Raw genomic sequence first — 121,896 nt, forward strand, 5'->3', positions numbered from 1 at the left:
GACATTTTATATCAACATTTGGCTGCCTCTGCCAGGAAACTAAAACTGGGCCTTCACTGGATCTTCCAGCAGGACAGTGATCCTAATCTCATGTCCAAATCAACATAAAAATGGTTAGCTGACCACAGAATCAAGCTTCTGCCATGGCCATCTCAGTCCCCTGACCTGCACCCCACTGAAAACCTGTGGGCTGAGCTGAAGAGGAGAGTGCACAAGAGAAGGCCTAGGACCCTGGGTGATCTGGAGAGATTCTGTACAGAGGAATGGTCTCAGATGCCCTGCTCTGTATTCTCCAACCTTATAAAATGTTATAGGAGAAGATTCACTGCTGTTATACTTGCAAAGGGAGGTTGTACAAAATATTAAATGCAGGGGTGCCAATAATCGTGGCAGATGTGTTTTTGTTGAAAATAATTATTTCTTGATGAAGGATTTAATTTTCTTTCATTCAATCCATTTCAATGAAAGGTTGGATTTTTCTCATTTTTTCAGTGTGAGATGAAGCTGCTTTGCCAAAAGGTGGATTTTTTTCTAACCCGTTTTACAAATCTTTACAAGGGGTGCCAATAATTGTGGAGGGCACTGTATGCTCAGGGCTCTAGGTCTCATGGACTGTGGGAACTATAATATCCTGTTACATGTTACCAACATCAGATGATGCTGCATCATCTCTGCTAATGATTAGCACATGCAGGAAACCTTTGGCAAAGCCTAGTGCATTGTGGGTAAAAGGGACACATGGCCAAAGCTGTTCCATCAGAGGACCATTACTGTACTCACAGAGATACATGCATACGCTTGTCTTTAAGGTGTGTAGCTGGCTTCCTTCAGAACACTTTACTTTTATGATTCCTTAAGGTCACGGTGCAAAAACAAAGGTTCCCCTGGATGAGGACCAGTCGCAGTGAAGCAGATGCGGTTCAATCCGCAACATTGGCTGAGCTGTAATGGGGTTAGTAAAAAAAGGCCCGCACTCTCAGTGCCCACAGAAGATTCTTATGAAAAATACATACAGCTGGGCTGGTTGAGTGGGTCCTTAACAAGTGTGTAGCACCAAGTGTCATATCAAGCATTACTTCATGTTTGACTGCTTGGTGGACAGGGGCTGTTAGGGGAGAGGGAATATGTGTTTTATGAGTCTTTTCTACATCAACAAGGGAAAGACGCAGCACAGATGTTTCTCTGCTTCACCTCCATTTTATGTTTTGTTTTGTGGCTTTTTAAAATACAAATAATGAACAATCTGCGTGTGGTTAGCCAAGGATAGAGGTTACATAACTTGTTACAGCTGGAACTGTTTCAGAAAATATAAATCTGAATTCAGGTCAAAGGCAGAACTGCGAGTTGGTTTGGATCCGAACTTTATAGTGAGTCTATAGTGATTTTAAAGGACGATTTAGAATCACTAGATGAAAGTTTATATCTGTCGGTGTATCCTGATAGAGATGGAGAATCATAACAAAGTAATATTTCTTTTCTCAAAAGCAGGTCCTGATAAAACAGTGATTATTTCAGAATGACCAGTAAAGGTTACTTCAGGAAAAGTGATGTATCCTGGGAGAACCAGCATAAAAAGCATGGATGGCTGGATGGATGGATCTTAGTTCACCAATAGTAATATTGACAGCCACATTGGAATTGGCCTATTTGCAAGGGACTTATCCAAAGAAGTATGAAATGTAAAGAAGTAGATGTTCCTTCTCTGTGCATGTTATAGACAGTATGTACGTGATATATACATATATGGAGAGATATAATGAATAGCATATGAATACTCAGCTGTCTGTAATGTGGCCTGGCAGGAGGGACGTACCTCTCTGGAGTGCTATCCTGCTCACTCTCTCTTATGCAGCCACTGCAGTTAATGACAGATCCAGCCGCAGAGTGCGTCCACAGCCCACCGCCGGCCGCAAACCTGCTCAGTGTGACACGCGCCACACAGCGTGCTCTACGCAGCAGCCTTTGTGGCCTCAAAGGGCCACAACAGGAAGAGGATCGTGGGCAGTGTGTGCGCGTGGTGATTTATTTGTTTGTTTTGCGTTGACTTTTCAGCGGGCCATCTGGCCAGAAGACTTCTGCCAGATAGTAGTGAGCTGTTTCCCCCTGGCTGTATCTGTGGGTTGTTGGAACGGGCCGCTCCGCTGGAATGTGGCTGGAAAGCGGCCGGCAGCCAGGTGGTCAGCCTTCACTAGCGGGGTGATTACCTGCGAGGTTTATGACGGAGCCCCGCCGCCGCCCTCCGCTGTGGCCCAAACCGGACATCTGTGCAGCGGATGTGCAGGTGGCAGGAAGAGGCAAGGCATCGGCGTGAATTAGTGCACCATGCCTCCCCCTCCACACCCCCATGAGTGTCACCTGGTGCAGGGGCCACATTGAGGTCTGCAGAAACTGGGACTGACGCAGAGTTTGGTCCAAGAGCAGGAAAACGCCTATAAAAAGATGTTGGCATGTCACCTGTTATGTGGGTTTCTTCTGCACATTGTGAAGAGTCGCTGTTGCTGAAAAAATCTGTCACACCTCAAGAGTCCCCTGCAATTAGACTTTGCAAATCCTAACAAGCAGGTTGCAGCTGTAATAGCAGTGGAAAGGCAAAAAAGGGGATAACAGGAGATAAAAAAAGGGTATAACAGAGGAGGTAAATATTAACCTGTGTTGTTTGTGGAATAAAGTTTGCAGACAGTTTAATCACCGTTCCCTTTAAATCCATCCAAGACTGGACTGTAGGGTCCCTGCAGGCAATCCTTTTAAGAAAATACTGCAACGCTTAGGTGTTAATACTCGTTCTGGTACACATTAGGTACTGATCAAAGGAGAGCGATGAAAAGTGACTTGGATCGTGGATTAAAGAATGGCACATATTAGTAGAGAACCGTTGGGGATGTATAATAGCATGTTTATGGAGAAAGTGCTGGCAAAGTGTCACGGTCTATGTTTCTCTGTGCTTTGTGTCTCCAGTTTAAGCCTTTGTAGTTTTTGCCTCCATCACCACAAGGATCAGAATAGCACACATCTGTCGCTTCGTGTGCTTGTAATATTCACCATGCAGTAATATGCTGCCTCCACTATAATTACCAGCATACTGACCAAAAACGTTTTCTGGCATAGAAATACAGTTCTGAAAGTAATTAATGCGCTGTAGAAATCAGTCCAAAATCCAGTTCTCTTATGTGAATCAGCAGATTTATTGCAGGCAATATATCATAGGGTAAGATTAATGAGAGTATCTGGGTTGTGACAGTAATGTTTTTCCATTTTTAAGTATTTACAATAAAATTTAATAAGATGCATCAGTGCTTTGCAAAAGTGCCATAAGCATTAATATTGATCTCTAAGAAGTGACAGTAAACAATTAAGACAACTTCAGAACGTATAGGTTCATAATAAATTTAATCTGATCCATGATATAATTACAATTCTAGCTTGTCTCTCTTTCCTGCTGTACATTTGATCAGTAGCTTTTTTTCTTGTGTGTGGTATCATTCTTCCATCCATGTGCTGTCCGTTTATGCTGGTCACGGTTGCTTATCTCAGGCAGCACAGAGCACAAGGCCGAGGTAACACCACAGACAGGATGCCAGTGCATAACGGGGCTGTTTTTAAAATTCAGTTCGTTCAGGTCTTCTGTCTTGCATGAGAGAACATTTGAAGAAACCAAGGACTTCAGATGAAAAGACAAGCTGGAATGATGACTGTAACAAGGAGAATCCAGCTGACTCTAAGCAATCCTGACCACAAATCTCAACGCCTTCACTAACAAACCTCTCGTTTTTTTTTTGCCAGGAGGTGTTATATTTTACAAGTGTGTAAATATTCATTCTATTTTGACCCCTGCAAAGCTGAGGTGGAGATTCGACATGTAATAAATTGTGAGAGTGCACAGTAGATCACAAACCACGATAGGATGCACTGAGGTCTCTGGCTGGGACATCACTTCTACACAACAAAGGCCAAACACAGGAGCTACGCTGACACTGAAACTGAGATAAAGGGTATTTTAGCCTTTGTTTTAATGTGAATTTTGTAGTTACTGTAATTTTCACACTGTTTTCTTCAAAGCTGAATATAGCTGCATGAAGAGAAAAATAGAGCCTAAGAGACCTAATTTCAGAGTTTTGATAAATGATGCGATTGGTGTGTTTTGCCTTTGTAGGCCAGACTGGTGTAAGTGTGTGCAATTAAACAGACATAAATCACCCATGTTGCTCTCTTCTCTCTCTGTGGTGATGACACTAACATAAATGTCCATTACGCCCCTGGGCCTTCAGCTGTGATTGATACCATCATACCACCGTAATTAGATGCAGTTTCATTTGGGTCTATATACTTTTTGTGTTCTAATTTCTATTGTCATTCGATGGGGCTGTATGGCTATTCCATGTCTCTTCATATGTATTTGTAAAATATTTGTAAATTTGTAAAATCACATGTTAAATTAACCGTCAAGGACGTGATAAAGAAGACGACAAAATATACTATCTGTAACCTTGTATGTCTGGCTGTAGGAAGTGGTGGGATGGCGTGTGAGTGTAAGACACGGTGGGAAAGCGTCTGGGAGTAGCACGCAGTGGGAAAGCGTCTGGGAGTAGGACGCAGTGGGAAAGCGTCTGGGAGTAGGACGCAGTGGGAAGGCGTCTGAGAGTAGGACGCAGTGGGAAGGCGTCTGGGAGTAGGACGCAGTGGGAAAGCATCTGGGAGTAGGACGCAGTGGGAAGGCGTCTGAGAGTAGGACGCAGTGGGAAGGCGTCTGAGAGTAGGACGCAGTGGGAAGGCATCTGGGAGTAGGAAGCAGTGGGAAGGGGTCAGAGAGTAGGACGCAGTGGGAAGGCGTCTGAGAGTAGGACACAGTGGGAAGGCGTCTGAGAGTAGGACACAGTGGGAAGGCGTCTGGTAGTAGGACATGGTGGGAAGGTATCTAGGAGTAGGATGAGGTAGGAAGGTGTCTGGGAGTAGGACATGGTGGGAAGGCATTTTGGAGTAGGAAGTGCTGGGAAGGCATCTGGGATTAGGAAGCGCTGGAAAGGTGTGTGGGAATAGGAAGCTACCTCCATTTTGCAGTGGGAGGGCGGTCCCCCCTTGGTAGATTTTTTTGAATGGGATATTGTCTGTAGTTTTTTTGTTTGTGTGTTGGGTCACGACCTCCAGTTTTGAAACCCCTGAACTAGAGGACAGAGGATAGTGTTGGGGGTCAGTCTTGATGCTGTAAAGCAACAAAGGAAAAATCCAAATGAAATTTTTCTATGCATCCAACTTTCAACCACTTATCCAGTATAAGGTCGGTGGGGGGGGCATGACGCCAATCTCAGGAGTACAGGGCACCGAGAGGGGAGCATCCATGGCGGTCATTTGAGTATTTGCATTCTATTTTTCCAAACATTAAAACATTTTTTGTTTTGGAGAGGATCTAATAAACATTACAGTTACTTGGAGTTTGTGATCAGCAGCAATGGGTGTTTACATTTACTGTATTTTGTCAAATTGTCCTTTGCCACCATGAGGAGAAGAATTGTCCTGTCCTTCTGCATCTTGTGATCCTCAGCACAGAGAAGCAAGGCCAAAACTGACTCGCGCCAAGCAGAACAAACACTGAATGGGCACAAAAGCATGCGGCCACCGTAGGTTCCCACGGCCTCCCTCGAGAAGTGTGGGGGTACGGGAACTGGTGGGCGGGGGAGGGGGGCTTATCCTCTACAGTAGTACAACAGTCGTGTATTTGTTGAGATTGAATTTGTTGCTCAGTGGGGCCACACCATTAGAGAGAGCAATAAGAGTCAGCACGGGTGGCAGATACATATCCCAACACAACATGGAGTCTTCCAGCAGGTGTGTGTGTGTGGGGGGGGGGGGGGGGGGGGTAAATAGAGCGAGAGAAAACGCTATGCTTGCCGCGTGTATAATCAAATGCGCTAGGGCCAATTTGGGGGGAGCGCTGGAGCACAGCACTGACAACAAGCCCCACTTTGTTTGTGGTGGCAGTAAGCTTGCTGGGTCCTCATGTCATGATACTGCAAACAGCACACCTCCCTCTCTCGATTGAATCCTGAATATGGATACTGCTGTTATTCTGAAATGTTGGCTGCCAAAACTTTGGTAGTTTGGTACTCCTGGTGGTATTCCAGAATTTGGTGTTCCTGGTGATGAAATGTTAACTGGCAGAGAGTGTGGGATGAAGGTGCATGTTGATTCCACACGCAGTCGAGAATAAATCCACTATCCAGAGGGTCACTTGGAAGTTCCACTGGAAGCTTGAACAATAGCAATAGCAAGGTAAAAAGGTCCTCATGTCATAAACAGGAGGATTTTCTTACAAAAGACAAAGTCTACATGGAGCCGGAAAGGGTCATGTGAATGCCACAAAATCCCATCGCAGAAGAATCCAGCTGGATAAAAAGGAGAACATTCTTTCCAGGGGCTCTCAGCTTTTCCTCCACCAAAAACTGGAAAGAAAACGGGGAGGGGGGAGGTTGTGAGGTCAAATGCAAGAGGTCAGACAAAAAGGCTGAGTGTAACCAAGGTAGTCCTTAAAGGGAAGGTCTTAGCAAGAAGGTAAAATGAAAAGATGGAGGGATCCAGTTGAAATGAGTGCATTAGGGACCCTAAATATTCCTGAATGTAACCAAGGTGGCCCTTATAGGGAGGGTCTTAGAAAGCATTGAAGAAGAAAATATGGAGGAATCCAGTTTAAATGAGCACATTAGGGACCACTAATATTCGTGAATGTAACCAAGGTTGAGGTCCATGTGTGTCAAATGTGACCTCAGTGAACATCCCTGGAAACACAACCAGGCTTTATCTATAACAGCGGAACTTATTGCTCCACTTATTCTTCACATCCAGTCATCATCCCTGAGGCCAAACGGTAAAGAGATTGTGGCATGTTTGTCCCATTTGACAGTGGAGTCTGACAGGTCCTCCGACTTAGGACAGGCATCCAGGGTGTGCACCCTTGGGGGGGGGGTGGGCGGGCAGGAAGGAGCAGTTGACCCTGCCACTGCCTTTGGGGGCAGCTGCTCTTCTGGTAAAGCAGCTGAAAGCCAAAAGGGCTTTTGATGCAAAGGCAATACAATGGGACTGGCTTTAAAGTCAATATGGCTACAGAACGGATTAAGTCTGGCATGTAGAAGCATAACATGGTGCTAAGTCACGACCCTCATCAGCACACACCCACAGCCCAGCAGCTCCCAGTGCTGCTCGGTCCAAGACCCCAAACGCTTGAGGACCGGCAATTTCCAGGGACACTCAGAGCCACAAATTAAGATTTCTTTTTCCCAGGGGAACAGGCTGTACAAGAACTGGTCCGACTCTGGGATGCACAGACAAGAGGGAGAAAAAGATAAAAGAACAAAAAAAAAAACAAACCTGAAATACAAAACACAGCGAGAAAGTGCTTCATTTCTTGCTTTTTGGACTGACCCATTTGAGTTAAAAGTGAGGCTGCTCATAATACCTCTCATATATAAAACCAGGCAAGAGTCCATTTCTAAGGTCCATACATGTAGAATGAGAATGTGACTGGGGTTACATTATGTGTATATACAGTGTACAACAGCAAACCTCCTCACATTCTCTAATATCTTCCCCCCCTATCTTCAACCCATAACGGTCTGCTAGCCTGAACAATAATATGAGAAGTCTATTCATTACCACATTCTAAACACAGTACTGTGCTGTACAGTTTCATGTCAAATTACTTTGTCATTTCCAATCTAGGCATTTTTAACTTTTAAAGCATGCCCCCATATGTATAAAGTAACTACTATATGCACTGAGAGCACTATGTTTTGGATTCATTATTAAAAATGCAAAATTAACGCACTGAAATGTTTAAAACTTACTGCAAGAAATATGAGATTAGATGGTCACAAAGACAGCTGCATTTAAGTGAAGCTGGTTATCGAGACAAATATGTGCATTGTACCCAAGCTAAGACTTTTAACATTAAAGATATAATATACACTTGCACTAAGAAATATTATGTATCTCTAATATTTATATATTATATGATTTTATGTGATCTAAATCATTTTCGGTATTGTCTTTGGCTTACGCAGCGTCTGCGAGTTTATGCGATCTTTCAGCAAGCTCCAAAAATATCCCCGATTAAATGTTCATGGCCAACTGGCGAATAACCAAGACCATGAATGTCAAATTCGCCGATCTGGAGGGGCGACTGTGCATCTAAGTGAACTAATCATATTAGGTTAACTATGCAATGTATGGTTCATTAACTCCAGTCATTTGTGTATGAATTTTCAGGGTTGGGGCACGTTTCTGTCAGAAGCTACACTGTTTTGATTGCAGAAAAAAGCTGAATTTGTCATTTCTGTCTGTCCCTAAGTTTTAAGGAAACATTCTTGTCAAAATAAAGTGAGAGAACAACAGGTAAGTTTGGTCTTCACCTCTCTGTTTTTTAAAATATGTCGTAGGTTCAGAAAAAGGTTAAGAGTACCAGTATATGTGTTATTATATACACAGAGTGCCAGGACTCCCAGTGAGGAGTGAGAGGAACTGGAGGGACCTTGGAATAGTGCCACTGGTCAGTCAGATGGAGAGGAAACAGCTGCGGTGTTTAGGGTGTCACATAAGGACACCACCGGGTCAACAGGGGTCACAGGGAAGACTCAGGACAGCCTGGAGGGATGATACCCTGTACCTCCCAGTAGGCTTGGAAATACCTGGACATCCCCTCGGCCTGACCTGTTTAGTGTGCAGATACCACCAGGAGATACAGTATGAAGATGGATTGATGGATGTCATTATCCAGTGAAGCTGTATAACTGATAAAAAAAAATATATAAAATATAAAAGTTTTCAAAAGCTTGACTGGAGCCCATTTTCCTGTCGAGCCCTTTGAAAAAATGCAGTCTGTGTTTTATGTCTTGCGTTTTACATTCACGCATATCACTGTGTTCTGCTACCTATACAAACTAATATGCAGTTATATATGCTGAAGGACTCAACAACACACACTAATTAATACCAAGTGACAGACGAGAATGGCCACCCACACACACACACACACATACACACGCAAATAAACACAGCAACACCCCAGGCGCCCGAGCAAAAGGCCCACATGCTTCTGCTGGAGGGTGGAGTGCTAACAAGTGTTTAGCATCTGACAAAACACAATGTTGACAAAGTCCCCCCTGCTGCTGTTGCCCTCGCTCTCCTATGAATGACTTGCTGTTCAGCAGCCCCTCTCTCCCTGCCCCTCCCAGTGCACCGCGGCCCGAATGCCGTCAGGCGCCCAGTGCACAGACACGCCGGCCCCGGCAGCTCCGGGTGACAGAGCGTGCCTATATACCGCTAACAGGGAGTACAATGGCCCAGCGTCTGCTGGGTGGCTGCGGAGCGGTTGTGTTGTGGGGTGAGCAGTTAACTTCTCAGTGGGAGAGCAAGACCCTGAGCAACCCACTCCATGCTGCTGCCCGTCCACTGAGCAGTGTTTCCACCATGCTGTGTTCATTCATCCAAAAGTGTAAAGCACTTTACATATTGTGTGGCGGCTTTGTGAACCATGGTGACTTCTGATCTTCTTCCTGATTTTTTTTTTTTATGAATTTTCTGTGTGTGTTTCCTCAAAGGTCCACAGTGATTGAAAAAAAAAAAAAACAATAGAGTATTTAAGAGTCTTTTGAACAGATGTGTACTTCTGACCACCGTGTGGCCAGGGAAATTTTGTGTGGAACAGAAACTTCCAGAAGTCTCACTGTGGTGGGGGGATGGGGTTGGGAGCTTTGAGGAAACATCCGGGTTCGACACCCCTGCTCAGCTGGGGAGTGATGGTGCAGAAAGTTACCTTTTCAATGCCTCTCCCATGGCCTTTACATTAAGATGGGAGGGCCCCATGGCCCTATGCTCTGGGGACTATTCAGTGGAGGATTGTCCTCCCTCCCTCCCTCGCGCAGAGGAAGTGTTCCTCCCTTCTCAGTATTCGCTGCCTTACCATGGGTGACTCTTTCTCCCCAATTATATGGCGGACATAAAGGACGAGCTGCCCCCATTGCTCCCCGTTGACACAAGGACGCGGAGAGAATGGTGGGTATTATCATCGTTTTGCTCTAAGAATGTTGTTCATTCATTCATGCTTTTGATGGTGGAGACAACCTGCATAAAGCCTCTTTAGAGTTCAGCTGCTCGGTGATGGCCATCTACAATTAAAACGAGAGTGGCGTCCCACAGAATGGCTGGAACATGCGTACGCTTCGGGGCCGGGCTTGTCGAACGTGGCTGTGGCCGAAGTGGCGTCCCTGGAGGTGACAGGGCTGTGACTTCCTGCCTCTCCCTCACAGCATGTCAAACCCAGTAGGTCACAGTTAAGAGGCGGACGGACAGAAGACACAAAGAATAAAAAAGGAACATGAACAGGGTGTGGAGATGAAGCCACAGGGTGAGGCCTGACCTGGGGGCAGGAGCTTTCTGATTTGGCAATTCTTCTTCAAAGAATGATCCAGGAAACCACAATCCCTAATGAGAAGGTCTGTCAGTAATGAATGGTCTTGGAAGAAGTTATCTGCATCCATGCAGTACTGGTTCCTCTAGTTAAGTGCATTGAAACAGAACTTCTTTCTCTAATGTTTCATAAAAATATTTATTTCAGCTCTTGGAACAGAAAATGTTGTTGTCTGTATAACAGTATTTTATTTTGTTGCATTTTTATTCTGTTTACTAAGACATGTAACACATATCTTATCACGTATGTTATATAGTTATTTTCCATGGATACAGCAAATTTGTTTTGTAGCAGCCTAGGATTTGAAATTTGAACATTTCCGCCACTAGTACCTTGAGTCCAGGTTCTCTCATCCAAGTACCCCAAGTACTGTTACAGCACCTCTAACAGAGTGAGACCAAATCTTTTCATGGAGATCTGAGATGGCGAATATGAAAGGGTTAAAAAGACATATGGAGAAACTTTGACCATTTAACTGCTTCAGTGATACTGAAAGCAGAATTTACAGGCTGAACTGCTGGAATACTGTAAAACATTGAGATGGCGCTTGGCTGCCACTCGATATGCTGATTCGGTTAAAAATGAAAAGCGGACGGGTAGAGGCCATTTGGATGCAGGCAGCGATGCAGCCCAATGCTATCAGCTGCGGACATGCAGGCCCCGAGAACCCGGCGTCCGTCTCCGTGGGGCTCGGCGACGGCCGTCACGTGGCTGTTGGTGACAGTCAACAAAGAGAACTGCTTGCGTAAGCCTCAAACTGGAGTGCAGGAGATATGAAAACAGCCTCAGAGTGGGGTATGCAAAGAAAGGGTGAGGTGAAGATAGCAGGAATGTATGAGGAGTTCTTGAATACTGAGCAGAGCCTGTCAATTCAGAAGGCCACGCAATCTTATACCCGGTGAAATGAGGAATTATACAACAAGAGAGACGTTTGACGGTAATGTTGACCCCTGTAGGTTGGGGGCGACTGAGTGGCACAAACCTTATCATCCTTATCAAACTCTTATCAAACTCTATTTCCAGACTGTGAGGGGTGGGTGTGTGTATGGGGGGGTGGGTGGCACCATTGCCTGACACCTCTGGGACCAGGGTTCTAGGAACCACCCAGACTCAATGTTTATGGAGTTTGCAAGTTCTCCCCGTGTGATTGCGGTTTCCCCCCACAGTGCAAAAGATTGCTGAGGTTAATTGGAGTTACAAAATTAACAGTAGGTGTTGATGCCCCATCGTGGGTTATTCCCTGTCTTGCACCCTAGCTTCCAAGATTTCTAGACACCTGTGACCCATTAATGGGGTGGAGCAGGTACAGAAAAAGGATGGATTTTAGGGGTATCTTGCTCCTTCAAGCCCCACACCCTAGGATGATTTTCTACATTGACCTTAGGCCCACCTTTCTGTACACCCAATCTCCTCAATTATTACTGCAAATTTATGCCTCTGAAATGAGAACCATTGATAACGATGCAGCTATCAACAAAGCTTCAGCGTTGTGTGGTGATTTAGGACGACACCTCTTAGGATTTAGTGCCGATCGTCCGGAACAATACAGGAAAAACATCTGGAATAGAGAAAGAGAAGAAGGAGGGGAAAGAGAAGGAGATTTCACCTTTGGACAGTCTCCACCCGTTTATGCTGCTGCTGTTGCTGAGGAGGAGGGAGGGGCCCCGACTGAGAGAGAGAGGACAGGGGCACAGTGCAGAGAGAGCAAGAGAGTGAGTGAGGCAGAACACGGCTGTGTGAAAAGCTGCCTCTGCGAGCTCTGAATCTGCTCTTTCAATGACCCGTAAGTCTTGAGTAAAGGACTCAGAGTGGAGACCCTCCAGTAGAACGCGACAGTTAAGGAGACAAGGAGTCACACGTGTGTGGGGAGATCTGCTGCGTCTGCTCCTCAGAGGTTGTGCCCATCTAACGTCCCGTGGAGGGAGCGGCGTTGGTGTCCTTAAGCGGACCTCCTTGGGAACTGCAATGGCACCTGGCAGCAAGATCCGGGGCGACTGCTGAGGACCGTGGGAATAAGCGCAGAGGTGAGGAAAGCCGAATGGCTCTGCTCCTGCCACTCAGTGTGAGCGGTTTGTTTATTGCTGCTGCCGCCACACTGTCTTTCTGTACATGCAGACTGAGCAACAAAGGTGCCACAATGCAAATGTATTAACGTTTATGTGTGACGGGCCTTTTCTGACAAGTCAACCCTCGTTCATTGAGTAAAAAATTTGCTATGATATATTGTATAGAAAAAGACAGTTTACATTAGTACTGTTCTCTGCAAGAATAGGTTACTTTAGATATAGATTTTTAGAAATAGCATAAAGTATATTTATTCATAGATTTACTATTCATGCAATGTCAAACAGTAGTCTACTATACTATACTATACCATACTATACTATACTATACTATACTATACTGTGCTCCTGCTGAATCTGGAGCAATATCTTTTTCATAATAGTGCTATTTCACTGTAGCATGTCCCTGTCCAATGGGTCAGGTCTCTCCATTCCATCAAGTTTTCACTAAGAGCACCCACACAAAACGCAGGTTACACGGCCTTTTGCAGGAAGCTCAGGAATGCTTCTCCGAGGAACCGTGAACACGGGCCTCTCCAAGTTACTGAAACTGCATGTTTTCTGGGAAATATTTAGCACAACCAGCACAGTACAAGTCTAAAATATTGACTATTCAGTTGCCGGATGGGGGAAGAAGAAGGAAGGAGAGCGAGAGACGCGAAGCAGAATTTTTGGACTTCTAATAAACAGGTGTCGTCATGACAATGTGACTGAAGGAACTTGAAAGATGAAGGGAAACACACAAGGTTCTAACACACAGGGCATGTATTATACCTCTGAACATAAAGACTTTAGGTTGGAAAAGCAGGTCAAGTGCCATGAGAGTAGAGTAAGCAGTAAACGTGGATCAGCACCTGGAGCTGGTGTAGCCAGAGTGGGCCTCCATCGCTCTTCACTAGCCTACCTGATGTTTCTCAAGAGCTCCATTGCCTTTGTTATGAGTAGCCACAGTGGATTAAATTTAACAAGGACGAAAGCACAGGTGACGGCCCCGTATCCATGTGTGTGCGTGTGTGTGGGTATGTATGGGTGTGCATTCTGAGTGACGGTGATTGTGAGGGCCTCACCTACAGTAGTAATGGCGTTCACTGTACAGATATATGCTAACATCTCACTTAAAACTAAAATCTAATGATTCACATGGACTTTTTGCCACACCAGGCCACATTAACTTCAACTCCAGCTTTGTCAGGAATAAAACTCATATTTAAAAAAATTGCAATTAGACCATGGAGAAGAAATAAATGCAGTCTTGTTGAAAGCCTCCACCATCTTCATAAGTAGCCTACCTGATTTTACGCACTTTGAATGGGAGCCTTTTTGATGTAAAGCAGGGTGATAAACCTCCCTGACAGCTCTGGATTACAGTGGCACAGATTTATAATCCTGAAAAGCGGTGACAGAGCACTGGAGGTACCTCTGGCAGGCGGAATCTGCACCATGCCTGCTCCTGTGCTTGTCTCGGATGCATTCAGGAGTTGCTTTATTTTTCTCCATCTTCGGTGAGCTCCTTGTCGTCCGTCAGGGCAGCAGGAGGGGGTGCAGCTCTGTAATTGCGCATTGATTCGGAACTCCTGGGGGCCGTTCGCTTTGCTGTCACCCAGCTACCTCAGGGCTGCGCACAAGTTGGTGGTGGAAGGAGGGGCTTTGTTACTTTGGACTGGGTGCTGGATGCCAGAATGGAAATGAAATTGCTGAGGCCTTTCAGTGCAATGGCAGAAAACAATATCCCCCTCACCCCCCTGGCCCCCATCCCTAGAGGCAAGATTCCATGGTTTAGCAGGAAGGGATTTTGCTTCTTCTCTGTGTGCTTCCGAGATAACGAGACATGCCTTGACATTATTGTCGGCTTTTTTTCTGTTAAGCCATGTTACTAACCAGCTGACCTGACGGACAGGGTCGTGGGTTTGAACATGAGGCTGTCACGCATTTATCACAAATCAGCATGGTTACAGGTTCAAGTCCCCATGCAGCCATACACCAGGCATGTATGAAATTGGCTTCAGGATGCAGAGGATAGTTGGTAGTTGCCTGAATACAGCAGGCACTGGTGCAGATGTAGCCTCTAATCATTGTTGTCGTGCTTAGGAGGTTCTTTCCATGTTCTACAAGAGTCTGAGTGCGTATTATGAGCCTGAGATCTTCTGCAGTGAGCCAGCGTGGAACGCTTCACTTCACACAAACCTACCCAGGCGGTCCCTGGCTTACGACTGTCCAACTTACGGACAATTGGTACTTACGAACAGACTGCCATAAATCCTGGCAGTACTGTATGTATCATTATTGTTCCGACTTACCTACAAATTCAACTTAAAGACAGACTTAGGTAACAGATCTCGTTTGTAACCTGGGGACTGCCTATAGTTTGTCAGTAGCATGTGCGCATCAGAAAGTAATTAAACTACATGTTTTCCTAATCATCTTTAATGTGCTATCTGCAGATGCACTGCTGCTGCGGTGCATTACAGGACAAGCAGACAGGTCTGAGTTAAATCACTGAACCGGCCCCCACTCCCCGGTCATCGCAGCGCATAAACATTCCCCTCCATTCCTGAAGCGGTTCAGGAGGACTGGGGTGGCGCCGTTCATTAGCATATCCTGGCTTTTGTTGGCACTAGCCCATCACTGCTCTCCAGATGCTCTGGATGTCTGTGGTGGTCCTCTTCCCCCCCCCCCCCCGCCACCGGCAGCCAGCCCCATGCTTCCTTCAGGTCCACCCCCAGCTTTGTAACTCCCAGCCAAGGCCAATGAGGCAGCGCTTGGGACAGGCACTCTGCATAATGCATCGAGCCCAGCATGGAGACGGCTTTCAGCGGATGGAGGGGCTTATCCCGAAAAGCCTGTTAATTGCATCACTCCCAGGAGCAACTATGTTCATTTCTAATTCATTTTTTTCCTCCCCGAAGACAAAACCCCCACACAGTAGTTTGAGTGGCTGAGTGCTTAGTGTAGTCAATTTCCCAGTGGCTGTGAGGGGTAACATATAACTGTTTGGATGTGAACCCTTTGTTCCATATGTGTGCACGCCTCTTTCTCGGATGGTGTGAGCGTGCTGCCTGCAGGAGCACTATATATATTTTTAAGAGACAGTTGTAAGAAGTATTGATGTGTTTTGCTGCTATGTAATTTATGGCTATGCTTAATTTTGTCCCTGGAATATTAACTTCACTTTCGCTGTTTTTGCCTAAGAATCATATTACCGTTATGCATTATACTTCTTAGCCTAAAAGGTTATAGAGCCCAAGGTTATATACTCTAAAACTGTGAGGAATGATGTGGTAGTTGTGACCGGGCAACGAATGGTGACGTAAAGGGGGACGGCTGAGCTGGGGTTAGCAACGACGATGGGGGGAGTTACGTAAAGAGCGTCCGATCTCGATGGCAGCCATTTCAATGTGGAGTGTTATAACAATTAGCAGTGCCGTCTTTTTAGGGGAGTGTTCTGGAATAGAGAATTAAGTACCCATATCTGTTATTGTCACGCACTTCCTGCCACCTGCTGTATCCATCAGGAATGTCTCCCAGGAAGGCCTTCAGAGGCCAGAACACGGAGGGAACTTTATGTGTGTGTGTGTGTGTGTGTGTCAGGGCACACACTCCCGCTATGGAAAGTTATTCATTATCCGTGCTTTAGAGGAAAGAATTGCAGGTATGCCCTTCTTTATGTACCGATAATGATTTTGGACCTGGTTTGTGTTGGACTCTCTATTGAGATGCACCAATGGAGTGCTGACTTGTGCCTGTATGGGCAAACAGAGAGAGCTTTTGTGTGTCTCGTTCCCAGCTACTGGTGTCTGCACTCATTAAATGTGGAGCAAAGAAGGACTTGGCAGCGGGTGGGGGGGGGGGCAATAAATGGCCGTCTCAGCTTGAGAGGAAGGGGTGTTTGTGGACTTGCAGGATTGATTGCTTGTCAATGGAATGTGACTGCCGATTGGATTACAAGGTCTTCAGACCGTGGTGGGGAGGGGGGGCACTTGACAGATTACCTGGAGATGTGTCAAGGCAGGCCCAAATGTTCTGCTTAGTTCTAGCGTGGAGCCAGATTGTTCTGTCATCTATGGCGGCCAAATCCTAGAATGCCTTGATTTATTCTCGCTGTTTCAAAGGGGGTGTGGCTCTCCTCATGGCCACGCTGAATAAATGTGTCGCTGCCCACAGTCTGGCTTTTGTTTGATTATTTATTTAAATTAGTTCCATTTAACTATTTGCTTTCATCTAATGTAGTTCCCCAACATGAAAAAAATTAAAACAGAGTTAGAAATTTCAGGCAGCTGACTTAAACATAAAGAAGAGTGTTAATGGGATACGGTATATGCCTGGTCATAGACCAGCAATCTTACAAATCTGCAGATTTGTACCCTCATGCAGATCCCCAAACCCATGTAGTGAAGCAGAATAAAGCTTAATGTCTCCACTTTTGTTGCTAAAATATTCCAGACACCCGAAGCAGCTCATACTTTGCTATTTAACACTAAAACAGAGAAAAAAGTTTTTAAAAAGGAGTTTTAACACGAGGGTCATGGTATTGTGTGCGCAGCCAGAGTATGGGACCCGTGACGCCCTGCTTGTCAGTTAAACGTATCCTTTTCCCCTCATGGGGGGAGCATCAATGCCCTGAGGGGGGCGCGGCCTGCTGGGTGACTGCTGCTGAGTGCTGCCTGTCAAGATGAGATATCATCCAGCCCCGGCTGGGAGACAGACTCCACCAAATGACCCCCAGTTATCGGCTTATCTGACACACCTGTGAAGAAAAAGGTGAGGAATGGGTTAAAACAGTAATCCCACCCCTAGCCACTGCTACTAGGTCATGAGGGGGGGAGCTTTAAAAAGTGAGGGAGCGGAGAGGCGAGTATTGGGAGGGAATAATGCAGAGAGACAAATTACTGCAATGCACCTTACAGATTTGGTGTGTTGTAAAAGTGATGAGTCAGAAACGACTTAATAACACAGGGTTCCAAAGGAGAGCGGCCTTCCACCTGCCTTCGGCCCTTTTTTAAAGTTGGTGCAGCTAAACTGTGGCTTGTGAAAGAAAAATAGAATAAATAAATCTGAAAAATGATGAAGAAGATTAAAGAGGTAAAGCTTTACTAAAACAAGTATTTCTATTATGTTTAATCCATTTATTTCTTTTCCATCTGTAAAAATAATCTATCCTATTAGCATTTAAATGATTATGTAGCAATGAGTTAATATCAACACACAAGGATCAGTAAAAGAAAGAACAATCACTTTCATTTTTAAGTTTGGCTTCTCCTGGCATTGAAAGTGTTAAGCATGCTTTGTCCAGTGCTTTCATGAATTAACTAGTATGCATCAGCTGGCCAAGAGACTACTGGCAAGCAGCTTTCTGCAGCAGCAGCTTTCTGAGACGTGCCTACTGGGTTAGATGGGCAGAAAAGGATTAAATATGACATGTAAGAGTGTGACTGCAGTGTGAAAGGACTCATGCAGTCCATCTCACAGATGGGTCAATCTAAGAGGAATCAGCAAAAGTGGAAAGCCATTAGCTGAAAGGCAGATAAACTGCAATTTAATAGGATATACAGTGTCAGTCCTCACCAATGGAGTCTTGTCTTTGTTTACAGGTAGCATCTGGGCTACCAATCTTCCTGTATTAGCCTTAAGGGAGTTGAAATTAATGTATATAGGGAATAGGTGTCGCCACCAATCACGTAGCTAGACGTCTCCCAGAGTTTGGCGTCTGGAGAGCGGATGGCCTGGAGGAGGAATGACCCAGTGACACAGAGGCCAGACGAACCAGACAAGACCGGACAAAAAAACAAATGGCGAGAAAGACAGAAAACAATGTGTCGACTTTTCATGTAGGTGGTAGGCAGGAAGGCATTCTGTAGGTCACGACGGGGAAGGGGGGGGGGCATGCTAAAGGGGCGGGGATATGGCACAGAGGCTGAACAATAAAAGACATTTCAAACTTCTTCCCTGTGAACCCAAAGAATTCCTGCGCAGATATCAAAGGTTCCATGATGGCCAATCATTATCTCATGTGTTGCACACATGTGTTTAGGCATGTATGTTCTGCTCAGAGCCTTATGCCCAGAAACCTCGTTCTCTTAAGCTTTAATATGACTTAAATTGACATCATTGTCTCTGCGTCAGGGACCGCTGATGTAGACGGCAGTGCTTTTTTTTTGGGTACAGTGGTGTTAATAAAAGTTTCTTTGAAAGGACATATTCTCATTCAGAAGGCTGAAAGCAGCACGGAGGGAGGTCTGTGCAGGAGCAATTAGCGGTAACTTTGCTTGTAAATCAGCCTGATGCCAATGATACACTAGAAGTCTTTTGTGGTTCACCGCCATCAGCAGAAACATGAAAATCCCGCTCTGTTTCCCTTTCCTGGCTTGTATAAGCTGGGAATTAGCGTGATGTGGTCGGCGAGCAGCTGGAGAAGGCCTCTCTGCAGTGCCATGAGCCAGGAGGCTGTGCTTTACTCAGCAGAGCCATCTCCTACAGTAGCTGTGGGTGCATCGTCACACAGCTGATCTTGCCTGGTGACCCAGTAACCCTAACTCACCATCGTGCCCGTGTGTGGTAGCGGAAATCATGCTATATTGTGGGATGCTTTCACATCATGCTAAGTTCATCTGACTGTATCTTTTTATTATGATGACAGTAAATATTGGTCGGTGTTTATTAGAGACCATGTTTGTTCCATCTGTTCTATGTTTATTATATTGGTTATGCCTCAGCTGCTGCCTACCCAACAGCAGGTATCAGGGTTAGGGTTATTTGTCCTGAGCTATTAAAACCATCATTGCCATCTGCATTGACAGGCAATCGTCCGCCCTTGTAATCTACACACCACCTCCTCCCGTGTCCAAATACAATATAGCAGGATTAATTCCAGATTCCAGCACTCTGGAATGTGAACCTCACTTTCGGAATCGCTGACACGGGCAGATTGTTGTCTCTGTGACACACTGAGGAGTATTCTGCCCAAGCTGCTGTTCTCCCACCTCTTGGCAGCGGAGGCCGCGTGTTTGAGGGCCCCTATGTCAGCACGCCTCCAGACGTATTCCTGCTTGTGTTTCCTGCCCCACGTATCATTCAATATGCATCCTGGAAGAGCAGAGCATGCCAACTGAGCATCTGCTAGTTTGTTTGGTCAACCTTGACCTTCCACTGTTCCTTCCTTGATCTGTGATGAGAAATTCTACAGAAATCCACAAGTATTAATACAACTTAGCAAACCAATTACCCTAAAATGAGAATTTCATGCCGAAATTTATGAATATCCCCAATATTTTCTTGACCAGGTGGCACTGAACGGAATAGAAAATGAAAGCAGCAGTGTTCCAAAGTAGCCCTCTCGTCCCTGCTATGAAGAAATTTCTTCTAGGTCATGCCGGGATATCATTCCCATCTTGGCGCATCACTCACAGAGATCTCATTGAAGAAGCCTCCCTGGGGTGTCCTCTCAGAAGCCCCGTTCCCCTCCACTGGAAATGCCAGCATCCTGTTCCTGAGTGTCTTAGGTCTCCCTGACAGTTATTTGTGTCATGTCCGGAGCTGCTGCATGAGCCGGACCAGAGGGAGGCCGCTTTGCTGAGTGAGATAGCATGTGTGCTCCCTGCCAGCGAGGGGGCTGGCCGTTGAGAAGACACCGATATGTTTTCAAATAAGTAAATGTTTAGATGACATATTTATATATATATATAAATATATAGCAAGAAGTGGATTTTTCCTTTAATGGGTGTAAACAGACAAAGAGAAATGGGGAAAAGAATGAGGCTGACGAAGACTGAGAACAAGAGACACTCTTGATCAGACAAAAGCTGCAAAGTTCCGGAACTTTATCTTCACAAAAGCTTCAGACTGTTCAGAATGTTGTTTTTTCAAAATATTTCAATAATTCTCCTGTGTTGTTTCAGACATAGCTATTTCTATTTCAGTAATCTCTTATTAGTCCCGCTTCCACATCAGCTTCCCGTCTCCCGCTCTGAAGTGTTTACAGCCCTTTTCAGGCACTGAGAGTTGTGCACGACTTGTGGAGTGAAATTACATTCGCGCTCTCGTGCGTGAACTGTAGCTACTAAAGGTCAACGGTCAACTAATGCATTTGGAGCCTGAACAAAAATGGGCTAGTGTTTAAATGGAGTGTTTTACAGAGACAGCACTCAGCAGGACCATGGTGCATTTGCAAGCCATTTGCAAGCTGATTTTGCAAGCCACTGCACAGTGTGTGTGTGTGTGTGTGTGTGAGAGAGAGTGTGAGTGTGTGTATGTGTGCATGTGGGTCTGCATAGATCACATTTGGGGACCAAACTGTCCCCAAAGTGTGGTAAAACTTGCAACTTTTTTACTTTTGGGGACATTTTTCACGCCTCTATTTGGATAACCCCAATTTTATAAAAATCTGTGACTGCAATCAAAAACCTAAAAATGCCCAAAGTCTTGTATTTTGTTTGGTTAAGTATGGTTAAGGTTAGGGCTGGGTAGGGACTAAGGTTGTCATAGTTGGGATTACTGTTATGTCCATAGAAATGATTCGAAAGTCCCAATAAAGATATCAATACGTGGACTGTGTGTGTGTATGTGTGTCTGTGTGTGGCTTTCTGTGTGCTTGTCTGCCAGGTGTGTGTGCAGTTTAAACTAGCTGTGGTTCTATATACAGGCTGCACAGGTTCTGTCCACACATAGACAGTGTCCTGGGGGTACTCAGCTCCAGGTTCAGCACATCTGTTTGGGCAAGTCCCATCAGGGGTCGGCAGATGTGCCCACACCTGGTTGTTGCCATGGTGAGGATGTCTGAACATGGGAATCCAGCTTTCCCACCGCAGGACAGTGCATCGCGGTGATTCTAGTCTGTTCCCCACCTCACCATTCAGAACTCTCTGGCCAGTTTACAGCAGTAAGTTCATAGTGTTGTAGAGACAGCTGTTCGTGCCCTGAACTGCGGTGATTTCCAGCATGGTGTTTCCCAGTAATAAATCACATATAAAATATCAATCTTGAATACCAACTGAAAAGTTTAGTCAAAGGTACTGGAGTCTTTTAAAGGCGATTCATTTTGTGAAAAGTTCTTTAATTAAACAGCTCTGTGGAGGGTATGGGGCGGTGCTCACTGGCTGGTAATTCTCCTTTACACTTTTCACTGATCATACTTCACTGTCTCAGACCAACAGACAGCTTCAATTCATCTCCGAATAAGGGGATTTCTGACGGGACCACGGCAGCCGTAGGAACGCTCTTATCCCAGCATGCACCTGAAGTGTTGTGGGAAGATTTATGGCTCTCACAGACCCTGTGCTGTTCGTTTGATACGAATGTGAAACGATTAAGGAAACCATATAATCTGCTTTTATGGGTCTGGGGCTTTGAGCTTTGCGTGTGTTGTGGCGTGTTTGTGTGCGCACAGTTTTCGCCAGAGGGAACAGGGTAGCTGTGTCGAAATCCCCTCATCACAGTATGTGCCAGGGGCCTGGAAGGCTGACTCTTGGGGTCGTGCGCGTGTCTTTGGGCTGCCCAACTGAGAGTTTCGCTGTACCTGTGTAGACAGGAACCGACCTTCAGAATCAGGAGTGCTTAAGACAGCAGAGTTTCCGTCACCTTCTGAGGGGACGGCATCACGAGCCCTAGATTCCTGGGGCCGGCCTGCAGTCACGACAGCCTGAGCTGCTGGCGAATGCCTCTGCTGTGCAGACGGCAGCACAAGAATGCACAGCGCGCAGTTGGGTGGGGTGAGGAGCAGGGGCTGGTGAATGTATGGATGCCGTCGGTGGCTGCTCAGCTCTGCAGGTCGAAACGTCCCTTCAGCGAAAGCCTTGCAGATCTGGAAGGTGCCTGAGAAACGCTACTGTGCCACACACTTTGCACAATACATGCGTTACTAGTGCACCATCAAGCTCATTGAGTTACCAGACACGTCAAAATGAAAATGAAAACGTGAACAAAAAGATTGGCTAAATGATGAGGAAGCCAAACCCGACTGGCTCTTCCCGCTGGCATGTTTATCCGCATGAGTGCCTGGTTTTTCAATTAGTGCTGAAGGTGGCAGCTTGGCGGGCATGGTGGGGGGGCAGAGTGTTTATCAGCACGCTTAAGCATGGCCTCTGCACCTCGCTGGCCTAATCACATCAGCAACGCGGGATTGGGGGGCCTCGTTCTCGGGGCCAAGAGCCAGCCTCGACGGGGGGTGGGCGATACCAGCATCACAATGAGACTGTGTCTCCAGCCCACTCAGGTAAAACCATCTCCTCTTCCACTTATTCCCCTCAAGAGTCTCTGAAATTGGATTTATAAATTAATAAACTGCATGCAATATTTATGAGTGCCCAGTGACTGCCAAAAGCAAAGAGACACAGCCTTTGCGTTGCACAACACGCATTAATGTATAGAAAATGTCCAGCGCCATTTTGTGTGAATGTGTCTCCACAAGCCCCACCCATTTTTTCCCATTTCCACACAGCCCTTAATCTGCTTCCACGCCGCTAAACAATGACCATCTGATCAGACCTCGTTAGGGGCCATTCAGCGCAGCCCCACACAAGCTGCACCTACCCAGCCGTCTGGAATGAGCCGCGTGAGAGTGCGTGTGACCCAGGAGAAAGGGGAGAGCAAGAGGAACACTGAATCTACAAGGTGCATTCAAGTTCTAAGGTCTCCTAACTTTTTTCTGAGAAAGTACGTACCCCAGAAAGCTGAAACTGCTGCTCTCAACATAGTCACCCTCTAAACTTACACATTTTCCCAGAATGTTCACACCACGATTGCATGGCCATGGCGAACACTTCTTTAGGGGTCTAGTTTCTCCACTGGAAAATCGCTGATGCAAGAGCGGCATGACTGGACAATGTACGACCAGAGAGAGTGTCCTTCAGTGTTGGAAAAAGCCAAAAACTGCTAGGTGAGAGATCAGGTGAGTAGGGAGCATGAGGAGCCTCTTCAAAGTTGTTGTCGAGAAGAAACCTGTGAACAATGGCCACATGGTGAGCAGGAGCATTGTCTTTAAGGAAGAGCACACATGCAGCCTTTTTCGCACATTTTTCTTGCGATGCTGGAAAGAAATACTTCTTCAAAACATCTTCGTACATACAAACAGTGATTTTCCAGTGGACGCAACAGACCCCTAAAGAAATGTCCTGAGCAGCTGTCAATTGTGGCGTAAATGTTGTGAGAAATGTGTGTTGTAACTATGTTGAGAGCAGCAGTTTCATCTTTCTCAGAAAAAAATAGGAAGCCTTAGAATTTGAATGCACCTTGTAGTGCATTTTGAACACATTTTATTTTGGCTCTTACCTTCTCAGTTTGTGGATAATGGTGTGAGATGTTTAAATGTTAACCTCCCCACACACACACATCAGGCCAGGTCAGGTGACAAATCCATGTGATCCAGACAGGGCTGAAGACAACGTCAATCTTCTGCCATGTTTGAAGGTGTGCTGATCCAGTGGCAGTGACCCTGTACCTGAGAATAGGGTGGAGATCGGAGGAGGGGCAGGGGGTGTCACTTTCCACCCAACACATCAAACATATCTCTCATTTAGAGAAAGCAGATCCCGAGGAACCCCTTGGGGGTGGGGGGCAGGAGAGATGAAATCTCTGAACCTTAAATCCCTGGGGGGGTGGGCTGCAGGGTCACCAGAGGAGAGGAGGTAGGACAAAATTATTTTGAGTTGCTTTTTATTTTATTAAAGGTGAAGAAGCACTGGACAAAGTGACAGTAGATCATTAATTTGAAAAGGAAAGATAGAAAATGGAGGAAAAAAAACAACAAAAAAAACTACAATGACAGAATCATTAGGTGTTTTCTGCAGCATGTACGTGTAGACTGTGAGGGTGCACACTGAATATTGGAGCCAAATACTAATCTCTATCTGGCATAGGTATATTTTAACACATTTAAAGGTAATTATCACATTAATATCAAAGAAGGGCAGTTCTGGCTTCGGTTTAAGTAGAAAAAAAGCAAAATCAAGAGGCCTAAACAAGTCTGCTGTATACTGAGCTGTCCAGCACTGGCTGTGATCACGCAGCACTGCTGAGGAGGCCAGTGACCTCAGCCCACGCTGCCTTTGATCTATTTATGTATATGCAAAAGAAGTAATAAAAAGCATCAAGCTGCTGCCAGACCCCGATTTATGACAGACTTTGCCTGCTGGAGTTACAGGCCCTTATCAGATCAGTACCACCCCTCTCTCAGGCCCAGAGGGCTTGGTCGATTCAATTAGTGTGTGAGATGAAATTAGACATCATAGCTGATGTAATGGCTACCAAGCCATCAGGACTAACGATCTTCCCCCTGGTGGAATGTATTTTATGCCATATTTTAGTCTCTCTGACCGTCATGGATAATAGCCAGTGTTTCACTACCGGCCTGCCCTGTAATTAAGTTAATGCTCATGTCAGATTTTATAATCTGAACAGGGGCTTTCAGTCTTGGCCCACTTGCCTTTGACCACCGATTGACTTGCTGTAAATGTTGTATGTGGTGCACACATGTACTCGTAAAGCTTGTGACAGTCGAGCCCACTCTGGCCACCTTCCACATCTCTTCACCGGGGGCCTGCAGTAAATGGCGTCTCTTTCAGAAAGGACTGCTCTGTTTTGATCTGCTTTATCTTGCATCTTCTGCGTGCTTCCTAGCCGTAAGGGTGCAGTGTTCTTGGGCTGGCGGGTGAATTCCTCCGTCTTGTTTTGAATCCAGCGTGGTGGGCTGTCATCGGCCAGACAGCTCTGTATGCTGAAAGGTGAAGGGCCGGGGGGCGGGGTGGGGGGGGGGGGCAGTCGGCGTGTGGCGAGCTGAGAAGATACTGCTACGTGGCAGAAGAACGCTGACCTCTGACCTCTGGTCATCACACACAGTAGCGTTCAGAATCCACAGGGAGCTGGGGGGTAGTGTGGTATCTGAAGTGCACAGACAGACATTGTGTATAACAGCTGACATTGTAAAGCACTGTAAAGCACAGTAAAGTTGCAAAAAATGTGTGAAGTTAGTTTCAAAGTAGGTTTCTTAATTTTTGTTGTTCATTTTTAAACTACAATATATTCATAGTATACATAAACAATATTCTGTATATTATGTAATAGTTGATGCTGTGGTGTTTTATTTTCAGTTTATAAAGGCCTAAATATACTGTACACGGTTTGAATGTATTTCGTATTAAGATGTGATTTATTTTTTTGTATATATTTTCCGTATCCCGAAGAAGTCCAGCACCTTAAAGATTACTATTTGGTTGCCATGGAATTACTGAAGGGTCAAAAAGTCGCCTCTCTAAGCGTTCAGTGGGAGAGAGTGACCCCCTCGGCCTGCCCTCCCGAACTCGTGTGCCCTTTTTGTCTGTGGGGCCAGACCAGCCGGCCTGCTGTGCTTCTGCCAGGACACTGTTAACAGCCTGGGAAGCAGGAAGCACGGCTCAGGGTGGCATCATATGTCGTGTCCACTGTGTAGGTCCTGCGGCTGAGTCCCTCCTGCCTCGAGTATGACACAGACAGACGCTCTCATGCACCCACATGCAAACTCTGCACCTGGTGAAAAAACATCAGCAGAGCTCACGCTCATAAAAATGCGCACAATCTAGGCTACAGCGTGCCCAGAATCTGGGGCTGCAGGGCCATTGTTGCTGGGCAAATCATTAATGGCTGCTACAAGACACGTCACTGCTGCTATAAAAATTCCTGTCCTGAATATAAATATAAGGATATAAAATTCCTTAAACCTCTTCATATCATTTTCATTTCTGCTTTTCTCTCTCACATTCCCATTTTCAGCCCCCCCATCACCAAGAGCTGCCAATCTGCTGATCAGCCGTCCCATTCAAACCTGCAAAATCCCAGCACCTCCCCCAAGCTCTGCTCCCCCCGCAGAGGGAGGGATTAAGTATCCTGCCCAGGGAGGGGACATTGCCCTCCCTCGCTCCCTCCTTCCCTCCCTCCCTCCCTCGCTCACCCTGTGATCCTGAATTGAAGCTATTACTGCAGGCTCATTTCATTCGCTGACACACACGCTGCACCAGCTTCATGCCACTTGTTGGGGAGCCGTTTCCCCAAGTAATGCTAAGTGCAGGCAGCTGACCCGGGACTTATATAAGCCCTCCGGAGAGCCTTCAACTTCCAGCAAACTGACTTGTGGATACTCCCCACTTCTACCTGTACTTTCTTTTCTTTTTTTTCTTCCTCACGGTCAGGTGTGCACCAGCTGGAATTGGACCTCTTTTTCTGTTTTTTTTTGGCTGCAGACCGGACCTGCTCTTACTCTGCTCGGCTTGTGTGTGTGTGTGTGTGTGTGTTTGCTTGTACCGCGTCGGAGGGGAGCGGCTGGCCTGACTCCGCATGGCGGTGCCACTCCTGTCCGCTGCTCTGTGCTCCCTGCGCAGACTGAGGTAAGCCCCCTCGGGTGCCCAGCCTGCCCCCACACTGGGGCTCTGCACTCATACTCTGATTCACTGTTTCTATGTGTTCAGTTCATCAATGATTCAAGAAAAGACCAAAAGCCACTAATTGCTAACAGCCCATGGCTCACTTTGGTTTTGTAAACCACTTCATATAAGAGTGCTCTCTTTGAAAATGCCTCCTCTCCTCTTTTATTCTCTCCATCACAGGAGGCTTTGTCTATTGGGCTAAGGCCAGAGTAACCCTCATTCTCAGAACAATCTTTTTTTTCTTATGTATAGCAGCCTTATGTGTCAGCATCATCATCCTCTGTGATGTGTTTCTTTTATTAACACAGCTTCTGTTCACCAGTCTTGAAATTCTGCAAGTTTATTGTTATTTAAATGCATTTGATTAGATTTCTTTAAGAGTTTGCCCCAAAGGAAATGCTGTTTTTGTACTGCCAGTATTGCTGTTCCTTTCCACATTAAATCAATCTATTGAGGAAGCATTCCATGTATTGTTTAAATTAATCTGTTTACAATAAGTGCTTTTTATGCAAAAAAAAAAAAAATCTGTTTGGTCCTAGACTTTCAACTTGATTGGTCTGTTATTTTGTGAATGAATGAAAGTCTGATTTTGATTTCAGCTTATGGACAGAAGCTGAAATATTTTTTTAATTGTCCCTAATTATCTTATTTTATAGATTCAGTTACACAAATTGTGGTATAGCTTTTTTTTCCCAGCTCATGACAGAATTCAAAGTTTTAAAGTTGTTTTTTCTTTTACAAACAAGTCTAATTATCAGTGTTGTTGACACCAGTTAAACCCTTGATGTATTGAGATATTTAAGCAGAAGTAATCAGGGAAAAGCACGGTGGCAGATGTGCTTCTACTCGTCTTCAGGGTGGAGTGGAAGACTGGACTCTTCCTATTGTATGATAATCTATGCGCAGTGCCTGGGCCCGCTACCACACCAGCTCACTGAGCCTCGTATGTGATGTGCCGTCGCGTTAGCACAACTGCATGTGTGCATGTGCTGTAGGCCGTGTGCCTTTGTCCTACAACTTGCCAGGCACTGACACTCGTGCCTCTTCTGTTGCACAGCTCATTACCTGCACTGCACGTAAGCGGTGTATGATATGACATTTGCCGCAGAACTCGTGCTTGACGTGCCGGGATGATGTAGCTGCGGTCCAAGAGGTTAGTCATGAGGAAGAATGCTGCCTTCCAGTGATCGTGGCCCTCCAGGGGTGGGAAAAATCCATGGCAGGACCTTCTGCCAATCACCGGTCGAAAATATGAGCACGTCGCTGCTCCCTTCAGCGCTCATGTAATTCCACATATTTTTACTGACTCCTCGGCTGTTTCCATCGCTAATTGTCCTCCGCCCTGAGGCTGGGCAGTGTGATTCATGTGGTATCTTGGTGATTGCTGATGGGAGGGGCAGCTGAATATTTCACCAAGGCTGGCTCCAGGATGAAAGTCCCCGGTGGACATCACAGCCGCCATGCAGCAGTTGCCAGTCCATCCCCCGTCTTACTGACACAGGGAAAATCTGCGCATTTCCTCCCTCCTTCTTCTCCTGAGAAGCCTCGCCTCCTTCCTCAGATGCCAAGGACGCTGAATCTATCACACTCCTGGCAAACATTCCAGCTGCAATGTACTGTGGGATTGGAACAGGACCGGTGTACTTCGAAACTGCGGTGGGCTGTTTCAGTGGAGACAAACTGCCATTAGCTAGCCAATCTGGGTACAGCTGAAGTTTTGCTGACCCATGATGCCACGAATTCAGGCCTCACGCCTTCCCGCTGTCACTTTGGTTTAGGACAGAGCTAAAACCAATCATGATAACAAGATCTAATAGGGAAGCGCTGTTTTTAGAGGTTTGGGTAGCACAGAGCAGCTCTGATGATGTAGGATGTCATCAGTGAGGACAATCCCTTCTCTTTCCTTATTCACTGTGGCCCGCATGGTCCGTGTCGACCCACACGGGACACTGGTGAAAGAGTTTACGTGACACAAGGTATCCTGGGAGAGCCCGTCAAGCTGGAATGTTAACGTCCGCAGAGCAAGTCCCTCTCCCTATCTGTCTCTGTGTCCATCAGCTCATACTCTTGACCACAGAAGGTGTAGATCTGTTTATTTATGATTTGGTCTTAGCTGAAGCTGAAACTGGGACCGTACTGAACAAGGTGCTGATTGAGCTCAAGCCTTAGCATTATGTTAATGCTGCTGAGGTCAAAGTGTCCTCCTGTAAATACAGCCCAGGAGCAGAGAAACCAGCTAAGTTTAGTGGTAGGGCCTCGTTCCCTGACCTGAAGATCACAATCATGGTGCCTAACCCTGAGTCCTCCTGTGCTCTCATCCTGCTTGGGTTTATCAGCATCGAGAATCAACTGAGAGAAAAGAAGGAGAGAGAGAAAGAGGGAGAGAGATTTAATGGTGGTGGGTGTGCCAGGCATCCAGCCTCTGTGTCCCTCTCAATGAGTGCATTGTCCCCGAAGTATTGGAAGCTGAGGTATCTGCATCAATGACATGGTGAGGTGTGCAGCGCTAATCCTGAATATCCGTGATCTTCCTGCCCACCTCCTAAGAATGTGCCGTATCACTAACATAGTGGCCTGGCCATTAAAAAAGACGTAATGAAAGGGCGAATTAAGGAAGGGTTGGCTCACATATGTGGGAGCCCTTATCAGGGCCGAAGATGCCGAGGTGACTCTGACATGCTGCTTTTACACGTCTGGATGCTCTGCTATGGAGGAAGGCATTAGCGCATGGCATACGGGCATCGCGGCCACCTGCCTTTTAAGATGGTGTGGCCCGCCTGTGCGGCTCGGGCCTGTGCTCTGCTCTTCTATGCTGCCAGTGAAGTGCCGCTCTTGTTTATTTTTAGGTCCCCACCCCACTGGTGAAGATTCCCCCTCCCTTCCAGAGCTGAAAGACACAGCCGCCGAGAGCCGGGGAGACCCAGCGCTGAGGGACACAAACACTAACAGAGCTAGTCAGACTCCTCCTTGACGACCACATGACAGCATCCAACATGACAGCGATGAAGTCAGCCGTGACCTTGATGTCCACCTCCCTACTCGTCATCATCGTCCTGGCTGCTCAGGCTTCATCCAAAGAACTTCCTAAGACTGGCAGGTCCTCTTCCTCAAGCCTTTCCTCTCCCTCCTCCCCCCGCATGAAGCTTTCGTATAAAGGTAAGCATCTCCCTCATCCATACTAACTAATCTGTCAGGCTCCATATATGTGTGCTCAACTGTCATTATATATATTAATTAGATGAATAACATATGACACTAATTAAGCTGATTGTTCCATCCTTCAGCGGTAATAATGCAAAGTGCTGATTGGTTGGGCTGCAGACCCAAGCATTTCCAGCAGTAACTTGTTCTATTTTACTCAGACCAGCTTTACTTTGTGAAAAACTTCGACACCAAGAGTGAGCCTGAATCACGTCTTGTTCTTCTTGTCTGCCTTCTCAGTAGAAAAAGTAACAGACTAGTGCTTTGTTTGAGAAAGCAGAACTTACACCGAAGAAAAACCCAAAGGAGGAAAAATATTAAATGAAATATTTTTCTTTGCTAATCACAGCCAGATTTTTAACCCCTAACAATATTCTAAGTGAAGATTTTATTACCCTATATTCAAAACCATGTTATTTATATGAATTGGGTCAATGTTGACTTTGTACACATTTTTGTCAATAGCTAGCAACTGTGAACAGGATTGGATGGTTTATGCTATACATTAATACTTATAGTACACTTAGTACTGTGCAAAACTCTTAGGCAGTCAATGGAAATGTTTCAAGCTATTTATCTGGGTAGTAAGTGTATATTTGCTCAGTACAGAAAACACAATTTAACATTAGAACATATGCAAATTAAAAGTAACAGAAAAACTAACAGGAATTTCTTCTTTTCTCCAAAATGTTGCTGATATTTTGTTGGCTAGATGAACACTGCTTCATTTCCCAAACCTCTCCTCAGGGGCACCGTAGCCATTCCATTTATATGTTAAATTTCACCACCAGCTCATTTAGTTAATTAAATTAATTTGTTAAATAACTCAATGAGGTATTAATTAGCCAAACAAGGTAGGGTAGTAGTGGTCATGTCAGAAATACATTGGTGTATCGGATGGTTGCTGGAAACACTGAGGTGGCTTTAGGTTAGCTTTCGAAATGGCTAAGCGAACACATATTGACAGACATCATAGTTTTACACCAGCATGAAGATCATTTAAACGTTGTTTCTTTGACTGCCTAAAACGATACATTTTTGCACATACATGTATAATGTAATTCTAATTATATAACATATGTTTGCAGTAGAATGGCATGGTGGCTCAGTAGTAGTGTATCCTCCTGAGACCCCACCCATTCATTTATGTCCATTGTAGTGGTCATTTTGTTTTTGCATCTATCTTTTCACTGATGTAAGGAAACATATTTATTCCTGTTGTACACTAAAGAGGATATGCTGTGAAATTAAAAACAAAAATAAATTAGATCTAAAATAAACTAAAATAAACACATATTGACAGACATCATAGTTTTACACCAGCATGAAGAATATTTAAACGTTGTTTCTTTGACTGCCTAAAACGATACATTTTTGCACATACATGTATAATGTAATTCTAATTATATAACATATGTTTGCAGTAGAACGGCATGGTGGCTCAGTAGTAGTGTATCCTCCTGAGATCCCACCCATTCATTTATGTCCATTGTAGTGGACATTTTGTTTTTGCATCTATCTTTTCACTGATGTAAGGAAACATATTTATTCCTGTTGTACACTGTGAAATTAAAAACAAAAATAAATTTGAAAAAAGATGTCTTATTTCCTCCAAAGACATAGAAAATCACAATTAACCTAAAACTGAAGGACACTTTTTTCCTTGGGTCTCAGGAGGATATAGTCCCTCTTTCACTGTGTGGAGTTCGCATGTTATTCCTGTTGCACGGAATTTTTCTCCCACAGTCCCAAGATATGCAGTTGGGTTAATTGGTATCTATTTTTCCTGTAGTGTGTGAGTGTGTGCATGTTCATGCCCTGTGATTGGCTCTGATCCCATCCAGGGTGTAGCCCTGCCCTTACACTGTGCTGCTTAGCATAGACTCAGTGTCCTGTTGATTTTATCCAAAGAATCTTGACATTTAAACATTTTTTTCAGCTAAATATTTATTTAAAGAGTTTTTAACGGATTGGAACCCACCTCAGGGATGATCTGGTACCTACTCAGAAATCAGAGGTCCATTTCTGCAACAACCAGCTTCCTGCAGTCTGCTTTCATCCATAATTTTGGAGCAATCATTCTTCAAACTTTGCTATTAATTTTTTCTTTTTGAATCCTTAATTTTAAACCCATGACAAACCAATTTACAGTATACGTGGTTTTCCCGTGTCATATTAACGTAAATTGGAAGTACTGTATATTACAATGTTAATGCTATGCAGAAATCACTTTTATAATCAATTATTTATAAAAATCAATTATTCATCAAATAAGCCACATTTGGATTTCTCTTTAAGTAAGAATTGCACCTGAGACTTAGGCACACAATTCAGATTGTCATCAGCATGCCTGCCCACGTTACTGCTTTAGTTTTTAATTACGGTTTGACTCACTTACATTACCCATTGTTTGGCTTTTGCTTGTGTTTTTAGACTAACCCTGGACCCCGAACCTAAACACATATAACTCAACCATCCCCAGTTCCACCCCCCCAACCCCGCCCCTTCTCAGTGCCCTCTGATTAGAACATCTGTTGCCCTGGAAGGCCCCAGGATTCCCCTGTATCCAGGGCAACTGTGCAGGGCAGCAGTAATACCCCAGTGGGGAGGATATGAGCGGAAGAGCACAGAGCTGCATTGAAAATCATACTTTCTTTCTCTTACTGCGATAGGATTGGCCAGTTCCTTTGTGCCCCCCAGTCCTGTCGGCCGCTACGCGCTGGTTGTCAAGCGACCATGAAGGGGTCGATTATTCATGTGACTGAGGCGCACAGCACTAACAACATGGAGACAAAAACTTTGACTTTAAAGAAAAGAGCTCAGCGGGACGCCACTGGCCATGTTATTACATTCTGTCCTCCCTACAGCGGGGCTGACATCACAGGGAATCTCCCCCAGTGTCCCTCCGGCTCTGACGTAACCGCGCGTCCCGTCCTCCTGCGCATTGAGGAGGCTGAATCTGCAAAGCAGCTGCGGCTTTTCTCAGCGTTGGGAGAGTTTTGGGATCCTTGGACGTGGCGGCCTGTTCTGAGACCCTTTGTGATTTGTCTAGCAGTGATAAGGCTTAGTAATGAACACAGTGCCCCCATTGACCTTCTCTGTCACTTCAGTCCCAGTATGCTGTATGAACTGCGGTTTATGGATTGTATGAGAGAAATTTGAAGGTGCAGTAGTATATTATGGTACTTAGCCTGAATTGCAGTGAAATATACCGTTATATAAATAGCCAAGACTGTAAATTCATATTAATGGAAGCATAAAGAATTGCTACTGAGTGCAGTAAATAGAGATTGTGATTTATTTTAGCGAGCGAAGCACTCGGATACTTTCCCAGGCAATGATGTCAGGGCAGTGTGTGCATGTGCGTGTCCCATGGTGTGCCCTAACGTGGCTCGGTGCCCCCGCAGACCTGCTGACCTTCCACGGTGTGCGGCGCTATGAGCTGGAGCGCTCCTGCTGCTACAGCAGCCTGCTGCTGGACGAGGAGCGTGGCCGGCTCTTCGTGGGCGGCAAGAACTTCCTCCTCTCCCTTAGCTTGGACAACATCGGCAAGCAGGAGCAAAAGGTAAGTCGGCCCGTTACCCCCCCCCCCCAACAGACACACACACACACACACACACAGAAACATACACCTGTCCGCTCCCCCCATGTACTGGGCTTCTGCACATTTCCTTCATAGTGGGTATGGTATAGCTCACACCTACGGCATGCTGTAAAATGCACCATTCATCTTGAATGCGATTAGCATTGTTTCCATGCTGCAGCAGGCAGGAAGCTGTAATAAAGCATATTACCCATGCTTGCCATGCTTGTTTTAGTGGAGATTTGGTGTTGTCTATATAATGCAGCTTAATTATAATATATATACGTAATGATGGAATTAGTACAATCTGCACATACAGTGCGGTCTGAGACGACCTTTGTACTATTCTTTTCAAATTAAATATGAAATTGTACTTTACAAATTATATGATCAGCATAACAATTGGAGTAGTGGAATTGTTGAAAAAATTTACATGAATTTCAGAAATTCTTAGTATTTCATACAGCCGCTTTTGCTTTAATGACAGGATGACAGGGAGCTGGTAATGACTCCAGAAGCCTGATGTTCCAAAGCACATCTTGTGATGTTACTGAATGCTTGACTTTATCTGTCTTCAAGTGCCTCCCATAAATATTCGATGAGACTGAGGTCATTGCTGCCCTAAATCTCAAATTTGGTCTCATCAGTACATAGGACTTTTTTTCCAGTGGCCTGCTGTGAAATGCTGGTATGTCTTAGTCCATGCCAAAACTTAATTTATTTCCTCGGTTAAATGAAAGAAATTCCAGTTTTCAATGTGATCTCAGATTCTGGGACCCCACTGTCCATTATTATCTTCTAAGTCACCTTCTGTCACTTTTTCACGAAGACTGTGAAATCTGATTTGTTTGCTGGGAGACTGGTGACTTACAGATGACAGTCCCTTGTTGTAGACGTGTATTGTGGGGTGGGACCTGTTTTTGGCAGCTCTTCAGGTATCTGACCCTCATGTCCTCTCGAAATGTGTGAAATATATTCCCACATCAGCTAGAGCAAGATGTACTAAGGCTATACAAGAATGCACCTCAAATCACAGCAAAATGGGTTGTGTTTTGAAATTGTAAAATGCAGTTTCACTGTTCTGTTGTAAATTTTCTGCTTTAATGTTTATGGGCTGAGCAAAGAACTGGTTTGTTGAGCATGTTTTGGGAAATGAGAGATGGGGGGAGGGGTTTCAGTGGCCAATGACCTTTTTTGCAACCTGTTGCTGCGATCCTGAGCCCCCGCGTCACGCTGGCTATTTGTCAAGGTGCAGCCTGTTCTTCCCATTGGCTGAGTCACACTGGAACTTTTATTTGCATTTTGCTGCGTAAGTGTGACAAGGATGTATGCAACATGATTCATATCATTTACATTTATGTTTACTTTTAGCCTTTATCTTTTAGCCTTTATGATTTGCAAGTCTACTTGCCAAATATGTATGTTTTTCTGATGTCAGCCTGATATAGGATCTTAAGTTAATAATTATTTTTGCAATAATGCATTTTATTCTTCACCTATTGCTCATGGTGATATAGCTAAGTCAGGTTATGCAGTTTAACTTCTTACTGTTCACTCATTTTCCGTCCGAAATCAACTGTTATGTTAGGAATTAACCAGATAGTCTTATCAGAGGATAATAACAAATCAAGCTTAGATGTTAGATTGCACAAAGAAAAGGTTTTTAACTAGGCACTAATTTAAGGTTAAACCGGAATTGTACCATTGAGCATCCATGAATTTACCACACATTTGCTTGCATTCTCGAAACAGTGAGGTGGACAGGAGAAGATCAGAGGCATGTTTATATACAAATATGAATGGCCCCTTTCTTTGGCCCCAATCCCCTCTAACACCCCCCACCGTACTGGTACACTGCTAACAGCAGAAGATTAACAGCGTTGACTGACATTCCTTTCTGGGAGAGTCGGCTGCCTTAGGGTTTGGGGGGTGAAGCAGAATGGGTTGAATGTTTATTAAGGCCTGTTCTGGGTGAGCAAGGTGTGGTGAGAGTGGCCATGTAGATACCTTAGCGCGGGGTTACCAGCTCCCATGTAGATACCTTAGCGCGGGTTACCAGCTCCCATGTAGATACCTTAGAGCGGGGTTACAAGCTCCCATGTAGATACCTTAGAGCGGGGTTACCAGCTCCCATGTACAGTAGATACCTTAGTGCGGGTTACCAGGTCCCATGTAGATATCTTAGTGCGGGGTTACCAGGTCCCATGTAGGTACCTTAGCGCGGGTTACCAGGTACCAGAGGTTAACTTGTATAACTGGTAAAGTTATGGAGGCTATAATCAAAGAGAAAATGGTAGATTACCTGGACTCAAATAACATTTTGAGGGATAGCCAGCATGGATTTAGGAGAGGTAGATCCTGTTTAACAAATCTGTTGGAGTTTTTTGAGGAAGCTACTCAGGAAGTTGATGATAAGAAGGCCTATGATGTCATCTATTTAGATTTCCAAAAGGCTTTTGATGTTGTTCCCCACAAGAGGCTCTCACTTAAACTCAAAGCGACAGGTATTTTAGGAACTGTAGCGACTTGGATTGATAACTGGTTAACGGATAGGAAGCAGCGAGTAGTTATAAGAGGCTCGATGTCACAGTGGGCCTGCGTTCATAGTGGGGTACCGCAGGGTTCAATTTTAGGACCACTTTTGTTCCTTATTTACATAAATGATATAGACACCAATATATACAGTAAACTGGTGAAATTTGCAGATGACACCAAGGTGGGTGGTGTAGCAGATACTGAACTAGCGGCTCAGCAGCTACAGCGGGATCTTAATTTAATTAGTGACTGGGCTGACACCTGGCAGATGAAATTTAACATAGACAAATGTAAGGTACTCCATGTAGGGAGCAGAAATATAAAGTACAGGTATTTTATGGGACCTACTGAAATAAAGGTAGCTGATTATGAGAAAGACCTTGGTGTGTATGTTGATGCTTCCATGTCTCATTCTCGCCAGTGCGGGGAAGCAATAAAAAAGGCCAATAGGATGTTGGGGTATATCTCCAGGTGTGTGGAGTTTAAGTCAAGGGAGGTAATGCTAAGATTATACAATTCCTTGGTGAGACTTCACCTAGAATATTGTGTACAGGTTTGGTCACCATATCTTAAAAAGGACATAGCGGCCTTAGAAAAGGTGCAGCGTAGGGCCATAAGAATGATTCCTGGTCTTAGAGGAATGTCATACGAGGAAAGGTTATTTGAGCTAAATCTGTTCAGCCTCAAGCAAAGGAGACTGAGGGGGGACATGATCCAGGTCTATAAGATTCTAACAGGTTTGGATGCTGTTCAACCGAATAGTTACTTCAGCATTAGTTCAAATACAAGAACTCGTGGCCATAGGTGGAAATTAGCGGGAGAACATTTCAAACTGGATTTAAGGAAGCACTTCTTTACACAGCGTGTAGTCAGAGTATGGAATAGTCTTCCTGATAACGTAGTGCAAGCTGAATCCTTGGGTTCCTTTAAATCAGAGCTAGATAAGATTTTAACAACTCTGAGCTATTAGTTAAGTTCTCCCCAAGTGAGCTCGATGGGCCGAATGGCCTCCTCTCGTTTGTATATTTCTTATGTTCTTATGTTCTTATGTAGATACCTTAGTGCGGGGTTACCAGGTCCCATGTAGGTACCTTAGCGCGGGGTTACCAGCTCCCATGTAGATACCTTAGCGCGGGGTTACCAGCTCCCATGTAGATACCTTAGCGCGGGGTTACCAGCTCCCATGTAGATACCTTAGCGCGGGGTTACCAGCTCCCATGTAGATACCTTAGCGCGGGGTTACCAGCTCCCATGTAGATACCTTAGTGCGGGTTACCAGCTCCCATGTAGATACCTTAGTGCGGGTTACCAGCTCCCATGTAGATACCTTAGCGCGGGGTTACCAGCTCCCATGTAGATACCTTAGTGCGGGTTACCAGCTCCCATGTAGATACCTTAGTGCGGGTTACCAGCTCCCATGTAGATACCTTAGCGCGGGGTTACCAGCTCCCATGTAGATACCTTAGTGCGGGTTACCAGCTCCCATGTAGATACCTTAGTGCGGGTTACCAGCTCCCATGTAGATACCTTAGCGCGGGGTTACAAGCTCCCATGTAGATACCTTAGTGCGGGTTACCAGGTCCCATGTAGATACCTTAGTGCGGGGTTACCAGGTCCCATGTAGGTACCTTAGTGCGGGTTACCAGCTCCCATGTAGATACCTTAGCGCGGGGTTACCAGCTCCCATGTAGATACCTTAGTGCGGGGTTACCAGGTCCCATGTAGATACCTTAGTGCGGGGTTACCAGGTCCCATGTAGGTACCTTAGCGCGGGGTTACCAGCTCCCATGTAGATACCTTAGCGCGGGGTTACCAGCTCCCATGTAGATACCTTAGCGCGGGGTTACCAGCTCCCATGTAGATACCTTAGCGCGGGGTTACCAGCTCCCATGTAGATACCTTAGCGCGGGGTTACCAGCTCCCATGTAGATACCTTAGCGCGGGGTTACCAGCTCCCATGTAGATACCTTAGCGCGGGGTTACCAGCTCCCATGTAGGTACCTTAGCGCGGGGTTACCAGCTCCCATGTAGATACCTTAGCGCGGGGTTACCTGCTCCCATGTAGATACCTTAGTGCGGGTTACCAGCTCCCATGTAGATACCTTAGCGCGGGGTTACCAGCTCCCATGTAGATACCTTAGCGCGGGGTTACCAGCTCCCATGTAGATACCTTAGCGTGGGGTTACCAGCTCCCATGTAGATACCTTAGAGCGGGGTTACAAGCTCCCATGTAGATACCTTAGTGCGGGGTTACCAGCTCCCATGTAGATACCTTAGTGCGGGGTTACCAGCTCCCATGTAGATACCTTAGTGCGGGGTTACCAGCTCCCATGTAGATACCTTAGCGCGGGGTTACCTGCTCCCATGTAGATACCTTAGTGCGGGTTACCAGCTCCCATGTAGATACCTTAGCGCGGGGTTACCAGCTCCCATGTAGATACCTTAGCGTGGGGTTACCAGCTCCCATGTAGATACCTTAGTGCGGGGTTACCAGCTCCCATGTAGATACCTTAGTGCGGGGTTACCAGCTCCCATGTAGATACCTTAGTGCCGGGTTACCAGCTCCCAGGTAGATACCTTAGAGCGGGGTTACCAGCTCCCATGTAGATACCTTAGAGCGGGGTTACCAGCTCCCATGTAGATACCTTAGTGTGGGGTTACCAGCTCCCATGTAGATACCTTAGAGCGGGGTTACCAGCTCCCATGTAGATACCTTAGTGCGGGGTTACCAGCTCCCATGTAGATACCTTAGAGCGGGGTTACCAGCTCCCATGTAGATACCTTAGAGCGGGGTTACCAGCTCCCATGTAGATACCTTAGTGTGGGGTTACCAGCTCCCATGTAGATACCTTAGTGCGGGGTTACCAGCTCCCATGTAGATACCTTAGAGCGGGGTTACCAGCTCCCATGTAGATACCTTAGAGCGGGGTTACCAGCTCCCATGTAGATACCTTAGTGTGGGGTTACCAGGTCCCTTGTAGATACCTTTGAGCGGGGTTACCAGCTCCCATGTAGATACCTTAGAGCGGGGTTACCAGCTCCCATGTAGATACCTTAGAGCGGGGTTACCAGCTCCCATGTAGATACCTTAGTGCGGGGTTACCAGGTCCCTTCAGACTCTCATGGAAGAAAACTTATGACAAATCTGTGTAATTACATTATATCTGAATTAGCTACATCAACAGTGATGGGTAGTTTGCAAACCATACAGACTGTTTACAAGATAATAAAACCCACATGTAAATGCATGTGGGTGAGTATGAGTGGATCAGCAGCTGTTTAAAAATACTTGACCCACAACTTGATACAAATTATTAACTGCCAAAATAAATCTCCAAAACCCTTAAAATGGCAACCTGTTCATAGTAATATCCAGAATAATGAATAAGTAAAGTCTTGTACTATTCGTCAGTTCTTTAAATGTTGATTGTTTATGTATTTTCCTGCATCAATTAGTTAATATATTCAAATTTTGAAAATTATTATGGTATCCTTCCCCTTCATATGGCAGCCAGGTTAGATTTTTTTAAATATATATTTTCTTTCCTGCATTCCTTCTTATTCTTCCTGGTGAGTCACTGTGACAAATTATTTTTTTGGCAGTAGGTCGTTGGAGTGTTGGTTTTAGTTCAATTGGTTTTGATTTATAACAGGCATGAAATGTGATTGGTGGCTTGTTCCCAGTCATTTATATTGTTTTTATTAGAGGTAGTGTTGCCTCTGAAAGTTTTATGGGTTTACTGTGGCACGTGAAGATTCCTCTGCTCCTCAGCAGTATGTCGGACAATATGTCCCTACAGCTTGGCAAGTCTGATCCTGTGAGGTCAAGGCCCATGTCATTCCTCTGCCCTGCACTTCCTGCAGATCTTTCAGCTTCTTTTCACCTCCTTGCAGATCTACTGGCCAGCCCCGGTGGACTGGAGAGAGGAGTGCAACTGGGCAGGGAAGGATATTAACGTGAGTACCTACCTGCAGATTTAGGACCCAGACTTTGTGCCGACGTGCTTGACCATGCAGCTCCCTGTTCTTTTATTGAGCACCTGCCTGTCACTGTCTGAAAGCAGCCAAAATGAGTAGCTGTAGGCTAACCCTCCTGGATGTACACAACCTACTCCTGATTCATATCAGCAGGTCTTTCCCTCCCCTCTTGTTCGAGTGCATCTGGGCACAGCCAGGACTAGAGCTGAGTTCCCCACGTCCCTAGCTGTTGTCCTGCCTTGCACCATACTGACGGTTTCCAGGGCCAAAAAGACCACCCACTCAGAGTTGAGTGCCTTTGATTTTGAGGATACGGCCCCTCCCAGGTAGCTGAGTGACTGGTGGGTTTTAACTCTCTGTGTGCAACCATGTATGTCCAGGGGGCGGACTGGAATCAGGGATAGGGGGAACGGTCTGAGAGACGACGCACACACACACACACACACACACCAGTTCCTCATCAACCAGGCTGTACAGCTGGGGAAGGCACACAACGGCCTCCATTCATCATGAAGCTCTGCTTCCTGTTTCACCTGAGAATCTGTATCATATGTATGTAGGCATGGTGGGGCTCACACAGTATCGTACATCTGGACTGAAAGGTTTCAGAGGTTTTGAGGGCTGGGACTCCTCCGCAGGATGTTACTCCAAGCCAGCTGCAGTAACAGAAAGGAACTGTTGTTTTTTGAGCTGCCCCTCTTCGTATGAGACTGTATCCCAGCATGAGATCATAACTGTCAGTTTGTAAGTTACGATCTGTTTGTTTTCACATATACAGACACAATTGAAACATTATCACTTTCAGTTTCCTGGGCCTCTGCTGTGGTTTGTTTGGCCTTTCTACGTTATAAAGCCAAGAAGAGCATAGAGTGGCAGTTTCAATGGCAAATCGTTGTCTGAATCTGCTGCCAAAGATGAATGCTGCTGCCAATGACCGTGTTCCCACTGCCTCACCTCTAGTCATAAGATCCAGCAGCTCTGGAACCCGATACAGGCTTTTAGTCACCTCTTGTGGGACACGGCCCCAGTGGACAGCAGTAGTCAGTCAGAGAGCCTAGTGTGCTCTTATATCAGAATCAATTAGCTGCTCCCACATGGACATTAAGGCTCATTAGAGGCTGACCAGGGGTCGCATGGCGCAGATGTTCTCCTAAAGACTCAGAGCCCCAACCAGAGCGAAAAAATTCCACTGGAAGTCTCACAGCCTAGGTGGCACCACCGGCACCGTGACTAAGCTGACCTCCAAGAGTCTCAGATGGTCTCTGGAGGAGGTGACAGCTTGGTCCCCCCCGCTGTACAGCGACAAAAGCCTCCCTCTTGTGGTAACCTGATCAGGTTATTTTATAGCGTGCTCTGAAAAGACTGGGCATGTCTAATTCCTGCCGGAGCCTCTTGTGTACAGAGTGACAGGTCCCCTGAGTGCGCTGTGCCAGCGAGGCCTTGGAGAGCTGGTCCGGTGGGATGTGTCATGGGATGTGTTGTGGGATGTGTCGTGCTTTGGCTGTGTGGTATCATGCTGCCAGGGCCTTCCTGTCCAGGGTTCGATTTTGGGTTTGATAGGTGGCACAGAGCTGCCCAGTGCTGCGTGTCCACCCTCCCCCCCCCCGCCGGCACACAGACAGGGCCCCCTCCTGACCTAGCTGCCCCCCCCACATCCCTGGTCAGTGATATACAGCCTTGACACACACCAGGGCATAACAGTGCCCTCCCACAACAGGTAGAACCTTACAGTTCATGTTTATATGACAAAAACTCCTCTGTAAGTCCTGCAGAAGTGTCTCCAAAATTTCTTATTACAATTATACCCCTATATCCATCTGCACATGTTTATACCTCTTTATTTCTGTGCAGAAAACTAATGTACACACATCCTGTATGGCCTTGTCCATACAGAATGGGCCACAGCCTTGGCCAGCTGACTGTGAGGTCCAGGAGCCTCTTCAAAATGTTTCCTTTAACACCCCCTTCATACACACACACACACACACACACACACACAGAAGCAGAAGCCCCTTCCTCTACAGAGTGAAATGACCCATCTCTTGACCATAATTGCTGCATTCATTGGCGTGCCAAAGGGCTGGGCCACCTATAAATTGCATTGTGCTGTGGTGTGTTGCAGTGAAACAGGCGATACAACCCATAATGTCTGTGTCCCACCACGCCTTACAGTCACACTCAATCCAACAAGTCAGGCTTTATTTCCCAATAAGTTAATTTTATGTCTTACAAAATTGGACAGGGAAATTTGTTAGATGCAGTAGCTGTATTTTCAAACAAAAGACTAAAGAAGATCAAATAACATGATAATGATGATTATTATTGTTGTTTATGCACTTATTATATGATTATACATTATTTTTAACATATAAAGGAAGAATAGGAAATCCTGAGGCTTGGACTTTAGACATCATTCTGCCCTTAGTGTGTGGGAACAGAGTACATTCACATGTAAATTACAAGGGATAACTATATCAATAGCGTAAATGAAAACCAAGCTTCTTTGTGTGGGAGAGTGGAGACCTAAGGGTACTGTAGTGGAATTTATACTGTGACAAAGGCAGGATGAACATCCAGAGTGTGTGTGTGTCTCTATACAGAGTTTATATGCTTTAGTGGAATGAAAACCTGCAGCCCGCAAATGCCAGCACTAAAGACCTAGGATCTACTGTGAGGGGCAATATAATGAGGTGTTTGGACTGCTGGGAAGGTACTATGTATGCAAACCCGAGTCAATGCGATGCAGAAGGAACTATTATCAATGTGACACATTTAGATTATGGAAATGCTATTCTGTGAGCTAACTAGAATTAGAAGATGATACACTGTTAGCTGATTAGACTGTGAGGGATATGGCTTAAGCAGTTATCTTGAGGTAGGACTCACTGAGTTATGGTTTAAGGCTGATGAAATTCTGACTTTTTTCAAAGCCTTCATTAATAAATATCTGGACTCAGTACCAGTCGAAGCCCAAGTGGAGCTGTAGGCAAGCTTCACTGCCACCCCACCAGCCAGTTTCACTTAGTCTTGGTCTACATGCTCCTCACACCAGGTGGGTGGCTTTGGTGCTGGTGGTTTGCTAAGCTGACGACCCCTCAGAAGACAGCACCGTAGGTGGCCACCTCTATTGCCCAATGGGTTGACAGACCCTGTCTGAACTAGTAAAGAAATGTTTCTGCAAGGAGGTACTGTTGAGACACAGTACAGTTAGCACTGGTTCACCTCTGAATAAGGCCAACATCCCCAGAACCACAGCCTGCATGTGGTCTTTCAGAGAGCATTAAATTAATGGCATAATACAAATCCACCCATCCATCTCACCCCCTTGGAAGACCCTTGGCATTGTTACAGGCACAATCATTGAAAAGGCACAGGGAAAAAGACTGATCTTTGACACATGGCTTTGAGCAGTGCCTCACTTTACGAGCCCTTTTGTCGTCTCCTCCTTCTGCTTACCTCCTTTGTTGAAGCTAATGCTTCAAAGGGGTCTGATTCTGACAGCAGCTTCATTCTGTTTAACCCTCCCATGCCCCTTCTCTAAATGAAAGTCAGAATGCCAACACAACAGAGACCCTTCATAGGGTCAAGGGGAGGTGGGCAGCGGGTGCCCCCCCCTCCCGAACAAACATGGTCAGTTTGTCAATGGCTTAATTGGCATGTAGATGAATCCTCCCATTAGCTTTCAAAGAGGCGTGCTGCGTGGGGTCCTTTGTTCTCAGGTTAAGCTTTGTGTGTCTGAGGTAATGAGGTGGAACCTACAGTGGCCAGGAGTGGCCGGTGACACCAAAAGAGACAACAGAGGGTGCGGTCCGGAAAAACAACAGCGGGACTTCCGAGGGGGCCTGCAGGGACTACCCAGGGGAGCCGTAATTTAGCCTGTCACAAAGGACTAATTTACTGCCTACAGGAACAGCTGGGCAGTCAGACACACGTTTTGAATGATCGTTATCCATGGACAGGAGCAGGAATTGGACAGATGGACAAACAGACAGACAGACAAGCCAATGTATTCGAAGGGTACATGTGAGCCTTTTTGAGCTCGCTGTCCAGGGGTCTTGACACTCCCCACTCCACAGATACCTTGCAGAGTGAAACTCGATCCACTTCAGACAGATGCTAGCATGTAGTAGCTGGTTTCTCTGGTAATTCCAGACGCTATAACAAATTATCCTCTTCAGTGGGGTGGGGGTTTAGTGCAGGAGTTTGGCAGAGCATTATAATTACAGTATAAGAGCTGGTAACAGTTGGTGGAAGCTGAGCCCCACCTCTGTAACATCTTCGTACTGTTGGTATCTTGAGGAGAAAGAGTAGGGGCATGTTTACTCTGTGTTCATTATGTCTAGACAATGGCTCCTCTTGCTTACATCATTTGTGTGACTTTTTGTCATGCCCTTTCTATCAATCTTTAACATAAATGTCATTGTGCCAGTGGTGCCCACTCCCATGTTTGAGGAGTGGAATATGTACAGGTGAGTCAGAAACTGTTTGCACCAGTATGTGAAATCATGCTCTTTTATCTTCTTCAGAAGATACTGTGCTCTATACTGGACAACACTTGCTAAAAATATCCCATGAGTGTCTGCAGTACTGGTTATTCTTTAAGTCGGAATTTCAGAGGAAGTTAAGCATCTTGTTCTCAGTGTTGACAAAGTTGGGAGTGTTTTGTGTTGCCATGGTATTTCACAGGGATTTTGCTTGTAACCCTCCCTCCGTGCCCCAGAAAAAAACCCATTTGCCCCTGCTGTGGGGATGTATACATTTCCATAAATATCTACTGACTCATGATAAGTCCCATGTGCTGCTGTGCTTGTGCCTCGCAGGTGGACTGTGTGAACTATGTGAAGCTTCTACATCACTACAATCGTACACACCTCTATGCCTGCGGCACTGGTGCCTTCCATCCCACCTGCGCCTTCGTGGAGGTCGGGCAGAAGATGGAGGTGAGTGACTGCTCCACTCCTCAAGCTGTACCTAATTTTGCCACCCTGCTAGCCACTTGTCATCCGTGTCATCTGATTTTTGTGATGTCAGGAACAGAATCGATGTGCCTGATGATTTGGAGAAAGTCTGTCTCAATTGAAGGGATTTCATTTTTGCACAAAACTACATAGATCATCATAATCACTTAACAATATTTCTCCCTGAAGTATTTCTTTTTGAAGCCCAAATTATGACCACCCAAGGCTGACTTTGACTTCCATGGTTCACACACTGGCACAGTGGCTTAGTGGGTCATACTGTATCCAGAATTGGCAATGAACACACTAAAGGGACGACGTTCATTGAACTCTGGTGAGAGTGAACAACACACACACTAGAAGCAGCAATAATAGGCAAAAAATTTACGTTCATATTGTGATATGATATTCGATGTATAATGATGTCCCAGATTAGTGTCTTGAAAAATTATTATTTGATGATCTTGATTTTCTCATGTGTTCCTTGTCTTGATCAGTGTTGATGTGCTCCAGTGCTCTGGTAGTGATACTAATGATTTGTTTATATCAATAAAGTAGACTCCAAAATCTTTCTAATGGTAGGTGATGCTAGTGATATTTTAACTGGGTTCAGAGCATTTCATAAAAAAAATTGGAAGACATGAATGTCAGCTTATCTGCGTCAAATGAACGTTGTGCAAGTCCTTGTTACGTGTGCACTTACACAATATTGTGAGTTCTCCCTGTGTTTATTCAGGTTTCCACTAACAGCCCAGAAACATGCAGTTAGGCTAATTTGTGTCTTTAAATGACCCATAGGGTGTGATTGTGTGCCCTGCAATGAACTGGTATAACATCTAGGGTGTCCCCTTTCTCATGGCCTGTGTTTACACCTTAATTCTGTAATGATGAGTGGTTTTGCAAAATGAACAGATGGTCACAAACATAAGCTCTGTGTTCTGACGCACTTTATAGATATCGGCACTGATTCAACAGACTAAGAGAATTTCTTTTTCTCAGAGTATTAAAAAAGTTGAAAATAAAAGTTTTGTTTTCATGAATGCTCCCATTTAAACATATATTATAAGTAGATGAAAGAAGTACATCAATAGAAGAGGTTGCCTAAAGCTTCGTACAGCCAGTCCCTGCTGAAATACTTCATTGTGCTTTTAGATAATTGATAAACTCAATCACTCAGCTTAGCTGTGTTGAGCATGTTGTGTTTTGGGCTAAATGCTCCATCCTTTTTTTACACCATTTCTATAAACTCTTTTCTTCCTCTTGCTTCCTCGTCATCCCAGGAAGTTGTCTTTAGGATAAACCCATCCTTGATGGAGGACGGGAAAGGCAAGAGTCCCTACGATCACCGGCATGCTGCAGCCTCTGTCATGATAGGTAAGACTGGTCTGTCAGATTGAAATTTAGTCAAGTGCTTCCCCTAGTGGGCATTTGTGGTAACTACACTGTCTTCAATTAAACTCATCAACATCATCCCGCTTCCCAGGAGAAGAGCTGTATTCAGGGGTGGCTACTGACCTGATGGGCCGAGATTTCACCATATTCCGGAGTCTTGGCCGGCGTCCATCCATCCGCACTGAGCAGCATGACTCCCGCTGGCTTAATGGTGATTGTGTATTTTTTTTCTTATTATTGATGTTGTTTTTCTGTTAGGTAGTCAACTTATTTACACTGATTTATGAATGCTTTGAAAAGTTTCTGCCAAAGAATAAGTAAATAAAATTGTAAAATAGAATGTAAATAGCATTTGAGCCTTCAGTGTTAGGACTAAATACCCTAATGTAGAAGATAGTAAATTCTGAGAGTTAGGCTCTTGTTAGATTGTTGCTACTCTATAGATAGGCCTGTAGTTTCTGTTCTTTGAAAGAATAATGTTAACATTGTTATCTGCAGGAATATATCCGATCCAATCATTTTGCCTCTTGTTGTCTGTTTGTCCCAGAACCAAAGTTTATTTCTTCATTCTGGGTGCCGGAGAGTGAGAATCCAGATGATGATAAGATCTTCTTCTTCTTTCGGGAAACGGCAGTGGAGGCACAGGGCTTGGGCAAGGCCACTTACTCCCGGATAGGCCAACTCTGTAGGGTGAGTGGCCGCATACACACTGGGCTGATCATAATATGCTTTACATCGGTAGGTACAGAGAAAAACAAACACAATGTGTCATGGACCAGATGTAGACCATAGTATGACTTCTTCTGTAGAACGACATGGGGGGCCAGCGCAGTCTGGTGAATAAGTGGACGACATTCCTGAAGACCAGACTTGTCTGCTCGGTGCCAGGGTCTGACGGCAGCGATACCTACTTCGATGAACTTCGTAAGTCACAGCCAGAGCCAATCAGTGACGACTGAGACATACCATAACCATCTTGGGCTTGTTGGCTCCACTGAGCATAAGGCCCTGGTTTTTCCACACTTTGTGGTATAAACAAGAGCCTTGTAAACAAAAAGAGAAGTCTGCTGGCTTGTTTTCCTGTTTTGGCCATTGACCTATGACCTGTGACCTGTTTCCCCTTCAGGAGATGTGTTTCTACTGCAGACCAGGGACAGGAAGAATCCACTGGTCTACACTGTTTTCTCAACTTCCAGGTCAGAGGTCACAGGAATGTGATGAAGTGCAGCGACATAAGTAGGAGAGCAGGCCTTTGTGTGCATTACCTCTGTTTATGTTTTCTAGCACATTGGTTTAGTATGGCCTGCTAGGTGTTTCATTAAAGTGCTATATACATATACCTGTGCCTGGATGTGCCTGGGTGGCTCTATTCTAAATGTATATCACCCTATGCATTGAAATCACATGCTTGTGCTACATAACGTTTTGCAGTAGCGTCTTCAAGGGCTCTGCGGTTTGCCTCTACACCATGAATGACATCCGAAGGGCTTTCCTGGGACCCTTTGCCCACAAAGAAGGTCCCAACTATCAGTGGATACCCTACCAAGGAAAAGTGCCCTACCCACGGCCTGGCATGGTAAGGACATTCACCACGAAAATACCAACAACATTTGTGAATTTTTAGCTGTGAAAGTACAGTACATAGTTAAAGTTTGAGTCAAATTATGAAGATCATTCACTTCTTTGCAATGCAGTAATTCTTGGCCTAGGGTTTGAAAGCAGTATAAAGTTGTTTTGTCGTGGTGTCTGGCAACCATGTCCTGGTACATCTGCCCTACAGTGTCCCAGCAAGACGTTTGGCAGTTTCGAGTCCACGAAGGGTTTCCCGGACGTCGTGATCCAATTCGCGCGGCACCACCCACTCATGTTCAACCCAGTGTATCCACTGAAGGGCAAGCCCGTCTTCCTGCGCACCAATATGGACTACAGCTTCACCCAGATTGCTGTGGATAGAGTGACTGCAGCCGACGGCCAGTACGATGTCATGTTCATAGGCACAGGTAACCCCCCCAGGGCAAATAAACTGCACTCACAGAACACATGTTTTCACCTTAATGAGGGCAACTCATGGAGGGGCTGTGTGTGGTGTGCTCTGCAGATGTGGGGACAGTCTTGAAGGTGATCTCTGTTCCCAAGGAGAACTGGGAAAACATGGAGGAGCTGCTACTTGAGGAGCTGCAGGTATTCAAGGTGAGACAGGGTCCGTGTGAACACTTACCTGTGCCTTTTTGTCTACGCAGTTCTGATCTGTTTTCCTATTCCTTACAGGATTCAGCACCAATAATTAACATGCAGATATCTTCAAAGCGGGTAACTATACCTATATTTTCATTAACTCCAGAGAACATTAAAAGGATTAACTTCCATAACAAGGAAAATTGACACTTGAGTAATTTTAAGAAGGCACTTCTACAGTTGTGCTAATAATTCCTTTCTGCGAAACTCAAAGCCTGCTTTGTGACCCCACACATTGACTGGGTTGTGCCGAACTTCTTAGTAATTCTCTGTTTTCTTGCTAGAGCGCCTGCCTCTTTCTCACAGCACTGTTAGATCTCTAACGCTCTGTCTGATTGGCCAAACAGCAACAGCTCTATTTGGGCTCAGAGACGGGGCTGGCCCAGGTGCCCCTGCATCGCTGCAGCATGTACGGCAAGGCCTGTGCTGAGTGCTGCTTGGCCCGGGACCCATACTGTGCCTGGGATGGTACCTCCTGCACCCGCTACCTCCCCAACACAAAGCGGTATGCTGCCTGGTTTTCTGTACAACCTTCTGACCCACTTAATTTCTTATTAAGTTTTATTTCAATTTTATTCATTGAACTTCATGATTTGTTTTTGTTTTTGTGAACTTAATGTGGTCTGCTCACACAGGCGATATCGTCGTCAGGATGTGAGGAATGGGGATCCCAACACTCTGTGTTCTGGAGGTGAGGTCTCCACCTAGTGATGGGCAAATGAAGCTTCATGAACCATTTGCTGTATTTTTTTACCTCACTAGATGGCGCTCTTGGCTTGCTTTGGGACATGCTTTGAGCCCTTTTTTGAACAGACAACACAATCTAGTGGAGTCAAAAAATACATCAAATGGTTCATAAGTATCATTTTGCACCATCACTATTTCTACCACTAGGGGTATGACATTTAACCATGACGTGTGGTAGCTCAACATCTTTGCAAAGCCCGTGCTTTGGCCTTCATGTCCTCTCTCAGCCTAGTGAAGACCAAATGAAGCTTCATGAACCATTCATAGTATTTTTTGATCCCACTTGATGGTGCTTTTGGTTTTTTTTTGGGGGGGGGAACAGGAAACAGGAAAACAAGCCTTTTTTAAACCATCTACCATCATCTAGTGGGGTCATAAAATACAGCAAATGTTTCATGAATCTTCATTTGGCCATTACTGTCGCCAACACAATACTGCATTTGTGTCATTTTCAGTAGGATCAAATGAATCGATACAATGGAGTCCAATATATTCATTAAATACATTTTGATGGGAAACATGCTTCAGTTCATGGAGAAGTGCTGTTGATCCTCCTTGTCCCAGTCAGCAAATCATTGAGACTGGTAATGAAGGATGTCAGCTAATACCCCTGTTTTTCCCACTTAAAAATCTAAGGACTTGCTGTAGCCTGCATGTAACATAAATTTGTAGAAGACTTGGGAGCTTTGGCTTATAATTCAGAGTGCATTCTGGGAAATATGTCATCAGTATTTTGGCTACAAGTCTAGCTCATTAAACAACATACTGCTCTGAAAGAGACTCTGCTCTCCATAGACTACCATAAGCATCGAGTGGCTCAGAGGAAGCTTTATGGAGTGGAAGGCAGCAGCACATTCCTGGAGTGCATTCCCAAGTCCCTGCAAGCCCGAGTCTCCTGGACCTACAAGAAACTGGCAGACAGTCCCATGGAAGAGGTGAGCAGAGCCAAGGTTGATGCCGTTTGTCATCTGACATTCTTCCAAGAAGCAGACCTCATGCAGCATTGGTGCCTTTTTATAAAAACAGTCTTATGTGTGTTTGCAGCTACATTTGGATGACCGTGTGCTGCAAATGGACCGGGGCCTCCTGATCCGTACCATTTTGCAGCATGATGGGGGTGTCTACCAGTGCCATGCCATGGAGCACGGCTTTAGCCAGACCCTGCTGGGCATCACGCTGGATGTGGTGCCCTCGTCTTCCTCCACTTCACTGCCTCCGTCACTCGACCCATTTAGCAACCTGGATGCACCCAGCAATGGCCACTCTGTCAGCCAGAAGATGTGGTACCGGGACTTTATGCAGCTGGTGGACCATCCAAATCTCAGTACGGTGGACCAGATCTGTGAGCAGGTGTGGATGCGCAAAAACAGGCAGACGAGCAAGGTTCACATCTCCACGGGAGCTGCCCCCAGCAAACCAGTGGTACACTCCAGTGCTGCTCGGGTATCACCGAACAAGTGGAAGCACCTTCAAGAGGTCCGCAAGGGCCGGAACCGCAGAACCCATGAGACCAAGTTCTCACTCCGGGCTCCACGGAGTGTTGTGGAATGGTGAAGGAGAAACATAGAGATAGAGTGGGACAATGAGCGAGAAGTGTGTAAGAGAGAGGACTCGCAGAGGTGGTCACACACTGAATCTCCTTGTGTGTATATTTATCTTCCAGCTGTCCCCCCTGCTGACACTCCCCTATAACCTGCCCCTTTTTAGTCCCCTTTGAATACCACACAGATGCCTTGTCCCCTTGAATCCCTCTGAAGACTGTTTGCTCTTCAATCCTATGCATGGTGTGCAAGACAGACTGTGCACCTCCCAACCCTACACAACCCAGGCACGTGTGCTTTATTGGCCTTTTCCTGCTTAAAGGCTTCTAACTGGAAATACACTTTCTCAGATACTCATTTGTGTATGTACACACTCAACAGCTCAAACCCTCAGCCTCTGCGGCCCGACCGTGATGTCTCCGTCAACCTCTAAATGGACACGATCGTGAGCTTAATAGAAATGCATGTTTTTATCAAGTGAAAAAGGGGGTTGACATCATAACGATATCAGAAGATTTGATTGAAGATTCGTGGACTCATTTTATTTGAAAGACAACTAACCACTGCACACAGACATAGATGCAAGTACACCAAAATGTATACAGCTGCAAATGTTTCTGGCAAAAATGCAGATAATGGTCATTTCTTATAACCCAACTTGGTACATAGACTATATCGGGAAATGTGTATATGTTCTGAACATACAGGCGTCTCTGTGTGTATGTGTATTTTACTATATTTTATATAGGGTTTTTTTGGTCTTAACCATTGAAGACAAGCAATACCACTATTGCGATTCTTGTGAGAGCAGCATTACAACGATGGGTCCTTTTCAAAGAAATGCAGGATGGACTAATAATAAATCTTAATCGTTTCAATATGAAACTCATTTTAAAAATTCTTAATATCAACTAAAAATGGGGGCAATGTGTCAAACTGCATATTGTATGTGGTAATGGGAACACTTTTAAAATTTCCTTTCAGTAACTTATATGATATGTGATTATGTTCCTTCGGGTATGACTGGAGTAGGAACAGAACAGGTGTGTGAACTCAAGGATATATCTGCTCCATCCTCTCTGCCTGCACCACTTCTGTTCATATAGGTCCTGCTCCCTCAGTTCATGGTACTGGTCCTCTTTTCCTGTTTGTCTTTGGTGTATGTGTGCATGTGTGCTCAATTCTTATAGGTGCACTTGCCTTGAACTTACACTAGAGCAATGGAGAACGTCCCTCTTATTTAAAGTCCTCAACAGACTCCATGTGCAGGTGTTACTGATTTGCTGTTCAGTTAACTGCTGGCAAAGGCACACTGTCCTACAAAGGCGAAACACTCCATATTTTATCAGATTTGAGTTTTGACTGACAACAAGTCTCAGGCTCTGTTTTATCTCATGACAAATATCTTTATAGTTCAACTATGCTAGGTTTTGGGTAGCCACACTACCATTCACCTACATATTAGACATATGGGCAGAGAGTCCTTTTTTCCCATTTTCCATGTCAGTGTTGTTAATTGTCTTTGGCTTTGTAGGGCAGTACAGTGCAAACACATCCTTTAAAAATAAAAATAATGACATGCCTTAAAACTATTTAAGTCTATTGTTAAAGGCATATTTAAAGGAACCAAATGCTACTTTTCATGTTGGAAGTGAAATGAAAAGGCAGAAGTTTCATTACGCCGCTCTTTTCTGCCTAATTTCCTTCCGAGGTTTCCTCGCATGCTGCACTTGTCCTGCTGTCTTAAATACCCTCTTGTTATTACGTTCTCTGTCATGCTGAGAGATACTATGCACATACGGGGTACTACTGAGGGACGTTCTATTCATGCGTGGAAGTTTGAGAACAGCTCCATCTAGTGTTCACCATCAGCAGGGCGGCGTCACTGTCTATAGTACACTGTAAATGTTTGTTCTGTGATTAGGGGGGAGCGGATTTGTAAAAACTGTAGTTTTTCTCTCTTGAAGTTGAATCTGAGTGTGTCCTTTGATGTATGGAAAACTGTTTCCTATTTATACTTGGGTTGTAATGTTGTAATTTACTTTAAAATAGACTAAAGCATTTAATGGGCCGTTTTCTCTTGGGCTCAGGCATTGCTGACAGATATTTTTGGCCAAGCATGGAGTAAAAACTTGTAAAAAGCAGTACAACTCTTAAAATATATTTATGTGAAAAGCTAATATGTCATGATGGATTGTCTAAAGTAGACTTACATTTGTACTCTAAGCTTTCTGCTAGATGGGAAATAAAGGTGCGATCTTATTAAAGTTCAAATTTCATGTCTTGGGGCTGAAATGACAGTTGCATTTCAGTATTTCAGTACTTGTGGCTGAAATGACAGTTGAATATCAGTATTTCAGTACGTGGTGCTGAGACTGAGGAGCCTGCAGAGAACAGGTGAGAAAACAGGGGCCTTGCTACCTTGAATGCAGCCCTACCATTCGCTATGATGTTCTCCCAATTATCAAATGACATCCTCCTCCATTCTGTCTAGTCTAGTATTTCCCAATCCAGTTCTCAGGGACCCACAGACAGTCCACATTTTTGCTACTGGCAGCTGGCAGGGAGCAAAAATGTGGACTGTCTGGCAGGATGGTCAGAGGGAGCAAAAACCTGGACCGGCTGTGGGTCCATGAGGACCAGGTTGGGAAACACTGGTCTAGTCAATCATCATCATCATCATCATCATCATCTCAGTATGCAATTAGAAGGACAGTTCTCCATGTCATATATGGACAATGACTGCTGATCTCTGAGATATCTGGAGTGGTGATATAGAGTAAAAGGGAGATCTTTTTTTAGAAAGATCAAAATCGATATGCCAAAGTTCACTAGGGACACAGTAATACATCCTAAACAAATCGTTGATTGTTGTGGCAGACTAAGATGTATTTCATTAACACAATAAAAAATGTTACCTCATCCCTTTGCTCTTGTGTCATAGAAATTTATAATTTTGTTTATGTTTTATTGCCTTAGTCATGGTTTCAGGTGCAGTTCTTAAAGTTAATTTATTGAAGATAGTAGTCAGTGCCAATCAACCCGTTAGGCAATAAAAGTGGCCGAATACAGAGCCATCTTTTGAGGAAGCACGAACTTAGCAAGTCATTAGCACTTTGTCTCCTGCAGTGTGCATGGTGCTGCACATTGGAGGGAGGGCATCGGTGGTGAAGCTCGTTTAGGACTCCACATGTGGTTCTTATGGTGGCAAAAAAATATACAGTGGTGGGAAAAATTAAGAGACCACAGCACAATTTTTTGTGTCACTCATTTCTCAATTTTTTCGTGTGCGTGAATTATTTTTAATTTTTTTGGAAACTGCAGCCTAATTCTTCCCTGTTTCTCATTAATGAAGGGCTCCTTGCTTTATGGGACTTCAATTCTGCTTCTAGGAGCCTGATATGAAACTTCACACCTGCACTTAATGTTTCCCATTCCTTTTGAAGGTCGCTTGATGTCATCCTATGATCCATGAGAAACTATTAATGGTCATCTCAACTAAGTCACTTCTGCCCTTTACCTGGCTGGTTTCTGGTCATTCCCAGTGTCTCTCGCTTCAACTTTTTCTTGTGCACTGCTGTCTTAGAAATTTTGAACCTGGAAGCAACCTGCTGCTCAGTGTAGCCTTCTGCCAGCAGAACCACAATTAAACCAGGATTTTAAAATGTAGATTTATTTAAAATTATAGAGTGGTCTCAATTATTTCCACACTGTAGGTGTAATATCCTCCTGATACCCATTCATTTATGTTCATTGTAGTGGACATTTTGTTTTTGCATCTATCTTTTCACTCATGTAAGGAAACGTATTTATTCCTGTTGTACACTAAAGAGGACATGCTGTGAAATAAAAAATAAAAATAAAATTGAAAAAAATCTAAATTGTAAGTTGTCTTATTTCCTCCAAAGACAAATAACCTAAAACTGAAGGACACTTTTTTCCTCGGGTCTCAGAAGGATATTGCTGGGTTCGGTGACATGAAATGACATATTTTGAACAGAAGAGGGTGCAAATGTGCTTCAGTAGAGACAGAGTCTTACAGGTTCTGTTGAAGTGAAAGGTCTTGCAACCGAACTACCACAGTAGTAAAGGGGACATCCTTTCCATGTCTCTGGCTGCTTGTAATTCACAAGCCTTCAGCTTTACACCATGTCCCTATAGTCTCATCAGTCTAAGGACACCTAATGATACTGCTGCCACATTGTCTTCTAATGGAAGAACCCCCACATCACACCTCATTTCATGTCCTTAGAATGTCGCCGCTCATTTAGTAACGGAATGGCAGGGGGCCTAAGGTGGACCCTCTAAAACAGAGCAGCCATTGTTATGACTCACTATGTCTTGCCCCCAGCCCAGTGAGTTGTATTCCTGCACAACCACTTATCGCAGTAATATTAAACTACGAGTATAATTACTCAGCCTTGCAACCAATTAGGGCTGCCCCCTCGCCCCTACGCTCTCAAACTGCCTACCCCACTGGGCCTAATAACCAAACTGGGGAGTTTTGTGGCAATGGGGCCATGAGGTCCTGGGACCCTCTACCCTAATTGGCTCATTTCCTGAAATGCATTCTATAGTGGGAACAGCTAATTCAAAAGACAGGTACCTCACAACTTTCTTGAGATGTTTATGTAACATAGAGGGAAGAAATGCTGTATAGTATGGGTCAAAGGCACAGCACACTGTTCGGGTACATAAGGAAAAGAATATACAGCCGCGGAAAAAATTAAGAGATCACAGCACAATTTTTTCTCTCACTCATTTCTCAAGTTATGGGTGTGTGTCTCTAAATAATTTTTTTTTATTGAAAACTACAGCCTGGTTCTTCCCTGTTTCTCATTAATGAAGGGCTTCTTCCTTGCTTTATGGGACTTCATACCTGCTTCTAGGAGCTTGATATGAACAGTCCTAGCAGTGCACTTCACACCTGCGCTTAATGTTTCCCATTCCTTTCGAAGGTCACTTGATGTCGTCTTCCAATTCATGAGAATCTGTCGGATAAGTTAACGATCATCTCTGGCAGTAGAATGTTGCTTCTACCCTTTACCTGGCTGATTTCTGGTCATTCCCAGTGTTTCCTGCTTCACATTATTCTTGCGTACTTTTAACCTGAACGCAACCTGCTGCTCAGCATAGTCTTCTTTGAGCAGAACCACGATTAAACCAGGATTTAAAAATGCTGATTTTTTAAAATATAGAGTGGTCTCAAATTTTTCCATGGCTCTATAGGGAAGTATCCATTCCTTATTCCTTAAAAAGAGTACATAAGGAAAATATAGGGGAAAGCGCATATCAGAAGGGGATACCTTCTGTTTGTAAAATCAGCTGAATTAGTTTAGAGACTGTTTCTCTGCTATACCTCTAGCTGGCTTAATGCTGTTTCCATCTGAACTGATTCCCAGGGAGTTTCTTGCTGTGGCCAACTATTCCTGAGTCTGTCTTAGTGTCAGAGTCCTCCCCTGGCTTTCTCTTGTTCACACCTTGATGGATTTTCACTGGGATTTTATACTTACACCCTTAACAGCAGCAAGAAATAACTTTTGTTCCCTTTTCTAAGCTTGATATAATACAACTCTTCAACTTTTCAAAGCAAGGGTGCCCTTAGTAAGGAATTCAAAACAAAGCCACAACTCGTAAACTCAAAACTAATATAAAGACATATACAAGAAAGCCAGTAAACTGAGTAATGAATGCATAACAGTCTCAGTATTATCTTTAAGAGTTTTGTTGTAGTTATATTTTAGAAATTTGTATGTGTGGTGATTTGATCTCTCTGATACTTGTACCCTATATTGCTGTAGAATTCTTTTTAGACAGCGAATCATGACCATATGCTTTTCCTTGATATCTTTTGTTTATTATTAATGCACATCATCATATAAAGGCTTGAGTTAAACTCCAATTTGATCTTAAACTTCATTAAAAACATCCAAGGCGGCCTGGGGTCTGATGGAGGTGCCCCCCTGATCTGCAAGTCATTCTTAACAGGTTACGTTCCCCTGCTGCTGAAGCAGGTTGCTCCTCTCAGATGACTCATGTGACCCTGACCTTCACTTTACAGGACAGCTTGCAGAAGGTCGATAGGCAGAGATGCTGGTTTCAGTGAGGACTCTCCAAAGATCCCCTCTTTCTCCCAAACATCCAGTTGGCGCTGTCACTGTCATCACTGTCGAATTGGCTGCCATTCTGTTCAATCACTGAAGTGAAAATATCCCTGGGAAAAAATATAAAAGGAATAAGAGTAGGCACTCAAATTTCCAGATTACATAGTTACTCAAAGGACATTATGCATGTATGACATAAATTTTCTTTCTATGAGAAGCTGAGTAATTATTTTGTCATGGTCAGGTGGCCCTCCAGTTCTCTCTGTTATGTGCCCCCCCCCCCCCAGATTGGTTGGTCAGGTAGCCCTCCTATTCATTCTGTTGTGTGTGTGTGTCCCCCCCCCCTATTCATTCTGTTGTGTGTGTCCCCCCCCCGTTTGGTTGGTCAGGTAGCCCTCCTGTTCATTATGTTGTGTGTGTCCCCCCCCAGTTTGGTTGGTCAGGTGGCCCTCGTGTTCATTCTGTTGTGTGCCCCCCTGCCCCAGTTTAGTTTGTCGTGTGGTCCTCCAGGTAGAAGGTATGTTTTGAAATGTGTTGACAGTATTACAGTAGATGGTTTCGAGAAAAGTGGCCCGTAGAATTGAGTCGCTTTTTATGCAATAATTAGCAGGGATTCTGTGGTATATTTTTCTAGCTTAAACTGCCTATCTGGACAATGTTTAAGCTGAAGGATGTATGACTCATTTGCGCTGTTTTTTTCCCTTTTCTTGAGTAATAGATGCTTTTGTTTCTCTCGCATTTCGGAACCCTGTCTCACTGGAACACTGGGAGGTCCTTTCGCTCGGAGCTCAGCCCGGGATGCTCTCCTTCTCACCTTCTCCTCCTGTCAAGACCTGTATCCTTTCTAAACAAACAGAGATAGCTTCAGTGATTAATGGTGCTAATTAACTCAAATTACTTAGGACTCATTTAAGTAATTAACCCTGGAGGTCAGAGAGGCTTGTTGATGTAATGGAGACAATATTCCACTTGTAGCCCTTTGGTCCCTGGCACTCCGTCTGTTGACAGATTGCAGGAAGCCCCTCCTGCATGGACGTGGGACTGGCTCACAGGGCAAACAGTTTAGCTGTGCGTGGTCGCCGGGCCACGGTAATGCTAGAACCCAAAACAAACACTCTGTAATGAGGGAAGCCGCAAAGGGAACAATGTGCGGAGTGTGTCTGCCACAAAGCAGGGGGCAGCACCTATAACACTGTTTGGCAGGAAGATGTCAAACTGCTGAGCTGAAAAAGGCATTTTATTAAGGACTCTGAAAACATTGTGTGAAAACAATGACTGTTGACTTTGCTGTTTGTTCCCTAATGGTCATTTACGCTGGATTGTTACTGTGTCTCACTATCTGAAGGGGGGTGGCGGGGGAAATCAGCCATGGGTGCCTCTGAGCAGCAATGTGAAGGAAATGCACCAAAGGGGGGCTGATGACTGATCGACACTCCCCAAATGGTTAGTTTTGCAAGGGCCAGAGCTTTGGAGTCTGTGCAGGGTGAAGCTGTAGAGTCAGAGCACCCTTGACCAGGGTGTGAGTGTAGGGCTCCTGGGAGACATGTCCTGTGAGGAATGGGAGATAAGCAGTAAGCTCCTACGAGAGTACACAATGGCAGAGTGAAAAACTACTATTGCATCTTATGGTGGAACTACTGTCTTGATTTTCCAGTATGTGCCAGTATCCAGTGGAAGCACTATAAAATGAGTGAATGAATGAATGAATTAATGAATGAATGAATGAACAGATGAATGAATGAACGAATGAATGAATGATCCAATGAATGAATAAATGAATGAATGATCCAATGAATGAATAAATGAATGAATGATCCAATGCATGAATAAATGAAAAAAATAATGAATGATTGAATAGTTACATTATTTAGCACATTTCAAGACACTCAAAGCAATTTACAGAAGCAATGGGGAGCCACTTCAATTACCAACACTGTGACACCCACCTAGATGATGCAACAGCAGCCATTCTGTATGTTAATCACACAGTAGCTGAAGGGGCAACAGAGAATTCACCAGTTGGATATTGGGGAAGATTAGGGGGCCAGATTTCACAGGGCCATGTTGGACAATTTTAGCCAAGACAACATGTCCAGGGATCTTTTATGACCTCAGAGAGTCAGGACTTCAGTTTTATATCTTATCCAAAAAAAGGCGCCAGTTTTACAGTGTAGTGTTCCTCTCACTGCACTGGAGCATTGGGATCCCCCAGTAATTTGGATTGAATATATGGAGCCAGCAGAGACATTATTGTTGATCCCAGTTCCATTCATTCCTGTTTGGTTTTCTTTTTCTATCCCTTCTAAACAGTAGCTTAACTTGTCATGCATTCATCTTGCATTGGTCAGAGCCTCGCTGGAATAAAAAATTACAGGTGTAACAATTCTTTTCTCACAAAAAAAAACTGCATGCTGTGTGCTGACAACATGAATTTGTTTATCCTCCAGACCCAGAAAAGTTTCACACAAAATAATTTATAGCAAAGAATGTGGCTATGAGGAAAACTGAGTAAGTAATAATATTATTCATCCTGTTATTGCTATGCTAGGAATCTCTGAGTAAACCATAACTGTCACACTGCCACCTTATGGCTGGAGGTTACATATGCCCATAAAGCACAGCCCGCCTGTGCTCTCATCAGTCCTCATGACAGCATCTGTCCTCCTTGAGATAAGCTCACCTTATGTACAACTCAACTCTCATTAGCTGACCGATTCATCCTTGTTGCCTCAGTGTGTGTTCCCAGAAAAATGTCATGTCAATATTACTGTTACTAAATACTGCATCCTGTAAAAGGGTCATCTGTCTGTGTGTGTTGGGGGGGGGGGGGGGGGGGGGGTGGTGATTCTGTATTATTTTTTGGATTCTGCATTGGTATAATGTTCTTCTGACCTCTGCCATTTTACAACTTCCTCAAGCTTGCAGTGGATGTTCCTGGTTCCTCAGATGTTAAATCAAAAGCTTCACCTACAGGTTATGACACACATTGAAGAACATCAGGAGCAGTCTGATTAGACATTTCCTCATTTTCCAGAAATTTCCCCTGTTTATTTTGATTTTCAGCTTATCTAAATCATATTTAAATAATCCCCAGTAATACCTTCCCTAAAGATTTTCACCCAATAGTATCTACTGATTTGTATGCTTTTTAGATAATGTTTGTCTGTGAATGACCATACAGCTGAATGTCTTTCTGCTGTGTCTAACCAAATAATTGATAAGAACAGCTGGAATGTCTGAATATCTTCACTTGTGTTTAGTTTATCAGGAGGTAAGTGTCCAGGAAATGTCCTACTACTTAGTGCCCCGCACTAAACCCCCAGGTAGGAAAACTGTGTGGTTGTGTTGAATGATGAAAAGGCTGAAGGCAAAAGTGCATTTTCATCCTGGGGGATTCCTCAGTGTCAGGGTGCAGGGGCAGTGTGAGCCCTGCTGGGGGCTGCCTAATGCGTCTCAGAACAAGTGTTATTGTCATACAATGTGGGACAAAAGACTCGAGGGCAGGCATACTGAACAAACAAATGGGGGTATTAAAGAAAAAGAACAGAGACTAGAAAGTAACTGGATTATGGGGGATCGAATACAGCAGGCTTAGAATTGAGGGGCAGTACTTATATACATGGCTAACAAGGGAGCAAACGAGAGGCAGCTGGGAGTAATTAACGTGAGGGGGTTAAGATGATTAACAGGTATTTTTTATGTTATATTTATATTTTTTATGACACTATTTGAGCTACAGGGGGGTGCATGGACTTTACCAAAAATGCAACTGTAGGCAATAACTTGATTGGGCCAAAAGTAACTACAGGTTGAGATTGACGGCAAGTTTATGAATAGAGGTTACTTCAGGGTTCACCGTGAACCTGACCGCAGTTTGCTAATATCACCAGAGAGTGCAGGTTTGACAGTGGGGAAAACTGCAGGCTTCTGGGCAAAGTAAATGCCCTGCTCAAGCTCCTAAGGGACAATCAGGTCCAGCTGGCCAATTAAGGGAACCATTTACAGCCCCCATCCCTCGGTGATTAATCTTCATCTGTCACAGGGGGGGCCCACTTGCAGGAGAAATATGCACCAGCTTTCTTTGACTGACAAACATGTGCAAGCCCTGCCGTGTCCGAGATTTTCCTCCCTTCACGTTGTGTCGTCCCTTGAAAAATAAAGGTTTGCAGTGGCTTTTACCAGGGTGCAGGTTTTGAAAATCATAAGATAACAATCAGATTGGCTGTATGTTTTTTTATTTGGCTGTTGAAGAGCAAAGAAACAACAAATTCATTAATATACTGCAGATGCTGAACTGTGCTGTATGTAAGAGTTTTGCTGTGACCTAATTACAATAGAGGGGCTCATTCACCTCAGCAAAGGCAACTAGAGATTAATTAATAGTCCATAAAGGCACAGGATTTGCTAGGGGATCATAATGCAGAAAACCCATCACAATTACTGTATTTGCAAAACCATATACAGTATCAACCTTGCATTACTACAAATTATGAAGCTCTCATTGCAATATTAAAATTTAAAAAATTAACCTTTAAAAAACAAATACATGAATTATAATATGGTCCTTTGGGGGGTAGCATGATTAACCTGCAAGATTTCAAAAGAATTTGGAAAACAGGTTATCTTTTATAGAATGTCAGATAAATGAGTCAGAGCATTGGTGCAATTGCTGCCTACAGTAAACAAGCCTGTATACGGTGCACCGATCTGCACCCTGGGTTTTTATCATTAGCAGAGCGCTCCACCCTTAGCCAACAGGAAACTCTCCATCACTAATGAAAATTTTCATCCCAGAAAAACCAGGCTGGCTGAGACTGCTGGGGGAAGCTCATCCGAGAAAACATGAGACAGCAGGCCAGCTTCTGGCAAATGTCAGGCAGAAAACAATTGTCTCCAATTTAATTTTATAAGATTTGGACAAGAAAAGAAACTACATTTATGACTTTATATAAAATTTTTAAAACATCAACAGCTTTTCAGCAAGTGCCAATCCGAAGGAGGGAGGTCAGTCATAAAAACATTCTTGCATAATGTTTTCATGCACGTGTGACTCACTCCTGGCTTTATAGCTTCTTTTTTTGGTTCTGATCAAATCAAAGTATGTGCCCACAGGACCAAAACAACTTGTCTTTCCAAGATCACACCATCTCCATGAAGAATGAAATAACGCCCGTCTCTCTGGAGAGGTGCTGGCCCAATGGTGGTACAGCGACCCCACACTAGGCGTAGAGGCGAGGTGGGAGTTGAATAGCTGCCCTGTTGTGAAGTCCTGCCATACTGATGACAGATTATGATGACAGAATCTCAAACTCAAGTCCTGTATATAAGAAAGACTGTCATGTCATGTCAGTGAGCTTCTGGCACGACTGTTGTATCAGCACAATGGGGTCCTGGACGAATCTTCCCATCATTGCCGGGGAGGGGGGGCAGGGATGACTATGAAGAATCCTGGCGGAGCCTAAGTGTCACAATGAAGAGCCATTTATGGGACGACACCGGTTCCACAGAGGCGTTGCTGGTGGGAGACAGAGATGTAGCAAGTGTGCTTCCACTGGGGCTTGTGTCTTCGTTTCTGGTGAATCATGCCATACATAGTTGTGGAGACCTTGTAGGAAAACATTGGACGGGGGGTGGTATGGTTTCTGGAAAATGTCAGTATTCGTAAACCCTGGCGGTGCTTCCAGCTGGCAATCCTGGAGCTGACACAGTGAGATAATGCGGCTTCCCTGCAGCTATAGCTCAGCCTGGCCTTGCAAAGGGTTCCAGCGATTTGGCTCCATATGACCTTTCGTTAACTCAGTACCCAGACCATATGAGGGAGTGTGTGTCCTTGTGATGATATGATGATGCAAATTAAACATCGCCTGTTGGCCTCTTGGGCGAGATGCCATCCCAATGGCCGTCACCTCCCTCTGCTCACCAGCAGTACTGATTGCCATCCCCTTCACCATATGAAGGTGAAAGCCAAGCAGGAGTGTGTATCTGCATGTTTGTGAACAACAAGGACCCATATCCTGCTGTCTTACTGTTATCATTTTATCCCTTATTCTAAGAACTGTTCTTAACACTGGACAGCTTTTCTCATTACTAGATTTATTCATGTAAAAACTGACGTATGCATACACTGTATTCATTAATACATCTGAAAAAAATATACATCACGCTGTACAAATATTTATGAAAGCAGTTATTCAGTGAATGTAATTATGCTCTTACATGTACTGAGATAAATATGATTTAAATTAAAGGACACATTCTGGCTTTAGGGGAATTCACGGTAAATAATGGTGGTTAATAAAGTTATAATGTTTCACTCAGCAATAAACCTGAGATCAGCATTTAAACATTTTTTTTTATTAATCAAGCTACTATTTCTCCTGTCCTATATAAAAGGTTTACAGCTTAAAGGTTTGGTTCGAGTAAGAGAAATATTTTAGTGACTTTGTGCAATAACACCAGTCTTCAGTGCTCTTAAATGTTGATGACAGAATAGATACATATAACTGTGTAACAATATTGTAATACCACAGACATACACTCACAATAATAAAAATTGAAAAAATGCTCTTATGCAAAACTGGCCTAAAGAACAATAATCAAATCATATCTTCTTTGCAAAAACCAAAAACAACTTATAGTGACAAAATATACTCTATTCACATTGTAGAAAAAATACAAATAAAAATAACAACCAAACTGGATTTAAAGGGGAAAAGTAACATATAATCATGCAGTCATAAAGTTATTCCAAATAGTGAACCTTGCTCAATAACCCACTAACTATATCTAACACCAGGTTTAAAATATGTCTGAACACAACCGACTAAAAAAAAAAAAACAAACAAAAAAAACATCTGTTTAGAAGAGTGAAGAGGACACTGTACAGGAAAATGAAAACACTGTTACTTGGAAACAGACATCCATATTTATTCAAATTTTTTTTTGTCTTAAAATTTTACATTAATTGAAAAGTCATCAACAACAGGGACAGAGCTCCCACGGTGAGGGATTATGGGATTGATCTCGGAGAGGATCGGCTGGTGGCCAGGCCCCCTCTGTTTCTGATCAGCGGCTCTCCATGCAGACAGTTGGCTCGTGATTTTATTAACTTGGCCGTCGTTTGTGACAGCCATCATGCTAACTCACACGCATGCACAAACACACACACACACAAGTTCGTCTTCCTATCTAAATGGGGACCATCCAATCATTTCTATGGGAAAAACCATAATCCCAATCACGACACCCTTAACCTCTACCCATCCCTAACCTTAACCATAAGTAACCAACCCAAATACAAGACTTTTGTCATTTTTACTTTTTTGATTGCATTCACAGATTTTTATAAAACTGAGTTTATCAAAATGGGGACACTTTGGGTACAATTTGGTCCTCAAATGTGATCTATGCAAACCCACACACACACACACACAGGTTTGTAATTATATCTTTGTGGGGAAAATTTTAATTGCAACATGATGACTTTAACCTCTACCCAGCCCTAACCATGCCCATAAGTATCCAAACAAAATATGAGACTTTTGGTATTTTTAGTTTTTTGACTGAATTCACAGATCTTTGTGGGGACCTGAAAAATGGTCCCCACAATGTAAAAAAAAAAATGTTTTTATCACATTGTGAGGGACATTTGGTCTCGACAATGTAATATAAACATAATCCACACACACACATACATACGAACACAGCTGCAATATGCCTATTATTGTGGGGACTTTCCATTCATTTCTATGGGTAAAATCTAATCCTTACTATGATAACCTTAACCATAAGTAACCAAACAAAATACAAGAATTTTGAATTTTTATTTTTTTGATTTTGCATTGACAGATTTTTATAAAGTTGAGGTTTACATTGTGGGAACCTGAAGAAATGTCCCCTCAACTTAAAAAATAGCAAGTTTTACCATATTCTGGGGATATCTGGTCCCCACAATGTGGTAAATACAAACTCACATGCACACACACACACACACACACACACACACACACACATAGCACACACAATGAGTGTGAGTAGTTTGCAACATCAAATTCAGAGCCACAGAGCAATAAAGATACCTCTTTCAAATTAATCCATAAAAAGTATTTATGTTTGCCTTTACAAAAAGACACTCGCATGACATGCACAAGTCATTAAATAAGACATAAATACATGAAACATTAAATTATCTCAATGCTCCAACAGAGTCTCCTCAGAATGCCACACCCCTCTCCCCAAGCTCATTTTACATGCATCTAACAGATGCTGGCTTTGTAAATAATACACTTCATTTCTCTACTCAGACTACTGAGAAAGGATGACCACTTTAGCAGACTGCTCATGGAACAAACCTATGAAGTTAAGTTAGTAAACAGTTTGTGGTTAAGTGTCAGTCTGTTTCTCTGTCATGCTAAGTTAAAATAGAAATTTACATGTTAAGAGGCACAATAACCGCTGTGTTTTTTGCATTAGCATTATTATGGCAGTAAATCAGGCAATCAGGCACCTACAGTACAGAAAGACCAGCTGATCCAGCTGGTCTTTCTTAGACTAATTGGTTTAGTAGAGCCAGCTGGTGGATTTGGGTTAGAGAGTGTTACAAGAGATGAGGAGGAAGTGTGATGTCAGAGGTCTTCCTAACGGGGGTACTGTACGAAGCAGGATTTCTAGATTAGCTGGGTTAACTTAAGATAGAAGTCATGATTGTCCAATAGGAATGCTTCTGGCTTAAACTCATATTGGACATTCATGACTTCTAGCTTAAGTTAACCCAGCTAACTGAGAAATTCTGCTTTGTGGAACACCCCCTAGGTGTCATACTGTATGTGATTTGATCTTTCCTGTACTTTGTGTTTAAGGTTCTTCTGATTGCATTTTCAATGAGTTGATCCTAAAGGGGCCACGACCCCATTTGCATTAGAATTTTTTCCCTATTAAAAGTCATTTGGTTTCAGTTAACCTTTTACTGTCCAGCATCTCTGTCCTGTTTTGTGTGATCACTCTGCACCTGACTCACTTCTCAAAGGTTGAGAATGAGACTGCTAATTTCAGATTTATTACAGAGTAAAAGCATAGTTTCTGGCCAAAATGATTTACATCCTCATTTCTCCTGAAGAGTAAATAAAAAATAATACATGAATGATCTGTAAGGTTGTAAAATAAAAAATATAGATGTTGAAACCTACACACAATGCATCCCAGTGTGAAATGCCCCAGTTAGTTATGACATAAGTTTAATAAACAGTAAAGATTATTTAAGTCAAATCCTTTCAGCCTGCATATTGTCAAAAGGACACCTTGCAAAAAGATATGACATGGTCACAAATAAAACAGTGGAAAAGACATTATCTTGTACAGAAGTGAGTAGTTTTGAAAATCACTGTGTGGCGGGAACAGCCTTGTGTTTCTGGAAGACACAGTTATGAAGACTCTTCCTCTCTTCCAGGCAGGACCAGTAATCATGTAAAAATGGATTCCCTGGAGGACTTTTTGTCCTCAGAGAAGATTTCAGGCTCTGAGGGGATTATATCTTAACAAACAACAGGCACCAACGATCTTCGACTTCAGTAATGAACCAGAGCGCAAAAAGCAAACTGGAACACTGCAGCAAGATCAGGCTCCTCCACAGATGAAGGCTGGAATTCCACCAGTAAAAAAAAGCCACTGTGACCCTTTTCAGTTGAACGACCAACTATCGTCACACAACATTTTAAGTTAAACAGCTCTTATTCGGTTCATGTCCAGGATTCATTGAACGAGTTTTTTGAAGTCTCTTTTTTTTCTTTCCTGGCAGATTGGAAAGGCAGGGTGCAGGAATGGATGGGTAGGCGAATGCCACTGTGTGAAAGAGCATGATAATAACAGGGGTGCAGCAACCTCTGTGGGAGGAGAACACAGCCAGCCCGTGTTTTCTTTAGCATATGGTTTGGAGGTATGGTTCGGCGGGAGGTACCACAGGAGCACAATGTAGAGGGGTGAAAAGGCCCCAAGCAGCAGCTTGGCAGTGATGCGTGTGGAACTATGTAACAGTCATGAATATTCCACCCCACCCCCCACCCTGACTTTGTTCCATCCACTGTCCCATGCCCACATGTCCAACTCTGAGATGCATCAATTTTTTTCCCCCTTGTCATTGATTTGCCACCCCTACCCCAAAACTCTCCTCAGTGGTACAGGCGCCATGCACCTAATCCCGCGGGTGCAGGTCACGTGGTGTCCGGCTGCGCTCGCCTGACGCCCTGTTGCGCATCTTGCGGGCGCTTTCCTGGGCCATTCGGTACTTGTCCAGGACGCCCTTGTGCTTGCGCCGGAGCTTGTCGCTGCACCACACACGTTCGCAGTATTCCTCCACGCGCAACAGGTCCGACGGTCCGATCAGCTGCACGACATCCTTGTACCAGGAGCTGCTGCGGCCTGGACCTCGCGGGGCATAGCAGGGCGGTCCTGGCCGAGAGCCAGCCCTCTCCCTGTCCTTCCCCAGCAGTTCGGTGCCCTCTTCCCTGGCCAGCAACTCGCCCAGCGTCTCCCCCGGCAGCACCTCCAGTGAGATGCGGGCCAGCGTCTGCGTAAAGCCGTGCTCCCAGGACCGGCAGATGTAGGCGCCCCCGTCTTGGCGGGACAGCCGGCGGAACAGGAGCCCCTCCTCAGTCTTCAGTACGCGTTCATCTGTCTTTACCTGCAGGAGTGACAGCGCATTGGGGGCGCTAAATACTTAAATAGTATTTGGTGTTTAATCACTGACCAGAGGTGCTGGTCCTCAGCCTGAAGCACTATTGCTATGAGTGATCTGTAGCAATTTCTTCACTTTTATAGTTTTCGTTAGTTAGAATTAAAGATTATAATCACGCATTGATTTGTTACTGTGATTCGCCTGGCTGGCACTACATATGCAGTTACAGTATAGATAATTAATCAACACCCTTCAGATCCGAGAATCCAGCAGTGCCGTGGTATAAATATGCTTATTAAACTGAACAATTAGGTTTAAAATAGTGTTAATGTTAAAGGATAAAAGAATAAATAATGTAAGTCATCTTGGATAAAAGTGGCTGTGGCGGTGGAACCGGGGGGATGGGTGCCCCCAAAATTTTATTTGGCTTCATTTGTCCCCCCAATAAATAGACCTGTGTCTTTAAATTCTTAAGCTGTGCCCCCCCCCCCCCCCATATCATCCTCTCTCCTGTGCCTTTGGCTGCCATGTAATACATAAGAACATAAGAACATAAGAAATTTACAAACGAGAGGAGGCCATTCGGCCCATCAAGCTCGTTTGGGGAGAACTTAGCTAATAGCTCAGAGTTGTTAAAATCTTATCTAGCTCTGATTTAAAGGAACCCATGGTTTTAGCTTCCACTACAATAGCAGGAAGACTATTCCATACTCTGACTACACGCTGTGTAAAGAAGTGCTTCCTCAAATTTGTTTTAAAATGTTCTCCCGCTAATTTCCACTTATGGCCACGAGTTCTAGTATTTAGACTAATATTGAAATAAATATAGTGAAAACCGCTTACAGTGTTCATGGTTATAGTGATCAACCACTTATATGGATCAAAAAAATCAAAAACCTTGGGACAGAATCATTCCTGTACAAATACTGTTTAAATAAACAAGTAGTCTGCTTACAGTGTTCTTTTTGGGTCTTTTTATGCATGACAACATATGGGAAAAAATTAAATTATGGTAATTCTTTTTTTCTTTTTACTTTACTACGCCCTACTTTGCCTAGAGTAACCTGTCTGCTTCTGGCTAGCTACCCAAGGCTAATGCTGCATGCACGGAAAACATGACAGGAAAAAGAAATTAAATTTTTCTCAATGACTCATCAAAGCTTATGATTATAAACAAATAATCTTATGTGCACAATACTGTAATTTGAAAAGTGTTTCAAACAACTGTACTGTATTTTAAGAGTCAATAAAATTCATTAAATAGTGCACTGTCCGTTTTATTACTTTATATTCATTTTAATAAATAAACAGATGTCAATTAGATGGTAATCTGGCCGAGATATAAAGAAGAAGAAGAAAATCTGTTGTAATGATCATCCACTTAAGTGATCAATTTCATCCAGACAGATGTGATCACTATAAACGGTTTCCACTGTACATCCGTTTAAAATTAAAGGTGCAAACACAGTTCACTTTGAAGTTTTCTTTGTACGGTATCTTATTATTATTATTATTATTATTATTATTATTATTATTATTATTGATATTATATAATTATATTATCATTATTGTGTTAATTCTTTTTATGTGCTGGCATCTACCAGAATAAATAACATTTAAATTGGGAAAATAATAATCATTGGGAATGTAACATTGTCACACGAGCCTGAGCGAAACCAGTCGTCTGAAGGACTGGATGGGTAACAGCATCTGGTCCATCTGCAGAAGCTGGCAGTGCACCTCCTTCTCATGCTTCTCATGCCTCTGCACCTCCGGCGGCTCCTCACCTCCTCCTTTCGGTCATCCCGCTCAATGTGCCAGGTGACGCTCGCCTGGGGGGAGCGGGGAACACACTCCAGGAATGTGCTGTTGTTCTCGGTGCCGTAAACCACCCTCTCCTCGCTGGGGTCCAGCTCGTCCACTGAGGACACACACAAAAGCACAGGCATGCAGATGCTGGTTACTACCCACGGTGCACTTATAAAGTACAAAGAACCACCGACCAGGTCGTAAACCTGCCATCCACAAGGGTACACAAAGGCGCACTGTGACACACATACCATCCAGTACACAAATACATCACTCTATTCACATACAGGACTGATCAAAAACTCAGTTATGCAGGTTTTTATGACCATGCTGAGTTTCTGAAATATCAAGAAAAGTGTGTGCTAAGTGTTGTGTGTTAGGGGTCTGTGCTGTGCTGTGCTAAGTGTTGTGTGTTAGGGGTTTCTGTGTGGGTTGGTGGTGTTGGGCTGAGGTCTGTGCTGTGCTGTTATCCTGTGACTGAATGATCGCATGCAGATGTTTTTGGGTATGTAGACAGTCACTCCCACAGCTGCAGGGACAGCAATCCAGCCTCTACACCTTTCCTCTCATTCCAACCTGCCAGTTCATTTTTAGTAAAACCTAGCACTAGTGTGTGTATAATTATTGAGAATTATTCATTATTATAATTATTAATAATTTTATTGATATCAGTGGGTAATTTCTCTTTTTGCCTCCCCCATCTTGCTCTCTGTTAGTGTGTGAAGGGCACCCACCCATTGCAGCACCCAGGGAGCTGGGTGTTAAGGGCCTTGGCCTTGGACCGACAGCATGTTGTTTTAGCCCCCTGAGTTGGTATTGCACATAATTCAGCAAATCAGTTTCTGAGTGCCCTGACTAACAGTGTATAGCTGACAGCAACATGTTTGTATATACACTGCTCTGCCTTTTTCCTGCCTACGTTCTGTCTAATTGTACTATGACTGCTGTGCAGGAGCTCAGCGGAGGACCAGAGCCTCACTTCCCCCAACAACACATGTTCTCTGCAGGCCTCGGCAAGGCCACCACATTCAGCCTTCCAGCACGATCACAGCTCAGCCTTTACTGATAATGAGTGCCCAAAAGCCTGAGTTGCATAGACGTCACAGCTGACAAAGTAAACTATCCTCTTTGGAGTATTTTTAACCATCTACAATGAGTAATGTAAAGTGAAGGACATGCACCTACTAAATCACTGTCATTCCACAGGTCCTGTTCTCTGTTCCTCTATTCCTCCTCTCCTCGTGTTCTGTACATTTTGCTGCAGATCATGAAGACCTAACTGCCAGCCTGCTTTCTCTAAGATGTTCTCCTTCCAACCTGCTTTCCATGACATGTTTTTTTTGTTGGTTTCCATCCCAGTTCCTCACCGTTGAAATTCTGGTCCACGCACTGTAGGACGGGGTTGCCGTGGCGCACGTCCTGGCGCCGGTACCGCCGTTTGCTGTGGGACATGTAGCGCGTGCAGGAGGTGCCGTCCCAGGCGCAGTAGGGGTCGCGGGCCAGGCAGCATTCAGCGCAGGCCTTGCCGTACATCTCACAGTGGTGCAGCCGGACTTGGGCCACACCCGCCGGAGAGCCCACAAACAGGGATTGCTGGTGGGTCGAGAAACAATGTCATGTGACTGTCATCCTGGGTGGAGCCTTGGGCCCTGGGGAGTACTAAGCACTAAGGACATACAGTAGGACATTTGCATTTACTTACCCTTTTAACTGAGATATCCATCGAAGTTATAGGTGTTGGCACCTGGAGGCAAAAAAAAATGAGAAGCGCAGAATTATGATCAGTTACAGCACATGAACTGATCTGACCGCTCATGCAAGGGTCCCACGTGAATTCAAAGGGCTGTGCAAGCAAGTCGTTTACTGGTCACAGTGAAAACACACCCTGCTCTGTTTAGATTGAACATGGTCCCCCTCACTGCTCGCTCGTGCCAAGATACTAGCGCATGCTGTGAGGACAGAGTGATGAAACAGTTGATCCATCCACCCATGCTGTTTAACTGTTTGTGGTGTCAGTGAGAGCAAAGCTGATCCCAGATAGCAAAGGGCACAGGGGACGACCTCGTATTTATGAGGTGTCAGTTATTATAGCGCACGTCCCACGTAGCGTAGGATGTTGGGGTATATCTCCAGGTGTGTGGAGTTTAAGTCAAGGGAGGTAATGCTAAGATTATACAATTCCTTGGTGAGACCTCACCTAGAATATTGTGTACAGGTTTGGTCACCATACCTTAAAAAGGACATAGCGGCCTTAGAAAAGGTGCAGCGTAGGGCCACAAGAATGATTCCTGGTCTTAGAGGAATGTCATACGAGGAAAGGTTATTTGAGCTAAATCTGTTCAGCCTCAAGCAAAGGAGGGGACATGATCCAGGTCTATAAGATTCTAACAGGTTTGGATGCTGTTCAACCGAATAGTTACTTCAGCATTAGTTCAAATACAAGAACTCGTGGCCATAGGTGGAAATTAGCGGGAGAACATTTCAAACTGGATTTAAGGAAGCACTCCTTTACACAGCGTGTAGTCAGAGTATGGAATAGTCTTCCTGATAACGTAGTGCAAGCTGAATCCTTGGATTCCTTTAAATCAGAGCTAGATAAGATTTTAACAACTCTGAGCTATTAGTTAAGTTCTCCCCAAGCGAGCTCGATGGGCCGAATGGCCTCCTCTCGTTTGTATAGTTCTTATGTTCTTATAGTATAACCCCTACCCAGCCCTAACCTCAACCAGGGGTATAGTTAGAGTTGAATGGATAGGGGGGCTGAGTCTTTACTAGGGGGGGTCGATGGCAATTTTTTTTATAATATAAAAAGCTATTCATGACTTAAGCCAATAAATACAAATTTATTTGGGGGAGCTAAAAACATTTTATGGGGGCTAGGCCCCCCTTAAAATAGGCCTAACAACTCCCCTGACCATAATTTACCATAGAAATTAAACACACACTCACACACTCACACGCACATATATACTACAGATAAATGAAAGACAAGAATCTACTTAAACACGTTTTTGAGAAAAAAAAATCCAAGCTCAACCTACAAGTGAATAACTGAGAAGCTAACCAAATAAATATTTAGAAGACAAAACCTGGATTCAGCTGGACAATGTTTCCAGAAAACAAAAAAAACTCATTGATATTACTCCTTAAATAAAATTATTTATATTTAATATAATGTATTATAAGTAGGAATGCATAAATCATTGTTAATGTTATATCTATTATTATTGTGGCCTAAGGGCCCACTATAGAGCCTGTCAGCTATCCCAGGAATAACAAGATTTATAGAATGTAAAAGCAGTAAGAAGCAAAGAATAAGGAGGGTGAGAATGATGAAGGAGCAGGGTGTACCTTAAAGACCTGCAGCTCCTCTAAGATGATCTCTTCTGTGCTCAGAGAATTTCCACTGCGCAGGGAAATGACCTTCAGCACCATGCCAATGTCTAGGGCAGATAAGGGAGTTCAGGAATCAGAGCTTAGAATTAGCAATAGCCATTTGCAGAGGATGATACACGTGGTTCGTGTCCAGTTCGTGAGCCGGGAGACCTGCAGTGACATCAGCCTTTGTGATAAAGTCTCGGGGAATTAGGGTGACAGCTACAGGTCAGCTGACCTTGAGCAGAGATGAGCCACCATGATAGAAACCACATGTGTAAGAGTGCAGCCATATGAAGTCATGAAGGGGAGGCGGGTATGTAATAATGCCTCTGAGACAACTGGAGGTGAGGGACGACGAGGTCTGTGACCCCCACCGGTGCCGATGAACATGACGTCGTACTGGCCGTCCTCGGCCTCCACGCGGTCCACCACGATCTGCTGCAGCCGGTACTCCACATTGGTCTTGACCAGAATGGGCTGTCGCTGAATAGGGTAGATGGGCCTCCACATCAAGGGGTGACTGCGGCTGAACTGCAGCACAGAGTCCGGGAAGTCCTTGGTGCTGGCGAAATGCCGACCCGGCTGGTTGATTATCTTACTGGGACACTGAGGGAAAAGGGCAGAGACATGGGAGCAAGGTCTCTGCAAGGTCAGCAACACACCATTAATAGAGATGTGTGTCAATGAGAAAAGGCTGTTTGACAAGGGCTTGTTCAGAGACTCGAGTTCAGAATCAACAGAAAATCAAATCTGCACTACATGAGCTCTGAAACAGTAACATTTACCACATGGTGCAGGAAAGTTTGCCCTTGATCAGGCCCATTTCACAGGTGCATTGGTCTGTCCTTCTGGGGTGAAGGAGTGACAGTGATAGTTGGCAGAAATGGGGTACAGTGGGATTTGTGAACTGCATGAAACCTGCATTAAGTCACATGCCAGATATGACAGGGACCAGGGGAGATCATGACTGGGACCAGGGGAGATCACGACTGGGCCAGGGGAGATCACGACTGGGACCAGGGGAGATCACGACTGGGACCAGGGGAGATCATGACTGGGACCAGGGTAGATCATGACTGGGGCCAGGGGAGATCACGTCTGGGGCCAGGGGAGATCACGACTGGGACCAGGGGAGATCACGACTGGGGCCAGGGGAGATCACGACTGGGTCAGGGGAGATCACGACTGGGACCAGGGGAGATCACGACTGGGTCAGGGGAGATCACGACTGGGCCAGGGGAGATCACGACTGGGTCAGAGGAGATCACGACTGGGTCAGGGGAGATCATGTCTGCTTAAGACCTGATTACTGAATGGATTGGGGAGGAGTATGAACACAGGTAGCACTACCCTGACTGATCATCCATGACAATCACTCATCTTCTAACCCAAAGTTGCTACATAATACATACTTCTGCATCAAGTCAAATGGCATGGATCTATGTCATTTGCCATTGGATGTTTTGGAATTAATTGGATTTAACTGAAATGGACTAGTTTATAAAACTTTATAATATAATACAATATGTTATGGCAAGTCTCCCATGTTAATGTTCAGTTAATTTCAAAAGATGTTATATAAGGATTAATGCAGGACAAGTCAGTTTTCAACATTAGTCTGCATTAGCAAAGAAACCACCTGATGTGTTTACATGTTTGTACCTACATTATTTTCACGTTTACAAGCCAAAAACACATTCATTAGTATAACTACTTTCTTCCTCCAATTATTAAAGATTTTGCTTAGATACTTTAGCCACTGTTGTTAATTAGAACCATAAGCCAGTCATTAATTCAAAACCGTCCATCTAATTCCAAAACCTGAGACAATAAATAAAAGCTATGTTACTCAACCAACCAGTTGAGTACTCTGTAACTGTGACTCTTTATACTAAACTGGTTGGTTGAAACAAAATCTTGGTCTGGATTTGTACTCTCTGGACCTGAAATCCCCACCTCTGCTAATCAGATTAGAGAATTCAGCAATGCCATGGAATAAAGTACTGTAAGACTCACCACCCCAGGCCTCGGGTAGGGGACCCGTCCCTCATAGGCCCCCCACTGGTAGTCTGGTCCCTCTTTGTGTGCAAAGGGGCCATTGAAGGCTTCGCGGATGTCAGCCATGCGATACACACACACCACGTAGCCCTGGAAAACATTGCTGGAGGAGGGGGGAGGGACAGCAATCAGTCAGCAGCCAATCAGGCCCCCAAAGATGAGGTCGCAGATACAGTAACACATAGTGTGACAGTGAGTGCCAGCTCACCTAATACTGCTGAAAATAGCATAAACTTCTGGGTTCCTCTCGTCCTTCGTCTTGAGCAGGAAGACGTCCTCTGGATTTCATTTGGGTAAAACAGCAGAAGCTCACCGTCAGATCGTATGGCAGAAAAAAATGTGCACTGGACAAATGCATTAAATCAGGATATGCAGTCCTGTGCACCTAAAAGCGAGCATAACAGGAGATAATGTGTGTGGCTAAACGCATGCGGGCCCCCCCGCTCTCACCGAGCTCGTCGAAGTGCGTGTCGATGCCATGCGGCCCAGGCACGGAACACACCAGCCTGGCTTTGATGAAGGTGCTCCACTTGTTCACCAGGACCCGCTGCCCCCCCGCATCATTCTGCACAGAGGATGGCGGAGAAGCAAACACTGTGATTTCCATTTAGCTAAGCGACTCGGCCGAGAACCATGCAAGCGATGAAAAGGATATGTGTTACCCAACAGCTAGACCTGGTCATGTGACCAGGACAAAAAAAAGATGCGGTGAAATATCATGGAAAAAAAAACTATTAAATAAGGATCACAGCATTAATGACAGCAGACAAAATGACATTAGAATTATTTCAAAATTTAAAATGAAAAAATATTCAAATGTTTTCCTCCTTCCGGAACATATAGTCCATTTACAAACCAGTTACATAACTTTTCATACACCATTTCAATGCACGTCATTCTGATAACAAGCATACTGTATTAACTGGGCCCTTGTATCTGTCACTCTGCAATTAACGACAAGCTGCGTTTTTACTCAAGCTTGAGGGTGAAAATGAAATTCAATTCTGTGCAGGACACCTGCTGTCAATGTGGCCTCTCACTCAACAGCCGAGGCCCTTCACACTGTGACCCTAGTGCCACTGACCCCCCCCCCCTTATTTCCTGCTACCAGGAAAGCAACCTCAGGCCAGAACTTGTGTTACTCTGTATGCTTTTTGTTGGAGATTGTGTCTGTGTACAAGTTTTGCTGCCTTTTTGGAACCACATTTTGATGAAATATCCACACAGATGAAATGTGGAAAACACACATTTCCTCAAAAATCACATGGCTTTTTTCATCTTTATTTTAAATAAATGTTTAGCGATTTGTTAGAGTAGCGTGAGGGATCATCAGTTGTTTTAAGTGACAGACAATGGGAAGCCCTCGCAGTGATTTACCCGCCTGTGGGTGTGACAGAAAGGGAAAGAGGGAGTGGGGGGGGGGGGGTGTGTGAAATGTAAATTAATACTGCAGTACATCTGACAACTGGACAATTATAATAAAACTGGTTTGGCTCCAGTTCTGCTCCTCAAGATTTACTCTCATTTCCAGGCTGTTTAAATATTCAAGCTGCCAATAAACAAGAATCTGTCACAACATTCTGACAGGTAATTCTATAACAGCATTTCCAAAACGTTGGGATGCTGTGTAAAATGTAAATAAAAACAGAAAGCAATGATTTACGAATTGTATAAACTCATATTTACTTGAAAATAGAACAAAGACATATCAGATGTTGAAATAGACATGTTATTGTTTTATGATAAATATATGCTCAATTTGAATTTGATGCCAGCAACATGTTTCAAAAAGTTAGGACAGAGGACACACTGTAAACCTTTAGTAACTGAGGATACCACTTGATGGAGTTTTGAAAGTGAAATGTTGTCCCATTCCTGCCGGATATATGATTATTTTTCATTTCATGATGCACCAAATGTTTTCAATGGATGACAGGTCTGGCCTGCAGGCAGGCCAGTCTACCACCCGGACTATTCTACCACAGAACCATGCTAATACGCGCAGAATGCACATTGGCATTGTCTTCCTGAAATATACAAGGCCTTCTCAGAGAAAGACGGTGTCTGGATAGCAGCATACGTTGCTCCAAAACCTGTATATATTGTTCAGCATTAATGGTCCCTTCCCAGATGTGCAAACTACCCAAGCCATGGGCACTAATGCAACCCCATACCATCACGGATGCTTGCTTTTGAGCTGTCTGCTGATAACAAGCTGGATGGTCCCTCTCCTATTTAGCCCGGAGGATGTGGCGTTCAGTAATTCCAAAAACAAATATATGTTCCTGGATTTGGTACGACATAGTAAATTTGACTGCCAATAAAATTTAAGTGTAGGACAAGTAGTACAGGAGATATCGACCAAAATGTGTTGTGGGGCTTAACGGTGCCCCCCTCTGACTGACTGGGATGGGTCAGAGAGGCTCAGTAGTGGATAGCAATCTTACTGCCAAATTTGGACGGCCTAGGACTTACGGTTTAGGCTGGGCATTCAGTGTTAGGGAAGAAAAATAATTATAATCGAACCCTCCGGAGGAGTGCCTAAGCCCGTCTGAATGGCTGGTTTAATAACAAAAATAGAAGCTTCATTGACCATCATGGGGAAAATGCCTATATGTCTCCCCAGCTTGCTTTACAGAGAGCATGCTGTGCACATCGGGCTGCCTAGCTCAAGTACCAACCGAAGCTGGGTTCGAACCGGTGACCCTCTGATTACAAGCACACAGGTTTAGCCCACTGAGCCACCCGCTTCTGATGGTAAGATGGGTGAAATCAGTAGACATTTTCATAACTGATCTGGTAACTCAGTATAGCTGAATTGGCCTAGGTTGGTCTTAGTAACATATAAACAGTGGCCGTAGCGCTCCCGTTTGACTGATCGACACAAAATTTGGAGGGTCGCTCGTTGGTATAGCACTGCATTAGTGAGAGAAATTTGGTAATGAATGGCTGAAGCATGCCTGAGATATAGCTGTCTGATTGAAATGTACGTGGCACCAGTATGGTCATGGTTTGGCTTTTGGCCGTACCCTACTGAAAGCTTAAGATTTTTTCTCTAAATCATTAAAAGGACTGTCTCCTGATTTGAATGACAGCAGATTTAAGTAGGTGCGGCAAAAATCATAGGAGGGCAATGAAAAAGCCTGTTTTCAGACAAATATAAATTATGCAAAAATGCAATGATATATAACCAAGTTCCATATGTGTTTAGATTTGCATTGACATATTGAATTAGACTGGCAATCAATTTCAACTGTAGGCTTGATAGTTCTGTAGAAATAGGCAGAAATGCAAATGGGGCCACTGTAGCGCCCCCATCTGGCCTAGTGAGTTGTCCTTTACAGGGTTTGCAGAGGGTCAGAAGATGAATGTAGCAGCCAAATTTTGGTTTGATTGGTCATTGTTAAGCCTGTCAAATGGCTGCTTGATGTTGATTGGCTAATGGCAGCCAAGCTTTTATGATTGATGACTGGCATTGTATGTGACTGTCCTCAGGCTAGGTCCTAGTATATGTCTGCCAAATTTCAGTTGGATTGGCCAAGGCAGTCAGGAGATATTGGCAGTTTTTAGTTGTAGCGCCCCCTATGGACGAAATGCAGCCCGCCTTGGAACATGTCCCCAGAATGGTGTCGGGAGGTAGGATTTCAAATTTGGTCTAGGTAGGCCAAGGCACAGCCAAGTTATAGCCATCAGACCAAAATGGGCCAAATTTGGACATTGTTTGGGCGTGGCTAATGGCCGTATGATATAAAAATGTCTCAATTTTGTTAATGGTTCTTGATCAGCTGAGAATTCTGATTCGTCTGACACCTCATTTGTCTGATTTGGTAGGACAAGCCAGGACTTTAAGGAAAAAGTAGGATTTGCAAATTATGCAAATTAGCAAAAAATCTAAGTAGGCGGAGCTTCATGGTCCCATTGACTTTTTGGTAGGGCAGGGCTGTCTGCATCAGGAGAAAAAAGAATTTCGATGGTCGGACAAACAGGACAGGAGATATCGTCCAAAACGTGTTGGGGGGCGCTACGGCGCCCCCCTCTGGCTGAGTCGGACGGGTCAGACAACCTGAGTAGTGGGTAGGAATTGCAATCATCCTACCAAATTTGGTAGGCCTAGCACTTACGGTTTAGGCTGGGCATTCAGTTTTAGGGAAGAAAAATAATAAAAATAATAATCCTAACAAAAACAATAAGGTTCCATAGCACTACGTGCTTTGGACCCTTAATTAGAAATTTTGATTTGTCAGATCACAGGACAGTTTTTCATTTTGTCTCAGTCCATCTTTAATGAGCTTGGACCCAGAAAAGTCAACGGCATTTCTGGATCATGTTTAGATTTGGTTTCTTCTTTGCATGTTATCGTTTCATCCTGCATTTGTGGATGCAGCGACGAACTGTGTTCACAGACAATGGTTTTAGGAAGTGTTCCTGAGCCCAAGCAGTGATTTCCACTATAGAATCATGTCCATTTTTAATTCAGTGCCGCCTGAGGACCCAAAGATCCTGGCTATCCAATATTGGATTTCGGCCTTGGCCCTTGTTTACAGAGAATTTTGAATGTTTTAATGACAGTAGATGATGAAAGTCCCAAATTCTTTCCAATATTACATTGAGGAACATTATTCTTAAACTGCTGCACTATTTGCTCTCTCTCAGAGGGTGGTGAACCTGGGAGGCTCTTTTTATACCCAATCATCTTACTGACCTGTTGCCAATTAACACAATTAGAGTGAGATATTCAACCAGGTGTTTTGATTTAGCATTTCACAACTTTTCCAATCTTTTGTTGCTTGTCCTAACTTTTTTGAAGCATGAAAAATTCAAATTGAGCATATATTTGTCATAAAACAATAACATTTCTCAGTTTCAACATTTGATGTTTTTATTTGTTCTATTTTCAGTTAAATATGGGTTTATATGATTTGCAAATCATTGCATTCTGTTTCTATTTACATTTTACATAACATCCCAACTTTTTTTGGAAATGGGGTTATTCTCTTCCTACATCCCTAATAATATTTTTGGGTTTTATGCATTGATACAACACAACACATTCTACTGACCCAGTGGTATTAGTTTGTCTAGTTTCAAGTCAAATGCTTCCACAATTTGGTGGAGGAGGGGGGAGGGACAATTAATAAGTGCCAAGAAAATGTGGCCAAAACTCACTGCGCAAACACGCCCCACCCGACTGTGAATGGCCCCAGCTCTGTCGCTGGTCTCCATGGCTTTTTCCGTGAAGAAGAAGTAGACCTTGTCATTGTCACGGTCATCATTGTCTGGGATCAGGTGAGCAGCCACAAACTTGGGGTCTTCAAGAAAATATAAAATAAAGATATTACAAGTGCATACTGTATATATTAAATTTGGAATGATTTACAGAGAAGAAAATAATCTCTATTCAGCTATGAAGACGTTGTTTGCAAAAGGGAGAGTTTTCTTCATAAGCATATTGGAAGCAGCTGTTTGCATTAAACTGCCAATGCCACAGGGGAAGGTCGCTGTGGAGCAGAGGTCCAGTACCGTGCAGCAACCGCTGGTCCGTCTCTGTCCTCATGGTGGAGCGGCTGCCCAAACTGCGGAAGATCACTGCCTCACGACCCAGGAAGTCAGCTGTCAGACCGCTGTACAGCTCTCCACCTGGGGCCAGAGGAAGGAGAAGAGAAAGTGAGCTGGAGGAGATGGCAGACAGATGGCTTCTGTAACATGCCAATTCTGGTTCACTTTATATCTGTATAGATCAGTACAGTACTTTATATCTATATAGATCAGTACAGTACTTTATATCTGTATAGATCAGTACAGTGTAATCCTTAAATGTAATCCTTTTAATGTACAGTATTTTGACCTGTGCTGGATTGCTATATGTGCCCGTTGAAGACTGAAATGGATAATATAATCCTGCCTCAGAACCATAAAATCAAAGACAAAACAAAAGTAATTACAAGTGCCTAATGCTAGCAATGCCAGCAAAGATTTATCACCTAAAAATCATTACTCTAATGTCAGAGCATGGGAAAGATGGAGATAACGGTTTATACTCCTCTACATTGCCAAACTCATTCACATGATATTTGCGCAGTTCAAGATAGCAAATAATTGTCAGCAGGTCAGCATTCTTGTAGGAAAGAAGAACAGAAGGATCCCATTACACTCTCAGTAAACAGGAGCACAAAGTTTGTGGCTCTGCTCCAAAGAGGACAGTTGGCTAAAAGGAGCATGAAAACGTCTAAAATGGATAGATTCATCAGGTCCTGAAGGATGTTCTGAATTTCAACCCAGCCCCACTAAACCTCATTCTGAGATCAAATCGCTTTCAGGAAAAGTCTCCAGGATACTCTCCATCCAGGATTGATTCATCGGTCTGAGGTGAAGATGAGTAGGAGGGACAAGGAATTTAGGTCACAGACTCAATTTACAACCATGTGACACAAGACCCTCTTATCCCAATCAGCAATTTTTATCTCCCTTTATGGTTATAGTACATAATTGTGTCAGGGCCCAATCAGCTTGTGAAGAAGAGATGAACTTCTGAACCAAATTTTGTGTTTTCTGCGTGTGCCTAATGTATGAAGTGCATTCTCAGCAGTTATTGCAAAAATCAAATCCCTCCTGAGCTCTGAATATATTACATTTTTATTGCATATTGCATTCTAGGAGTGGATATACCCCAATACACACTCCAGCCTTCTCGCTCTGACTGGCTGTGACTATGTTCCAGCTCTTTATGCAAGCCACTGGCTGTCTCATCATGTCTTTGTGCCAGCAGAAGTGCATTCTGGGACATACAGTTAGTCATAATCAGCTGCTGCTTAGTGGAGAGAGAGGAGGCCTTTCACAGCCCTAGTCAGCCAGGATAGCATAAATGATTCCTTCCATTCTCAAACACCCCTTGTGAGCTCTGGCATTATTATATTAACAGAGCGATGGAAGCACCCTAAAAGATACTCCCAGCCAGCCAGTCAGAGGCAGTCTTTTCGGGGTTTCATCCTATGAGGCCTGTGGGCCTATGAACATGATAAATCAGGTCGGTTCTTATAATTCTTGCAGAATTTGTGCCTGTTCAGGAAATGATGAAAACCATTATATTGGGCAGTGATGGTAGGTACGTGTGATAAGAGCGGGACGTACCAATGAAGGTGCTGGCAAAGGGGTGACTTGGATCATGGGGGCACTTCCCCCTACCATTTTCCACATTAGATGGGTCCATTGAGAACACATGCTTATAAAAGAAGGAGACAAAAGAAGATCTTGTTAACAACTTATTATTGTTCATAAATATACAGCCTTATCACTCCCAACATTCCTACTGCTTTAGAGGTCTAAACTATTGCTGTTCAACCATTGATCATATTCCAACTGATATGTGATTTCAGGCAAATGTGTATCAGAAGGTGAAACAGTGCTGCTCATGTGTGTTTTTTCTAGTTCAGAGACAAACAAACATCCATGGAACTACAGAGATTTTCCAAAAGTAAACAGAATTTGGAATGTTTCCAGTCACCTTTGTGGAGGAGGCACGAAGGGCCTCATTGTTGGAGTGATTTGTGTGTGTTTGTTGGGGGGGGGACTGGGAAACCTTCTGCCTAATTGCAAGAGCTCTGTGCTGCGTCAGCAGTGTTCCCCTGGAACTGCAGCTATGAGGTGATGTGGATGCCCAAAGCCCAGCTCTTCCGCCCAGGGCGCAAAGGGGGACAGCAGGATCTTGGCAAACGACACGAGATCCCAAGTTTTTCCTCGATTACGAAAAACACCAGATGTGCTCAAGTTGCCTTCTGGAAATTTTAACACACCCTGGGCAGGATTGAAATCTCCCATGTTAGAATAACAGAGGAAATATTAGCTGAGGAAATCATCCAGTACTGTTTTCATTCTAATTCTTTAGCTGAAATGTAACGGCCCCGTTTTGCTTTTCGTTCTCTCTGGCTCCTTTCCACATTTTCCACTTGAAAACACCTCCCCACATTATCCCGCTGGCAGCAGAACAGAGGAAGGAGGGTGAGGCCTGTCTGCGGCTCATTTCCATGCAGCGCTGGCTCCTCCCTGACCGACATCAAATGAACTCATCCTCGCTCTCAAGCACAGAGCCTATGCTGGCTGTGTGTCTCCCCAGCTGCATGCAAGCAGAATGGGCCAAAGTCTTGTGAGTGACCTGCCTCCGTTCTGCTGTCTTTGAGCAGGATAGCATGGGAAAGGTGGGATCTGTAACCCCGCCATTCCTGGCCAAAGTCTATATCAAATGGAGAATGAAAACACAGCTGGGGACTAAACTGCAGCAAAGAAAAGGCAGCAGCACCCAACTGTGCAGTGACTTGCACTTCCCTTGTTTGGCAACGATAACAAGCAACAAACACGGCTAATTTAGGGTGAGTTGGGAGCTCTGGATGTTGTCATTCCTCAAATCCAGTCAATTTTCCTTTTCCCACTGGCAGATGTATTGTCTCCAAAACCTCTGTGCATCAGTGTTTATTGAGCAACCATTCAATCTGTCTGTCCACTGATGGTAAGAGAAGCCCTCACCTCTCCTCTGTGTCCAACGTAGACGAAGGTGCACATTGGCTGGAAGGCCCCAGTGCCACAGGTCAGCAGGAACGGACTGTATGCCCATTTTCTCAGTATCAGAGCCTGAGGGCCAGTGCCATCTACCCATTGAGCACTACACAGAAGTCCACAGAAACCATCTATTTAGTTTGCTCACCAACCTATTTAGCCAGTCATGAACTTGTTTGTTTTTCTCTGCCTTCAGGCCACAGAGAGGGTACAGGCATTTCGGCCTTTCTGTGGGAGGTATGACACCTGACCTGATGCTCTTTTACCCCTGTTTTTGTTGAACTTTCCTCCCCTGGACCAGCAGGTACCAAACGCCATTCTGCTGGTATTTGTCCAAAGTACAGTGGGGGGTACAACAGACAGGCCAGGGACCCATCTACACCTAACAAACAAGCCCACCTGCAAACAATGTCAAAAACTATTTTCTCAATTGCATAATGCAGTTGCTCCATCTGCTATTCAAAATACCACATATATTTCATGTACTCTGGAGTACTTTATCTACATTACTCATTAAGTAGACTTGGTTCTGTACAAACCTGTCTCAGCCATAACAATCTAATCAAACATCAGATCAAAATAACATTGTTAGCAGGTCATCAAGGTGGACATCGGCCTTCCATCATGCATTGCTTACACTACCATCTACAGTCAAACAGAGCAGAACATCTACAGTATAATGATGACATAGCAGTGTATAGCGTTAGTGTATGGATATGTATCCATGTGTGTGCAGTTTGCATGTTCTCCCCGTGTCGTCGTGGGGTTTCCACTGGGTGCTCTGGTTTTCTACCACAGTCCAAAAGCATGCTGTGGCTAGTAGGAGTTACGAAATCCCCCCATCGGTGTGTTTGTGTGAGTGAATGGTGTGTGAGTGTGATAGGCTCCAGACCCCCCACAACCCTGAATAGGACAAGTTTCAGAAAAAGGATGGATGCTCCAAAACCTCTGTGCATCAGTGTTTATTGAGCAACCATTCAATCTGTCTGTCCACTGATGGTAAGAGAAGCCCTCACCTCTCCTCTGTGTCCAACGTAGACGAAGGTGCACATTGGCTGGAAGGCCCCAGTGCCACAGGTCAGCAGATGGGTGCGGTTGTACGGCTGCAGCAAGCGGACGTAGTTGGCACACTCAGTCTGGAGAAAAGACACACACACACACACACTGCTGTGAAATAGCTGAAAGACCTAAACAGAGAGCACACTTTGATAGCAAAAACAAAATTATTGGGTCATTATGTTTCTGGAATTTTAACTTGGTCTTCACATGTTATCGACAAAAGCCAAGAAAAACGACTTCAAAGATAAAATAAACTACAAATACAAGCTAGACATTTCCTGTGCTTGTTTCCCAACCACAGATGAGTAAATAAGAGAGAGAAAAGGGTTAAGATAGAGACATGCCAAGTATTACAGGAAGTGAGGGACAAGACCTCTTCCTTCTCTCTATTATCTACAATGGACTGGTCAGACGCTAACCAGCCAAAGGCTGCCACCAACAGGGGTGACTGGGTCAAACTCGTCAGCTGACCGCTAGGTACCAGGGCACTGTAGTAAATACGATTGTTTCCTGGAACACTGGGGGATTAAATGATGTCATTGCCTGCTTTAACAGACAATGCCTAATCAAGACATTCCACCTGGTATGGCAGCACCATTCAACTAAGTCTGAAAAGCTGACAGGCATAATCTATGATTAATTACTCCACTATTTCAGCATGAAGCAGCCTGTATTATATACGTTGGCCAAGAAGAAATTAAATTATTCATAAATTATAAACCGTTGGCTATAACATTAATATCATAATGTAACTTGTCCAGTTTCTTTACTAAGGAGTAAAGATTGATTAGCAGAAGTCACTTTCGCTGTAAGTAATAAGTAATTTCAACAGTCCTACCTGCATAATATTTTAAACATCGTATGCCTAAGGTATACAGAAAGCAGCATTTTTGTCTTCAGTTCAGAGGATGTGTGTTTGAATCCAGATTCATTTCTGTCTTGAATGTTCCTGTATTCACATGTACCTCTTTGTTTCTGTCTGACTTTTTTCATACAAAAACATGCTTTTCATGCTACTCCAAAAAAAAAATATATTGCCCTTAGTGAGGGAACATGGGCGTTGATACCATGGCGCAGGAGAGAGTTTGAGACTGGGGGGGGCATCTTAATAATTCAAACACAACGATCTGTTCAATGGGGGGGTTGCTGAATGAAGCCAAATTAAATACTGGGAGAGACATGTCCCCCTTGATCCCACTGGTTTCTTTGTCCTTGGTTGGTACCGTGTGTTGGACTCGTTGACCAGCCTAGAGCGGACCCTGCCTTCTGTCCAAAGCATCTTCTTCACTCTAAATGCACTAGTTACTGTAGATGATGGATAAACTCTACAAAGCTGTCAGTTTTGAGCCTGTTCCATCTCGAAGGGGTTTTGAACTGGGGAGTCATTACCACTTTTAGTGCCAAAGGGAAATCAAAACTAAACAGAAAAGAGCTGAAAACACTGCATGAGGTGACTACATTTCCGTGTGACTCAAGTGCTCATAGCTGTTCCAAGCAGGGCAGTGCAAAGAATGACCAGCCCATCCGCCAGAGTAACAACAACACTGCCTGACAAGTCAATGGTTATGATTTCTGGCCTTTTCATCAGCCAGCAGTCCAGCTTGGTTTTTTTGTCATTAGCCTGTCTCTAACAGGAAGCACATTTCCTGAGAACTTTTAAGGCATATAATTTGCCAGGTGAATTGTTGTGTGTGTGTGTGTGTGTGTGTGCGTGTGTGTGTGTGTGTGTGTGTGTCTGTGTGTGGATTAGGTTTATATTGCATTGCAGGGACCAAATGTTCCTCAGAATGTAATAAAAACCAGTTATTTAGAAGTTCTGGGAGCCATTTTCCAGGTCCCCACAAAGATCTATGAATGCAATCAACAAATAAAACATTCCAAAAGTCTCGTATTTAGTTATGTTACTTATGGTTAAGGTTAGGGCTGGGTAGGGGTTAACGTTGTCATGTTGGGATTATAGTTTTCCCCATAGAAGTGAATGGAGAGTCCCCACAAAGATATAATTAGTCCCTATGGAAACAGAAATTTGCACAAAAATCTAGAAAGCTGCATGTATTTTAAGTAGCAGCCCTGCATGGCTGAGTAAATTAGCAACATAGCTGGGTGAATTAGCAGCATTCAGTGTCTTCCCAGTTGTACTGTTGAATATACATTGAAGACTAATATCTGTACTGCTGCAAATCTTCTCCGTCCATCTCTGTTCCATGCTGGCACATGTACATTGCGGCGTCTAAGGGCATTACTAACTCACAGGAAAGTCTGCCTGGTGGATGTTCTGGTCTCCTCCTTAATAGGTAATAGAATCCAAAATAATTTCACATTTTGGTCTCATCCTGTTAAACAATTGGTCCTGAGACAGTCAGATGACTCATGCTGGAGGGGGGGGGGGGGTTTCTACTTGAGGAAGAGGACTGCCATGGGGCTGTGAGGTTAATGAAAGCGAGGGGCAGGGTCAAAGCTGGGGAGGCGAGACCGCGCAAAGCAAACAAGGCAGGGACCAACAGTTCCATACGGAGCGATGACTCGTCACTGTGTCGCATTATGTAGTCAATCAAAGCTGCTCCTTCAAAGGGATTCGGAAGGTTATCGCTATCCAGGAATCGACACAGAACAAAAATGGTACTTTCAGTTGCATTTTTGCTGGAAATATTACATGATTAATATACTTGTGAACAATAAAAAAATGTCAAAAATTATTAAAAGCTGCAGATTTAGGTTATTTAATTAAAAAAACAAGCTTTTGGAAGCAAACAGGTGTATGTTGTGGTATTTACAGCAATTTCTATATCATAATCTGCATTAATGGCACTTTTTGAGCTGCCTTCAGCAGCTAATAGTGGGAGATACAAACATAAACATTCTCATTCACTGTCTGATCGGTACGGCTCAGCCATCATCCTGTCAGTCTCCGGCTGAACAATAGGAACAATACAATGACCTCGGTTTGGTTTTGGTAACGCAACACCTACAGTTAAAAGGTAAGCTGACCAGCCCCTAATTCCTATAGAAATTAGACTGATGCTCCCTCTGAATAGCCGCCAGCATATGTTAGCCAAACAAACAGGCCCCGCATGTCACCTCTGACACACACTGGGGTTACACTGTGCCATGCACTGACCTGCAGCAAAGCACAAACAAGACCCTACTGTGTACACACAACAAGGGAGGAGGATAAACATGGGGCTGCAGGCTGCTCAAGCAACTGACAATGAGCTGAAAGAAGACGCACTCGTCTTTCCTTGACATGCTGCTTCACAGGTCTAAGGAACACATTTATCTTGTAAAGATGGAAAAAATATTTAAGAAAATGTTTAAAGTGCTGGCTCTAGCTGGCTCTTGGTGGTATTAATGATCCTAATGGCCTGGGGGCAGAAATCATTATAAAGACACTCCCTGGGTTACGATGGTCCGTGTTACGATATTTCGACTTTACGATGGGTAAATGTTTTTCACTTTCAGTACATTATTCAATAAATTGCATGAGATTTTCAACACTTTATTATAAAAAAGGCTTTGTGTTAATGTTTTTCTCCAACTGTAGGCTAATGTACATGTTCTAGGCACGTTTAAGGTAGGCTAGGTGTACATTATTAAAATGCATTTTTGCCTTATGATATTTCCGACCTATGATATTTTTATTGGAATGTAATTCCATCGTAACCTGGGGAGTGGCTGTATAAAGAGAAAGAGAGGAGCACATTAATATGTGTGACACTGCAGACATGACCCTTCCAACAATAGCTGCATGGAATACTTACACAGCCATTAATCTATTTTTGTAAATACCACCATAAAAGTCCATTATTGCGTCTTCATGGGTAACTCCAATAACGAAGCAGCCATTTCTACATGCATGCTCCTTTATAAGGAGATAATATCATATTCCCACAGATCGTCATTCACAAGGACATGCTCAGTAATGCTGTACATCAGATTCAATCCAGTCTGGTTTAACATTTCTCTACCGCTTTTATAAGGCTTGCGGCTGAGTTTCTCAACATACTTTTGAACGTATTTTGAGCTGTAAGGAAAAATATGGCGAGACGGGCATGCTAACAGGACCATACCCTGCCCATTAGAGGCAGCATTATGGCCAAGGAGCAAGACTGGCCTAATCAGGTGAAATCGAGTTGCAATGCATAGACCTTAAGGTTTGTATCATAACCTATAATGATGTATACACTCCCCAGGGAATAGTGGTTTTTATACCTGTATCTATTCATGATACTTTTAATGGTGACAGGACAGGAAATGTGCTATAACTCCTGATATTAAATGCTGCCTCACCTGCCACCTCAAACACACTAATTACCTACAGCCCACAATGGGCTCCATTGGGGATACTTTAAATCTCATTCCCCATGCAGTGACACATTTGAACTCAAACTTTATTGCACGAGAAATGTAAGCAATAGCAGATGGTGAGGCACTTTCACTTGGTGTCGTTAACACAAGGATAAAAAAGCTCAAATATATGCCAAATACTTTCCACTTTACAGAAACATAAAGCCCATCACCAGTTTCCTGAAGCTTTCAATTAGAGTAATTAGGCTTCTCTAGTGTCTGAGCCCTACTTTCCATGAATCAGACCTCTTTGATGTATCTTAACTTTGACAGGTTAAAAGAGAATTTCAATGGGAACCTACCAGCATTTTTGGCCCATATGAGTTGTGGGGCTAAATTACTGCACACATTAGGCAAGCCCTATCAACATCTGACCACTGAGATTTTATAGAACATAGATAAAAATCTACTGTCAAAATCAATACTGAAGCAAGATGTTTCTATGGTATGATTCCATGGTTTATTTGACTTGTATTACATTAATCAAAAGTATTGTACCTACTGGGTTTGCTGGATGATAATGATTCAGTTAAGACGGTCTATATGAACAACACCGTTAAAAAGGGATCGAATGAAAGTACAAGAAAGAGAATAAATGCTAAAGATTCCTGAGGGCTGTCGCTTACCTTGGAGTCTTTGCCTTTCAGCACACAGCCCTTTTCAGTTCCAGGAAGTGGGGGCCAGGCAATCTGAAGTGTGGGAGAAAAAATACATAAGTAAATACTATATGCAATACTATAAAACCCATAAAATTAATATACTATATACTACATGTAAAAATATAAACAGGAGGGTCTATTTTGAAAGTGAATCTTACAGTCAGTGGTACATTCAGTAAATATGAAATATGATGGCAAATGCCTGAAGAAACTCATCAGGAAGCATTTGCAGAGAAGAGGATGATGGCGGAATTGGAGAACATTATGCATTCTGCCCACCACCCCCCCCCCTCCAGGAGGCGCTCTCTTGGAACACTCTTAGCCACCGGCTCATTCCAACATGGTGTGCCAGGAAGTGCTGCCGGGAATCACTTCTGCCTGCTTCCATCAGGCAGCACAGAGCCTCTTCCCAGTGTGCCAGCCCCTACCCCCCAGCTACTGTATAACATGCCAGGACAGCATTCCATCATTAAAACAGATACTGCACATAAATCACTGGTTAATTTATACATACAGTATATACTTATTTATGCAAAACAATATTTTGTTTGCATTAGTGCGGTGTACTGTTTGCACTGTGTACTGTGATTACTATTTGCACTAAATGTTTGTATCTTTATGTACCTCACTGCTGTATACAAAAGAATTACCCCCTGGGATCAATAAAGAATATCTGTTAGGAATGTGTTGCTGAGAATACTGACTTGAAATTAAATTACGAAATTGAGCAATACTGACATTAAGCCATCCATTTTAAATATTAATTATACAGGTTTTATTAAGATGGAGCATTTTGTAACAGAAAAAGGTTAGTTTTCAACAGAAATTCAAAAATATGCTATTACAATAATGTGAAATCATACAAACACAATGCAATATATGAGCCGCAAATGGAGTACAGCTGTGTCCTATCTGAAAACCGAATTTAAGACAATTGGAGGGCATATGTTTTTTTTGTCAGCTGTAGGCCACTTCTGGACATTTATTAAGATGGGTGGGACATATGATTTTGAAATCATAATTAGATCATATAATTATGGGTCACTGCAGTTCCACAAGTCCCCAGGGTTGTGAATTACTGCCTCACAGAATTCACTGAGAAACAACTTGATAAGTACCAAAAGAAAATGATTTTTCATATATAATGGGGTTTTGTTCACACTGTGACTCCCGCTGTAACTCCCACTGTGACTCCCACTGTGACTCCCGCTGTGACACTGAGATCCTGCCAACATCCTCTTGCTTGCTCCATCTCCTTATGCAGAGAGCAGAGCACCAATGTTGACAGAGGGTCACTCAGCCGGACATCACCAGTGACTGAATGTATATTGCCACTACAATGAAAAAGGCCTGGTCAATACATTTCTATGAATTTTTTTGTAGGTTACCATGGAGATTTTTTGACTATTTTATTAGTATTTTGACTATTTTATTGATCCCTCTCCTACTGGTACAAAAGAAAGGTACTGAACACATTCATGCTTGTGATGTTACACCCAGATCAACAATGGTAGGGTCTCTGTCGAAAGCTGGGATCCCACCCCCTTCCCGATGACTGTAACTCTGAGACCTTCAGTGGGTGGGAATGCTTGGCTTCCTGTTTGATTTGTATTCCAGCCTAGGTGGCCATTATTTATCAAAGGAACACTACATCTAGTCAAGGTTCCTGTGCAAAGCTGAATATTTCTGTGCACCACTTTAGAGCCAGGACCAGGCTCTATGTACATCAAACAGAGATGTTCCTCAAAATCCAGCACAAAGCTTGAACAGTATCAAGAGAAAAAGAAACTCGGCAAAGCACACAGACACTCCCTACAACCACAGTACTTTGTCTTCTAAAAGTCTTCTAATGACATGCCAAAGAAAAAGGAAATTTTCAAAGCTATTTATATGGGTAGTAAGTGTTCATGTGCTTAGAAGCAAAACACAATTTAACATTAGAAAATATGCAAATTAACTGTAACACAATAAATAATAAACAAGAACTTTGTTCTGTCCCTCAAACAGTTACTGATATCTTGTTGGTTAGAAGAGCATCACTTGAATCCCAAACCTCTCAACAGGGGCAGCTCAGCCATTCCATATATTTGTTTTATTGCAACAACAGCTCAATTAATTAATTAACTTAATTAGTTTAAAAAGTCAATGGGGTACTGATTAGCCATATGAGTTTTGCTAGCGGTGAAGTAAAAAAAACCTTCCCTGGAGCAGCATTCAGAAAGGGGCGGATGAGAAGCTGGAAGCTTTTAACGTGAATACAAGTACAGGGCAGGTATTTTTTTTAAAAGCTGCACCATGATATTTTGTTATGCTTTGTATTTTTTGAGACAATATTTGTGTTGCACAGCTCAGATATGAAGCTGAAAGCTGCTAATGTGAATACAGTACAGATCAGGTATACTGTAGTTAATTTTCTAAATGTGCACTTTAATGGATATTTATTTTATTTTTATTTACTTGAGAGAATGTATATTGATGTACTTTTATGTAATTTTTACTTTTTCATTAGTAGGTTGCAGCAGAATTGACAGAGACTTTACGAAAGACAGTCATATTTTGCTGAGCAAACTACTGTTTAATAAATTCCTGTTTAGTTTCTTTTACCCCCGCTGTACTGAAACCATAACGAACTGTGACCTCAAAACCTAGGTATGTACCGAACTGTGATTTTTGTGTACCATTACACCCCTATAAGTCAATAAAATAAATCATTTATTAATCTGTTTAAGTAAAATGAATATTAAATATTTAATCATTTATTTATTCACTTCATTCAAAATCATTTCACTTTTTTCTTTTTTGTAAATATACATTGCAGTATTTCAGGCAAATAAATTACAGATGTAAAAATGTCTGATAGTTAACTTGTTAGTAACCTTTGTACTAATAGGAAACAACAACTTTTACTGTGGAGATGAGATTGTGAGGTGTTTTTAAACGGCGCTGTCTTGAGATACCCCAGGGGCTAGAAATTAAGCAGCACTTAAAACACTGCCCTGTCTCTGGGGGAACATGACCCATCCAATCACCCAACTGAGTGTCTGGTCTTGTTGCAAATTCCCCTCCTTCTGATCTGCCTTCCCTGCTAACACATCATCCTGGTTCCCTCTATTCCCCCCTATATGAAGGAGTAGCGGGGCCCCAGGTTGGCCCTCACCAAAAGGGCCCCCCTCACACAGCCCATCTGAAAGAGGCGTGACTTGGGATAATTAATCTGCAAGCTGTTGGCACTCAGGCAGATTAACAAGGTCGACAGCCGAGCCAAGTGAAGCCACGATGAGGGGGGGATTTAAAGATTCCCAAGTTTATGGTGCAGTGAGGGGCACCGTGAATCACAGCCAGGAGGTGGATTCTTCAGGTATTGAGTGGAGGAGCTGAGGAAACTTGATAAGTGGAGAAGTTGTAAAGCCATGTGGATTAATAGAAAGTATGTGTGACAACAGAAGCATCACAACGTGCTGCCTAGGGATATATTGGGGATTTAGAAGGAATTTCAAAAATGGACATTAATTATAGGTTTTTTTAATGTGTATGGATAAGACTTCTGATACTTCTGATAAAGAGGTCTTTACATGACTGACATCGCTTTTAGTTTAAGAATTGTGTTTCTTGATTTTGACATGACTAAAAACTATGCCATGGAATCCCTGTTTCCATTAGGGAATATGAATATAAATGACTCAGTGTATAACAAGTGGGATAAGGAGGGAATACCTCTTTGACATCGGAATACATGTGGTCCAGAGGTAGCGAGTATAGCACATCTTTGCCTCCCAGGAAAAGACGATCGCGGTATTCATCCAGAAACACAGAGCTCAGGCTGAGATAACCCCATTGACCACTGAAGATGGTGGATCTGTTGGTGGCCAGTAGATCTGTGAAAGAAAGGTGAGGAGAAACAGAGACATTAACTTTAGAGAACATAATAGGAAAAATATTTACAGTACATACTAAAGACCACCAAAGACTGCTTCAGTCTGCAGTTAATGGTTTTGTAATTCACTCAGCATTTGTGTGTTTTCAATCTTTAAACATTAGCATATGATTGTTTTGTATCAAGCTGTTTTTTTCAGCTGTAGCTGTGTGTTTCAGCGGACATGTCAATCTGAGGCAGCTACAGAGAGGAACAGAGCACCAATCCTAAAAAAGGGGCTGTACAAGGAAAGGACAAAAAGTATGCAGTCCAGTGGAACATAGTCAGTCTTAAGACCTACACGTGTTCAATCCCCTACAGTATATAACAGACAGGTAAACTCGAGAGCTTTTCTGATCTTCCTAAAAGGACTGGAACCCTAATCGAGATTTTTGCACACATTCCCTGCATTCGGTCATTACCCGTTAATACCATAGCGAAGCTTTGTTGCTTTAACAGTACAAATCCTTACAGCTAATATCAGGCACAAACTCAAAATCGAGGTATATCTCCAGCTATATCTGAGCTGCATCAGCAAAGAAAAGATGTGAACATTTAGCTTTCTGCTAACGGCTCGATTTTCTTATGGCCCATCAGCCAGGAAGCAAACAGTCGTGTTACTATTTTACCATACTGCTCACAGCTTAATGTGCTAATGGCAGTATATGACCAGAAAGTATAATCGGTGCAAAAAATACTCAGTAACATCTTCATACACTCCTGCTTAAAAAAAATCTTTAACAATTTAAAGGTCAATGAACCGAAAAAGGTTATGGTAGGATGGGATAGTAACAAAGAAAAAGAAAGACAATGGAATTAGAAAACAGGATCTTACTCTGGAATTCAGGATGTTACTTATCAACCACTCTTTTTGTAGGCTTCTGCGTCATTGTGTTCGTGAAAGGTGCTGGCAAGTAAATGTGCTTGCTTTCCAGTGTGGGTATTTTTTATGTGCATGGTATGTGCATGTAAAATTTTATGGTGAATAGATTTAGGCACGTAAGCCTACACAATCTACAAGGTTTATATAACTGTGAGTTCGTATCTGTCCATGTGCGTGCACTGTCACTGTGTATTTAAGTTTCGGTCTGTGTGGGCCAGCTGTATCTGTTCCTCTGGTCTGTGTGATGTTCTGCCAGGACAGACGGTCTTTCTCTTCCCAGAACATGGGTGACGGCAGATGACGACAATGTGAAGAGGTTCTCTGCTGTGTCTGGAGACAATGCCCCAAGATGGACGCAGACTGTGAGCTGGGACACAGAGGTCCTCTGTTCAACCCTTTAATCCCTTATCTTAAGCAGCAGTTCATGGTCTTTAGCTCCCTTAATATCTTGGTTAATCAGAGAGCAAGATTACAACATGCGCCCTTCCCCAAATAAAGGCTTTTTCACTGCTTATCCTTTGTTGGTATTTGAGTAGTTTTGGTCTCCTTCTGATGAAATGAATGAATAGTCAAAGACATAGAACTACAAATCTAAAGCAGACTAAATGAACTACGAATATAAATACAACAAGATGGCAAATGTTTCCATGTGTATTTAAGGTTTTGTAGTGGGGGTCTCTCATTGCCAGGAGACAGACAGAGGCCACCGAATACAGAGGAAGCCTTGTAGGTCTGTCTGTGATGGCTGTAGGAGCGATGACTGACATTGTCCATCAGTCAGCACTGCTGCTGTGTGTCTTTCAGAGGCCCCTGCAAGTTTAGCGAAAGGGAGACGACAGACATATTGGGCTTTGCCCCCCTACCAAGCACTGCTAACTGAGTTAACTGTGCGCCATAGTCCAACACTGTCTTTATGCTGTTTCTCCCCAGACTTTCTTCATGACTGGGAATAAAACGCAACTGTAATGAAGAGGAAAAAAGTTGAGTATGTATGAGTTAAACCAAAACACCGAAAGAGGATCTGAGTAATTGCTTTCATGGTTTCCAAAACCTCACTTCTATAGCGCCATATAAAAATGGTTATTTGATATGACTTCAAAGCCTATTTTGTCTTTACAGTTTTGGCAGAATCCAGGAGTACCATTCAGCAAGCAACCAGGCAGCACAATTCCTCAGAAATTCCTTCTCATTTTAACAGGCGCCAAATCCACCCCTCGGGATGCAAACAGCCCAGGATTAAACAGCACACCTACACTGGTCAAAGTATTTGCCATCTTAATCGCCATAATCATCATTCTGCATCAACTCCTCTTCCACGGAAAACCAAACTGAGATGCTGATACATCAAACTTTACATCTGGATGTTCATATGGAGCCTGTTACTGCCTGACAACTCGCAGGAAGACATTTTCTGTCATATTTTGCATCATTTGCTCACCTCAAGGCTGTTTGCTGAGAGTATTATTGTTACTCTACAAGTTGCAGCAGCTCACACAGCTGGTTGTAGTCATCCAGTAATCTATCTACCTCCATAAGCAGTCTACTAATGGGAATGCAACCCAGTTGACATGAGTGAGAATAAGGCTATGTCCTAATATTCTTACGCAGGTTTCAACGATAGCCAGTAAAGCCTTAGCGGCGCAAAAGTGACGTCCAGTGGTCCCCATTCATTAACTATTGCAACAGACTGGAATTTAGAAAGAAAAAACAGCAGAAAAATCCACTCTGTTTATGCAGTACAGGGTCAGAGGGTTGAGCCTGGACCCTATCCCAGTAAGCAGAGGGCGCAAGGCAGGGAAGCATGCTGGACGGGATACACCCATCTTAGGCGGCGCCCATTCACTCACATCACCAGTTCACCTAATCCCCTGCCATTGGACTGTAGGAGGAAACCTTGGCAACAGAGAGTACATGCAAGTTGTACACAAGGAGTTAGGGTGTAGTTCCCACCTTAAAGCCCCCAACCCTGGCGGTGTGAGACAGCAGCGTTACTCTCCATGCTAACCTAAATATAAAAAAGCCATATAATAACAAAAGCTGGCCCACTCTCCAGTGAAGGTAAGGTCTGTCTCTTGGACCCCCTAACTAGTGTGGGGACACATCTAGTCGAGGCGGGGGGGGGAGCCCTAGTCTCACCATGCCTGGGTCCGTGTCCGATCTGCCCAGCCCAGTCTGAGTGTTTGTTCTCTTAATTAGAAGGAAAAACACCATGTCTGAGCCCCCTCCATTAGCTGCTGTGTCTTCCTCCCATGTGGTGATGGCACCCTGTCACCCCTACCCCCCGCCCCAGTACCACCCCATGGTACTCGCCCATGCCAGCTCCTCCCCAGCTCTGAAATGAGAGCACATGGATAATATTGACTCAGCAGGAGAACATCAGCCACCCATGGGGTGGCCAACCCCCCCCCCCACACACACACACGCTCCACGGGGCAGGGAGGCACTATCAGCAGTTATGAACACCCCCCCACCACACACTATAAGATCCAAGTTCCCCACACACTCAAGTATTGCAAAAGTACTGATGAACACCCAAGAATCTCATAAAATCACAGACATCAAAAACAACAGATTGATGCGCTCAACGGTACAAACAAACCTGAATATGGGAACAAATGCCCCCAGCCACAGATACACAGCTCTACAGAATCTGTAGCAGGCACAGCATCTCACTGGAATGATACCAAACATCTTGCATGTTGTCTGATGCCATAGCCTCACAATGGTACGGAGGCTCCAGCACGAGGTCTAAGTACTTAATGAACTGTAAGCACTTCCATTTAAACGAGGTTCACTTCACACCCCGGAGCATTGCACGTACCTGTATAGTGTGATACACATACGCGTGTCAAGGTTAAGAAAGGCACTTTCTAATGAGAACCAAATGAGACTCATTAAACTTTATGATGTTCAGAAGCTCTCCCTTCCTCCCTCATCATCTTCTGCAGTTGTATGATTGCCCTCAGCTTCACATATGTCCACTATTAGTGCTGTTCATGTGTTGTTATTTGAATTTTATGAATTAGTTGGTCAAAGTTTTAAAGGTGTTTCAACTCTATGTTGAGCAAGTAATATGATATTCTTATATATATGAGAAATTATACATTACATTAGCAAAAGAATTTGTAATTCTTGTAATTTGACTTTCAAAAGCTAAGCTACTACCCAGTTATCCTCAGTTCCCAGCCACTAAGTATCCCCCAGATTAAGTTCAAAGTACCTCCATAGTTCATGCATGCTCAGCCCCCCTCTGACTGTCACATAAGTGACTGACAGAGCGTGTCAAATACGTATCTGTGGCTCAGTACAAATTAAGCCCTAAGGTCAGAAATGGCTGTGTGGTGGTGAAAGACAAGTGTGTCACTTTGGCCACATCTGATCCAAATTAGACCTCAAGACATGGCACAAAATACTAGCCATCTAAGCCTACTCTGCTCTCTCCCTCCACATCTCTCATGCTTGCGGTCCTGCTCAGACTTCCAGGGCCATCTCACCCATCATGGAACCTCGTGTACTAATCCAGAGTGGCAGGAATGCCAGGAATCCTGATGAATATTTGAAACCTTACCAGGTCCCCGGACCTCCCCTGGACATCAGAGGGCCTGCTGTCTGGTCCATTCCCATCTGGATGCAGATAGTCAACGAAGGTGCCAGAAAGATCTGCCACTTCCAGTGCATGTGTCCACTACTATCTGTAGCCTTATCCTTGGACCTTACCGAATTACCTTAAAAGTCTCCTGGATTTGATTCTAAAGGTATTTCCTCTGTATCATATGGTTCAATTTTTGAACACACATTTTCCAATATTATTTTTATCCTGGTGCTTATATTTTGAGTAAATAATCATTTTACCTACAGGAAGACAACATCCGTGCTATTGTTTCATGGTTCTAATTTTACATTGTAGCAATTATATGTGGGTGGGGTAGGGGGTCCGTCTCATAATGACAATGTCTGGCGTTTCTCCCTGACCTGCCACATCCTGCGGTGAGCGTTAATTAGCACTCAGACGTCAAATCACTAGCTCTGTTCTGAAAACTTGGCCCTGATTCCGAGTGCCGTCATCCCTTCCACACCAGTGGCTACAGGAAATTATGCCACAGTGCCAGGAAGAGAGGCTACTGCGCTACAGGATCCACCAGCTGTACGTGGTGCGTTTCATAATGGTTGGATGACTTCTTAAGCCTCGGAGGGGGAACTTGGATGCAGTTCGGCCCTGTTCTGATTACCCGGGCACGAGCCAGGAATTCTGCTGCCAAGATCAGTAATGATCTGCTCACTGTAAGCCTGGCTCTCCTTCACCAGCTGTAAGGATCTTACCTGAAACAAGCTGCACCTTGGAGAACAGAGGATGAAAAGAGTAACTTCGTAACTCCACAACACCTATCCAAAACTGCTTCCAAATCTACCGTTAAAGTTCAAGGGAGCTAAACGTTTACTTTGGCTTAACCCCTACAACACCTATGCTTCAAATGCAAACATCACAACTCATATACGTAACGTACACTTAATCTTACAAACTCACGAGGACAGTGATTAAAGTGAGTAGGTGAGACATGAAAGTGGGAGAGAATGGAAACAGAAATGAATGGTGATGTGATGAGAGCTTGGTGAACGAGGCCCCTGGGGAGCACCTGGGGCCCCCACCCCCCCTCTGCCCAGCCACCCCAGTGAGGGCCACGTAGGAGTGCTTCACCCCTGTCCAGTGTGATGGAAGACACCCTCTCCCCCTCCCTCCCTCTCTCCTTAATTAAAAAATCATTCTCCTAAAATGTGCTCCAGCTGCTTTTCCAGTTCAGTGGCAGCTCCCTGTTTTTAAGGACCTCCTTCATTAACGGCTCTCACTCGTCGCTGCGTCTATGCTGAACACGTCACTCCGCACCCCGAGATCTTAATTATGAACATCAGCACTATCGTAGCAAGAGTGTGTGTGTTTGTCAGAGAGAGACACTGAATGTATGTGTCGGATGATGTATGGGTTCACTGCCTGTGTGACTGCTTGTGTAAGACAGATGTTGTGAATGTGGATGTAAGGTTGAGCCTCTGAATTAATACATCAGGAGCGAAGGGCGCCAGTGCTGCTTTCACTGTCAGCAGCTTGCGGCTGGAACAAATCGATTACTTGGCTGGACCGGTCGACTCGGAGTGGGCATTGTTCTCGAGAGCCGCTCACTGTCCTTCACCCACCCGGCAAACAAAGAAGACCTTAGGCGGCTCCGCCCAGCTACTAGCTGGTTACACTATTCGCTAATGCAAACGCCATTCAGAAATGGCCAAACCTCCCAGAGTGGCACACTGTTCCATACCGACAATAACAGCTACCGACACAAAGAAAAATAAGATCGCAATGAAAACATACATGAGCATGGACACTGACACACATGGCCCCCAACACATCACGGCACAGGATGGGGTGTGACAAGAAAACCCGATACCCCCATGCTGTCGACACTCGCCCAAGCAATCTACTTAAAAAAAAAAAAACATCCACTTCAGACCTGATCACATTCAATTTTGAATCACAGCGGTACAACCAGCACCAAGTCATGGGGATTCCCATTTACCAGTACCGCTCCGGAGTGGGATCTCGTCGGTGCGACAGCCCTATGCTTACCTTGGAGCTGTAGATGTTATACTAACCGCCAAAGAACTATGGGGGCAGCCAGGGCAGCCGTCAGTAAATACACAAATCCCTCTGTTTAAATACAAGGAATGAAACAGAGGTATAGCCTTTCACGTCATAAAATAAATACTTGTCCCTGTAAGCAGCGCCTGAAAAGTGCAAAATGTTCAACGCACACTGAAATGTAGTCTGCACATGGTTAAAAGGAACTGAAAAGATGTGTGAGAGAAAAAGTGCCCTTTCTGGAACTTTGAAGAACGTTCATCCATCATATTTATGTTACATTCATGACCGCACTTATAAAGGGGACCTTTCCGCTTATGCAGCCGCGACGGGTCCACAGCGGCGTGCAGACCGGGTTGCGGGAAGTGGGAGAAGTTCAGACAAATAGTTTGATAAAAGGTTTTAACCCGCTGGCCTGGTGCCACATTAGTAATTTGTTGCGTCCATTTAAGCCTTGATGCGGCTTTGGCTGCTGCCATTTATTTTGCTGAGCTTTTTCCTGACATTTACTATCAGGAAAGAATAAATTTCAGGCATACAGGATGTGTCACCTTATAATATCTCTTAATATCTGTTACGTGTCACCTCGTAAACAAGTACTAACACCCAATTTCCCGTCCAGCCCAAAATGATGGGCTAAATAAAAGGGTGTGAATGCAAAGATAACGGGTCAAATGGGGGCCTCTTTGATATAATCAGTCCCATGACAATCACTGCACTGAGCCATATTGCCCTTGTATATGTCCAGCACCCCTCACTTTTCATCCAAAACACAGTTATTTAAACACTCCTATTTGCTGTGTCAAAAATCCTCAAGAAACCACCTCTCAATGGATTGGGAATGTTAACTCTGACAGTGCATCGAAAAATGCATAAATATGCTAATTCCCTTGGCTGACAATCAGTTGAGCAATGACATTCGGCGCAAGGAGAATTACGAGTCCTAATTTTCCTAGTAATTGTGGTGCAAATACTAAAACACCCTTTCAACAACAATACAGAAGGTCCCTTCCCCTGTTAGCTGAGTCTCTCTCAGTGACAAAAGCCGTAGGCTAGTGGGGATTAGTATTCAGATTGTCAGAATAGGAGCCGGGGGGGTGGCATGGTAATCAGAAAGACTGCTGTATGTTCACCACTTCAGATAAAATGGTCGAGCTGCCATGTCCAGGAACATAGACCACTACCAGATGTGCCAACCATGTGTAAAAGACTGTTTATTGCCGAGGGCCTAGAACCTAATTGGACACAAGCATATTATTCAGCAAACAGAGCACAGAAAAGAGCACAATATAGCATTGTTCTCCTCCTTCCTGTCGAGGTTTGTCCACCTCTGTGTAAACTACCACAGCAAAAAAGTGGCCCTTGATGCAATAGGCTGAGAGATAACCCACAGTGCAGTGGCACATGCGGACCCAAGCGAGGGAGAGGTCACGTGACCTACAGTTGTGGCCAATCACACCATCCACTGTGTTCCACCTATTGCTCTCCCTCTTTCTTCTGCTCAAAATTTTAGAGAACAGATTTACCATGACTGCATGAGCTGAAGACAAATGCATTACTTTACATTCATATCTCCATTTAATTAATATACGCCTTTAACTGTAAATATTTGCTTCCCCAACTCGCTGGCTCCTTTCTGCCCAGTGTCAGTATATTCTCGCCCTCTTACATCTTCGGCTGCCCTGCACCATCACTCACTACACTATGAGCCCAACACTGGCCAGACTCTGTGATCCAAGAGTGACTGACGGCAATCCAGATGGATACAGAAATAACTGTGAGTTCCCAGATCCCTTGAAATGACACGTGTCAAAAATATAGGGGCCCAGTGGAATAGCAATGCTTGTTCCAGGTAACTCGTTCATGCGAGAAGCCATCCCAGGCAGATACCATGTGACAGGGCTTTGCCACATTTTATCAGAAAAACAGCCAGGGGGGGTTTCTCACCAGGTGTCTCTAACTTTCCTGTGTCTGTCACAATGTTCTTTTCCCATTATCCTAATTGCATAGATTTTGCAAGAATACTGCATAGAGATACTGGTGCTAGAGACAACTCTGCTACATCATCATCTTGGGGGACACTCCCCAAATCCCCATGATTGGCTGAGTTGAAGTTTGTTCTTGGGACAGCAATTTTCCCTGTGCCAAGATCCAAGCCTGGCAGGGGCTCTGGGAGTGCCTACTGCCAGATCCAAATCGGCATGGTCCCAACCTGCAAGGCGCCACTGAAATCATATGGGTACCTTTGAAGTTTGCTGCGTCCCATTAGTCTGGCAGCCCGCTAAGGCATCCGTACTGCCCAGTCCAATCAGCCGGGCCCCAGCCGAATCACATGATTCACATCACAGAACATGTCACCCAGGAGCACCAATAAGGGGAAACAGTGACCACCTGACTCCTATTCCTCTGTGGCCGCCAAAGCCAAAAAGCCAGATGAAGAATGAATTTGACAAGATGGAGAGCCCAGGAACCATTAAATTGTTGAGAAATTGGTAAAATAACAAAGAAGTAAGCATTCAATGCCTATTCTTAAGTTTTAGTCCTTAGGCCAATTTTAAAGAAATGGTGAAATTTGCAGCCTCATGACCATCTTCATTTTTAACTCCTAATTAAAATGTCTAGTACAACACTATAAAAAAACAAAGCATTCAATCAACTGACAAAGCCAAAATACTGTTTTCCCGCCGAATCGTCCTCGCTACTAGAAAGCTGAATTTGGGCAGAGAAGCAGTGAGAGCAGAGTGGGGCTGTATGCTCATTCATGCCACAAAAGTCAGCGCGCGCTTCGTCCGCTCTCCAGATGCCCCCGAGGATTCGGCGGAATCCCAGCCGGTCAGACAGCACACTTTACAAGCCCTTTCTGAGGAGTTTAAGAGAGCCTCCCCCTTCCCTCTATAAACATGGCTACCTCCTACATGGACCCTCGATTCTGACTGTGACATGCAGTTAAAACCACCGGACACTCTCAGAAAAAAAGGGTCAACATTTGTACATTTGCTTGTCACTGGGGTTGTACCTTTGTAATTGTACCTTCTAGGGTACAGAAATGGACTCTGAGGAACATCACAAAGAAACAAACAGCATTAATGTACCATCAATGGTACAGAAATGTTCCTCAGAGCCCATTTATGTACCTTAAAAGGTACAATTACCTACAGCTAAGGGTACAATTGACAGACCCTTGAGGATTCAGCCCCAGTGACAAGCAAAGGTGCAAATTTGTAAGGAAGGTTGATCTGCATCACAATTAAGTGGCGTGGAGGATGGCTGCCTGTCATACGGTTCAAGAACAGGGTCGGAACACTAGGTCTGGGACTCGCAGGAGGTCACTGCTTATCTCATCGCTGGTTGAAGGCCCAGTTTTCCTCCTTCCTGTTTTTTCTGCTTGTCCAGTGCATTCTCATTTGGATATTTAAAGCTGCCCATTTTATGCTTGTTTGTTTTTTTGGTCAGCTTTTGGCTAAGAGGAAGCACTATAACACGTCAGAGATAATTTAGTCTTTGTTCCCACAGTTAAGCATAGTGATATCTGAAACCAGAGGACCAGTCAAACTGTGTTTCAGGTACGGAGATTTAACCTGGCAGGGGTGAAATTAATACTTCAGGTACTGCATTTGATATGTTTTTATATGTGGGGGTAGAAGCTTTAATGATAAATGAACAATGAATTTATGAGCAATAAAAAAAAAAAAAAAAATTTATATCACTTCTGTCACGCCCCGCTCCGTCCGCTCCCGATGTGTGCCACGCCCACCTCATTACCTCCTGTTTCGCCCTAAGTGTTCCCACCTGTAGCTCGTTCTCTGTTACCTAGTCTTGTGTATTTAGTCCGAGTCTCAGTCTGTATTCCCCAGATCTGTCATTGTGTAGTGTCCTTTGATGTTCCCGCCTGTACGTCTGCCTGCCATTAAACCCCGTTACCCTTACTACCTGGCTACGCTCGCCTGCTTCCTGCTTGCCCAACCCGCGAGCGTGACAGAATGACAGATCTCCCCGAAAGCACGAAGCAGCAGTCCGAGCACCACCGGCTCGGACTGCTGCAAACTTTCGTGTATTGGCAATCCCAGCCAGAGGTCCTGGAGGACCCGGTAGCCATGGAGCTGGCTAGCCGGGGCCGGGACCTGCTTCAAGAGGAGCGCCCGCCCGGACAGCATTACCCGCTGACGAAAGCCCGGAAATGCCTCCGTCGGCTACAGCGCCGGCTCACCGAGCGAGGAGAGGAAGAGCAGGAGGCGACTCCCACGCTCTACCTGGGAGCCTGCACTCTCCTCCCCGCCTGGGATGACACCGCCACTACCAGCCTGGCCCGCCTCCATCCGGAGAAGCCACCTCCGATGGAGGCGTACTATTACCGGCTGGAGCGTCTGGGCGTCGGAGGTATCCGCGCCGTAAGAGACGCTATTCCCCGGGTCCCGAGAGCCCTTAAAGGGAAGGCGCCTGCGCGCTCGGCACCCCTCCTGCCGCCTCTGGACCTGCATGGTCCGGACCCTGCTGCAGCTGCCGCCGCTCTGCCTGCGGCACCGCCTGCTGTAGCATCCGCCGCTCTGCCCGCGGCACCGCTTGCTGCTGATGCCGCCGCTCTGCCCGCGGCACCGCCTGCTGCTGCGGTTGCTGTCGCCGATCTGCTCACGGCTGCACTGCCTGCCGCTGCCGCCTCTCTGCCCGCGGCACCGCCTGCCGCAGCTGCCGCCGATCCGCCCGCGGCTGCGCTGCCTGCTACCTCCGCCGATCCGCCCGCGGCTGCGCTGCCTGCTGCCGCCGCCGATCTGCCCGCGGCTGCACTGCCTGCTGCCGCCGCCGATCCGCCTGCAGCACCCCTTTGCCCGCCTGTCCAGCCCGACTCGCCTGTCCAGCCCGACTCGCCTGTCCTGCTTGACCCGCCTGACCCGCCTGGCTTGCCTGCAGTCCCGGTTGCTGGCCGCGTGGAGGCTGCGCCCGCCGAGGCGCCCCCTGCTGGCTGCGTGGAGGCTGCGCCCGCCGAGGCGCCCCCTGCTGGCTGCGTGGAGGCTGCGCCCGCCGAGGCGCCCCCTGCTGGCCGCGTGGAGGCTGCGCCCGCCGAGGCGCCCCCTGCTGGCTGCATGGATGTTGCGCCCGCCGAGGCGCCCTCTGCTGGCCGCGTGGTGGAGGTGCCCGCCAAGGCGCCCCCTGCTGACCACGAGACGGCGGCGCTCGTCTTGCCCGTCCTGCCGACACCTGAACCGCCCGTTTTGCCGGTCCTGCCGGCACCTGAACTACCTGTGTTGCCTGTCCTGCCGGCACCTGAACTACCTGTGTTGCCTGTCCTGCCGGCATCTGAACTACCTGTTTTGCCTGTCCTGCCGGCACCTGAACGGCCTGAGGTGGCCACAGTTACGCCCCCTGCTGGCCGTGTGATGGCGGCGCCCGCCGTGGCACTCCCTCCCGGTCGCGTGCTGGCGGCGCCCGCCAAGGCGCCCCCTGCTGACCGGACACCCGAGGCGCCCGCCCAAGCGGCCTCTGCTGGACTCATGCCCGCGGCCCTGCCTGAGGCCGCCGTTCCGGTCCCGCCCGCGGCCCTGCCTGAGGCCGCCGTTCCGGTCCCGCCCGCGGCCCCGCCTGAGGCCGCCGTTCCGGTCCTACCCGTGGCTCTGGCTGCCCCGCCTGCGGCCACGCCCGCGGCTCTGGCTGCCCCGCCTGCGGCCACGCCCGCGGCTCTGACTGCCACGCCTGTTGCCTCATTAGAGGTCATGACTCCCTCGCCCTTACCCCAGCAAGGCCGACGCCCCCCAGGACCCCGCCTGTCAGTGTCCCGTAAGGGACGGGGACACAGGCGTCGGGCCCGGGTCCCGCCCGCCCTGCCCCCTGGCTCGCCCGTTCGGCCCCTGGCTGTGGCTCGGTGGCTGCCTGCGGGTCCTGCGCCTCGGGGTCGGCGGTCGCCGCCGGGTCCCCCCCTGGTCCCTGGGTGCCGGTCCTCGGTCCCGCCTCCGGCTCCCGGTCGGCCGCCTCCGGGCCCCCCTGCTCCGGCTTGGCGTCGGACGGCGCCTTCGCCGGCTGCGGCTGCGCCTCCGCCTGCCGCGGCTTCCCCCTCCTGCCTGCCTTCCCTGGTGTTCCCTCCTGCTCCCTCCTGGTCCCCTCCGTCACTCCCTCGTCCCGTCCCCTTGGTCCCTGGGTGGTCCCCTCCTGCTCCCTTCTCCCTCTCCCCTGCGGCCCCTCCGGCCGCTGCCCGTCGCCCGCCTGGGCCTTTTCGTGCTCCCCTTGTTCCTCCTCCCTTTCCGTTCGTCCCGCCTGTTTCTCCTTCTGGTCCCTTTGTCCCTCCTTTTGGCACCCCTGGCCCTTTCGTGTCGCCTGTGGGTGTTCCCCCTGTGTCTCCTTTCTGGGTCTGTCTCTCCGCCTTCCCTGTTCTCTGTCAGGTCCTGTCCTTCGTTTCGTCCCTGTTCGTCTTTTGCGTCTCCGTCCTGTTCCCTGGGTTTGGTTGACGTTCTGTTTTGTCTTTCAGGTCCTGTTCCCTCGTCCCGTCCGTCGCCTCCTCCCTGGCGCGCCCGGTGTGCGCGCCTTTGGGGGGGGGTTATGTCACGCCCCGCTCCGTCCGCTCCCGATGTGTGCCACGCCCACCTCATTACCTCCTGTTTCGCCCTAAGTGTTCCCACCTGTAGCTCGTTCTCTGTTACCTAGTCTTGTGTATTTAGTCCGAGTCTCAGTCTGTATTCCCCAGATCTGTCATTGTGTAGTGTCCTTTGATGTTCCCGCCTGTACGTCTGCCTGCCATTAAACCCCGTTACCCTTACTACCTGGCTACGCTCGCCTGCTTCCTGCTTGCCCAACCCGCGAGCGTGACAACTTCAATGTAAATACAAATGTGATCGAGTCCTGAAGTGCTGAAGGTACGTGAAGAAATCAACTGTACAGCCTCTGTAAATCCTTAAGCAGCAGACTTTCAAGATATTTAAGAATATAATATAATTATACGTATTTTGCGAACTTCCTGCGTGTAGAACCACAAAATTGTGCTCCAGGTTAAACTTTTACGGTTTAGATATCGGTGGCAGCACAGTTTTGCCTCCGCTCAATAAAACTTAATGGCGTTCACAGAATGAATTAAACGTTTCAGGACCGCTGGCGAGCCTGACCACAGAGAGGTGAAAATATGCCAAAAAGCCCACAGGGAAAGCAGCTTAATAGTTTACACCGGACTAAACAAAACGCAGTTCCGTTTTATTGTAGCCTCCAACAACCAATATTTAGACAACAAGGACCACCTCTTCGCACGTTGATTTAAATTAGTAGCAAATAACAGGAATTACATCTACTGTTTTAAAATATCCCTTTTGAAACACTGTCAGAAAAATACCCAAAAGGTGCTATAATTCATATAGAGAATACTAAAGCAAAGAATTTATAATTAAAAATTGCATGAAATAAAATCCGGATTTGAGACGCGGTAAAATTCAATTTCTCCACTGCTAAGTCCTATAATAGGCTACTTGTCATTAAAAACAAACGATAGGTTATATATGATTATCTCATATAATAACAGGCAATTAACACAATTACTTTACTAAGGTATTTACTAGAGCATATGTATAAGCCAATAAAACTTGTTCGGTGAACGGAATTGCCGTTTTTAATTTTACAAAATACAAGAGTAATCCAGTGATAAGTTTTTTTTTTAAAGCAGTTGAAAAAGAACTACCTTTGTATGAAAGGCGTAGTCGCGGCACATTCAGCTTGGACGCTGAAGCTGTCATCATCAGTAAGGACAGAACAATATTCGTGAAGAAAATGACTTCCTTCATCATTTACACCTAATATTCACCTTATGCCTCTTAATTATCTATGCGTATTCTTTTTTAATCCAAACTAAACCAATTACTGAATAACAGCAGATTTCGGAGCCCTTCTTAAGGTCTATAATAACGGGCTGTCCTATATCCCGGTGGTTTCCAGATGCTCCCGACACCTTGATTTCCCCACATTGAATAGGCGTCCAGCTTCAGCTAGCAGATATTTCACTCCCAGACATTGCAGTCTGTATTTAGTAAGTGGTTGGGAAGCGGTCGACCCCGCCTTTCCCTAACAGCGCAAAGACTCCGAAAGAAAAAACGGGGAAGGACCCGCCTCCAAACAAGATCTGCCAAAGTATTTAACCTGCAGTCCGAGCGGCACGGCTGCGGCTGTTACTCGCACATTTGCGCCCTTTGATGCGACACTCAAATCCAGCGCTAACGATGCGTCATGTAATCAGCGAGCATGTCGTTTTCGCAATCTGTCTTTGTCACGGTTGTTGTCTAAAGAAGCTTTTAGGGTGTTTCTCATTGTATGAGAGAGCTTTAATTTATGTAGTATATACATGTACGGGATGTTTTTGGCCATCCTGAATTCTTTTCTGCCACCTGATTTTATAGCCGTTTTCTGTTAGTCCTATATTTTTAACACGAAATTAATTTTGCTTAATTAATTTGTCGAAGCAAATAACGAATAAGTTAAATGCTGGTATTCTGTTTTTTTTTCCAGTTTTGGTCACAGCTTGACCGAAATGGGTTCTAACAGTAGTAAACAAAGCAGACAGCATCAGGGCTTCTTGTTTTTTCGGGCTAAGTAACTAAAACCCAAAGAAATGCTGGGTTACAGTCTCAGTGAGGTTGTGTCAGTCAGTCAAAAACTGGAACATGCAATGTGTAGAAAGTCTGGCCATTTTAATAACATGTCTGCGGAAAATATTTAAGTTATATTTGGCGGCATTCCTTTAGATATAAAACTCATAAATTCTGTGGCATAATCCAGTGTTAAAATAGTAGATTTAACAATTCACTTGTGGATCTTGTAAGTAATTGAAGAGCAAATTTCTGAAACTCACACAGTCTACTGGACATGTTTTTGAGAAAGTTTTTGTGTGACTTTTTGCTGACTGACTTTAGGTCATTGTACTGTAGGTCTCTTCTCAAAAATAATATGAAATGGACTGAGTGAGTACTGCAAATTTGCTCTTAAGTTGTTCGTATGTTTGAGTTTCTCAAACATAAAAATTGATCAATGAACGTTGCATTGGATAAGAGGATTTAGGATGGAAGGATGAATGGATGTGTATTGGTGGGGCAGATCTCATCAATGGTAATTAAAATAAAACAAGTGATTGCTCATCTTAACAAAAATGTGACCCTTGACACATAATAGGGCTGGTGAACTGACTTCTGCATCAGTTACTACAGCTAGAGGGCAGTAGTTTCTGTGGGCAACTGAGCAGGTAGGACTTCTCACAATTAAGATCTGCTGGGTTTTACTGACGAGACACAATTGAATGCCTTACCACATCCTTGTAACATAGCTCCAAAACTTTGCTTGTAAATTCCAGGAATATTAAAAGGACTGACTCAAAGGAGGCATTTACACACAAAAGTAGTATCAAAAATCTACATGGAAAAATATTTGTGTGAGAAAATACATTATTAATTACATTGTTATTAATAACAAAAAGACCTACGACGTGATCTACTTAGATTTCCAGAAAGCCTCTGATGTTGTCCCCCACAAATGTCTCTTGCTTAAGCTCAAAGCTGCAGGGATTTTAGGAACTTGGATCAAAAACTGCAGCTTGGATCAAAAACTGGTTAACAGACAGAAAGCAGCAAGTAGTTATTAGAGGCACAATGTCACAGTGGGCCTGCGTTCATAGTGGGGTACCGCAGGGTTCAATTTTAGGACCACTATTGTTCCTAATTTACATTAATGATATTGACACCAATACATACAGTAAACTGGTTAAATTTGCAGACGACACCAAGGTGGGTGGTGTAGTAGATACTAAACTAGCAGCAGAGAGGCTATGTCACGCCCCGCTCCGTCCAATCCTAATGTGTGCCACACCCACCTCAATACCTCGAGTTCATCCCTGATTGTTCTCACCTGTTGCCTGTTCCGTTTGCCTAGTCTTGTGTACTTAGTCCTCGTCTGAGTCAGTCTTCGGTAGATTTGTCAATCTGTCAAGTTCGGGCTAGCGAGCTGGCGGTCAAGCAGGCAAGCGGAGCCGTGGATCAGGATAGACGGGGTTTATTCAACGAACAGGCAGGGAAATGGAGGCTGGACATCAAACGCAACATTACATCACATCAATGATAAATCTACCGAAGACTGACTCAGACGAGGACTAAGTACACAAGACTAGGCAAACGGAACAGGCAACAGGTGAGAACAATCAGGGATGAACACGAGGTAATGAGGTGGGCGTGGCACACATTAGGATCGGACGGAGCGGGGCGTGACAGGCTACAACAGGATCTTGATTTAATTAGTGACTGGGCTGATACCTGACAGATGAAATTTAGCATAGACAAATGTAAGGTAATCCATGCAGGGAGCAGAAATGTAAAGTGCAGATACTTTATGGGTTCCACTGAAATAAAGGTAGCTGATTATGAGAAAGACCTTGGTGTGTATGTTGATGCTTCCATGTCCCACTCTCGCCAGTGTGGGGAAGCAATTAAAAAGGCCAATAGGATGTTGGGTTACATCTCTAGGTGTGTGGAGTTTAAGTCAAGGGAGGTGATGCTACGATTATACAATTCCTTGGTGAGACTTCACCTAGAATATTGTCTGCAGGTTTGGTCACCATACCTTAAGAAGGACATTGCTGCCTTGGAAAGGGTGCAACGTAGGGCTATAAGAATGATTCCTGGTCTTAAAGGAATGTCTTATGAGGAGAGGTTAGCTGATCTCAATATGTTTAGCCTTGAGCAAAGGAGACTAAGGGGGGACATGATCCAGGTATATAAGATTCCAACAGGTCTGGATGATGTTCAGCCAAATGGCTACTTCAATATTAGTTTAAATACTAGAACTCGTGGCCATATATGAAAATTAGCGGGAGAACATTTTAAAATGAATTTGAGAAAGCACTTCTTTACACAGTGTGTAGTTAGAGTATGAAAGAGTCCTCCTGTTAGTGTAGCGCAAGCTAAAACTCTGGGTTCCTTTAAATCAGAGTTAGATAAGATTTTAACAACTCTGAGCTATTAGTTGAGTTCTCCCCAAACAAGCTTGTTGGGCCAAATGGCCTCCTCTCGTTTGTATATTTCTTATGTTATTATGAAAGGAAAATTGCAAGGTGAGTAGTGTAGAAAGATGGAAGATAACAGTCAACAATAATTGCCAAACATGAGGAATAATAGACATAGAAGAGACCCAATTTGGGGTCTTGGTAAAAAAACCACAAAGCATGAACTGGTTTAGTTCAACAAAGTGCGTGATGCACATTCTTGTAAAGGGAAGAGTAAGCTGGTAGTGCTTACTTGTTCTAAAAACCACAATGAAAGAGTTTTTGTTGAGGCCCTAAAGTCATTCATCTCTCCATCACTGATAATCTAATCAGGACTGAAACGATCCAGAGCCTGTGATACAAGGTTTAGGACATGATGCAGGGGATCATTCCACTGTAGGGGCCTGACATGTATACATCAGCCCTTTAGTGTCTAAAATTGTAAATTTTAAGTTTCGATGGGTGGATGGGGGTGGGGTCAATTTACGAGCCCTTTCATTTGCTTTCCCCAATTGCCTGATTTCCAGATGCCGGAACGTTCTCTCAGCCCCCCACAGAAGACGTCCCCAGACCCCAAACCCTGAGCCCTTTCCCATTTTAGCCATTCCCAACGCCCCGATTCTTTTTCTTGCATATTTCTCTTCTGCCAAAGCCAGAATAGCTTCTTTTGTCTTCATTCTCCTCACTGTTTAGTTAAGCACATCTCTGCTCCCACACCCAAATGAAGTTGCTATTCATTCCTGTCATCCTGCGTCGTGTGGCTCTGTTCTCTGTCCAACAAACTTGACTTTTTCAATTTATAAGAGGAAGCCAGCAGAGCTGAAGAAAACCCGCAGAAACATGAGGCGCCAGTGAGAGTCCAGAACAGACACCAAACCACAGACCCAGAGATGTAATACTGCCTGCTGGGCTACTTTTGATATACTCCATTATTATGGTTACTTCATTATTACCAACATTTCCATATAGCCCAAATAAGGCATATAGTATGTATAATAAAATGTAGTTAAATCCTTTGAAATAATATCAGACATTAAACTCTGGTTCCTGCAACTGCCCCTTGCAGCCAGAGCTGCTTTTAAAAATCTAGTAGATATCCTGGGAGCTAAGAGGTGGATCATCCTATCCCAGCATTAACTGAGGGAAATGAGGAGCTCAGTCAGAGGAGACAGGGTTGGGTCCAGGTGATCGTGGCAAAGAAAAATGGATGTAGTCATTTCTGCCTCTGTCAACCTTCCATCACCTTACATTTTGCAAGTGATAACGTGAGAGGAAATGAAAGGGGGAGGGTGATGTGACAACTGGGGGAGAAGCACTAAATGGAAAAGAGAGTCGTCTAGCTGGCATGTTAAAAATTGGGCTACAGTATAATACAAGACTGTATTATACTACTGTCAAGACAAGTCTCTGTGTGTCAGTGTATGTGTGCATGAGGTACATTGTTGTCAGTATGCAGTGTCAGTATGCAGTGTCAGTATGCAGTGTCAGTATGCAGTAGCAACCCCTTCCAAGTTCCATAGGTGAACCTGGATACAGGAGAAAGAAGTCGAAAAAAATCTCCTGCCATTTCAATCTTTAGCACAGTCTTGGCTTTCTGCCATTTTAAACATTTTCCAATAAAATAATGATAGTGAAGACCCACATTTAAAAGGTAATATATTAAACACTTTCGCTTTATGATTTACTGGATTGTAGCTCTGGCTGACTGTGACTTATGATGTGTGATCCAAATGTCATTGTGCAGTATAATTATTTGCTTAATGCTACCAAGCAAGCTGCAATTAATCAAAGCTGTCATGCGAGGGAGCAGAGAGGTTTCTGTGTGTGGCTGATTGTATTTGTATGTTTGGAATATGTCTAGTGTTGATGTAGTGCCAGTCAATATGTTAGTCTAAACAGAAATATTTTAAGATACAAACATGTTACATGGGTGGTCTGTCAATAGAATGTGTCAGTGTGTAAAAGTGATTGAACGGGGTGTTTTACTGATTGAGTGCTTTGCACACGGTCAGGGTGGTCATACAACCTTACTAGCGTTTTGCTTCTGTGAATTTGCAAATGAGCAAAGAAGTGGGGAGCAACAAAGGAGGCCCAGATTCACCGAGCAGGCTCAGGAGTCACCATGCGCTTTACGGAGGAGTTGGAGCTACTCTGCACTTTTCTTTAAAACTTCTTCTTCAGCTTTCTCTGATCTAAAGGCAAATTGTAAATGAAGGCCTTGCAGTTTGATGTAGGCAGTGGTGACAGTCGTAGACACCCTGCAAGTCCCTATGGTTATTGTGGTCTGTGGATTAGAAGGGCTGGGGAAGATGAATGACACCAACTGGACAGCTAAATCTGTTAGCGCACTGAAAATGGGGTGGAAATAAAGGACTCATAGCATTTGCCCTGAAAGCTGGGGCATTGTCTTTATGGGAGAACAAAGAAGAAGGTAATGTGCTGCAAAAAGGGAATGAGACTGTAGCCTTGTTTGGAAAATGTAGTTAGACAGAATTTCTATGCCTATTTATCAAGATTGTCCTAAAGGATGATTAAACGGACTCCTTTCCTGGCCAGAAGTCCATTGTCTATAATACGCTGTACCACTGCAGCAATAAACAGACTCTTTTCAATATTAGATGTGGCTCGTGCACAAGCAGCCATGTTTCCTGGTTCTGTCAAGTTAATTTTATGATGTCATTTTTGCATTCCTGTAAACAGGACAGTCCCTTCCTACAGTATACTCTACAAATGGCTTCTCCGCAGCTGCCCTCCTGACATTCCTTTTATTTTCTTCTTTACCTTCTGGCTAAAATGAGATGGATTCCTTGGACACCAAAATAATAAATATAATAAGCAATATACACAAGTCAAATTAGATGAAAACTTCTCTTGTCGGATCTTCTCTTGGAGCTTCACATGTGTGAAAACCACATGGTTCTGCAGGACTGGTATCCTGGGAATTTCCATTTTGTCCAATACATGCATGGCTCTGGGTTCAGGTGATATTTATGTGACAAGGATTTTTTACGTCTAGCAGGGATCGTGGACTGGGTTGTTAGTGTGCTATTTCTTTATCACTATGGCTGCCTAGTCCCAGCTGACCCACATACATGCTTCATGTATCACACAGGTATTCCAAATAGACTACAAACTATGGAGGATACATATGGCAAGTATTCTACTGAGAGCAATAACCATGGCAGCTGGAGTGGAGTTCAAACTCCAGATTCTAGTTGTGGGATTCTGATTATTTTTTCCTGTAAAAAGAAATACATTTCCTGACTGTAATGTTCTAATCATAAAACTGAAGTGTACCTTTGTGTATTTTACACCTCCATGGTGTAACTACGACCATCTCTGAACCACAGGACAAGAAGAACTTTCACTTTTTTTGTCAGAATGCATCTACACAAAAACACTGGCCAACATGCGACGTGCGTGAAGCAGCCATGCAGGCAGATGTGAGCGGCTCCAGGATGCCGTGGTACAAGCAGGGGCCTTATAAAAAGCTTTCTGCCTGACCGCGATGCAGTCGAGCGTCCCGCGTCTCCTCTTTCCTCGCGAGTAGACATCCGTGGGGCACAATCTGCGGTGCGGCCTTCTCAAGTGAACAGGGGACGTGTATGATTCAGATCGCTGGCCTGGCTTTGATTTACAGATCACAGCCCTTGCAAAATGAAATGCGTGATCAATGAATAACTCTTCGTCAAAGGCATTATTGTGCTCGCATTTATGGAAATTGGAACTCAAAAGCGGAGGGCAGCTTTTAATCATGCTCGCATGTTGACTTTTTCCCAATGCTTTTTTTTCTGAAACATAAGGACACCTTTCATGCCTGAATAGCCCTTACCCACCCCCCTGAGACAGTGCCCTGCCATGGTATTCAGTATATTCATTGCTTTATATCTCAGGCCTGGAACTGTTTTGCCGTCTGCTTTACCTGTAGTTTCTGTTTTGTGTTAAATTGCTAAAGACCATTACAGCATATCTGGCCAAATGATATCTCTTAAAGCTTGTGTTCATAGTCTTAAGTTGATATGTGGGGCCAGAAATTTCATTCCCTTATCAAGCCTCCTGCCCACTCTGCTTGCTGAGCACATTTACTAAATGCCTGGCCACATTGCCGCCACTATCCCCCCCCCCCCCCCCCCCCGCCACCTCAAGGTCATGCGACATGGTCCTAAGTAATTGGATTGTGTCTAGATTGTACTTACATGCTTAAGAACAACGGCTTCAATACTGATTACTGATATTGCAACTAACCCTTATAGCTAGTAGACTCTTCTGGTAAGGAATACAGTCATCTCTTCACATTTGTGAGGGTTAAGGGTTAGGGACAGTGAAGTTTGATCCCTGCAAAATTCACAAATAATGCATAGCCCTCCCTAACCTCAACCCATAACAGTCTGCTAGCCTGAATGCTAACATAAACAGGCGATTTATTACCTGTTTCTAAACAAATTGTACTGTACTGCACACTTTGCATTTTAAATTAGTTTTCTATAAAGACCTTTTTATATAATATACAAACCATATAAATTATGCCCCTGTATGTATAAAGTTACTACTGTATGCACTTGGAGCACTTTGTTTTGGACCCATTATTCAAAATGCAAAATGTAAAACAATTAAATCGGCACTGAAAAGTTGAAAAGCTACGTGACATTCCACTGTCACAAAGACAGCTAACGTGTGAGTGAGACTGAGGCTAAGCCAAGACCTTTAATATGATTGATATAATATGCACTTACACTAACAGATATTATGTATTACTAATATTTAAATATAATTTTATGTGATCCAAAACATTTTCAGTAGTGCTTTCGGCTTAAGCATCTTCTGATTTTCTGTGATCAGATATCTTCAAAAATATTCCCATTTAACTGTTCACAGTCAATTTGTAAATAACCAAAACCGCGAATGTCAAATCTGCGAATTTGTATTACTGTATATATATTGTACACCTACATACATATACGGTACATATAGAGACTTTCGCTATACAATGACATTTCTATCTCTCTCTATATATTTGTACCTTTAGAAAGACTGATAAGCCACCACCATTGAGCAAGGCCCTTAACCCCCAGCTCCATGCTGGCTGACCCTGTGCTTTGACCCCCAAGCTAGCTCTCACCTGCATGAGAATTTCCCCAGAGGATTAATAAAGCATCAGTAAATTGTAGCCTTGCTTCAAAAGGCACCATAGACAAGACTGGACACATGTTTATGGCACAATTAGCCCTAGGCTGTGATTCATCATATCTAAGGCCAATTTCTGGACCATATTCTCTGTGGATGGGTGCTGTCCGTGATCCATCAGGCTGCAGTCAGGACCTGTCAGGACCTGTGTCACAGCGGCCCATCACAAGCCCGATGCGAGCAGCTATCTGGCGGCGTTTTGGCAGGCCTGACTTTCCCAGACAGCACATGCTCCCTTTCAATAATGTATGAAGCTCCAGGCCGAGACTGCTGTACAAAGCACAAGTGTGCCTCTGTATCAAACTTCTCGCTCATATAAAAAGGCTGAGGCTGAGGCCTCTTTGGCTTAGAGGAATGTGCATAAAGGGGCGTGCACTCACTCAGCAAGCTGAAGCACATTTTATTGTTTAAATATTTAGATACCTAACTTCCCCACACCCTCAGCCGCACTGAGTGATTTATTAAAGGGCCCTTTGTTTTTATGTCACCCGTAACTAGTGCCGCCCTTCAGAAAAAGTATGAGAAGCTGTAAGAAACATGGAATATGTAATTGTTTTATTGTGAGTTTTGGGTATTTTGTCATAGTGCCCAACACTGAGAAACATTCAGGTCAGGTGATGTGAGCATTGAGCCAGGACGGTTTATTGCAGGTCGATGTTTCCTCTCCAATGGGGTCGGGGCAGGGCAGAGATCAACACATCACAGACAGGGCTGTGAAACAATAAAGGAGCCATATCAGCAGACACAAAGAGTTCAAAAACCAAACTGGAGCCCTGCTGTCAGGGACAAGCTAAACGAAAGCCCACAGCTACAGAAATCTAATGTGGTCTCGTTTAAAGAGAACAATAGAACGAAAAAACAACAATTTATATACTGTATCATTCAGGGGTCAAGCAACGGGTGACACTAAGCACAAACTCCAGCCACCTGACTCCTGAGATCACTAAGCCACACTCACCGTTACATTCAGGTAAACTTCCAATAATCTCTGTTCTATGTAGTTTCCATTTTACAAATGCATCATTATTTTCATTCACCCAAGTACACCTTTTACATTCAGCCATCCTCTGCCACTTCTCATATTCAGGGACGTGCGGAGTCTGTAGCTATGGGTACAAGGCAGGAAAAAACCCAGGATGGGGTGCCAACCCATTGTAGGGCACACTCACACACCATTCACTTACACAGGCACACCTATGGGCAATTTGGTAACTCCACTTAACCTCATCGTGTTTTTGGACTGTGGGGGGGGGGAATAGAGTATCTAGAGGAAACCCCATGACCACATGGGGAGAACATGCAAACCCCACACACAGGGAGCCATGGCAGAGACTCAAACCCAGGTCCCAGAGGTGTGAGGCAACAATATTAAATCTGCACCACCAGACCACCCACCTTTAATATTTATGTTTAGTTTTTTTTTTTTTTTACTCTGCCCTTTCCCTTCTTTTGTCTGTTGCCCAGTAAGTCACATCCCGGCAAATAAACTAGCTGTCATGTCCAGAGGCCCTTATCCCACAGCGCTGATCACTTCAGAGATACCTAAAGCTTTAGGGCGGCAGAGCTCTAATGATGGGTTAAACGGTCCTGTGGGAACAGGCCTCCTTGAGGATGGGCGCAGCAGAATACTGCCATGTCTGTGATCATTGCGTTCCTGGAAATGTAGTCCTCTCACATCCCCCTACACCCTATTCGCTCCACAGGCATCAGTGTCCAACACTCAGCTGGCCCGACTGCCTATTTACTATCGGAATCCCCCTAACCTTGTGAAACTGCCCCTATCCTAATGCCAGTAAAGCCCCCAGGTCGGACCTCTTCAGCTCCGCAATCCCGGACTAATTTCCCATTTCCATGAGGCGCCTGAGCCTAATCCCCATCTGCGCTTCCTTGTAAATGGGTCCCAGCAGCCCTCACCACAAACCACGGATCAACTGCAGCAACAGTGGCAGCCCCCAGCGGGACCCATACGCCTCTCCCTCACTGTAATCCACACAGCTGTGAACTCTGACTCTGGAGGGGTTATGGTTGGCCCGATCCAAGAAACTCATCACACATCTGCACGCTGTACCCACTGCCATCCAGTGCTGATTGGACCTCGCTCATGTTTCAGACTGCAGAGATTACTGATTGGATGGCACTCAGAAGGCGTGATTTGTGGGTCACAGTCTGGTTAGAGGTCTTAGATTCTGCTGTGAGAACTGAATATTGGCAAACATTACAGGACATTCTTAGCATTCTCATCGCTTTTTCTGTGTTATGCTATGGTTAGGTAGCTAAATCCTTTGTACTGTAGTTCACCGCAGGTATACGACGATTTCAGACCCAATGGAGCGGTCTTTGAGTTGGCTTGGAGGGCAAAGGTTAAAACTACAAAACCTCCCTCTGTGATATTGTGTTACCTGCCCTGGCTGAGGATGGGCCAGGGGTCAGGATGGGTCAGTAACCCTTTCAACAGGACCAGGGTGTCTGCCTCGAGAGAGGGCCGCTTCAGCCCCTGAAGGTGGCACAATGGCACACTGCGAACTCCCTCACCCAGCTCAAACTCAATTTCCTGCGTCACAGTGCATTGTCCTGCTGCGCTACTTCCCGCCATCTCCATTCTTGTTTTGAATCACCCTTCCGTTCAGTCCATCACAATGCTTTGAATCAACAGCCAGTCTTTTCTTTTCCCTGCCAGACTGGTAGAAAATCTCAGGCTGAACTCAAAGGAGATTACCATTTTCTATACTGGACAATGGGAGCTCTCCTTCAGTTGGGTTACTTCATCTCATCCGAAAAGCTGAGTTGATTTAGTGCCTTTGGAGGAAAGGGATGGAAGAAGGAAGGATGTTCAGGGCAATAGGAGAAAATAATGAAAATTCTTGATAAGAGGGCCTTCTCGGTGAGTCGTCCTCTATGGAGTGGAGGCATTGTGCATCTGGCCATGACAGCAGCCTTCCTCTGTAACCCACCCAGTAGCACGGGCATGACCAGTGCCGACACCTACCAAAGACAGCAAGAAGCAGTGAGGCAATCAGCTGCATTTCTTAAAATGATCTTTTGGTTTCCGCACTGCGGGCTCCAGGTTTCCAATGCAGAGAAACGTAGTTCACAAGGATTGATTTTACAGAGCTGTTACAACAAAAGCTGAAGGGACATCGAGGTTCCCAGAATAAACAGAAAATACAGAAAATTTGTAGAGGGCTGTCATTTAAATTTTTAATATAACATTTCATCTGAAATAAAGGCAGTCCCCGGGTTAAGATCGTCTGACTTACGGACAACTTGTACTTACGAACGGACTGCCATAAAGCCTATTATATGAAAAATTTGGGTTAGATACAATGGTATTTAATATCGAATACACAAACTACTTTGTAACGCTGACGAAAACACTGCGCAGCTTCAGCAGTTCACCGGCTTGAGGTACAGTACAGTACTATATGAGGTTAGTTTTATTAATAATGTATAATTAGTATTATTTAGGGCTATCAAAATTAACATGTTAATCATTGAGAATAATTTGAAATAAGTAACATGTTAAAATAAATTAACACAATAAATGCAATTAACATGATTAACAATTTCATCTCGCAGTGCATTATGAGCCAATCATATAAACCATATAAATAATTACAAGACTCCCTTATTTGTACTGTTGTCATTCATGACCTACTACCTTATTATATCTGAAATCAACATTCTTTGTGAGTATTCTACATTAATTTGGTGATTGATTTTACATTTAAATATGCATTATAACAAGCTTTAATCTTCAGGTGACAAGTTTATAATTGTAATTAACTGATTGCAAAATGTGCAGTTAATTAGTCACATTTTTTAATCCATTGACATTTCTATTATTATGTGCTATATTGTTCTTTTTCTGATTTACCTAGATTGATTTGATTTAAAGACAGACTAATAGATTACTTTCGTAACCTGGGGACTGCCTGTAATCTGATTAATCAAACTGGAAATTCAAAAAAATCTTTACTGTTGATATGCCTTGTTTAAATCACATCAGATTAAATGTTTTGTATTTATTTTACATATTTTGCGGAGGTTATTGTTACCTTTTCCCCAGTAAAGAAAGCTGCATATTCACAGCACATCATGGCTGCATTTATTAACCCCATAGCCTGTATACCAGCCAAGCCAAGGTCACATGGCATGAGAAATATTATGATGTGAAAGCTTTATTGAAAACAGACACCCTGACGATGCTCTATTCTCCAGGGATATGGGAAAAGACCCCATATATTCTGTTTTCTAAGCCATGAGTGTACCACAGCTTCAACCCGAGATTTATATGGGGACATCCATCTTTCTTTATATAAAAAGAAAAATAAAGAGTGGAGGACATGAAAGGGAGGCCAAAGATCATAAAAATTCAGAAGCCAAGCTCTTGGTGTCTTAGGATGCACTGGGACAAATTGAAAAATGGCTCTCATATGAATCTATGTCCAATCCCTTGGTCACAGTGTAAACTGGGAATATGGTAGCTGGTTTGGACACTAAGCTAAGGTATGCCCGAGCACGCTCATCATTCTCTGCCCCCAGGCTCTGTCTCCAATTAGGGGCCCGAAGGGGCCAAACACTATAGCTGATGGGACTTGAATTTTAGCATGTCTTCACGCTAATATGCAGGTCCCTCCCCTGATTACTGATAATTGCCCCCATCTCAAAAATTCTTACTTGAATTTAAACACGCATGCATGCACAAAGGGACACGCGAACGTGTCCAAAAGCACGCATGCCCATTTTTATATTTTGGGGTCTAAAAGGGTTACGCTGCTCTGGAATCGATTTCTTATGGTGTGAGGTAAAAGAAGGTCGCAAAGAGCATTTTACATTTGGACATTGATATAGAAGAGAATCTGTGAGTAAGTGAGGCTGATCAGGGGAGCAATAGCCCCAGGTCTGACCTCCCACATAGGATCTGATGATCTCTTCAGCCTGGGTCTCTCCATAACCATGACACCATGGGTCTAAGTGGTTAGACAAAGTTCAGCAGGTCTTCCTGAGATGAGGGAGTGGAGTATATATACACTGCTCAATGACATCAAGAGCCCTGCATAGAATCGGGTGGCAAGAAAGAAGCCACAATTCCTCAAAAAGGTTTTGTGGTCAGCTGAGAGAAAGATGGAAATTTTTGGCCAGGATTCAAAGTGTGGTGCAGACCTAAAACTGCTGTCACCATACACAAAGCTGACTGATGGCGGCATCATGCTGTGGAGATTATTCTCATCAGCAGGGACTGGAAAAACTGATCAAACAATGAAGCTTGGCAGAAAATCCGCCATTTAGCGGGGCCATGCCCCCAAGAACAGTGCCAAAGATTGGCAGGAGAGCCTTAAGAATACAGATTTCCTTGGGGGGCGGGGGTGCAGTCAAAGGCTCAGTTTTTGTCCTGTGAAAATTTGTGGAACTGTGCAGTCCAAGTAACATCCATCCAGCCCTAATGACCTGCAGTAAATCTGTTCAGAGGACAAAAGCCATCCGAAAACCCCAAAAAGCAAAAGCAGGAGGACATAGCAGATATTAATGTATGGGGGTTTGATCCCTTTTGTATGCAGCATAGTATGCAGCATAGTATGCAGCATACGTCAAAAAAACTGCTTACA

General features: G+C 44.4%; 2 protein-coding genes across 4 annotated transcripts; one reads left to right on the forward strand and one right to left on the reverse strand.

The window, feature by feature from the left end:
* Window positions 1–12,150: 12,150 nt before the first annotated feature.
* sema3b (sema domain, immunoglobulin domain (Ig), short basic domain, secreted, (semaphorin) 3B) lies at window positions 12,151–53,992 on the forward strand. 2 transcript variants are annotated; one of them, XM_023821028.2, is made up of 18 exons: window positions 12,151–12,477; window positions 29,747–30,056; window positions 33,509–33,666; window positions 40,114–40,176; window positions 45,018–45,137; window positions 46,436–46,529; window positions 46,639–46,758; window positions 47,095–47,237; window positions 47,357–47,471; window positions 47,674–47,743; window positions 47,979–48,123; window positions 48,328–48,547; window positions 48,646–48,737; window positions 48,816–48,857; window positions 49,130–49,287; window positions 49,418–49,473; window positions 50,325–50,464; window positions 50,574–53,992. In XM_023821028.2, the coding sequence occupies exons 2-18, from the start codon at window positions 29,879–29,881 to the stop codon at window positions 51,081–51,083; spliced, it is 2,424 nt and encodes an 807-aa protein (XP_023676796.2). In that variant the 5' UTR covers window positions 12,151–12,477; window positions 29,747–29,878; the 3' UTR covers window positions 51,084–53,992. The 2 variants fall into 2 exon arrangements, with proteins under 2 accessions (XP_023676796.2, XP_023676795.2); XM_023821027.2 differs by lacking the exon at window positions 12,151–12,477 and adding an exon at window positions 26,447–26,861.
* A 9,258-nt stretch (window positions 53,993–63,250) lies between these two features.
* sema3bl (sema domain, immunoglobulin domain (Ig), short basic domain, secreted, (semaphorin) 3bl) lies at window positions 63,251–108,131 on the reverse strand. 2 transcript variants are annotated; one of them, XM_023821016.2, is made up of 16 exons: window positions 107,768–108,131; window positions 93,412–93,572; window positions 89,665–89,727; window positions 84,652–84,771; window positions 82,217–82,307; window positions 80,609–80,725; window positions 80,255–80,397; window positions 75,539–75,653; window positions 75,297–75,366; window positions 75,047–75,191; window positions 73,405–73,636; window positions 73,004–73,095; window positions 71,355–71,396; window positions 71,020–71,245; window positions 69,631–69,764; window positions 63,251–67,849 (listed from the first exon to the last, which is right to left on the reverse strand). In XM_023821016.2, exons 1-16 carry the CDS (start codon window positions 107,871–107,873, stop codon window positions 67,361–67,363), a joined length of 2,346 nt encoding a protein of 781 aa, XP_023676784.1. In that variant the 5' UTR covers window positions 107,874–108,131; the 3' UTR covers window positions 63,251–67,360. The 2 variants fall into 2 exon arrangements, with proteins under 2 accessions (XP_023676784.1, XP_072569215.1); XM_072713114.1 differs by lacking the exons at window positions 84,652–84,771; window positions 89,665–89,727; window positions 93,412–93,572; window positions 107,768–108,131 and adding an exon at window positions 83,606–84,452.
* Window positions 108,132–121,896: the final 13,765 nt, after the last annotated feature.

This window comes from Paramormyrops kingsleyae, chromosome 6 (genome assembly GCF_048594095.1).
Source record: "Paramormyrops kingsleyae isolate MSU_618 chromosome 6, PKINGS_0.4, whole genome shotgun sequence".
NCBI lineage: Eukaryota > Metazoa > Chordata > Actinopteri > Osteoglossiformes > Mormyridae > Paramormyrops > Paramormyrops kingsleyae.

Coding starts and splice junctions, on each gene's coding strand:
- sema3b (XM_023821028.2), top strand. CDS start 29,879: ATGACAGCATCCAACATGACAGCGATGAAGTCAGCCGTGACCTTGATG. Junction 33,667..40,113: donor TCGGCAAGCAGGAGCAAAAG/GTAAGTCGGCCC, acceptor ACCTCCTTGCAG/ATCTACTGGCCAGCCCCGGT. Junction 48,858..49,129: donor TGCAGATATCTTCAAAGCGG/GTAACTATACCT, acceptor TTGGCCAAACAG/CAACAGCTCTATTTGGGCTC.
- sema3bl (XM_023821016.2), bottom strand. CDS start 107,873: ATGATGAAGGAAGTCATTTTCTTCACGAATATTGTTCTGTCCTTACTG. Junction 93,573..107,767: donor ACTACGCCTTTCATACAAAG/GTAGTTCTTTTT, acceptor TTTCTTTCACAG/ATCTACTGGCCACCAACAGA. Junction 67,850..69,630: donor GGGATGACCGAAAGGAGGAG/GTGAGGAGCCGC, acceptor TCACTCCTGCAG/GTAAAGACAGATGAACGCGT.